The 121,896-nt window shown below is 51.2% G+C and overlaps 1 protein-coding gene and 1 pseudogene across 3 annotated transcripts; both read left to right on the plus strand.

The window, feature by feature from the left end:
* Positions 1-835: 835 nt before the first annotated feature.
* LOC308493334 (small ribosomal subunit protein uS12-like) lies at positions 836-1,355 on the plus strand (annotated as a pseudogene). The gene has a single exon. The product of its transcript is annotated as a small ribosomal subunit protein uS12-like (transcript).
* Positions 1,356-33,598: 32,243 nt separating this feature from the next.
* PGBD5 (piggyBac transposable element derived 5) lies at positions 33,599-121,203 on the plus strand. Of its 2 annotated transcripts, none has more exons than XM_081039198.1 (7): positions 33,599-33,936; positions 91,286-91,713; positions 97,213-97,347; positions 109,373-109,553; positions 112,588-112,785; positions 117,685-117,790; positions 119,167-121,203. In XM_081039198.1, the coding sequence occupies exons 1-7, from the start codon at positions 33,627-33,629 to the stop codon at positions 119,360-119,362; spliced, it is 1,554 nt and encodes a 517-aa protein (XP_080895324.1). In that variant the 5' UTR covers positions 33,599-33,626; the 3' UTR covers positions 119,363-121,203. The 2 variants fall into 2 exon arrangements, with proteins under 2 accessions (XP_080895324.1, XP_080895325.1); XM_081039199.1 differs by lacking the exon at positions 119,167-121,203 and adding an exon at positions 118,692-118,970.
* The last annotated feature ends 693 nt before the right edge of the window (positions 121,204-121,896 follow it).

Here is a 121,896-nt window from a genome sequence, read left to right on the forward strand (position 1 = left end):
TCATGAGCTCTGTCCATTTGGTTCTCATATTGGGGGATGACTACGTGATGCTCTTCAAGTTGTGAATGTCTGCACTGCTGAGTCTCAGGGGAGAAGGGAACTGCAGGATTCAAATGCTCTGAGCTATTCTTGGCACTGAAGGTGTTACTTTAAGGACTCATTATAAACCTGGATGTTATTCTCTTTGGAACATTTTGAAATGGTCTCAAAGAGTTCACCACTGAGCAGCAGGAGTTGTGTCAGGTTATGTTAACCTTCACCCAAGAGCAACCCACTCTTTCCTCAAGAAAAGCAGTTAGAAAAATATATCTTTTACTTGTGATGGACAACATGCCAAAAATGTTATTATAAATTGGTAATTTATTGTTTTGTAATTTATTATGAATGGGTAATTTATTATAAATCAATAACTTACTGTTTTGGTTTTTACCTAAGAGACCTGTCACGGAGGAGAAGTGGAGTGTGAGTACTTTTCTACCACCCATTACAGGGTTGTTTGTGTTTGGTCACCCAGTCACCAGAGTTTCCATCAAAACCAAAAGCTAAACTTCTGTTCCTGGCAGTAGGGCAGTTTGGGCACCCAGCTCAATGCTTCTGATTGAAATGATGACATTGTTAAATAAAAACTTCCTTTTTAATGCATTGTTGGCTGGCACCAATGTAAGAAGTCCACAGGGACTCAAAACAAAGCAAGATGACAAACCTTAGGGGTGAAGCAAGTGCAAAGCTAGCTTTCATTTTGAAGGTTTCTGTTGAAAGGGAGTACTCGAGCTTCTGCTTGGATGAGTACCTCAGTGTGAGAGGCCAGGTGAAAACCCTAAGGAGCACTCTCGTGATGCAAAATACCTGCATAAGACTGGGACCCCAGCTCTTTTTTCCTCGGGCCTGTGGTGCCAGCACGATAGGCAAGCGTCGCGGTCTTCGTGCTGCCACGAAGCTCCGGAGTCACCGATGAGATCAGAAGTGGTACGATAAACAGTACAAGAAAGCCTATTTGGGCACAGCCCTGAAGGCCAACCTTTTCAGAGGCGCTTCACATGCAAAGGGAATTGTGTTGGAAAAAGTAGGGGTTGAAGCCAGACAGCCAAATTCTACCATCAGGAAGTGTGTCAAGGTCCAGCTGATCAAGAATGGCAAAAAAAAAAAAAAAAAAAAAAAAAAAAATCACAGCCTTTGTACCCAATAATGGTTGTTTGAATTTTATTGAGGAAAATCATGAAGTTCTGGTTGCTAGATTTGGTCGCAAAGGTCATGTTGCAGGTGACATTCCTGGAGTCCGCTTTAAGGTTGTCAAAGTAGCCATTGCCTCTCTTTTGGCCTTATACAAAGGCAAGAAGGAAAGACCGAGATCATAAGTTTTGATGGTGAAAACACAGTAGTAATAAATGTTTATATAACAAAAAAAGAGCAAAAGAAAAACTGGGACCCCAGTGTTCTAGGCTATAATTTTAAGTGTAAGGATGAACCAGAAATGAACCCTAATATGCAGAAGTTAAGGCAAGGAAACTTACCTGTCCAGACTTAGTGCTGGGGAAAAGAATAAGCATTCCCCTGAGAACACATATATTATACAAATTTTCAGTCTAAATTCAAACAATCTCTGATGCCACCAAAAACCACAAGTGCTTAATTTTATTTAAAGTGGTCTCAGGTTGGTAGCACCTTCAGGCTACCGTGAAAAGCAAATGTAAATCCTCTTTGAATGAACTCAATTCAACATTAGCCCAGGATTCAAAGAACTTCTGGGGATAATGATCCAAGGAGAAAAGCTGCTCTTAGCACAAATTACAAAACCCACAAAGAAGTACAGTACCATGTGTGAGAACCAGCAGTATCAATAGACAGCAGAAACAAGTCCTCAGAGAGAATCTGAAAATATGAGCTAGAAACAATGGATCACACAAAATGACTATGAAGATATTTTTTAAAAAAAGATTAAAATTTAAAAGCAATACATGAAATGAAAACTCAGTGGATGGATTAACCAGCAGATAAGATATGGCTAAAGAGAAGTTTAGTGAACTTGTAGATAGGTCAGAAATGTTTTCCAGAATGCAACTTAGAGAGATAAAGGGAAACAAAACATGAAAGAGGAAACAGAGAGGCTACAATGGTAAGGCATAACATGTGTCTTAATAAAGTATCACCATGAGATATGGAGAATAAGCCATATTTTTAAAAATTGTGGATGAAAAATTCTCCACAATTGTGGAAGGACAGCAATTTTCAGATTCAAGGAGTATGGTGAATTCCAAGATGAAAGCAGATGGAAGACCCGTTGTACAAGAAAAAATGCTAAGCAAAGAAAGTGGTGAATATGTAAGTAAATCTAATGTACATTTACAATACAGCATAATATTAATAATATGTGATTTATTGGTCAAAAACAGTATGGTATTAAAATTCTGGACAACAAAATGTGAGTTGGAAGGGTGTTGGTTATTATTAGGGTTTTGGAAGTCTTTACTCAAGCAGAAAGTATTGCTCAAGAGGAAGCTGAAGATGCTGTTGAAGTTTAGTCTTTAGAAGCTACTTGCACATATTTGAAGATTTCGGGTAGCCAATGTGAGACTAGAAACCACTCTTAAAAACAGAGATGGTAAAAGGCTCTTTATTGCAATGCTGTGTATAATAGCAAAGGACTGAAAACAACGCATGTTCGTCAGTAGGTGACCACTTGAATACATCATGATACCGCCACGCAGTAGGGTTCTATAAAAAGAATGAAAATAGAATTTTGAAACAAAGTGGACAGAAAAAATGAAATGAGGCAATTGAAAACATCAATCACTCTGAAACAAGGCAAAAAAAGGAGGAACATATAAATAGAAAAAAGGGGACAAATATAAGCATATACTGAAATAACAGCAATGAATTTGAATCTAGTATATCAGTAACTATAATAAATGTAAATGACTAAACTCTGCAGTTAGGAGAACAGAGTATGAGACTGAGTTAAAAGAATTTTGTGTATATGCTGATTATAAGAGGGATACCTAAAATGTAAGGATCTTAAATGGTTGAAAGTTAATGAATGGAAAAATATGTATCAGGTGAATATTAACCCCCTAAAAGCTGACAAACAGTCTTTACAGAAAATAAATTTTGCTGGACATTTACTAGTGATAATGATGATGAAAAGCTCAACAGATAAGAATGAACTTGTAAGAAATTAATATTTAACTTCAAATTACCTAAATCAAAATTTGACTTATCTGAAAGAAGAAATATATGAATTCATCTTATCTGTAGGTAATTGTAGCTGAGGAACTATGATGGATAAATCAAGCAACCCAAATATTAATAAGTACATAGACGATGTATAATAATACACCTCAAAATTAGAGAAAACACCTCCCTTTCAAACATCTAGAATGCCTGTGAAAGTCGACCATTTTCTAGGTTCTAAAGCCACCGGCATCAAGTTTACAAAGATTGGCATCCTACGTGACCACAATGCAATTATGCTAGAGAACATTTATAAAACAGCAACAACAAACACCTGGAGAAAATCAGACGTTTCAACGTTAAAAATAAACTTCTAAACCACTCATTGGTCCCTGAAGAATTGTAATGGAAAAAAATTTAGACATGAAAAATAATACAAATATTACATATGAAACTTGTGGGACAGCCAAAACAGTACTCTATTAGCCTAAGTATTAACATTAGAAAAAAAGAGAAAGTCTGTGAAATAATGAGGAAAGCATCCAGTTTCTCTTCATGAACACAGCAGAATTTATCCAGAGACAGTGGAAGGACTGATGAAGGAAATGTAATGATAAATGTAACTTGCCTTAGAAAAGATCAATGAAACCAAATGCTGTTTCTTTGAAAAGGTTACATGAAGAGAAAACCTTTGCTAAGATTTATTAAGAAAAAGAGAACAAAGGCCCCAGAGAATTATACTAGAAAATAAAAAGGGAACATACACTGCTGACATTAAATGGATAAGAAAATATGTTTACTCCTTCATGCCACTACATTTCAAAAAGTAATGAATGGGAAAAATTTCTTTAAAATTTAGTTCATCAAGAAGAAATAGAAAAGATGAACAGTCTTAAAATGATTAAGGAGATCAAGTCAGCAGTTTAAAAATATTCTCTCTAACTCCAGTCCCAGTTGGCTTCTCCAGCGGTTCTAGCAAATATTCAGGAAGAAAGAATTACTCTAAGTGACAGATAATATAAAATAAAGAAAAAAAACACCCAATTCACTTTGTGAGGTCGGCATGACTTTAGTACCAAAAATCTGATAAGAAAAGTATGAAAAAGTAACATCGTAGATCAATCTCACTCATGAGTGTAAATGCAAAAAAGCTCAGAGAACAGATGAAATCAAGCAATATACAACAAGACGAACGCATCATGACCAATACGATCTAATCCTGGGATTAAAAGGTTAGTTTAAAATTAGAAAAGTGATTTATGAAATTCACTACAATAATATATGAAGGGATTAAGACACAGAAAAAACGTTTGATAAAATTTCATTTATAATCATGATAAAATCTCTTAGCAAACTATAAGGAGGAGGGAACTTTCGTAACCTAACGAAGAGCATTTTTAAAAACTTTTTAAAAACAAATATCTTACGTAATGGCAAAATGTCGAAAGCCTTTTCTTTAAGATAAAGAGCAGAAGTAGTTGGCGTTCAATACCTCTAGTCAATATTTTATTGCATGTGCTAGAACGAACAATAGCGAGAAAAAGAAATGATATAAATATGTAAAATGAGACGTGGAACTGTCATTATTATTTGAGGACATTGTATAAGTAAAAAATTTAGAAGAGAAGCCACCAATAAGGTATTTTAATTAACAAGAGAATTTAGCAAGGTTGCTGTATAAAATCAATCTACAAAATTCCTCAGTGAAAAGGGGTTTTATAATATGTAGCGAATTACATATGCACTTACCCCGGTATTGCAGCCCTGTTCCAATCGATGCACCTCAAAGAGAACATAATGAAAAAAGGTATGCACAAGCGTGGGTGTTACAGCACTGTTTGTAACAGCAAAAGGAGAAAATAACCCAATTGTCCGTAAGCAGGAAACTGATTAAACAAATTGGTTGTGTATGATATCTCTGCACAGCTGAGTACCTTGCTGTTCAGAAAGGAATGAGGCCTACCTCTAGATCCTGCTTTGGGATGTCTCCATGCTCTGCCGAAAGCAAGGCCGAGAAAATGTGTTACCATTGGGTGCACATGAATATACAGACGTCAGTGTATGTCAAAAATAAAACAAGAAAGGATAAATAAACAACTAAAATAGAATGGTTCTCTCTCAGGAGAAGAAAGGAACAGGATGGAAAAGAAAGAGATAAAAGCTAGACCTCTTTGAATACAACTTGTTTTGGAGAGTTAAATTTCAAACTATGTAAGAGTTTTACATAATTATGAAACAAAATTACATATTAATCCTTAAAAATCAAAAGCAAAATGAAACAAATCTAACGGTATATTGATTTGTTGGTATTACCACACAGAGAAAATTATTCTAATTGACTTTAAAACAGTAATTCGATCATGCATTTCTAAGGGAGATATATCCTAAGAACTGCAAATATGTAATCACATCATTATTAATAAAATTGCTATTGGTATTCTGAAACTAATATAGATAGGTAGATAAGAAGCAAATAAACAATTATATCAATATGGTTGGAAACTAAGATTTCAATGTCAAATATAAAACCAAAGAAGTCTGTGAACTCAAAATGTACTTAATATTTAATCTTTTTAAACATACATTTCTTCGCTCTTTCGTCCACTGAAAAGGCCTTGAACCAGTGACCAACCCACTAGGCCCAGACTGGAGTCCTTACATGCTATTTCCTGCTAACAGGAACCAGGGCTCCTGGGAGAAACGGCTGCTTCCAGCAGGTCGGCATGTAGCACCGTGTTTCCCGAAAGTAAGACCTAGCTGGACAATCAGCTCTAATGCGTCTTTGGGAGCAAAAATTATATAATATAATATAATATAATATAATATAATATAATATAATATAATATAATACAATATAATATAATACCGGGTCTTATATTAATTTTTGCTTCCAAAGACGCATTAGAGCTATTGTCCTGCTAGGTCTTATTTTCGGGGAAACAAGTCATCTTGTCATACAGGACAGCAAGGATCCATCAGACAGCTCATTGTGTAAAGGACTCAGAAGCCACTTGACGAGACTTCCAGAGGGCAGAGGTAGGACAGGTTGAGCATTACCAAAAATTACAGCTATGGATTTAAGCATATCACATATACAGAGGGTGTTAAAAAAATGTGTACACATTTTAAGAAAGGGAAACTGTATTAAACTTGTAATACTCAACATATACCAATAACAAAAGATGAATACAAGTCATGTTTGATTTCTGCAATTACAAGAGGTGCTCAAAGTGGTTGCCATCAGTGTCCAGACACTTCTGATTATGGCGAACTACTGCTTGAGCAACGTTGACCAAAGTGTCCACTTGTATATGTTTTTTTGGCACCACCAGTATGAGTTCAGGAGTTATTCATGATAAAAACAAACAAGCAAATGAACGCATTTAAAATCTCTTCATTGATCGCCTTTAGGAAACCAGGAAACTAACCCCTTTATTTTGAAAAGTGATGAATAAAGGAAAAGAATCAAGAGTTTATATTATCTTTTCTGTATGAACTGTTCCTCAAAGCAAGCAAATAGTTGATGAAAAAAAGTTTCCCTTTATTACTGCTTGTAAATGAAGAAATAATAAAATCAGAGTGTCATGTGTTTTGAACCCCTAATAGTCACCAGTGGTTGCTAACCTGACATAAAGACAGGCAACTAGATGTTATGTGTTCCAGACATAAAGAATAACTAGGTGTTACATGTCCCGCAGTCTGTCAAGTTCTTCCTTTCACTGCCACCCCCACCAAAGGATCAGATATGAATCAGGCATGCCTTTATCAATTTATAGGAAACAAGAAGAAAAGAACACTGATAGCACAGAGATGCAATTAGCAAAACCCAAACTGTGGCAAATTGTAAGGGACAAATGACCGAGTTTCTTCACAAATTAAACTGCAAGGAAAAGAGGGGAGGAGGTAAGAAAGGCTGGGGGAGCAGCAATCCCACAATCATAGCATCCCAGATTTCTTCTGTCTGGTCCACTCCCCTTAGAGTGAGACCTGCATATTTTCAAGAGACGACTCTAATTCTCCAGATATTGTACCCACATCCAGGAAGCAAGAAGGGCCAAATTCTTTTCTTTTTTTCATTAAAATTTATTGGGATGACAATGGTTAGTGAAATTACATAGGTTTCAAGAGTACAATTCTATAATACATCATCGATATATCACATTGTGTGTTCACCACCCAGAGTCAGTTCTCTTTCCATCACCATATATTTGACCCTCTTTTCTCTCTTCTACTTGAAAGTCTTTCTTTGATTTCGGAAGGGCAGCTCTTTTCAGGAATTTCTAACCAAAACTCCAGCAGACTCCGGCCTCCTGGCACCCCCAGCTACAGAAGAGTTTACATTGTCTCAAGGAAACTAGGGCTTAGGTTAGTTAGGACAAGGGGAGAGTGGGCATTAAGCAGCAGGCAGCCGCTTGTCTCTGGTACAAATGGATTTGTGTTGTCCTAGACACATGGCTTCACCTGATGATGCAGAGACACGACGGGGGCCCAGACCACAGCTCATGGCTTGGAACAGAGGGACATTTCTGACTTGTAAGGAAATCTGTGTTCTCATTAGTACCATCGTCCGACCAAGGTAGCTCACCTGCCCGTTGACTATGTGATGGTGTCGCAATCACCAACTGTAGTCCTCGCTTCCCCTCACCCTGACTTTTTGTCCTAATGCCATTAAATGCAAGGAGTTTTCTTAAAAGCTCTACAAGTTTAATTTTCTAGACATTGAGATCCATTATAGCCTATATATGGAGGCATTTTCAGTTTTTTAGATATCATATAAAAGAAGAATGAGATTCCTATTCTTCTGACTTTAAACATTTTCCCTCTACTTCAATAGAATACTGAGAATAATATAAAATCATATTAGTAATACCATCAAGTCTTAGAATCTATAGCTATTACTAGTCAAATATCTATGCCAGAGAATTAAACCAAAGTCAGGAAACTTATTTCTTCATGTCTCTCCCTATCTTCCTTTCATCCATAGAATTTTTCACACTTATTTTGTAGAGCATGTGTGATTTGAAATGTGTCCCCCAAAAGTAATGTAGAAGTCCCTGGCACTTGTGAATGTGACCTTATTTGGGAACAGAGTCTTTGTAGATAATAAAGTTAAGATGAGGGCATTTGGTTGGGTGGGCCCTAATCCAGTATGACTGGTATTAAATGGGGAAGTTTGGACCCAGACACAAACATGCGTGGAGGGAAGGTGGCGGGAAATAGTCATGTGGTGACAGGCAGACATTGGATCGATGTACCTGTAAACCCAGAACACGGAGGATGGCCAGCCACCCCAGAAGCTAGGAAGAGGCAAGGAAGGATTCTACCCAGAGTGTCAGGGAGCATGGCTCCACCAACACCTGCATTTTGGATTTCTAGCCTCCAGTCCATGAGACTATACATTTTTGTTATTTTTAGCCACCCAGTTTGTGGTAGTTAGTGACAACAGCCCTAGCAAACTAATATAGAGCAATGTTAGGTTTATAAAGAAATTGATCAGAGAGGAGAGGGTTCCCTATATTCCCTCACACACACATTCCCTTATTATTAATAATAAGTATGGTACATGGGTTACAATTGATAAACCAATATTGATACCTATTATTAACGAAAGTCCATAGATTACATTAAGGCACACTCTTGTGTAGTATATTCTGTGTTTTTGTGTGGATGTAAGTTTCTAACTTATTGGGTAAATACCAAGGACACGATTGCTGGATGGTATGGTAGGAGTATGTTTAGTTTGTAAGAAACTGCCAGACTATCTTCCAAAGTGGCTGCACCATTTTGAATTCTTAACAGCGAGGAATGAGAGCTTATGTTGAGTCACATTCTCACCAGCCTCTGGTGTTGTATGGCACGTAGCCGTATCTCCTTGTTGTTTAATTGGCAAGTCCCAATGACATATGATGTGGAGAATTTTCTCATGTGCATATTTACCATCAGTTTATCTTCTTTGTTGAGCTGTCTGTTCAGATCTTTTGTCTATTTTTAAGTTGGGTTGTTTGTTTTCTTATTACTGAGTTGGTATATTTTGAATGCCATTCCTTCTCAGATATTCGTTTTGAAATGTTTTCTCCCACTCTGTAGCTTGTCTTTCATTTGCCTAGCAGTATCTTTTGCAGAGTAGGAGTTTTTAATTTTGATGAAATACAACATCAATTTTTTCCTTTCACTGTGCTTTTGGATCTAGAAAGCTATCGGAAAGCCTGAGGTCAACTAGATTTCATCCTGTTATCTTCTGTAAGTTTTAGAGTTTTGTGTCTTACACTTAGGTCTGTGATCCATATTGAGTTGATTTTTGTAAAAAGTATAAGATCTGTGTCTAAAATAGTTTATGTGCACATACATGTCCAGTTGTTCCAGCACCATTAGTTGAAAAGATTATCCTTTCTCCATTGAATTGTCTTTGTTCCTGTGTCAAAGCTCAGTTGGCTGTCTGTGTAGGTGTATTGCTGTGCTCTTTGCTCCGTCTCCTTGATCTATTTTTCCATTCTTTTGCCGATACCACATCATGTTGATGACTGTAACTAATAGTAAGTCTTGCAGGCAAACAGTGTCGGTCCTCCAACTTTGTTCAAATTGTGTTGGCTATTCTGGGTTTGCCTTGCTGTATAAACTTTAAACTTTAGAATCAGTTTGTCAGTATCCACAAAATACCTTGCTGAGATTTTGATTCCAATTGCACTGAATCTACAGATCAATTTGGAAAAAACAGACATCTTGACATTTGAGAGTTCCTATCCATCTGCACAGAGTCTTTCTCCATTATTTAGTTCTCCTTTGATTTCTTTCATCAGAACTTTGTAGTTTCTTCATATAGACCTTGTACATATGTTGATAGATTTATGTCTAAGGGTTTTGATGTGTGTGTGTGTGTGTGTGTGTGTGTGTGCGCGCGCGCGCTAAGGAAAGAGGATTTCTTTAAAAGGTATTTTGAAGAGAAAATAAAATTACAGAGAAGTAACATAAAAGAACAATTAAGCTGTAATTTAAGGCATAATTCTAAATGCAAAATACCAAAACAACAGAATAGTTTGCTAAAGGCATAAAGAAACCCCCAAAGTCTTCTGTAGAGAAACAAACATGAGAAAATGAGCTGAGATTCACAAGCATAGTTCTGGGTGGAGCTGACTCTTTCCAGAGTGAGTACATCCAGCCAGCAGGGCCCTACCACTTGCCCTGCACCTTGCCCAGGCCAGGCAAGGAGGAGGGGGAAGGAGAAAGGGTGCCAGCAGGGCCCTTCAAAGACCCAAATCTCACTTCCACTGATCAGAAAGCCAGGTGGGCGATCTGAGACATCACCTCTTCTGAGAAAGTACAGGCTCTCCCACAGACTCAGGGGAAATGCCAAGCCCTGTCCAAAATTAGACATCTCATCTCACACATAAGGATAACTGGGACAAATGCTGTTTATCGAGTACTGCTGCAGTAAAACTTTCTCCTGGAGAGGAAAGAGTCTTTGTTTATTAGTCACTGGGTGGTAGAGATTGGACCCTGACAGCAGGAGTTTCAAGAAAACAAACGACACAAACTTCTCTTGGGAGAAATAAACAGGAATTTGGGGGTGGAAGGAAAGCTGAGAACAAAGGGGAGAAGAGAAACAGAAAAACCGGAGGGTGACTGAGCAGCCCGGCGTGGTGTCAGAAGACTCGACTCTACTGTGGAAGGAATATCCAAGTTCATGCTGTGTGGGTCATTTCAAGGTCTGGGATGCCATCACAAATTGACCCCTTCCTCATCTTCCTGTTCTATCAGTTATGTGTGCTATACCCAACAGCTTTGTGTGAAACCAAGATTTGGGTGGAAATCAAGGAAAGAAGGCTGAATTCTGCATCTGGGTCAGCACAGAAAAGAAGCTGTAGGGGGTAAAACACAACTGATCTTCTAAAGGTGTTGCAGAAGCAGCAAGTCAAGGCCGATGTGACCATGAGAATATAAATTTCAGGGAACGTGCAGACATCATGGAGAAAATGTAGGATACGAAGAACAAATGCTCACCTAGGTCACGAAAAGAAACAAAACGTCTCCTTTTTAAAAACGATGACAACCAGTGTTAATTGAGTGTTTATCGTGTTTCAGTCTTTGTGTCAAGCAATTTACAAGCATCTCCTTTGACCCTATAGTTCTATGAGGTTAGCACTCTTGTTATTACCTTCATTTGCAAATAAGAAAATTGGGACTTAGAGGTTATAACTTGCACAAGGGCACTCAGTGAGTGACCCAGCCAGGATCTGAGCCCAGAATGCTGGACTCCACAGCCCAAAGCTCTCCCACAGTGGTTTACAGCGCCCCCACCCCCACCCCACTTCATCCACTGGCAAGAATGAGTCCCAGCTCAGAGGTCTTACGATTTACTGAAACTTTTTTGTGGAGGTCACCAAACCATCTCCCCTTTGCAAAGTCCAGTGATCTGACTTCTGACAAACGAAGCAGAATCCAGTCTCTTTTTAAAAAAATGGCAATAGCTAATGTTAACTGTGCACAAGTCAAGATGCTTCTGCCCCTCCTGGCACTTCATTTTTCTCTACAGTACTTATCACCACTTGACATTTTCTATGCAATTTGTTTATTTGTCTATTGTGTTGTCCCCAACAGCAGAGATTTCTGTTCTATTTTATTTGCTGCCATCTCTCTGTTATTTGGAGCAGTATCTGGAAAATGATAGCACAGACGAAAATTTGTTGAATGAGCCTTAATGTGTAACCAAGAGCACAACAATTTGGAGACCTGTGGTGGTGTTTTAAAAGTTGAACAAGCATCTACTCTATGAGCCAGCAATTTCCCAACTAAGTTAGATTTCCCAACCTAAAAGAAATGAAAACATATGTTAAAAAAATTATAGAGTCCTGTACAAGAATATTCATAACAACCTTATTCCTAGTAGCCAAACACTGGAATAACCCAAACATCCATCAACAGGAGACTAGATAGACAACTCAAGGTCTAGCCCTTAAATAGAATAGTACTCAGTAATGGAAAGGAACAAAGTACTAACTGATACAAAAAGCAGTATGCATGAGTCTCAAAAGCTAATGTGTGAAAATCTCCAGACACAGAAACATAATGGAATATATTGTTTCATTTTCTATGACTTTAGAGAACAGGCTAAGCGAATCCATGGTGATAGACATCGGAGCAGTGTTTACCTGGGGCGCACCGGCACAGACTGGGGGGCTGGCGGGGGCTTCCTGGGGTCATGGAAATGTCCTAGTTTTGGGTGGTGGTTACAGAAATGTAAACAAGTCCCCAAACGTATCAAATGGATCACTTAAGATGCGTATGTGCACCTACGGCTTCTAGATTACACCTCCATTGTTTAAAAAAATGTTTTTAAAAATATTAGACAAAAAGTTGGTGATGGAAGGAGAACTGACTCTGGGTAGTTGTGGGGACAAAACCCCAAAAAACAGTTTCCAGGCTCTCGGCCTCACATAGAAAGGTGCTGGCTCGGGTAGTAAATGGCCATCAACTGTGATCAGATGCCAGCAGCTGTGGCTAGTTGGCCGTCAGCTGTAACCCGTAAGCCATTGGCCACTAATATAACGGCTGTGGCTACGCTAGCAGAAGGAATGGGGGCTAGCAAGAAGATGGTTGCTGGCAAACGCGGACTGCTGTTAGGCAGGCAGATTATGTAGATCCTGCTTCCTGTGTCTCCAGCCCAGCCGCCAGCGAGAATATATTGGTTTGACTCCCCTATTTATTGCTCCGTGGGTGTTCCTTTTTGGCCTTACCGTGTCCTGCGTTCTTGGGCGGGGAGCGGGAGCTGAGACCCTGCACGACAAATGGCGCAGCGAGCAGGGTCCCCCTCACGACAGTAGTGAACACACAATGGGATTTATAGATGATTGTGGGGACAGAGCCCCAGAGAGCAGTTTCCAGGCTCTCGGCCTCACGTGGAAAGGTGCTGACTCGCGTAGTAAATGGCCATCAACTGTGATTGGATGACCGTCAGCTGTAACCAGTGAGCCATTGGCCACTAATATAACTGCTTGGCTACGCTAGCAGAGGGAATGGGGGCTAGCAAGAGCGGACTGCTGAGAGGCAGATGCGCCGGTGAGAATACAGTGGTCTGACTCCCCTACTTACGGCTCCGTGGGTGTTGTTTTTTTGGCCTCACCACGTCCTGCGTTCTTATGTGGGGAGCGGGAGCTGAGACCCCGCCTGACACCCCGCATGACAATGATGTAATACAGAATTGTACACCTGAAATCTATGTAATTTTACTAACAATTGTCACCCCAATAAATTAAAAAAACTATATTAGACAAAAAGAGTTGGAGAATCGTTCTTTTCTCTTGGGAAGCAGTGGGATCTAGTGAAATAGAATCCCATTTCCTTGCTGGGAGAACTCTCAGCCTGGGCAGTCTGAGGAATATAATGCTTACCTGATAGAATTTTTGTCAGGATTAAGTTAAGGGTAAAATATGCTCAGCATCTTAGTATCTGGCACAAAATAGTGTTCCAAAAATGGTCATTCTCTGTCCTGCTATTAAAAATAAAGGACAATTGTCTATCTTGATTGCTTTGCTCCAACTAATTCAAGGTCTAGGCTAGCTTTTCTGCCTATTTTCAATTTTCCAAGCATGCCTCTGTTGTTTAGAAATTGAAAATTTCAGTCCATAAAACCACAAGTGCTTTTGACCTTGACACAAAGCAAAATTAGGTCAAACTGAATAATTTAGATAATGGCAAGGTTAAAAGTCATTTCTGAAGTCTGTTCCAATTTCAGATCTGTTTTGTTCTGTGTCGACAGTGACTGACAAGAGCGGCTCATTGACAAAAGCCTTCAGGAAATGTCCACTGAAGGTTATGAATTTGGTTGGTGCTGTCACTTTATTACTGTAGACAAAGAAGGTAATTGTTGGTTAATTTGTATATTGACCTGTGACATGACTCCTGTCCTCTGATGTTGGGGACTCTGGACTCTGGTGTGACGTTGAACCTTTGATGTGGCTCCTTCAACTCATTTCCCTGAGGGGCCTCAAGACACAGCCAGGTGAGGAGGATGTCAGCCCTCATCAGGCTGTGACAGCGAGCCCCTGTCTCCTGCAGGCACCAGAATGGCTGCACGGGGCTCTGGGAGGCTGTGGGTAGCAGGCAGATGTGAGACTTCAAGCCCATGTCTGAGAACCTGAAGACGACATGAGGTAAAAGGACCTGTGACAACCAATAACCTGGCTTCGGAGGGCATGTGGTGAGGGTGACCAACAAACACCACTCCATCCTCCAAGGTGCTGGTCCTCTGCAGCCCCTGCCCATCTTCCTGAGGACAACCATCCCCTGGGACAGTGCAAGGTCTCCCTGACTTTCCCTCCAGGCCTAGGCTTGACCGTTGGGCAGCCAGGCTGGGAGTAGACTGTGCTTCTGGAGCCAGCTGAGAAGCAGCGAATGCTGAACTCCACCCCTTCCCTGGTTCTGAAGGCTGGGGTCCCCTTCCACCCTCATCAGCAGTCCCAGGAAACTTGGCCACCTGGATCCCAAAGCTCTGCCTTCCACCTCCAGGTTTTCCTTATGCTCTGGCATCATGAGGTCTTACTAGAATTAAAGAATAGAGATGTGGGACCCTACTTTCTCTCCATCCTGTCAGTGCCACATGACATGAGATATTTTATGGATTAAGGTAAACGTTATGAAGCCTCTGCAGCCTTGGGCCAGTTTTTCTTTCTAAGCCTTAGAGGCATATAGAAGTTTCCTCTTCTACAAAATGGGGTTGATAATACTGACCTCACGGGGCTGTCCTGAGGATTGAATGAAGAAACAAAAATAGTTCCCAGCACATTCCCTTCAGAGTGAGTGCTCAACAAATGGTAACTATGATTGTGTGTAATTATTTTTTAAATAATATCACACAACCTTACTCTCTCCTACGAGAGTCCCCAGGTGGTACTTTCTCCAGGCTTCACTATTATGCTGGGTGTTTAATTCATGCTGGTTTTGCCCTGATTCTTCTGAACCCACTGTGTTAGGGAACCTCACCTTTCCTTAGGTCTCATCTCTCCTCAAAGGAAATGGAAAAGGGGGTGTCCAATAAGGTATGATGCTTAGAGAATTCTTCTGAAATCCTGAAGAGTCCTTGTTTGCGCCCATGACTCAGTTTTTTCATATAAATAGCAAACACAGAACCTTTGTTGACCTACCAGGTGAGTAGAAATGTGGGAACACATAGATTGACATTAGTAAAATCTTCTGATGTCATCTGGTAAAAATGTTCTGAGGCGGTACATGTTTTTGCTACTTTTGCATATTATTATTCCTTAAGTAGGATGAGACCCACAGAATGATGACCTCTCATTGCTAGAAGGGTCCATGGAGATCATCTAGTCTACCACACCCTGACTGAGGTCCAAGGAAGGCCTTCAAGCAGAGGCTGTGACCCTCTGAAACTGCACCTAATTTTTTATGTTGTTTATGCGTGATTTTGGAGAGTGGTCCACAGCTTTCATAGAAGAAGCAAAGGCCTAAAGAGAGCAAGTGTGGTTTTTTCAAACTAATTTAAACATGGTTGCATCTAAAGGACGCCTACTGTTATTAGGAGTTGTGGGACAATGTCTTTATTGAGTCCCTGTGTCTTTATAGCCCATCTTTCAGGCAAACTCTCGGAATCTAAGAGGCTCACCAAGAATTTCCAGAGCCTTCCTTCTACCCATACACTGTACTCTTTCTCAGACGTAGGGTGGCCTGATTTCCAAACAACAACAAACAAACAAACCAGCAACAAAACAACAACAAACGTATGCCTAGTTAAATTTGAATTCCAAATAAACAACAACTAATCCTGTAGTATAAGTGTGTCCCACACCTGGCCCCCACATTTAACCAGGCAATCCTCTATGGAGAGAGCAAAGCCCGGTGGCCCAAGCCCTAGCCTGTAACGTATTTAAGGAACATTCCTGTGTAACTGCTGACGAAGAGCGGAGACCAGCACTGGGCCTGCAAGTCGTAGAGGCTCCCAAGGGCAGCACATACATCTATGGCTCATGGGTTAAGTAGTAATTTTCTAGGCTGCGGGGAGTGAGAGAAACCTCTCTAAGCTGAGGAAAACTGAAACTAGAGGTCAAAATACAGCCCCCTCCTGACCTACAGGCAGTAAGAGGTGCAGTGGGGGCTCCCGCTCCCCTGTGAAGGTCCCAATGCCGAGTAGCTGGCAGGCCCCCCACGACACAAGGCTAGTGTGGGCTCTGATGACTCTACAGGGAATTGCAAGTGACTCTTCCTAAGTAAAAACCTACAATTACTAAATTGTTTACCAATAATAATAATTACCAAAGTAAAGTCAATCTGTATAGATTTTGCAGATTCCATTAGTATTGAATATAAAATTATAGAAAATGGAAAAGTTAACCACAAATAACTAGAAACTCAAGGTCACCAGATTCTAAAATAATTACACTCAATATCTTGCTTTCATGGCAATGTTGCCACGATAGTTTCATTGCTTGCTTGTCCTGGTATCTTGTTTTCTGTAGAAATATTTGCTTAGATTTCACTATCTTTCTTGTGACATTGTAGGCCGTCAGTCTTTTAAAGTAAGTAAAATTGCCATGAAAGCAAGATGTTGAGTGTAATTATTTTAGAGTCTGGTCACCTTGAGTTTCTAATTATTTTATATTCAGTACCCCCATTCGTGTTCTGCCAATGGTCCCACGATGGGAAGCATGATGTAGCTGTCGGCCTCTTACTCTCCTGAATGGGGTCTGTGGATAAAATAGTAATAATGTATCCATATAAATGTCCTCATTTTGATGCTTGTGTTGTGGCATGTGGGGGAATATTCTCATTTATAGGGAATATACACCAAAGTATTGATGATCAGGTTATCAATAAGCTCTCAAATGGTTTAGGAAAAAAAGTTCCTCATCATCTGAGTTTTTGACTGTTTCAAAATAAAAATTAATAATGTACAGAAGAAGGAATATAGAATGTCCCAATTGGTGGACCATTTTGTAGTAATTTCTAAGTTAGTTCTGTGTAATACTTTGTGGCCCCTTAATGATAAATTACTATTAGCTACTTAAAATGATTTGTGTCACAATGAAAATACTTATAGATTTAGATGGGGAACTTAAAATACCATTCTGTTCTTAGTAAACAAACCTTGGAAGATATAAATAGCAAATCAACTTCAAAAGATCAAATTTAGCCAATGTTTATTATTAATGGTGTATTATTTTTAATTTTAAGACACTCATAGTCAGTATGGGAGTCAGAAAAGCAGTTCTGTCCTGGAGCAGTTTATTTTAGAAATTCTTTGGGCAAAACGGTCTTTATCCAACTTGTTTTTATTTCATAATCAAAGCAGAGCAATACGCAGACCTCTCCTACGTAACATCCATTCTTGAATCTCTGATGATCTGAATGGCAGCAACAAAAAGTAGTCATTTCCCCATTGTTTTTAGTGGGAAAATTTATTATATATTATATGACAACTGAAAAGCCCTGACCAACTTATTAAGACATAACTAAGACACAGAGAAAAGCCTGCATGTAAACTCATGAAGGGATATAAAATGCTTTGCACATTGCGTCCTGATCACCCAACAATTAACATACTGTTAAGCAATACTTGCTGTGTATTCCACGGCATGCAGGACTCTCATGCAATATTGCATTTACAAGATAGCACAGCCGATAATGCAGAGAAAATGAGACAGAAGTTTTCAACAAAATAAGGCAATTTCTTACAATTATACTCACTGGATAAAGTCGACATGTGGAGCTGAGAAAACTTGAGAAGCTGCTCCTGTAGGCGCTTCTGGTTCCCGGAAATCTTCACAGGAGGTGGTGACACCACAGGATGAAACATCACCAAGGGGAGGTCTGCTTACACACTTGGTGTTCATGTGTATAAATGTCTTTGTAGGGTGCCACGGAGGCATGCGGCCATATGTAAAAGCAAGGCTTTTCACGCTGTGGTCCCATGTCAAGATCAGGACACGCAGCTTAGGTAACTTTAAACTGGGACTTTGGTCTGCTGCTCTTCTATGGCCTTCACCATAGTCTTCCTCACGGTCAGGGGTTCGGTCATCTCACAGCAGGAGATATTAGGAGCTCTCCGCCATCTTGCTTGCTATCTTTTTCAAGACAGCTGAACCTGCAAGAGTCACAGCCTTGCCTGGGCGTCCAGCGCCTCTGGAGAGCCCTTGAAACTAGACAGAAATCACTGGGTGAATTTCTTCCATGACCACGTATAGTTTGTAGGAAAACTCTTTGTTATGCCTTGACAATGATGGTGAAGGTTTCACCTACAACCTGGACCAGGTTTGGGAGTGGTTCCCATAGGGACACCTGCAGAGCCTCATACTGAGAAATGTGTGTACTGCGAACATTGGGCTCAACAGAATCCACAGAACCGGTACATCAGGAGTGCCTGTGGACTGACACCGTCTTTCAGAAAACTGTTATACTCATCTTAATAAAAAAGAAGAGAGTTTTATTCCATCTACCAAAAAAAAATGGCAACACATTGCCTAATTTTGGAGCCAACAAATTACTAATGTATACTTTTCTGATTTTCAAAATAATAAAGATGTCTGTAATGTTAAAGCCTCCCCTTAGTTGTGGGGATACACAGCCCGAAGGAGAAGCCGGGAGTCAGATTTGTCCATCAGTCCATTTGACCAGCTATGGAGAGAGCCTTACGTGAGAGGCTGACGAGACGGCAGGATGGTGACTTGGAAGCCCGTTCCCTGACTTCTTCAGGTGTCCAGACATCTACCTAACCTACCTCATCAACTCATTACTGGAAAATAAATCCCTTTTCTCTTCCTCTCACACACGTGCGTGACCTTCTCATTCCCGCCTGCTCCAGGCCCCCCACACCATTCTCCTCTCCACTGTGAAGTTGCCGGGTCAAATTCTAACACTCGGTCAGGGTGGGGTCACTGCATCCCTACCTGGAGCCCTCTGGGTGACAGTTCTCTAAAACAAATCTTGTCGTGTGCTGTGGTTCTGCTTTCTCGTCCCAGTGAAGTGACGTGTTTTTCCCTAACGGTTGGTTTGTTGGTTTGGTTTTGTTAACCCGGAAAAAGGCTGCCGACATTTACTTTGGTTTTGGGGGCACTAATGGCTGAAAGCATTTTGTGATGATAGTGATTTAAGTGAAAATCTGTTTTTAAAGTTTCAGGCTGGCCAATCTGGACTGAGAGGCTGGTCCTCCAGCTGTGGTTTCCAGATGCCCGTGGATGCTGCATGGGTCAGCAGACCAGACACAGACTGGCTCCTGTACGCTCGAATTGTCATAGTGTATTTCTTTCAAAACCATCTCTATTTTCCATCAATCCTGGGATTTAATGGTAAAAATCAAAGCCCCCTGTCTCTCTTTTAAAAACTGCTCTCCAAAGTGAGCCTTGAAAGATAGTCCAGTGAGGTGCAGGAAGAAAATATTAGAAGTTTTATTTGTTTAATGTTCATGTCATCCTTTTAAATCCTTAGCTTTTGTATACCATTTATGATGCACATAATAATTTAGGGCAGTGTACAAGTCTACAATTTATAAATAGACATGTTTAATTGGTGATGTGTTCTCAAAACTTTTTTTCCTTCACTAGCAGTGTGGCCTTGGGAGAGCTGTGTAACTTTTCACCGGCAGACAGTGCTCATCCGTAATATGGGGTTGGAACTAGTGTAACCTGCTTTGCTGTGGATCATGAGATAACGAGGCTCAGGTGCTCAGTAGTACCTGGCACATAGTAGGTCCTCAATAAATAAAGTTGTTCCACTGATATTACAGTTATTGTTGATGAGGCAAGAAAGGGTTAATGAAAGTGAGCCTTAAGGGGAACAGCCCAGGCCTGCAACCCCCTAGAAATAAATCAAAGGTGTCCAAACACTCCTAAAAAGAGGAGATAAGACCTTAACCGGAGTAATCTGGCTTTGACACCCGTGCAAACTGCTGAAAACTGTCCATTACTTGAACTCTAGCCTCATTATAATACAATTAAAATAAAATGAATATTAAGGCTTGGCCCCTGTCCTCCATGGGTTTTTCTATATGCATTATGGGTAAGAGCATGCACAGAAAAAAACTAGTTATATAACCAACATGTCTTAATCAAATGACCTCAGTCTATACGTCACATCTCCTGCTACAAGGAAATTTCCTATATAAGAAAAAGCTCCCCTGAAGTTGGGTGCAGTCGTCTGCCCCAGCAACGTCTACAGTGCCATCTTGAATAAACTTACTTCCTTGCTCTCCTCATTTCAGGCTGAGTCTGTGAATTCTTTTCACCATTTGCAAACGACCGGGGGTTAATTCCAATGACACAACAATTGTTACTCATAATAAGAAAATTTATAATTTGAGATGACTTTAAAGCCAAGTCTCTTTGCCTGGATATCTGAAATTAACCTGTTTTAGAATGAATTCAGCTCTACTGTGAAGAATGATTCAACCAGCTGCCACTGAGTTTCTTCTGAATCCTTTCTGAACATTTTAGGGCCATTCCTGGAAAAAATTTCTCAAGGAAGACAAAGTGGAGCAAAATCTGTGTTCAAAAGGTGTTGGGGAAATTGTTAATCGTGCCAATTAGTAGTGCTTTGGACACAGAAGATGCTCAGTGAGGCCCGCGATAGGCTGCGTCCTCCCAAATCCGTATGTCGAAGCTTAGTGTCCTAGCGTATCGGGAGGGGGAGCCTTTGGGAGATGATGAGGTCATGAGGGTGGGGTCCTTGCAAATGGGAATCATGTAGTTATAACAGAGACCCCAGCGAGCTCCCTCGCCCCTTCAGCCACGTGGGGACACAGCGAGAAGATGGCCGTCTGTGAAGCAGGAAGGGGGCCCACCATCAGACATGGTACCTGACAGTGTCTTATCTTAGGCTTGCCAGCCTCCAGAACTGTGGGGGAAAAGTGTTTGTTGTTTAAGCCCCCTGGTCTGTGGTATTTCTGACATAGCAGCCCCAGCAGGCTGCTGTTATATCTAAAAATAACACAGATAGTCATAATAATAAAAAGGCCCTTTGAGGCCAAGGACATGTAATTAATATCCCTCCTCTATGAAGCCAAGAGCTTCATTAGTTCTGAACGACTGAGTAGAGCATGATTAGAAACAAACACCAGCAATATGTCTAAGTGCTCAGCTTCTCTTCCTGTTAATTTTCTGCTGGAACAAAAGAAAAGCCCTCGGCGGCATTTGTTGCCACTGCATGTAAGATGGCCGAGGCCCAGATTAGGGGCCTTGGGGTTTGTTCTGATTGCGGATGCCCGGAATTGTATACAAGCGCCGTTTGTTCCTTTCAAAGAATGATTTGCTGTGAGATTGCAAATACATCTCAGTCTGTCAACCAAAGTGCACAAAAATATAATATTAGTTTTTGTAATGTTTCTAAATTTGTTTTTCATTCAATTTTGCCTATTGTTATGGGCTCAGTTGTGTACCTCCCAGATTCATGTTGAAGTCCTAACCCCAGTACTTCAGAATGTGACTGTATGTGGGGATGGGACCTTTAGAGAGCTGATTAAGGTAAAATGAGGTCATTAGAGTGGGCCCTGGTCCCATAGGATTGGTGTCCTTGTAAGAAAGGGAGCTTAGGACCCAGACAACAGAGACCAAAGGACAACCATGTGAAGACACAGGAGAAAGCGCCATCTGAGAGCCAAAGAGCGAGGCCTGAAAGGACCCGCCCTGCCAACACCATGACCTGGGCTTCAGGCTCCTGACCATGAGAAGTAAACGTCTGTTGTTTAAACCTTCCCTCCTTCTCCCTGCGCCCCCCTCCCGCAATCTGGTCCTTTGTTATGGCCGCCCAAGCAGGTACGTGCACCTAGGTATGTTTCAGAAATGGTCTCCTTCAACTTGAGGATCCCTCCTTTACCTGAAAGTTTTGTTTCTATTTGAGGGGCTTGTGTGACCCTGTGTCAGGGCAGTAGGCTCGTGGCCTTTACTCCCCTGGGCCACTGAGACACTGCCCAGCTGTTCCCAGGGCTGCCTACATGATTTGCAGGGCTAGGGCAGAATGAAAATATGCGGCACTTTGTTCAAAAAGCATGAAAAAAGCATTGCTAAAGGTGCCAAAATAGAAAGCTCGTTCTCTCAACTTGTCATGGATGGTGTTTTTGTGTTTGCTGTTTAATGTCATTCTATGTAAATAAAAAAGTTAAAGTTTAACGAGTACCATGAATTTTGCTGTTCGTCTTTATACTGTGCAATGCAGGTTTTCAATAGCTCGAATGTGGATTTACCAGAAGGATACATGTCGGACCTCACAGCTGGTGCACGCAAGTGTTCTGTTCTTACCATAACAGTGAAAACCCTGCACAAAACTAGCCCAACTCTTTTTATTTGACTTTTGGATACACATGTCCTACCAAGCCTCCTGCCTTTGGCTTTCTGATGGATAAGGAACAGCTAGAGGGACAAGGAACAAAGCGTTGTCTTCCCCGTCACTGTCTGCAGCATAAGTGCTTGTCTAACAGGGAAGTAACATGAATGAAACAGGATGTGACAGGGTTCTTGTTTTTTCACAAAAGACCATTGCCTTCTGTCTGTGTTCAAAGCAAGCTGAAGTTTGCAGGGAAAAGGCGCTCCGTTTACTTAATCGTAGATGTAAAACACTTACCCATTCTCACTGTGAGTCTCGCTGAACCCCACGCTGGTGTGTCCACTTGAACTGCTGTGCCCACCAGGCAGGTGGACACTACATATAAACAGGGAGGCAAGGAGTGATGGACACGCACATGGGGCGATTGCCTCTGCTCAGGCACATGCTCCATCGTCCCATCACTTCACTCACAAAACACAAGTTCAAAAATAAAATTACTAAGAATTTCAAGACAGTGACAGCCGGGCATTAAATCTAGCAAGGGGGCCCTTCAGAGGGAGGGGCCTTCTGGAGGCGTGGTCTTCTAGGGGCATGGTCTTCTGGGGGCGTGGTCTTCAGGGACCAGACCCCTGTGAGTGCAAGGGTTGCCTGACCTGTGAGTGCAAGGGTTGCCTGACCTGAAGACGACCCTGCCTCTCCCTCTGTTCCCTCTCCCCAAGGACCTTCATGCTTTGGAGACTAGAGTCAAAACTAAAGGAATATGTCCAATTGCTTTAGAACTGTGGTGGGATGGTGTTTTCTCAACATTGATTGTTTTTTCTCATTTTTTTCAACCCCCTTCCAATCCAGGCTTTCCCTTATAATGCACTGCAAGCCTGGCCTTCCAGCTGGGTTTCAGTTTGGTGAGCCTCTGCAAAAATCCACCCTTTTCTACTGCTCAGGAGGGCAGTGCTGCACCTTGAGATAAATATACATATTAAGCATACTTATATATTGTATTTACATATATACATTTATTTCTATATTTACATATAGAAATAAAAATATAAATGTTATTTAAAATACTGATTTGCCCTCTATTTTGGTAAGATACAACGCATTACATGCAAGAGATTTTCCTTAACTCCATGATAACAATTAAGCATTCTCTTAATGAATCCTTACAATATCCCAACATTTTAGATGTTACAATTAAGGTTCAATGAAGTCCAATCACTTGCCTGAAGTTATACATCCAGTACATGGCCTCTTGCCTCAAGCTAGTAGCCTAAGGAGACACAGGCCAGGGAGACAAAACCAGATGAAGGGAGGGGAAGTCTTGACTGCTCTCTCTTCTTGAACTGTTAGAAAGAGTCCTGAAGCCCAAATGAGGAGGCAGCCCACTGGTCCTGGCTGGGTGTGATTCTCCAAGCTGTGGAGGGGTGTGGGCACTTTTGGGATATGCTCAGGGAGCACTGCCGTCTCCTTCCTGCAAATGTGTAGGCCTCCTCCCACCTGATACCTTGTTGCCCGCTGGTCACTCTTCCCCTCAGAGTGGCATGCTCAGGGAAGGGCTTGATAAATCTATTCAAACTGCAGAATTACAGCAAATGGGGTGACATGCTTACCCATCCTGGGAGCTTTTGATTATTATGAGGGGCCAAGTAATCTTAGGGCAAATTAATACATTTCAAGAACCAGCAAAATAACTTCATAAGTAACATAAGAGCTGGTGATCATTATTGGTCCAGAAATATTTTTGGGAGTCCCTGTTAACATCCCCCCATCATTCCTTCTTCTCTACGAGTGAATGCTCTTTAGGTTTTTGAAAAGAAATACGATGACATAGTAAACTGCGTGTGACCCCTGCAGCTTAAGTCATCCCTGAGCAACAATTCTGATGGTCTGAAGGAAGGCTACTTTGCTGGGCAGGGGAAAGAGCTGAAGGCGAACACGCGAGGCAGCCCTTTCACCCTGGATAGACATAATTACAGCGAGCAGTCCCCCCTCAGTCGTCACAACCACAGCCATTGTGGTTTAGGTATTGCTGATTGTGGCTAAGTGGGAGTGGTGTGGAGAGCAGGTGACAGTCAAAAAACTATGGGTAGCCACCATGAAGAGTTCAGCCTGGAATGAGACTGCCTGAGTTCTGATTGTAAGCATCACTACATTACCATAAAATGAGGGCAATGAGAGCACTGACCTCCCAGTGTTTGTTGTGAGGAGTAACGTTGGTTCTCCAGGCTAACCATTTTGCAGTTTCTGGAGTACAGAAGGCCTACGTATAAGGCGGTTGTGACTTTTATGGACCTCCATTTTCTAGCCTTCTGTAAAGGGCCAAATGGCATCTCTGAGAAATACCCAGTGCTTGGAATGTTATGGGAAAGTGATGTCTGCGTTGGCCTAATTAGAAGGAAATGGAAAATCTTTTTTGTTTCAATTTCCTTGATGAAATTTTTCTAACTTCTGTTAGCCCTTCTGCTTTAATAATTAGAAGAAACAGTAGGACCAGTGTTTTTCTAATTGAGGTGCTCATTGTAACTAAGGGCATTTTTAATCCCAACATTACTGCTTATAAAAAAGTACTGCAAATGAAGACAGAGAAGTGATGGGAGGTTGCACTGCATTTGATGGACGCCCCAACAAGAGTGCTGCTTCTTGTGACTGTTTTGTCTCCTACAATTAGAGTACACGTTATGTTCTACTTAGGTGATGGTTCCATTTTGCCAGGTAGGTTTGTAGGTGCCTAGCCTCTCACACACAACCTTGGAAAAACCATCCTAAGCTCTTCATCGCTGTAAGAAACCTGACGGACAGGAGTGAGTTCCACACTGTCTATAACAATATATCAGTTCAATAATCTAGTGGAATTTGATCCTGAAACTCCAATTTATACTTTCAGTTGTGTCCTTAAGCTACAGGTTTGTAAATTTAGGAACGTTGAAAAGGTCCCAGTCCCCTCTCTAGAAGAGAGAATGTCTACCTGTTTCTTGGAATACCTGCGTGCATTTCTACCACTGAGCAATTCATTATTTTGTATTTAACACCAACCTACCACTGTGGTTTCTCCTTTAAAGGCAAATGAATTCTAGGAATGGTACTCACCTCAAATCCCTTTCTTTTGTTGGAGAGCAAGTGTGTGTGTATGTGTGTGTGTGTGTGTGGGGGGGGGTTGTTTGTAAAGGGGTTAGGGACAGGACACAGACTAAAGCATAGTTGTGGAGAATGTAGGAATCAGCCCTGACACCATCAACAATCCCATCTCCTCAGAATGTGAAAAGCTAACTTCCAATACGTATTTTTTTTTCTTCACTCAAAGTGTCTCAAAGTGTTCACTTATTGAAAAAAAAAATTGATGTTAAACCCTGGGAATAAAAGGTAGCTTGAAACATTAATCGGAGTTGTTTGCGTTGCTTTGCAGGAGTCTAGCTGCACTAAATTATAGTGGAGATATCAATTAGCTAAACGACTCAGAAGAGAAAAAATATTCTGTGACAGGAGGCTATTTACTTATCCCCGTTTTAACATCCCTAATCCTTCCCCGGATTCTCTCTTGCCTCCTTAGCCTGATAGACTCCAGGCCCATCGCACAGTCACTGTGCCGTGCTCTCTCTTTCCTTCATACACAACCTGGCAGAAGCTCACTTTGGGAAAACCCTGTGTCTGCCCTGGGCAGCTGGACGTGCTTGGAGGAAAACACAAGGGTGCTGGCAGGTTTCACACAAAATGCTCCACCACAAATCCAAGTGTTTCTTCATTTGGCTGAGCGTCTCCCTCCTGGAGGAATGTTTCGACTATTTCACACTTTCTTTCCTTAACCCCTTCACCCAGGGATACTTGACTCTGGCTGCAGCTTCGAATCACCTGGAAGCCTTTAAACACACCAATGCCTAGGTCCCACCTGCACAGAATTTGCTGTAACTGGTGTGAAACAGGGTCTGGATACGAGTCTACTTCTAAAATTCTCCAGGTGAGTCTAACGTACAGACAGGGTTGAACACCTTCCTTGTATACAGCTGATGACCTTCCTGATGACTTCACTGACAAAAGGGGATCAGTGTGGAAAGACCACCCAGAACCCCACGAGGTCTGCCTGCGTGGGGCCTTCACGCCACTCCCTCTGCAGCAGAAAGGAGACCCTGCACTGTGCATTCCTGCCCATCACCATCCAAGCGACAAAGGACCTCATTGCAGTGATTGTTTCCTCTCTAAGCATCTCTCCAGTATCATTTCCAGTGAACAATTCCCATGACCATTCAAAATCTCCCAATCTTAAGAAATCTCTCCCCCCAACCCCAAACCCATCTCTGACACCTCCCCTTTCTCTCCTGCCTTTGCAAAAAAACAAAGCTCCTCACAATGTGTCTCTACTCAATACCCACATTCTTTCCTTCTTTCATTCTCTGAAATCCACTTTACTCACTGTCTCATCTCTTTGCCAAACCCAGTGGCTACTTCCCAGCCTTCATTTACTACATCTCTCAGCAGCATTTGACACAGCCACTCCCTCCTTGAAGTACTTTCTTAGCTTTGGAAACTTTGTTTTGTCTCAGTTTTCCAACTTCTCAGTCTCCTTTGGTGGTCTTTTCCCATTTTCCTGATCCCTAAACATGAGTATGCTCCAGGACTCATTCTAAGAACCCCGTACCCAATCGCTGGTGATTTTATCCATTACCTACCATCTTCCTGCTGATGACTCCCACTATTCTACCTCCAGTCTAGACCTGGTCCTTCAACTCCAGACTCCCCTCTTCACCTGCCCACTTTCCTGACCCTCTCAGATATATCTGACCCCACACGTGTAAATCCGGGCTCCTGTTCTTCCCCACCAGTCCTGCTGCTCTTGCAAGAGCTCAAGCAAAAAACTATGGAGTCATTCTTGACTCATCTTTTTCTCTCACTGCGCACATTCAAATCTTCAGTGAAAATGGGTTCTACCTTCGAAATATATTCTAAATCTGACTAGTTCTCGTCACCTCCATCACTACCACTCTGGCCCCAAGTGCCCTCCTCTGTGGACTGGACTATTGCAGTAGTATCCTAACCCATCTTCTGGATTCCATCTTTGCTCTAATTTATTTTCCACTCAGCAGCTGGAGTGAGCCATTTAAAGTGCAAGTCAGACCTTGTTACTGCTGTGCTCTAAGCTCTCTGGTGGCTCCCCATTCACTCAAAATAAAGTTCAGTCTTACAAGATTTGACACTCACCTTCTCCTCCAGTTTCCTCTCCTACCACTTCACTCCACTGTCTGCCTCGTGACATCAGCCTCCCTGGTGTTTATTGAGGACAGTGAGTGTGCACCTGCCATCCGGCCTTTGAACCCATTTCCTCTTCCTGGATGCTTGTGGCTTAGTCTCTGAATCCATTCTGGAATTTGCCCAAATGTCTTTTTATCAGAGTAACTTCCCTCGACCACACACACACACACAAACACACACACACACACACACACACACACACACACACACACACCACCTCCCTCACCTCACCCCTACCATCACAACCACCATAATCTCTGACCGTCTACTTTTTATCCCTACCAATAACTAGCATATTACACACTTATTTGAAGTTTTGCCTTCCCCTCTACTTGAATGTAAGTGCTATAAAAACCAGAATGTTATTTTCTGACTTAGTCTCAGTGCTTAGAAGACAGCTATTATGATAGGTACTCAATACGTATTTGTTGAATTAGTGAATGAATGAATCAATCTGTCAGTCAATGGAAATGTCAGAGCATATCAATTCCAACAAAAGGGATTTCCCCCCAGGGTTTTCCAGAGCATTGCCCTATTTCCTTCTCTCTGCCTCTCTGGGTTGGCTCCTTGTCATGCGGGGACTCTGGTCCTGCTCCCCCCACACAAGAATTCAGGACATGGTGAGGCCAAAAAGGAACACCCATGGAGCCATAGATAGGGGAGTCACACCACTATATCCTTGCTGGCAGCTGGGTTGGAGACACCGAAACAATCATCGGCCAGTACCCCAACGACGGGTGTTGGTACCTGCCGACGAGACGAACAGTCCGTGAAGTGGGGAGTGAGGACTGAGAAAAAAGAAGAGAGACAAAGATGGGATCGGGAGGGCAGGCAATTCTAAGTAGACTGCCGCAGTTCTAAGTAGAATGCCTCAGTTCTAAGTAGAATGCCTCACCCCAAGTTTATTTTTGCAGCTTATATACTCTGGGCCTCAAAAAAGTAACAGAACTGTCTGCAATCTAGTAGTTACAATGTTTGCATGAACAAGGGCTTGTTTTTTGTCCAGCTCTGCACTTCCTGACCTTGTCTGGTTCTGTGTTCTCAAAGTAGCAAGTTTTGCCTTGCTGGGAGCACAAACCACTCAAGGAAGTCAAAGGTCCAACATTTCACAAAACAACATCTGCTAGCACGTCAGCACGCTTTCCCACACACGGGTCTTCCTGCACCCCAGTCTCACTGGCGGCTGGGCAAGACACAGAATGTAGGATCAACACGATCCACAATGTAATCCGATTGCTAACCACACTTGCTAGCTGCAATCTACTGTCCACTTCTCTGTCAACTAACCAACGCCCTAGCGTAGCCACGGCAGTTGTATTAGTGGCTAATGGCTATTAGGTAACAGCTGATGGCCACCCAGTCACAGCGGATGGACATCTGATTACAGCTGACGGCCATCTAATAACAGTCAACACCCTTCCACGCGAGGCCAAGAGCATGGAAACTGCTCTCTGGGACTCTGTCCCCACACTCCTAGATAAATTCATCATATAGAGTCATTTTGAACAAGGTGGATCCTTAGCCCCTGTGTCAGATATGACCCCAAATGTCACACTGTGCTCTGCACATCTGCCTCCGACCTCTTCCCTCTCTTGTTGGCTGTGATTCAGCAGCTGCGCCTCTTTCTTCTCCCCTGCCCTCAGTTCCAGGAGCTTCTCCTTGGCTTTAGCCCCCATCTTTTTGGTGATAGAGGCAATGTGGGGAGAAGCAGCAGCTGTCCTGACTCCCCCTCTATCCTCTCCATCCACAATGACCCAACAACATATGGGTTCCCCATCCTAGTGGGGCCTGCGTAGTCTGGGCTGGCAAGGTCCATCTGTGCCACCTTAGGATTTTTATTCATTTTTGTTCCCTGCAGTAGCTTGACCATTTGCAAAATCAAAAACTGTAAAATTAATGACAGGAAGAAATATACTGTATTTTATTGATGCCCCTCCTTTGCATTTTTTCTTTTTTTTTTCACATTTCACATCTCCGCCATCAGGAATTGTCTTAGAGTTGATGCTGAGCAGGTGGAAGTCCCTACAAAGTTACCACAGCCTGAGCCTGTGCCAACTTGGTTACCATTCCTATGGCATACAGAGTGTTAATTATGAACACAAAATGGACTCTAATAATTCTGATAGCTACGTGAGTCACAAAGTGGCAGTCATGCCAGAGCATCACGTGAAAGGCGTACCCAGTGAATGCCCTAACTGGATAACTCCAGACTCAGGGTGGAATGTGACCATCTGGACAGCTTTATCAGACTGTAGATGGGGGCACTGCACCCAGTCTTCAGCATAAGATCAGAGCTCTCCAATGGCTCCTGGCTCAGGCCTCAATCGACAAGCTGACAGCTGCACCTGCCCTCGTCCCAGACAGAGCGCTTGAAGCCTCACTTCCTGTCCTCCTGACCATCTCATAGGCCCAGGCTGATGCCTGATGCTATGCACCCCAGTGCCGAGGGGACTCTCGCTGGACACCGGGATCTCTCATCCTTCTTTTGTAAGACTCTATTTACCTTGCCTAACCCTACGGCTTGCAAACCTGTGTGACCCTGTCCCTTGACTATTGGAGACTAGCCTCTGGCCAAAGCCTTGGTTAATGCCTGTGATAAACCGAGTCAGTAGGACGAGATTCACGATTTATTCTAATAAAGTCTGACATTGTGGAAAGACACAAACGTGTGTGAGACTACTACTTTGACAGCCACCTCCTGCTCACGACACTGTGGCATGCCTGGTCATTTATGCCCCTCAGTGCTCCAGGCCACAAGTCTTTACAGATCATTTGAAGGAGAAAAATAAATCTGGTTATTATATGAAAAAGGTAAAAACAGACAAACAAAGCCCACCAGCATCAAGCCATGCAGAATGGAGGGGCAACCACTTTAATGACCTCTGAGGACTTTATAAGAGGAGTGGCACGGCAGAGGCCCTGGGTGGCTTAGAAGAACATACTATGGGGAAAAAAACAGGCATTGAAAACTCTCACTTAGAAAGTGCATAAAAATAGTGAGACTCTGAACATAAAGTTTTAGGAAAACATCAACCAATTATTTTAACTTATATTTTTATGTATGTATTAGAGTGACAAACAACAAAAATGTGTCTACATAATTGTCAAAGAGCTTTTTCAAGACATTTAGATTAAATTATTAGTGAAAAGAAAACATTGTCTCAGTTTAAATGGTAACATTTTTTCTTTCATCGTGATACATAAAACAATGGTGCACTATAGCATGAAAGGAGGCCCAGACACAATGAAATATGGCTATTAGCCCCAGTTACATAAAAGCATGAACCCCTGGTTTAACAAAACCTAAGGAATCTGCCATGCAAGTAGAATGCTTTTACTACCTGGAGCTCTTTGGGAAGACTATAAACTGAAAGCTCAATATTAATCTAAAATTATTTAATTATATCACAAAGTTATATTATTTGGAAGATATTTTCAAATGACTCAAAATTAAAAAATGTCAGTGCAATATTGGTTCTATAATTATCCTCAGAGATAGAGATAATGTTACTTACAAAAGTTAATGATGTAGAATCATAATGATAGCATCAAGAAGGAGGTTGCCAGGCAGATGGGAAAGTTTTCTTGGTTTTGTTTTCCAATTGTTTTCTTTCCTTTCCTTTCCTTTCTCCACAATGAGAAGCAGCCACCTGTCTGCTGGAATATTTTTGGATGGACTATATTTACTTTTCTTGGTTGGCAACACTTGCTAAAACAAAGTAACATTCTAAACACTGGATTCTAAACTGAAATAGTCATCTAGATTTTATTTGATAAGCTTTGGGGTAACCATTTGATTTTCCAGTGTTTCTTTGGTGACCGCATAATCCTCTTCCCAATGTTGCCTGCCGTGAGCTACAAGCACTTGTGAGCCCTTGGGATTAGCACCATACAAATGCAAATTAGGGAGTAGGAAGACTGACTCCATCCTTGTAACTGTTATTGCTCAGTGCAGTGCTTCCTATGGGTAGCACGGCAACTCACTGTTTAAAAGACACTCACTGCTGACTTTTCAATTGTCTACTTGGAGAAGAGAAGAGGATTCTTTTTTTATAGATTTGACCCCTCTGGATTCCACTCATTTATTTTTAATAGACTGCATGAAATCTTACAGGAATCTTACACAATTCCTAATTGCTGAATTTGTGCTTGAACTCTGGAGTCTTATTTTGTTCTTTGCACCTCCAATGTGTGCTTCACTATGACGCTTTGTAGTAAGTCTAATGACCTGTATGTACCCTCTTCAACATCTTTGGCTGGTTAGCACAGCGTACTCTTATAGATATGGTGGAAACCAGTATTTTTCCGTGGTATAATTCTTCCAAGAGAGTGGATATGCTTTGCTAACAATTTTTCATTTATCAGCCAATTAATATAGCAATGAATGTTATATGACACCCTTCCTTTTTATATATTGCCTTTTAGTTGTTATCACGAATTCATGCCTGTACAGTGGCTCTGGTGTGGGGAGGAGGAAACACGGGCTGGGGAGGAGAGGCAAAGAGAACAAGCTGCCTGCCTGACAACAGAATTGACCTCAGCGGGTGGCAGAATGGTCCCAATATCTTCACCCTTTGTGCACGCTTAGAAATAGCGACATGCCTTTCTGTTTTGTGTAATTATTTAGTTAATACCCAGTAGGATTCGTAAGCCCTTCACATCTGCGTGGATTTATTTTATTTCAGATTGAAAGGGACCTTATGGCCCAATTATCATCAATGTGACTTATTGGACTATTTGTAGGAGGGAGAGGGGAGCAAGAAGACAAGACAGACTGATCACGTGTGTTGACTTCAACAGGGTGATTTCCATATACTCCTAACCAAGGAACCAGGCGGACGGAACCTTTCTGTTCTATTGCGCATCAGAGCACCGAAGCCCAGGTGATTGTGCTGTGTTTTGATAGACAAGTGTGTCAAATGTATGAGTGAAGGAGATGCTGAAATAGTGGTGGAGTAATCTGTATATTGGAAGTAGTGAACATTTGAGTTTTAAAAATATCAAATGTCAAAGAAGATGAGGAATGACAATCTACCCAACTCCAGATGCCGCCACCCTCAAATTACAGGGGTATTGAAGCGAGACTGAGTTAGCATCTGACCCCAGAACTGGACCAGGGAGGCCGGCTTCCAATTAGAGCAAGGTTCTGGGAAGCCAGACAACTCCTGTGTCTGGAGGAGCGTGCGGTGCCGCGGGCCTCCGGCGCCCGCCTCCCTGGAGCGTTTCCACAGCGCCTGGTTCAGAACCACTGGGAGGACAGCTCCCCGGCGCCCGGCGCGGACTGCCGAGCGGGCGGTGAGTGCGGCGGTCCGACGCCGATCCGCGGGCTCGGGCCGCAGGAAGAACCCGCTGTGTCGCCCCCCCACCCACCCTGCGGGGCAGCACGGGGCTTGCGGGTGGCGGTCTCGGGCGGCAAGTCCTTGCAGGCGAGGGCTCGGCCGGAGCCGTGGCGGCCCTCCCCCTCCCGCGGGCCCTGCCGCTCGCCCCGCCCCGCCCCGCCCGCCCGGGTGAGGGGGGTGGGGCGTCCCCAGCGCAGGGCCCGCCCACTCCGCCCGGGCGTGGCTGCCCATTGGCCGGATGGCTAGGCGAGGGGGCGGGGCCCGCCCCAGCGGCTCGCGCCCGGGAAGGTCGGCTGGCGAGCGCCGGGTGCCGCCGGGAGGGCGCAAGGACGCGGCGGGCGGAGGAGACGCAGCGGCGGCGGGAGCGGCGGCCCCGCGTCCCGGCCTCACCCTCAGCTTCCCGCCGCGGCCCGCAGCCGGCGGCGCCGGAGCTCCGAGGGCGCTTCCCCGGGCGCGGGGCCCGAGGCGGCCAAGACGGCGGGCCGGCCGGGCGCGGGGCGGCGCGCGCTGTGCTGCGGGCTGCGCTGGTGGGGGCCGGCGGGCCGCGGCGCGGGCCCGGGGCCCGGCGCGTGCGGCTGGGAGGCGCTGTGGGGGGCAGGCGCGCGGGCGGCGGCGGGGGCCATGGCCGAGGGCGGCGGGGGCGCGCGGAGGAGGGCGCCGGCGCTGCTGGAGGCGGCCCGCGCGCGCTACGAGAGCCTGCACATCTCGGACGACGTGTTCGGCGAGTCGGGCCCCGACAGCGGCGGGAACCCCTTCTACAGCACCTCGGCCGCCTCGCGCTCCTCCTCGGCCGCCTCCTCGGACGACGAGCACGAGCGCCCCGGGCCCCCGCGGGCCGCCGCCGCGCCGGAGCCGGAGGAGGACGAGGCTGGCGCGGCCTGGAGCTCCGCGCTGCGGGACCGGGCACCCCCGCGCTTCGAGGACACTGGTGGTAAGGCGCGGCCCGCGGGCGGGGGCGGGGGCAGTCTGGTTCCCGGCCCGGGGGAGGCCTGAGTGCCGGGCGGCAGAATGCCAGCTGCTTGTGGGCCGGCTCGGCGGCGGCGGCTGTGCGTCTTGGGGAACAAATGAGGCTGCGGGATGGGGGTGTGGAGTGCGAGACTCAGCCTGACTGCGTGTGGAGAGCGTGAGGCGGAGGCCGGGGCCAGCACCTGGCCCATGGCGAGGGACGAGACGGAGGGGGCTTCCCTCTTTTGCTAGGAGTGTCCCCGCGTCCTGCAGCCGAAGCCAGTCACACCTGTGGACTTGCACCTTAGTGGCGGGTTAAAGGCAGGTTACCTAGTTGAGGGAATTCTGAAAACCTGAAACGCCTTGGGGAGGGGCGGATCATTTTGTAATAATGGCCCTGGAGCAAGCCTTACCCAGGTGGCAGGGGTGGGGCGGGGAGCAGTTGGAGCTAGGCCCAGTGGAAGAAGACGGAGAGTCCACCGACCACGTCGTCGCTAAGCTTCGGTTTTCTCCAGTTAATCTGAGAAACTTTCGTTGTCCGTGTCATTCAGGATCTCAAGCGCAGGAAAGCGTGAAAGGACCCGTTTTGCGTCGTTAAGGTGTTTGCTGTAACAGCAGAAGGCACTTGCGCGTGTGTTCTGTTTACCGCGATAGCCACAGAGTAGCGCCTGATACCTGCAGAAGGTCACAGGAGTGCTGGCAGCCGCGGCCTCTTTACAGCCTGCTTTTGCGGGAGTCCGGTTTTAAAATACCGCTACTTACCCTGCAGCTGCTCAGCAGCCTCCGCCCTCTCTGAGAAGCGGACACCCGTCCTTTCCAGCTGGCCCCTGACGCTGGCTCCTGTCCCTTGCTCGGTTACCTTCAATGGCAGGCCCTTGTTTGTTTCCGCACACGGTTTTCACTGGCGAAAGTGCGCGCAGCGGTGCTGGAGGCCAGGGAGTGGCCCACTGAGCATGATCCTGGCCATGTGGCTTTTCCTGACGGGTTCATCCAGACGGGAGTACAGCACACAGGGGGCGGGCCCAAGGGACCCTTGGCACAGGGCTGGACTTGGCCCTGGCCATCGTGCTGCAGCCTGCTGTAGGCTGGGAGGGCTGACTGGACTCTCAGCAGGGAGTGGTCTCCAAAGGTCCAGCAGGCGGCTGCAGGATGCGTGCACTGAGCTGCTGCTGGACTTACTCAGTCCAGCTTAGCTGGGCAGTGCTTGGGGGTGGCTCCGTTTGGAAACATGTTCTCCTTTGGGCTGCAGTTGAGTTTTGGAGTTTTTGTCACATCACTCTGCATGTATACTCCTTCTACACCCGCTCCATTTTGTAGACTGTCATTCGGTCTTACAGGCCTGGACAGCTGTTTTCCATAATGGCTCTTGAAGAATTGTACCTGCCGGAGCCCTGCTTCAGCAGGCTCTGTGCTATCTAGGATGTCTGCAATCCAGTTGTCCATCTTGGAACACTTGAGAAACGTGTCTGCCTGGGAGAATGCAGCAAGTCTTCCTGTGTGTCGAGGGAAAAGAACAGCATTGTGTCAGGTTAAGCCTAGTTATGAATAAGATTCATGCGTGTGCAGGTGTGAGAGACGAACACCCGGAATCAATTTCAAGTGATATCATATTAGTAACCTAGAAATGGGAGTTCTGCAGCAGAGCAATGCAATCTAGCCACGGCAGCACTTATATGGTCATGAAGAGCAGTATCATGTGTCATTTAGTGTTAGGTTCAAACTCTGCTTCCCTCGGATGTCCACGGAGTTCACAGTGGGGCCTGAGAATCACAGTCAAGCACTTTAAGCAAAGACATTAGTGGTTATTTGATGGTATTTATGCGCAATTTTGTTTTCCTATTTGGAGTGGGAGCATGCTTTTCAAATTCAGCTCTCATAATTTCCCTTCCTCTTTGCAACACCCTCTCCCTAAGTGAAATTTGGGGTGGAGGTGGAGGGATGAGGTTGGTGATTTACTAAGTGTGTGAATCCAGAGTCCCTGAAACAATGCAATATGATTTATGGGAACTGAAAATAGATGCAGAAAAATGTTGCTGCTCGGAGGAAATCCTCGTGCCTAGTAGAATGGAGAGGGACGGATGTGTGTAGCAAGAGGCCAAGAGCTGCACCCTGGCCGCCCTGAGCAAAGAGGGTCAGTCAGCTACACTTATGAAAGCACAGTGTCCAAGACACTCCGACAGGAGTGTGTGCCCCTCTTTCAGGGAGTGTAGCCTGGCTCTCTCCCATCTTTGTTCCCCAGTTTATTAACAGACCTCACTGGGTGGGGTGGGGAGGCAAGCAAGAGGGTGGCATTTTGATCTGTAGTCAGTCCTCATAATAGAAAATACATAATAAAAATTGCTGTTGCTGATAGAATCAGATGAGGGAAGCAAAGGCTTGTCGACTGTGGAACAGCTTCCTGCCCACCTTTACCGTACAAACCTGGACAGGTATGTGTGTCACTGTGTCCTATGAGCCACTGCAGTACTTGTGCTGTTCTGGGCTGAGTGGGGTTTCTTCTGTCAGAAAGAGACTGTAACTGCTGTCTGGGAGCCTTCTGGTGACCTAGGGCCCTTTTCAGTGAGTCCCTGTGCAGGAGGGGAGTGTAAACACTGGGCACCATCATGCCTTTGACCTGTGCTTAAGGTTGGGCCTGCTAACTGCTCTTTAGGCTCTTTTAGTCTTCCCAGCCTTTCCTTCTGTTTTTCCTGTGTATTTAGCTTCCTGGGTCAGGCTCTCCAGAAGTGCAGCCAGCATTTATGGGTGGACAGCGTCCTCTCCCTCACCCTTCTCTGTCCTCTCCCTCCCTCAGGTTCTGACTGTGCCTTGAAGTGTGGCTTCCCTACGGATAACGTAAATGCTAAGACTGCTTACAGGGCTGGCTGCCTGGCTCAGCACCCCTGTGTGAATGGGTCAGCCTGGGGGCGCAGGGCCCAGACCCTCTTCCAAGCAGACTTTGCAGCAGATCCCCCTAAAATAGCCCTCTCAAGCTGTCAGCCTCGTCTGCCCACTGTGCAAATAACCAAGACAACGTGCGAGCTCACTCTGTGGAAACTGCATGAAATCCAGGCGCGGCTGCTTTTTGGGCTTCTGCCCTTTCAGTTTATTCTGAGCAGTCTTGTGATTTGTTCTCTCTGAGGAGGCGAAGGAACAGGCAGATTCGCAGATGCTCCAGGTGGCCTTCTGTTCTGTTCGGTTGTTGGTCCTTTGTCATGCTGGCTGGGATGTGAGCTGCTTGTTCTTTCCGTCAGAGGTTGGACTTCACATGAGAGTTCTCCCATGTTCCCGTCAGCAGTGTTCTGTAATCATTCAGTGGGGAGGTGTGACCTTGAGAAGCTGGAGAGGGACACGTGGTCTTGAGAATTAACGTTGTTAAATGTTTTATCTTTAGAGTCTGTTGTTGCTTCATTTGGTTTAAAGTCTTTGACTAACAAGTAAGAAGAGAAAACTCTTTCTCTTCAAGCCAGGATTCACTGAGATACCCTACTGTAAGGGGGTTTGTGAGCTCAGCTCCCGGAACCCTCGTCTGTGGTATCAGGTGTGAGCAGCTGCTCCCACCTTTAGCTTAGGGCTGCGCTCTGTGGCTCCAGGAACTGCAAATCTCAAATCTTGGCAGCCATAAGATAAGTCGTGCCGTGCCACACAGAAACCAAAGAAGGGGCTTCCTGGGGGAGACTGCTCATGTGGGAGGGAAGCCTGAGCTCGGGATGAGGACCCTAACTGCAGTTTGGTTTATAACACGCTTTTCCAGGCAGCTTCCAGCACCTCCACAGCCCTCTGAGAGGGAAGTTGTCTCCACTTCACAGAGAACCACAGATGGGTCTTTCCAGGCAGAGTCTGGGGGTGATGAGATGACTGGGTTAAGTGACCATCATCCCACTAGTCAGTCTTGATCACGCAGGAAAGGTAGTACCTCCCTCCTTTTTATAGCACCTAGAACTTCTTGACAGTCAAAAATATGTATTTTCATATTTATACATGGAGTTGCTTCGTAACATTTTTGGGGGCACACACAGCTCTGTGAGGTTTAACCCATGTGTGAATTTATGTAACCAGTCCCACAGTCAGGATGTGGAACAGGAGACAATTTTATCCAGCCCGTATTTAACCCCTGCAACCCCAGCCTAGCTGTGAGACGCGACTGTACAGTTTCTGCAGGCGGCGGGGCTTCGACTAGACGCGGCAACCTGGGGGTTTGTGGGAGGTCTCTGACTCAGTTTTCCAGTCTAAACCTACCTTTATTTTCAACAACTATTGTTTATATGTTTTTTCTTAGTAACAAGTAACATCCCCATTTTAGGAAAAAAGAGAAAGAAAAATGATAAAATGTTTAGAAATCCCATGATGCCCTTTTACCCCAAGATGAACACAGTTAGCGTGTCGAGAGCCTCCTTCACATATCTTAGACTCCATATTGTTGGGTGGCCTGCTTTTCAGTTCTAGTATATTGTAAACATGTCCATTTAAATTTTAAAATGTCGTTTTAATGAATCCATAATACTGTACAGTTCCCTGTGTGTGAGCATTCAGTTTGTAGCCCCTCCCCCTTTTGCTCACATACATTTATTTATATGTACTTTGCTGTGGTAAATGTTTTTTTTATTTTCATTTTTTAGGTTTTTATTGGGGAACAGTGGTGTGTTTTTCCCAGGACTCTCATCACCTCCATCCAAGTCAAGTTGTTGTCCTTTCAGTCTCAGTTGTGGAGGGCGCAGCTCAGCTCCAGGTCCAGTTGCCATTGCTAGTTGCAGGGGGCGCAGCCCACCATCCCTTGCAGGACTCGAGGAGTTGAACTGGCAACCTTGTGGTTGAGAGGACGTGCTCCAACCAACTGAGCCACCCGGCCGCCCCTGCTGTGGTAAATGTTCTTGAACCTTACGTTTGTGTGCACATCCTTAGCATAAAACGATGAGGATGGGGCTGAATTAAGGACCTTGCACATTTTAAGGTTGTTACCTGTTGTGAAATCACCTCTCAGAAAGGAAGTATACATACCAGAAGGTCCTTTAGAAAATCCTGCCTGTAAGGCAGCAGGCCTCATAGGTGACTCCCGCTGGCAGGGTGGCTCTGAGAGGAGTGCTCTGCTTAACGAAGCTCATTGCGGTGTGACGCAGACAGGTCATGTGTCACAGTGCACAGCCCAACGTGTGTGACACACCCAGCTCCAGAGAATCCCTCCACCCCCAGGGCTAGCTACTATTTAGATTTCCATTGCCATCGATTCTTTCTGACTGTTCTTTTGGCCTGGTTCTTTCCTTGCTCATTATATCTGTGAGGTTTGCCCACATTATTGCCAGTGGAGTCTTATTTTTATGTTGCTGTGTAGTGTTCCATTGGATCAAGACTCCAGTTCATTCCCCATTATCCTGTCAGGGGACATTTGATTGTTTGCAGATTGGGCTCTTATTAATAAAGCTGCTGCAGATGTGGTTGCCCGTGTGTTTGCTGGACACGCACTTCATTTCCCTTGGTCATATGTACCTAGGATAGGACTGCTGGGCCTAGATGGTTCAGCCTTGGCACTGTTACACGCTGGGTGACCCTGTGTTGGGGGCTGCCATGTGCAGTGCGGGATGATTAGCATCACTTTGGCCTCTGCCCACGGGGGCCAGGAGCACCCCTTCCTCTGGCTGTGGCAATCTGAGGTATCCTGGGGCGTGGCCACATGTCCCCTGGGAGCAGAGCTTTCTGCACTTGAGAGCCACCGCTTTAGTAGATGCTGCCAAGTTATATGCCAACTTTCCAGTTATACACCCACCAGCCGTGTAAGCGACAGGCCATGTATAAGTCAGCAAGCATATTGAACCCTGCTGGGCTAAAACGATAAATAAGGCATGTCCCCAGGAGTCCAATAGAGAGACAAAGTGAAGACAAAGAGACAAGGGTCTATGTGATCAAGCATGTCCCCTCAACCAGCTGGGTTGGAGACGAGGGGGCCCCTAAGCTGCATCTTGAAGAACAAATAAAAATTCGATAAAGAGGAAGGAAAGGGGCATCTCAAACCAGGAAACAACTTGGGCAAGCCGGGATGGGAGAGAAGCAATGCCCGCTTTGCCTGTGGGCAGGGCTGCCCACTCCTCCCCAGGCTGAACATCCTTACCTGAGGCCTTCTTAGTGAAAACACCCTGAAATTTGACGTTTGTAATTGTCATCGTTGCAGGCGACTGTAGCTGGAACTCGAACTGCACCTTCAGGTGTGAATATGGATTTGCCCAGCAAATGCTGGATCCCCTGGGAGGGGGACTTGGCAGGTTTGGGGAGAAAAGGTACTCATGGAGAAGCCCTGGGGTCTTTCCTTTATGGAAGGAAAAGGGGAAATGACAGCAAAGTTGATGTGCTAAATCTTTATTGGTTAAAGGAAATACAGTATTATTTCTGGGGGAAAGGGGGAAATGCCATGCTGAAAGAATAATATAATAAAACCCTGAAAATGCCCTGTAATGTAAGGGGGTGCTCTGCCTAGATGGGCACAGGGGAGAAAAAGCCCTCTACCCCCTACCTGTGAATTCCAGGAAGAATTATTACACGGGTATGGATATCTGGCCAATTTAGGTGTATGTTTAAGAAATCCTTTATTAAAAAGTTTAGAACCACAAATTCTGCCCCTTCTTATATCATTTCCATTGCTACCAACTTGAAACAAGACAGCATCGCCTCTTGGCCAGGGTTCCGGAACCTTCATCTGCTTGGATTCCCAGCCGCCAGTCCTGTTGTCGCCCTGCCCCCATCTCTCTCCATCAGCCGTGGGAGAAGTGATCTTTTACCCACAGAAGCTCATCCTCTGACTTGTCTGCGTAAAACTTCCCAATGGCTTCCAATTCAAGCCAGAGGGAGTTCCCGTGTCCTTTGTGAGGGCTCCAAGCTCCACAGGTCCTCCTCCTCTTCCTCTCCAGTGTCATCTCTGGGCACCTGTTTTACTGTCAACACTGCCCAGCCGCATCATCTGTTCATCTCAGAGCCTCTATGCCTGCTGGGCTCTCACCTGGAATATTCTTCCGATGCTCGAATGGCAGCCCTTGCTCGTTGGTCTGGTCCTGGTTCAAAGGTCCCTGTCTCCAGGGATCTAAAACCACCACCTTCCCTCGGGTCCCTTTCAGCAGCCATATGCGCCGGTTCATTTCCCTGTGGGCTGAGGCCATGGGTGTCTTGGTTACAGTTCAACATGGCAAGTCCTCAAGTTTTGTTGAATGAATGAATGAATGAATGAGTGAGCAGGAGATGGACGCAGATGTAGACATTGGGGATGGGATGGGCATCAGTGAAGAAGTGTTTACAGGGAGCTGAGTGATTTTAACATCCAGAATGGTGGAGGAGTAGGCAGGGCAGCCCACGAGGGAGCAAATTCCTTACCAGGAAGATGCTGAGGCCAGTCTGGGGGTGTTAAGGGATTTCTGTCTGGATGGAAGACTGCACTTGGTCTCTGGGGAGCTTTCCAACCCTTGTGCTTTGGCACTCTGCCCACTAGAGACCCCAAGACAGGGATCTATGAGGAATTTGCAGGGGACTTAGCTCCTGTACCCCCTTTACTTAACGAATGCTTATGTAGCACTTACTGTGTGCCACATGGTGTGCTAAGCACTCTCCAAGCTATGAAATCCTCATAACTCTGTGAACATTTATAGTAGACATTCCCCATTTGAAGAGCTACATTTTTACCATGTTCTTGCATTTTTAAGAGTCTTTAGCTGCTGTGTTGTTTGGTGCATACATACTTACAGTTTTTATATCTCCCCTAAAATTGTGCCTTTTCATCTTGCTTATACCTCTAACCTTAAATCCAGCTTATCTGCTATTTTGTCTTTCTTGCTTTCTCCTTTACATTTGCCTGGTTCTCTCCTTGCCTGGTGCATTCTTTTCAACCCCTATTTGCTATTTTAAGTCCATTTTTTTGAACAGCATATAAACAAGTATATATTTTTATCACAACCTGAGAGACTCTTTAATTTAATTGGAGAAATCAGGCTGTACACATTTAAAATTATGACAAACAGGCGTGACTTTATTCCTTAGGATAAGGAATTTATATCCTTTATTCCTTAGGATAAGGACTTTATTCCTTGGGAATTCCTTATTTATTCCTTCCTTATTTTATTTCACCCTTTTTTTTTTTTTTTTGGTTTTCCCTATTTTTGACGTTTTGATCCAGATACTCATTCTTTTTCTACATGATAAATATAGAAGTTCTTTCCATTTGGGGGTAACAGCTTTATTGAGATCTGATTCACATGCCATATAATTCACCTTTTTTATGTGTACAGTTTAGTGGCTTCTAGTGTATTCCCAGTTGGTGCTCTCATCATCAAAGTCAGTAGAGCATTTTCACCAGCCCCAAAAGGAACCTTCAGCCATCACCCCAGCCTGAATCAGGCAACCACTGATTTAATTTCTGTATCTATACATTTGCCCATTCTGCATATTTCATATAAATGAAATCCTACAATATGTGGTCTTTTGTGACTGCTTCTTTCAGTTAGCTTAATGTTTTTAAGGTTCATCCGTTTGATTGCATGTGTCAAAATTTCATTCCTTTTTAAGGCTGAATAATATTCCATTGAATTGATATACCACATTTTATTTATTCATCGGTTGATGAGCACTTGAGTTGTTTTCACTTTTTTTGTTATTATGAATAAAGCCAAAACCTTCATGTACATGTTTTTGTGTGAAAATGTTTTTCACTTTTCTTGGGTCTATACCTAGGAGTGGAGTTGCTGAGTCATATGGTAACTCTTTGTTCAACATTTTGAGAAACTACTTAACCACTTTCCAATGTGGTTGCACCATTATACAATCCCACCAGCAATGTAAAGGGTTCTAATTTCTCCACATCCTCACCAACGCTTGTTTTCTGGTTTTTGATAGAAGCCATCCTCATGGGTGGGAGATGGTATCTTACTGTAGTTTGTTTCCCTAACGATAGTGATGTTGGGCATCTTTTCACGTGCTTATTGGCCATTTGGATATTTGTATATTGGAGAAGTGTGACTTCATGTCCTTCGCCCATTTTTTAATTGGGTTGTCTTTTTATTATTGAATTGTAAAAGTTCCTTATACAGTCTGGATACATGCCCCTTATCAGATATATGACTTGCAGGTATTTTCTTCCATTTAGTCAGTTGTCTTGACTTTCTGGAGGGTGTCCTTGGAAGCACAAACGTTTTACCTTTTGATGGAGTCACATTTATCCATATTTTTTTCTTTGGCTGCTGTGCCTTTGGTGTCATTGCTAAGTAACCATTGACAAGTTGAAGATTACTAACAATTTACCCTGATTTTTTCTTCTGAGATCTTTATCATGTTAGCTTTTATGTTTATGTCTTTGATCCATTTTGTTATTTTTTGTATATGGTGTGAGGTATGTTTCCAGCTTCATCCTTTTGCATGTGAATATCCAGTAGTTTTAGGACTCTTTGTTGAAAATATTGTTCTTTCTCCATTGAATTGTTTTGGCACCTTTATCAAAAATTAATTGACCATAGTTTATTTTCCATTTTAATAATATTTTGTTTGTTTTTACTTCCCGCCCTCAAAATTAAACATATATTTCTCTATTGTCCTTTGAAAACAAAAGTACTGTTTCCCCAACTAAGACTATTTTCTCTAGAACAAGACCCTCTGTATCAAGGATCCTTATTTAACTTTTATCCTAGAGATTTATTATTGTCCTTTTATTTCACACATAAGTGTGCACACACACACGTACAACATGCACCAAATATACACATTTTGTCTAAGTGGCTAAACGTTTGCCTAAGGCAAGACTGAAGCCAATGGTATGAAGCTTGATTCATGAAAATGAAAATTTTCTTAACACTCTCTTTCCTTTGTAATTTGTATAATATATTATTTTTCATATCTAAATTGTAAGTGATTTATTGTGGATGTTGTCCTATATGATTGCGGAATTCTTTTCTGTTCCTGAATTTTTAAGGTGGCAGAGTTGACTTTCTGATTTTAATTCATCTTCACTAGTCTTGAAATACTATTAGCCTGAATTAAATCCAGTGACTATAAAATTTCATTAAATTCTTAAGGGCTATTTAGTTTAGTATTATGAAAGTTAATACATGAACTAATTCTATAAAGATTATAATGATGACATTCTCTAAACTCTATTCTGCCTTGTATCGTTACTTACATTTTATAACGGTCAGTTCTAAAAGGATAAGTAAGTTTCTGAAGTTATCTGGAAAACATACTCTTTTATTTTGTTTTTCAATTAGAGTTGACATTCAATATTATTGTGTTAGTTTCAGATGTATAGCATAGTAGTTAGACTTTTGTATAATTTACAGAGTGATTCCCCAATTAGTCTAGTATCCATCTAGCACTATACATACTTATTAAAATATTATTGACTATATTCCCTCTGCTGGACACTCTTGATATTTGTAATATTTGTATTAACTGTTGAAAAGGGTTCCTGGCCCCAATTCTAAAGACGTATGTGTGGAGGCTCCCCCCACACCAACAAGCAATTCTTAGACACCAAGAATTCGACTCAATCCTGATGTTACTACTTGGAGATAGAGTCAGGTTCCACAGGCTGAGGGAGGGTGGTCTCATAGAACTGAGCTCCTGACCTACCAGCTACAAATGGGAGCCTCCAGCGATCACACTCCCAACTCAGGAGGCCGATCGCAAGCTCAGGTTGTTACCTGTCCTTCTGACAGACTGGCTTAAATCAGAGGTTCTCACGACCCCCTCCTTCAGCTTGATTAATTTGTTAGAGCAGCCTACAGTATTCCAGGAAACCCATTTACTCCCTGGATTATTGATTTATTACAAAGGATATTAGAGGATACCAATCAACAGCCAGATGAAAAGATACATAGGATAGGGTCCTGAACAAAGGAGTGTCTGTCCTCGTGGAGCCTCAGGCCTGACATGGCTCATGGAAGAGTTCTGTTTCCCGGTGTGGAAGCGCTCAGAAAACAAGGACCAAGGACTGTCCCTTTGGGTTTTCATGGCGGCTTCTCCCCAGAGATCAGGGTCCTAGGACTGAAAGTTCCAATCTTCTAATCACGAGGTTGGTTCTCCTGGCAACCAGCCCCCATCCTTAAGCGACCTCATTAACATAACAAAAGACATCTTTGTCACTCTCATCACTTAAGAAATTCCAAATGTTTTGGGAGATCTGTGTCAGAAATGGAAGGAAGACCAAATGTACACTGTTGTTCCATTTCTCAATTCAAGTATTTGAAAACTAATCTTGCTACTTTTCGTTTGTAAAATTGTCAGCTATTCCCATCTTTAATATTGCAACATCGGTTATTCTTGTAATAATAATTATACATTTATATTTTAAAATTTCAACATAGAAAGTACATAAGTTTAGGTTTTCAGTTACATCTAGAGTGCTTAATTGTATGTGAAAATAAACATATCAACAACAAATCTGAATGACATGTTTTGTGCACGTCACTGACATGGTTATGCTGCTTAGGCATGATGGGAATTGACACGATTAAATGACATTGATCATCCATCAATTCAAGGGTGTCAGGAAGTGGGTAGGCATCGCCATTCAGCCTTGCCACGGCCAAGACCATTTTGCTCATTGGTCATCAGTTTTCTCTTCCAGGAATCTTGGTTCCACTCTATTGTTAGAGGCTTTCCTTTCTTGCCTGCAGGATTGTCTTTTCTTTTTTTTAATCCTTAGATTCAGAAACTTTGCTAGCATGTGCCTCTGTGTATCTTCTCTGTCGCTTATGTCTGGACCTGGGTGCCCTCATTGCCTCTCCTTCAATTGTCCTTTTCTCTCTTGGTCTCAGGATGTAGCCTTAAAGTGTCACATCTTGTTTTTTATGATTTCCGTCTTTTTATGCTTGTACTCTCTGCTTTGTTATTTCTTGGATTTGATCTTGAGTCAGTGATTCAGGAACCATACCTGACCACTGTTAGGCCATATGTAGGCCAGGAGTAGAAACCATCTTCAAAGCCACCTTGTCTTGCTTTGTACCTTGTACCTGCTGGCTTGTGTTTGCCTTAGGCCTGGAGAAGCTGCCTGGAATGTAGAAACCATCTTACCCGAAAAGCCATCTTGTCTTGCTTTGTACTTGTACTTGCTGGCTTGTGTTTGTCTCCTAGGGGCTTATGATCTGCAGGCCTGGGTGGTCCAGATGGCGGCCTGGGGGCTTGAATGTGGAGCTGGGGGGCTTGGTCATGCCCCAAAAACCTTTGTTGCGAGAGGCAATGCAACAAAACCCCCCTGAAGCATTGAAGGGGGAAGAGCCTGGTTTACCCCCTCCTATAAAACTCCATACCCCTCTTTGCTCGGAGAGGCTATGGTCTTTTCCAGCCTGACCTCCCGCAGCTCAAACACGCCAAATAAATTCTAATAGGCCAATTTTTGTCTCCCGCGACTCATTCCTCCGGCTGCGCCTAACAACCACCTTCACCTTCTCTTTGTCTGAAGAGCTGTTTAGTTAGGAAATCATCGTTTTTAGCTACAGGAAATCTTTTTTTCCCCTGTGTGTGTTGCAGTTGAATCTCTCTCAGTGCTATTGTTATTATAAGTAAAATTCAAGATGTTGTCTGTATCTTCCTGGAGCTCTGTCTTTCTGGGTGTGTCCTGTTTCTTCTGAGCCCAGTGACTCTGCTCTGAGACCTTTCTTTGTAGGCTTGTGGGGCCCGGGTTTGGTGGGGTACCCAAGCGGTTGCCAGGCTTGTGTGGTAGAGAAAGCAGCCCTGCTTGTGTGTCCGTTTGACATCACAGAGTCCCACTGGTTCCCTGCTTGGTCCCTTAGGCTGGGGCAGGAAGCACCACCTTTCGTTTCAGCTGTTTCTCTATCTCTGGAGCCTGGGAATGTATCTAGTCACAGCTGTAGGCCAGCGATGGGTGTCCTCCCAGGTCCACAGAGGTTTTCAGGCCTCCTGGTCTTGGGGCTCTGGGGCCAGTCCCTGCAGCTTGAGGAAGAAGAGCCCACAGCCCCCTCCGCCGGGGGCTACAGTATGTGCCCCCACTCACCTGTGGTTCTCAGTGCTGAGAGGCAGACTGGGGACAGAAGTGGGGTCAGGGCAACATTGGGGTCACCATCTTCTTTCAAAGAGAAACGTGAAAGGCTTGATGGCAGGGAAAAGAATATGGATTTATTTGGCTTAAATTATTGTATGTCACACTTAGGTAGATATTGTCATCCCCATTATACAAAGGAAACAGACTTTGGGAGGTAGGGATTCACGCAGTCAGGAAGAGTGGTGGACCCTGGAAGTGAGCCAGCCATTAAGTAGTGTGCCTTCCCAGCTCCCACGCCTCTTCTGAGACAAGAGGCCTAGAGGTGACCTAGTGTGCAGTCCGCTCTTTAATGTGAGCTGAGATGGTTTTGTAGTGCTCTGCGTACTTTGGAGAAAATGGTGGAGGGGTGGGTTTTCCCAGGTGGGATTTATGCTCAGAGCTTCCATTCTTCAAACTTTCTAGCAGGGACTTGGTCTGGTGATTGTTTGGATGAAGACAAGACGCCATTAAGGGCAGATATCTCTGTGAAGAATCTCATTCTGGAATACCAAATCAATGAGCATATAAGCGGGTTGCTTGAAGCTGCCTCTGGAGGGGAGTTACATGTGTTCCGCTAGGTAAATATCACACAGTGGCGCATATGAAAACGTTGCTATTGCTGTCATATGAGGCTTTTAGTTTGGGTCTTTTAGGATAGCTTAAAATTGTTTTGACCTATTTTCCCCACTTTCTACCTGGAGATTAAAACGGCAGGTCCTCAGAGCGAAAAGGAGGCGGCCATGGTTTTCTGGTCATGGCTCATCTGGGTTCTGTGATCTTCCCCCAGTCCTTGCGTCAGCTTTTCAGGCGCCGCATCCGAGGGAGTCTGGGCAATTTCTGACGAAATGTCGGGTTAAGTGTGAAAGTGTAAAGAACATGGATTTTGACCCAAACTCCCTGAGTCTGCTTTGAGACCAGCACATCCTTGAATTTTCAGACTTCCATGATTCACTTGGCAAAGTTACTTAATCTGAGATTCAGTTTTCTAATCTGGAAAATGGTGAAATACTAGATACCTCACAGCTTGTTGGGAAGGATCACATGTTTATAAAGAATCTGTAATGACTGACCCTTAGCAAAACTTTGTAAATATTAGTCCCTTTCCCTCCCTCTGTCTGGCCCCTGACTCTCCCTGGCCCTTTCCGAAGGGCCACGGGGACAGTTTGTACTGGCTTTGGGGTGATCACTCATGGATGTACTTGGATGTGGGTGTCATTTAGAATCAATTCACCTGGAACCTGTTGCTTATGAGAAGTTTGGTTATAGAATATGTTTAGTAATGTTTGGTGTCATCATTGTTTTTTCCAGGGAAGACTGGGAAAATCTGAGAATTCAAAGGCTTTTGGTTGGACCCAAAGGCAGAACCCCACCCCTACTCAGGGCCGTCCCTTCTGTAAATGTTAGGGGTCAGGTTGGAGGGACAGTAAGTGCTGGCTCAGTGGTGCTTCTTAGGTAACCGTAGACAGTACGTGCTTCTCGGGGTGATGGCAGTCACACCTGGGCTTTAATATCTGTGTCAGAATCCCGACCTTTCTACTTCATGGCTGAGTGACCTCTCTGTGTCAGTTTCTCATTTGTAAAGTGGAGAAACCTCAACCTACCTTCCAAGCTGGCCAGGAGCCCTAACCTCCTGTGTGACGTTTGTAGAGCCCTTCCTGGTACCTGGCTCACCCAGGCGCTCAGTCTGCACTGCCACTTCCCTATGACTGTCTTTCTGCACAGGTGGTGACGTAAACACTGTTTATCGAGTATTTCCTCTGTTTCACTCTTCTAGGCTCTTGACTGTCCCATCAGTGACAGAACAGATCCTTCCTGCATGACATACCCATCTGACAGGGAAGGCGGACAATCAGCAGTGACCAGGGCAAATAGACAGCATGTTAGGAAGAACCAGTGGACAGGATTAGGGGCTTGGGGTGATGGGGCAGGGCCAAGATCAACTAGAATTAAAGAGGGTGGACGAGATAGGCCCCATTGAGGAGGAGAGATGTGAGCGCAGGCTCACGGGAGGTGGGGCGGGGCCAGGTTGGCATCTGGGAAGTAGGTCTCCTTCCGTCTGGGTGGGACATGGCCAGGATAAGGCCCAAGGTGGAAGTGTGCCTGGAGGGCAGGTGCCCGGAGGATGCAGGAGGTCCCAGGACGTGGCTTGTACTTTGGGGACGATGCAGGGCCTTAGGGGTGTTTTTGGCAGAGTGACATGGCCCGTGTAACTTTTAGAAGATTCTGTAGGCGCTGGGCTGAGCACAGACCCTGGGATCTGGCCATTGCTGTCATCTGGTAAGATGAGGAGTGGAGGTTGTAAGGCATTCAGATGCTGGATGTATCTGGAAACTATTGTGTACCCTGCTAGGCGCCCTGGTCACCTGAATGATTCAACCTTGGGACCTGAGTGTTGGCGGCATCTTCAACAATGGTGACAGAAGAACTATGCGTCCTTTTGCCAAAAGTTTGATTTAGTATCAGGTGAAGCTTCCAGCAGCAGGACCACCCTGCCATCCTTCGGTCGTCTTACCCTCTGCCCGCGCATATTATGCTCATGTTATCATTACTGGTGACATGGTGGCAGTGCTTTGAACAGCCATCTGAGGGCTGGACTAGAGGCCTGGTATAAGGTGCCCTTACGGCTGAATGTCTGGGCACCAAGAGGTGGGCTTAGCTGCTTTGCTCTGTAAGATGAGCGTCTGCCAGGCTCACAGGACCAGTGGGAGGGGCTGGCAGAGGAGCCCACTTGAGGGGTTGGCCCTGCTAATGGCCCCCCACTGAGAAGAGGACCCATGCCCTGGGCCGAACATCCTGTTGAGTGGCTCCCTGAGAACACACCAGGTGGGTGGTCACATGGTGGGAGGGCCTTTCTTCTGGGGTAGGGTTGTCAGATACAGGGTATCAGTACAATGTGGATTTCACATAAACAATTTTTTAGTGTAAGTTTGCCCCAAATCTCGCATGGGGCATATTCATATGAAAACATCATTTGTTGTTTATCTGAAATTCAAATTGAACTTGGTATGTTGTGTTTTCATTTGCTAAATCTGGCTACCTTTGGGTGCTGTGTTCTTGCTAATTGATGAGCTACACGGAGCCTTACCTGTACCTTAGTAACCTGTCAGGGTTGTCAGGTAACAGGACTTGACTCTGAGAGAGCCATGTGGGGAGAAGGTTCTGCTGCGTTCCTGGGTTAGTCCTGTCCCACGTCAGAGCTGAGTGCTAGGCCTTGTCCGGAGCTTGCTCTGCATCCTGCCATCCGTCTTCTGTTTCTCCCAGAGGAGTTGCTCCGGGGACTAAGTGCTGGCCCTGTCTGCGTGTTAAGTCCTACTCGATGTGGCAGTGCAGCTGGCCGAGGGAGGTGGTGCTGAGGACTGAGGCTCAGCCCGGTGGGAGCCCGGGGGTGGAGTCGGTGCTGGGGGCACAGAGGCCAGGCTGGCCCCGCACTCAGGTCGAGATCCTGTCTGTCCCCCCTCTGGGGGGACCTGCCTCCAGTCCTTGCCTGAGCAGCTATTCTGCTAGACATCACCCCCCATCTGTTAGGGGCTGATCATGTCCCCCCAGATTCGTACGCTGAAGTCCTGGTGCCTCAGAACATGACTGTTCAGAGATTGGGTCTTTAAAGAGGTGATTAAGTTAAAATGAGGTCATTAGGGTCGGTCCCAATCCAACATGACCGGGTCCTTATGAGAGGTTAGCACTCAGACGCAAGATGATGGAAGACTCAGGGAGAGGACGGCCGTGGATCCAGCCCCCTTCCCCGCTGTGGCGCCTTGATCTTGCACGTCCAGCCTCTGGGACTGACAGATGACGAAGTCCTGTGGCTGAAGCCCCCAGGCTGTGCTCCTCTGTTACAGCAGCTCCCGCAGACCAATAGGCCGCCCTACAAGTGAGAGAAGAGAGCAGGACAGGGAGGCTGGACTTGAGGACGCAGATGAGATGGTCTCAGCGGTCTGTGCCACTCAGCCCTTTGCCTCTGGGACAGTGTCAGGCCTGTGGGAGCCCTCAGGACCAGACGTGCCATTTCCGACGTGAAGGTGATCTGTGGGACATGAAAGACTTCCTCCCCAGTGTGGCCCGTGACCTGGGAAGGGCTTTTGGACAGGGATGGTCCCTGGCCAGTTGCCTGGTGCCCGTGCTGGGGCCACTGTCCCCAGAACTAGCTCTGCATTTTCACATGCTTACAGCTTCAGAGCTGGCTTCTTCCCGGCAGCGTCTTGCGGGTAAGCGCTACTGACAGCAGGTCATGGAAGGAAAATGTCATCGGGCTCAGAAGCCATGAGACCATTGGTCTTCCTTGAGGGGCTCTAACTTCTTTACGTGTGGAACACACCTACAGAAGAAGGCACAGTCAAGTCACAGCCGATGGATTTTTGCACCTGTGTGTGTTCCTGGAGGAGGTTTTGAAAAACTATATTTTCCTAGAGCTATTTTTATGGTAGTGACATCTTTGGGTAATTAAAATTATTTCTGTATCATTGTTCTTAGGAACGAATCCGATAAATATTCTTAAACCCCGTTGTTGCTTGGCTTAGTTTGCCGCTTAAAGATTCATCTTCCATCATAGAAATGTCACCTCCAATGCCACCTGGGCCTCAGGGAGATGGCTCCTCTTAGCTCCTTTCCCAGCCTGTCAAGGACTCGGATTGGACCAGGAGCAGAGACATGTCAAAAACTAGGAATTTGAAGACTGGTTAATTTGAGGGAATAAGAGCAAATCTTGATTCTAAATTTGTTTTGTTATGCTCTAGAACTTCCAGTTACAAAGTTTTTCCTTTTTCAACCTGAATGCTATTTATTGGGAGTTTTTGCTTTAGATTCCATCATTAGGGAGCTTAACTTCAATTGGAGAAGATGGCAGGTAAGGTCAGCAAAGCCAGGTGACAGCTCAGTGCAGCTTGGAACCCGAGCGTCCTGCCCTCGCAGACTCCTGAGCTGGGACGATGGCAGGGGTTTCCTCCATGGTGGCCAGGCCAAAGGTTCCGTGTGCGGGCGTGCATGTGTGCAAGCGTGCATGTGCACACACGTGAGTTCCTGGTGTTCCCAGCCCAGCCTTGGCTTCTTGCCTGCCCCAGAGCACGCAGGCCACCGCCTCTGGAAGCACTGAGTTGCCCGGCTGCTGCTCCTCCAGACTCTGGCTTAGCCTCATGGGGTTTGGTGCATTGTGCCCTGGCCTGGGGCTTGCATCGTGGGGCAGATGATTGGGGCTTTGTGGGGGATCCCATGGATGAGAGCCCAAGCAGGAATGTGCTCAATGGGCAGAAGCTGCCGAGGAGCCATCAGGCATTGGGGACACACAGGTCACCTGGACACAGAGCAAAGGCTTTGGTGGTAGGAAATCTAGGCAATACTCTGTCAAAGGATACTGAGAGGAGGATGGACAAGAAGATGAAGGGGAAAGAGATGCGGAGCTCTGAAGGCAGCTTCTGGGGGCGCCATGACTAAGTACTGGATGTTTTCTAACTGAACTTCGGAGAGGTAAGAGCTACCTGGAATTAAAGACATTTGAAGCTTTGACTTAAAGCAGGCGAGGACAGCCGCCTGTCTTCCGCTTGCCTTCTGCCTCCTCTGCTGGCTCGGGGTTTGGCCTCTCCAGCTGCTTGCTCCCAGCTTGTGGGACGGACGGCAAAGCCATCCCAGCCAGAGTGCCTCATGAGGGTGGAGGTGGGCTGCAGGCACCCTGAAATCTGGGGGGCGGGCTTCCTCCTGGGCTGGTCCCCCAGTGACACTTGGCTGTCCCACACCTCTCAGTCAGCCTTGTGTGGAATAGGGGCAGAAGGCGCCAAGGCCTAGTCCAGGGTTCATCTTTTCTGCTTTCTGAGTTCACCCCTTTTTCTACCTTGCTGCAGTCAGCAGATTCCACAGGTGTAGACTTCTCTCAGGGATGCCTTGAGCCCTTTGACAGAAGGTCCTGGTAGAAATGTAAGTGGCAGTTGTCTCCTGTCTTCCCAAGCTTTCAGGACTCAGGGCATGTGAGGGCGGGCAGGATGCAGGTACAGAAACTGCCTTGGATGCTGAGGCCCTGCCTGAAACGTCACCTGTGGGCCGACCCCACCTACAGGCCCTATGCACTCCCAGGTGAGGAAGAGTGGGGAACGCACCTGATCTGGGGCCCAGCCCCGGGAAGAGGAGCTGAGCCTGGAGCATCAGAGATGGGGGAGACGATGGAGTGGGCTCAGAGAGGTCACGCCTCCGGTGTGGGGCTGGGTCCCAGGCACAGCTCCTGTGGGGCCAGTGCGGGGCTTCCCGCACTGCCCAGGAGGCCATCTGGCCAGCAGGAAGGTGGGCCTGTTGCTTACTCTGGGATTCCCTGGTGTCAGCCTGCAAACACTGCTGGTCCACAGTGAGGAGAGGGAGGATAGGACCCTGTGGTGATAGTTTCATAAAGCTAAACGAGTCCTTTGTTGAGATTCTGTCCTTTTTACCTCTTTATGTTAAAATGACTAAAATCACGGTTGAGTTCTTTTGGGGGAGGGAGCTCATGGCAGAATAAAGTTTGGAACCTTGATTTCCTTCTGCTTTTTAAAATTGTTATCGATGTGTGAAAGTGAAACACCTGTGAGCCCGCATGCCTTTAGCACCCCTCCTCCTGCTGATCAAGAAGGGTCCCCACTGGGCCCTGAATCAGGAGTGTCCTTGCTCTCTGCTCCCGGGGACCCCGTTCCATGGGGTGCACTGAGCCCAGGGTGGCCGTGGGGCAGCTGTCGCTCTGGGATCAGCAGTGTAGAAAGTCACCAGACACTGAAAAAATTCAGAGGACGTGAGATTGTCATTTGGGTTTGTGATCTGGTTAGTGAAGCTTCACAGCCCTGGGAAGCATCAATCCCTCCTTTTCCTGTGAAAAGTTCATTTCATCTTCTTTCTAACCACACCGTTTAATGAGCGGCTGCCCAGCAGGATACCTCTGTCTGGCTCCCTGTAGCCCCTTCTCTCGGGCAGACGCGGGCTCCGCTGAGTGTGGAAGGAAGGCCTGTCGCTTACAGCTTCCCTTTTGTCTAATGGTGTAACGAAGATCAGTGCCAGGCGCTTGGGGCTGCTTAATAATTGTAAAGCCCCATTCTATTAATTGGCTATTAGAAATGGTGAGGTCTATTTCTTGTGGAAAAAGCATGTTCTCTTAATAGCACCAAAAGTACTGCAGGAGCTGTGTGATGGGTGACCAAATACTGCTGTTTGTGTTCACGGCGTCTCGCAGATCAGTGCTGGACACTGACCTCATATAAGGAGCAGAGCATGTTTGACAGCCCTGGGTGCTGGCAGAAAGGAAGGCGGGTGTGCTTCTGCTGACACAGAATTCTACCTGAGCTGCACCCTGGTACCTCCCATTTATAATGATGCCAGATGAGGAGCTCACTATCGTGAAACCTGTTACATCCCCGTGGGGAAGGAGAGAGCAGACAGGTTTCCCTAGGGGAGAAGAGGAGGGACAGAATGGAAAACTGCTAAGCTGTACTACCGTGGGCAGCGCTGAATCCTTGCTAACTGTTTGACTCGGGGTGAGGGACCGTCTTGGACCCTCACTGGGAGCTCCTGTGTTAAGCCCCGTGTGCTTTGTTCTGCGTGTGTGCTGTGGGCGACTCTGACGGCTGGCAGCTGTGCCCACCCCACCCCCCAGCACACATTCAGGCAGACTCTGTGTGACAAAGTGCCCGTGCTTTCCTCATGGGCTGAGCCCAATCTCTGTGACCCGTCGGGCTACCATGGAGGTGGAGAAACTGCACGGAGCCCCTGCTGAAACGGCTCCCATCAGGCAGCCCCTCAGTGACTGACGCTGAGCTGCAGGGCCACTGTGCTCCTGGGCGGGCAGGTGGGTGGGTGGAGTGGGGGAGCGCTCTGGCGATTCTGAGACTGTATCCCCACTCCAAATGACACCAGTCTCGGACTTGGTTTGCCCTTGCCCTTGTCGTAGGCCACCAGCAAAGACAGCCAGGAGTGTCCCTTCGTCACGTAAATGTGGGTTGGTTTAGTTTGCTGCAGCGAGAGACAGCGCACAGCAGACTGTGGCTGTCTTTGTAAGAGGGGCTCAGGAGGAGCTCAGCACAGGGTTTGGGCTTCTGGGTGGTTCTAAAGCGGGTTTGAGGAAGCCCAGGCCCATTGGCGGCTGTCCAGGCCCATCGGTGATAGAGTGTCTCTGTCATTTTTATCTGGAAGGTAAGGATGAACGTGGAGCTGGGTTGTCAGTGGTAACGCAGCGTGGCCACTCGTGGGGAGCAGGGGATGTTTAGTCATGCTTCCAGTTGCAGAGTGCCCCTCTCTGTGTCCCTCCATGTCACTGAGCAGCAGCTTCTGGTGACTGTTACAGTGCAGTTCATATTCAATTGGGAGTGTCCCAGCCTGCTGTTATCTGCTAACTCAGGCCTGTGCTTTGTTCTCTCACCCTCCCATCTCTGGTCCCCAGTCTCCCTCCTTGTAAAAGGGCATGATGTCTTCTCTGCCCCAGGCTCTGGGAGATGTGGGGCCTTAAGTTCCGACTTGTCTGGGGAGGATGGAGGCCAGCCAGGCCCACTTGGCCTCAGTCCCTGCAGCTGCTGCCCAGGCCCTGGGCCAGTGTCCCCACCGTCTCCCGAGGGTGATGGGCACAGGAGAGGGCCAGAGGACAAGAGTGAGCCCCTCACTGTTGCCTTTTGCAGTCTCTAGCCGGAGGCCCCTCTTCCCGGGGGTGACCTGACTCAGCCAAAGCCCAAGGTGGTGGCATCCCCTCTGCTTTTCCCTGGTGGGGAGGGTTGTCACTCTGAGAGATGACACAGGCACCCGAGTATTGTATTTAAATAGAAGTGAGAGGGTCTGGGTGTTGTGATTTTGATGTTACCTGTTTTCAAGGACCTTTCCTGACTGTGTGTCAGACTCCCAAGGCACCGACAAGGGTCCAGTGACAGGTGAGAACATAGTTATTAGGAATCAGTCACCAAATTCCCAAACATGAATCATTCATCTTGTGAATAAAATAGGAAAATATTTGGTCATCATTTTTAGGCTTCAGAATCATAGCGATTGAAGGGTAAAAAGAACTGTGCTTCCTGCCCTGCGCTGGACAACATCAGGGGAGTAGTTAGGAGAGCAGGCTGGGCCCAGCCCAGACCCTCGGACCCAGTGTGGCGCCAGGGCCACCAAGTTTCTAGGCGTATCAGGTGTGACTAGAGCTGCCCATCATACGCTGTCCCCTCAGTGAGGCGTACCTGGGGAAACGGGCTCCGTGTGTCCTGGGTTTCTTCAGTGCCCCTTCAAGATAGGAGTGCACAGATACACTGATGGAGAAGTCTCCGCCATTTGACTTCCAGTGCTGGGAAGTAAAATTGTGGGACCAGAAGAGCTGGTCAGGGCCCGGCCCCACTCCCCTCAGCCTGTTACAGGAGCCCAGCCCCACTACCCTCAGCCTCCTACAGGGGCCCGGCCCCCCTCCCCTCAGCCTCCTACAGGGGCCCGGCCCCCCTCCCCTCAGCCTCCTACAGGGGCCCGGCCCCCCTCCCCTCAGCCTCCTACAGGGGCCCCGCCCCACTCCCCTCAGCCTCCTACAGGGGCCCGGCCCCCCTCCCCTCAGCCTCCTACAGGGGCCCGGCCCCCCTCCCCTCAGCCTCCTACAGGGGCCCGGCCCCACTCCCCTCAGCCTCCTACAGGGGCCCGGCCCCCCTCCCCTCAGCCTCCTACAGGGGCCCGGCCCCCCTCCCCTCAGCCTCCTACAGGGGCCCGGCCCCCCTCCCCTCAGCCTCCTACAGGGGCCCGGCCCCCCTCCCCTCAAACTCCTACAAGGGCCCGGCCCCCCTCCCCTCAGCCTCCTACAGGGGCCCAGCCCCCCTCCCCTCAGCCTGTTACAGGGGCCCGGCCCCCCTCCCCTCAGCCTGTTACAGGGGCCCGGCCCCCCTCCCCTCAGCCTGTTACAGGGGCCCAACCACCCTCCCCTCAGCCTGTTACAGGGGCCCGGCCCCCCTCCCCTCAGCCTCCTACAGGGGCCCGGACCCCCTCCCCTCAGCTTCCTACAGAGGCCCGGCCCCACTCCCCTCAGCCTCCTACAGGGGCCCGGCCCCCCTCCCCTCAGCCTCCTACAGGGGCCCGGCCCCCCTCCCCTCAGCCTCCTACAGAGGCCCGGCCCCCCTCCCCTCAGCCTCCTACAGAGGCCCGGCCCCACTCCCCTCAGCCTCCTACAGGGGCCCGGCCCCCCTCCCCTCAGCCTCCTACAGGGGCCCGGACCCCCTCCCCTCAGCCTCCTACAGAGGCCCGGCCCCCCTCCCCTCAGCCTCCTACAGGGGCCCGGCCCCCCTCCCCTCAGCCTCCTACAGGGGCCCGGCCCCCCTCCCCTCAGCCTCCTACAAGGGCCCGGCCCCACTCCCCTCAGCCTCCTACAGGGGCCCGGCCCCCCTCCCCTCAGCCTCCTACAGGGGCCCGGCCCCCCTCCCCTCAGCCTCCTACAGGGGCCCGGCCCCCCTCCCCTCAGCCTCCTACAAGGGCCCGGCCCCCCTCCCCTCAGCCTCCTACAGGGGCCCGGCCCCACTCCCCTCAGCCTCCTACAGGGGCCCGGCCCCCCTCCCCTCAGCCTCCTACAAGGGCCCGGCCCCCCTCCCCTCAGCCTCCTACAGGGGCCCGGCCCCACTCCCCTCAGCCTCCTACAAGGGCCCGGCCCCCCTCCCCTCAGCCTCCTACAAGGGCCCGGCCCCCCTCCCCTCAGCCTCCTACAGGGGCCCGGCCCCACTCCCCTCAGCCTCCTACAGGGGCCCGGCCCCCCTCCCCTCAGCCTCCTACAAGGGCCCGGCCCCACTCCCCTCAGCCTCCTACAAGGGCCCGGCCCCCCTCCCCTCAGCCTCCTACAAGGGCCCGGCCCCCCTCCCCTCAGCCTCCTACAAGGGCCCGGCCCCCCTCCCCTCAGCCTCCTACAGGGGCCCGGCCCCACTCCCCTCAGCCTCCTACAGGGGCCCGGCCCCCCTCCCCTCAGCCTCCTACAAGGGCCCGGCCCCCCTCCCCTCAGCCTCCTACAAGGGCCCGGCCCCCCTCCCCTCAGCCTCCTACAGGGGCCCGGCCCCACTCCCCTCAGCCTCCTACAGGGGCCCGGCCCCCCTCCCCTCAGCCTCCTACAAGGGCCCGGCCCCCCTCCCCTCAGCCTCCTACAAGGGCCCGGCCCCCCTCCCCTCAGCCTCCTACAGGGGCCCGGCCCCACTCCCCTCAGCCTCCTACAGGGGCCCGGCCCCCCTCCCCTCAGCCTCCTACAAGGGCCCGGCCCCCCTCCCCTCAGCCTCCTACAAGGGCCCGGCCCCCCTCCCCTCAGCCTCCTACAGGGGCCCGGCCCCACTCCCCTCAGCCTCCTACAGGGGCCCGGCCCCCCTCCCCTCAGCCTCCTACAAGGGCCCGGCCCCCCTCCCCTCAGCCTCCTACAAGGGCCCGGCCCCCCTCCCCTCAGCCTCCTACAGGGGCCCGGCCCCACTCCCCTCAGCCTCCTACAGGGGCCCGGCCCCCCTCCCCTCAGCCTCCTACAAGGGCCCGGCCCCCCTCCCCTCAGCCTCCTACAAGGGCCCGGCCCCCCTCCCCTCAGCCTCCTACAGGGGCCCGGCCCCACTCCCCTCAGCCTCCTACAGGGGCCCGGCCCCCCTCCCCTCAGCCTCCTACAAGGGCCCGGCCCCACTCCCCTCAGCCTCCTACAAGGGCCCGGCCCCCCTCCCCTCAGCCTCCTACAAGGGCCCGGCCCCCCTCCCCTCAGCCTCCTACAAGGGCCCGGCCCCCCTCCCCTCAGCCTCCTACAGGGGCCCGGCCCCACTCCCCTCAGCCTCCTACAGGGGCCCGGCCCCCCTCCCCTCAGCCTCCTACAGGGGCCCGGCCCCACTCCCCTCAGCCTCCTACAAGGGCCCGGCCCCCCTCCCCTCAGCCTCCTACAAGGGCCCGGCCCCCCTCCCCTCAGCCTCCTACAGGGGCCCGGCCCCACTCCCCTCAGCCTCCTACAGGGGCCCGGCCCCCCTCCCCTCAGCCTCCTACAAGGGCCCGGCCCCCCTCCCCTCAGCCTCCTACAGGGGCCCGGCCCCCCTCCCCTCAGCCTCCTACAAGGGCCCGGCCCCACTCCCCTCAGCCTCCTACAGGGGCCCGGCCCCCCTCCCCTCAGCCTCCTACAGGGGCCCGGCCCCCCTCCCCTCAGCCTCCTACAGGGGCCCGGCCCCCCTCCCCTCAGCCTCCTACAGGGGCCCGGCCCCCCTCCCCTCAGCCTCCTACAGGGGCCCGGCCCCCCTCCCCTCAGCCTCCTACAAGGGCCCGGCCCCACTCCCCTCAGCCTCCTACAGGGGCCCGGCCCCCCTCCCCTCAGCCTCCTACAGGGGCCCGGCCCCCCTCCCCTCAGCCTCCTACAGGGGCCCGGCCCCCCTCCCCTCAGCCTCCTACAAGGGCCCGGCCCCCCTCCCCTCAGCCTCCTACAGGGGCCCGGCCCCCCTCCCCTCAGCCTCCTACAAGGGCCCGGCCCCCCTCCCCTCAGCCTCCTACAGGGGCCCGGCCCCCCTCCCCTCAGCCTCCTACAAGGGCCCGGCCCCCCTCCCCTCAGCCTCCTACAGGGGCCCGGCCCCACTCCCCTCAGCCTCCTACAGAGGCCCGGCCCCACTCCCCTCAGCCTCCTACAGGGGCCCGGCCCCACTCCCCTCAGCCTCCTACAGGGGCCCGGCCCCCCTCCCCTCAGCCTCCTACAGGGGCCCGGCCCCACTCCCCTCAGCCTCCTACAGGGGCCCGGCCCCCCTCCCCTCAGCCTCCTACAGGGGCCCGGCCCCCCTCCCCTCAGCCTCCTACAGGGGCCCGGCCCCACTCCCCTCAGCCTCCTACAGGGGCCCGGCCCCACTCCCCTCAGCCTCCTACAGGGGCCCGGCCCCCCTCCCCTCAGCCTCCTACAGGGGCCCGGCCCCACTCCCCTCAGCCTCCTACAGAGGCCCGGCCCCACTCCCCTCAGCCTCCTACAGGGGCCCGGCCCCACTCCCCTCAGCCTGTTACAGGGGCCCAACCCCCCTCCCCTCAGCCTCCTACAGGGGCCCGGCCCCCCTCCCCTCAGCCTCCTACAGGGGCCCGGCCCCCCTCCCCTCAGCCTCCTACAGGGGCCCGGCCCCACTCCCCTCAGCCTGTTACAGGGGCCCGGCCCCACTCCCCTCAGCCTCCTACAGGGGCCCGGCCCTCCTCCCCTCAGCCTCCTACAGGGGCCCGGCCCCCCTCCCCTCAGCCTCCTACAGGGGCCCGGCCCCACTCCCCTCAGCCTCCTACAGAGGCCCGGCCCCACTCCCCTCAGCCTCCTACAGGGGCCCGGCCCCACTCCCCTCAGCCTGTTACAGGGGCCCAACCCCCCTCCCCTCAGCCTCCTACAGGGGCCCGGCCCCCCTCCCCTCAGCCTCCTACAGGGGCCCGGCCCCCCTCCCCTCAGCCTCCTACAGGGGCCCGGCCCCACTCCCCTCAGCCTGTTACAGGGGCCCGGCCCCACTCCCCTCAGCCTCCTACAGGGGCCCGGCCCCCCTCCCCTCAGCCTGTTACAGGGGCCCGGCCCCCCTCCCCTCAGCCTGTTACAGGGGCCCGGCCCCCCTCCCCTCAGCCTGTTACAGGGGCCCGGCCCCCCTCCCCTCAGCCTGTTACAGGGGCCCGGCCCCCCTCCCCTCAGCCTGTTACAGGGGCCCGGCCCCCCTCCCCTCAGCCTGTTACAGGGGCCCAGCCCTCCTCCCCTCAGCCTCCTACAGGGGCCCAGCCCCACTCCCCTCAGCCTGTTACAGGGGCCCGGCCCCCCTCCCCTCAGCCTCCTACAGGGGCCCGGCCCCACTGCCCTCAGCCTCCTACAGGGGCCCGGCCCCACTGCCCTCAGCCTCCTACAGGGGCCCGGCCCCCCTCCCCTCAAACTCCTACAAGGGCCCAGCCCTCCTCCCCTCAGCCTCCTACAGGGGCCCGGCCCCCCTCCCCTCAGCCTGTTACAGGGGCCCAACCCCCCTCCCCTCAGCCTCCTACAGGGGCCCGGCCCCCCTCCCCTCAGCCTCCTACAGGGGCCCGGCCCCCCTCCCCTCAGCCTCCTACAGGGGCCCCGCCCCACTCCCCTCAGCCTCCTACAGGGGCCCGGCCCCCCTCCCCTCAGCCTCCTACAGGGGCCCGGCCCCCCTCCCCTCAGCCTCCTACAGGGGCCCGGCCCCACTCCCCTCAGCCTCCTACAGGGGCCCGGCCCCCCTCCCCTCAGCCTCCTACAGGGGCCCGGCCCCCCTCCCCTCAGCCTCCTACAGGGGCCCGGCCCCCCTCCCCTCAGCCTCCTACAGGGGCCCGGCCCCCCTCCCCTCAAACTCCTACAAGGGCCCGGCCCCCCTCCCCTCAGCCTCCTACAGGGGCCCAGCCCCCCTCCCCTCAGCCTGTTACAGGGGCCCGGCCCCCCTCCCCTCAGCCTGTTACAGGGGCCCGGCCCCCCTCCCCTCAGCCTGTTACAGGGGCCCAACCACCCTCCCCTCAGCCTGTTACAGGGGCCCGGCCCCCCTCCCCTCAGCCTCCTACAGGGGCCCGGACCCCCTCCCCTCAGCTTCCTACAGAGGCCCGGCCCCACTCCCCTCAGCCTCCTACAGGGGCCCGGCCCCCCTCCCCTCAGCCTCCTACAGGGGCCCGGCCCCCCTCCCCTCAGCCTCCTACAGAGGCCCGGCCCCCCTCCCCTCAGCCTCCTACAGAGGCCCGGCCCCACTCCCCTCAGCCTCCTACAGGGGCCCGGCCCCCCTCCCCTCAGCCTCCTACAGGGGCCCGGACCCCCTCCCCTCAGCCTCCTACAGAGGCCCGGCCCCCCTCCCCTCAGCCTCCTACAGGGGCCCGGCCCCCCTCCCCTCAGCCTCCTACAGGGGCCCGGCCCCCCTCCCCTCAGCCTCCTACAAGGGCCCGGCCCCACTCCCCTCAGCCTCCTACAGGGGCCCGGCCCCCCTCCCCTCAGCCTCCTACAGGGGCCCGGCCCCCCTCCCCTCAGCCTCCTACAGGGGCCCGGCCCCCCTCCCCTCAGCCTCCTACAAGGGCCCGGCCCCCCTCCCCTCAGCCTCCTACAGGGGCCCGGCCCCACTCCCCTCAGCCTCCTACAGGGGCCCGGCCCCCCTCCCCTCAGCCTCCTACAAGGGCCCGGCCCCCCTCCCCTCAGCCTCCTACAGGGGCCCGGCCCCACTCCCCTCAGCCTCCTACAAGGGCCCGGCCCCCCTCCCCTCAGCCTCCTACAAGGGCCCGGCCCCCCTCCCCTCAGCCTCCTACAGGGGCCCGGCCCCACTCCCCTCAGCCTCCTACAGGGGCCCGGCCCCCCTCCCCTCAGCCTCCTACAAGGGCCCGGCCCCACTCCCCTCAGCCTCCTACAAGGGCCCGGCCCCCCTCCCCTCAGCCTCCTACAAGGGCCCGGCCCCCCTCCCCTCAGCCTCCTACAAGGGCCCGGCCCCCCTCCCCTCAGCCTCCTACAGGGGCCCGGCCCCACTCCCCTCAGCCTCCTACAGGGGCCCGGCCCCCCTCCCCTCAGCCTCCTACAAGGGCCCGGCCCCCCTCCCCTCAGCCTCCTACAAGGGCCCGGCCCCCCTCCCCTCAGCCTCCTACAGGGGCCCGGCCCCACTCCCCTCAGCCTCCTACAGGGGCCCGGCCCCCCTCCCCTCAGCCTCCTACAAGGGCCCGGCCCCCCTCCCCTCAGCCTCCTACAAGGGCCCGGCCCCCCTCCCCTCAGCCTCCTACAGGGGCCCGGCCCCACTCCCCTCAGCCTCCTACAGGGGCCCGGCCCCCCTCCCCTCAGCCTCCTACAAGGGCCCGGCCCCCCTCCCCTCAGCCTCCTACAAGGGCCCGGCCCCCCTCCCCTCAGCCTCCTACAGGGGCCCGGCCCCACTCCCCTCAGCCTCCTACAGGGGCCCGGCCCCCCTCCCCTCAGCCTCCTACAAGGGCCCGGCCCCCCTCCCCTCAGCCTCCTACAAGGGCCCGGCCCCCCTCCCCTCAGCCTCCTACAGGGGCCCGGCCCCACTCCCCTCAGCCTCCTACAGGGGCCCGGCCCCCCTCCCCTCAGCCTCCTACAAGGGCCCGGCCCCCCTCCCCTCAGCCTCCTACAAGGGCCCGGCCCCCCTCCCCTCAGCCTCCTACAGGGGCCCGGCCCCACTCCCCTCAGCCTCCTACAGGGGCCCGGCCCCCCTCCCCTCAGCCTCCTACAAGGGCCCGGCCCCACTCCCCTCAGCCTCCTACAAGGGCCCGGCCCCCCTCCCCTCAGCCTCCTACAAGGGCCCGGCCCCCCTCCCCTCAGCCTCCTACAAGGGCCCGGCCCCCCTCCCCTCAGCCTCCTACAGGGGCCCGGCCCCACTCCCCTCAGCCTCCTACAGGGGCCCGGCCCCCCTCCCCTCAGCCTCCTACAGGGGCCCGGCCCCACTCCCCTCAGCCTCCTACAAGGGCCCGGCCCCCCTCCCCTCAGCCTCCTACAAGGGCCCGGCCCCCCTCCCCTCAGCCTCCTACAGGGGCCCGGCCCCACTCCCCTCAGCCTCCTACAGGGGCCCGGCCCCCCTCCCCTCAGCCTCCTACAAGGGCCCGGCCCCACTCCCCTCAGCCTCCTACAGGGGCCCGGCCCCCCTCCCCTCAGCCTCCTACAAGGGCCCGGCCCCCCTCCCCTCAGCCTCCTACAAGGGCCCGGCCCCACTCCCCTCAGCCTCCTACAGGGGCCCAGCCCCCCTCCCCTCAGCCTCCTACAGGGGCCCGGCCCCCCTCCCCTCAGCCTCCTACAGGGGCCCGGCCCCCCTCCCCTCAGCCTCCTACAGGGGCCCGGCCCCACTCCCCTCAGCCTCCTACAGGTGCCCAGGCCCCACTCCACAAAGCGTCATGGAAGGCATTTCTTCTCCCTCCTCCTTTCTCCCCGATACCGATACAAATTCTCTTAACAGTTAAGAAAGACCGGATATAGTCGCCATGCTGAGGTCTTAATGCTCAGGATTTGTTTTTCTTCGGAGAACTTGATACTTTAATTTTTGCCTGGACCAAAGGGTCTTGACCCAAAGGAGTGAAACCCTAATGGTGAAAAGTCATGAATTTCCACTAGTGGGGAGTTTTCCACAGTAGAGAGTAGAGCTGTGAGTGCCAGGCCCACAGTTCACCAACTCTGAGGCCAGGCTGCAAACAGCCAAGTGGGTGCTGGCATTGTAGTGAGATACCCCGCATCTCAGGGAGTTGGTTCCTTTACTCACTGCTTTCCGGGTCCGGGTGTTCAGGAGACTGAGGGGTTTCTTGGGACCCAGGACTTTTAACGCTAGGACTAGGACAACCCCAGGAAAACCAGGATGGCTGGTCAACCGAGGGTGAGGAGATGAGTGTTACGAAAGCAGGTGCAAGGTGTAAGGGTCTTTAATATCAGATGTTCTTACTCCACTCTGAGCACTCTGGGTCTCTATTTAAAATTTTTCTGGTTGGAGTTCAGTGGAGCTGTTCGGCCGACGGGGCTGTGCCATCTTGCTGTTTTGAGAGGCTCTCACTGCCTGAGTTTGATTGACAGTAACATGGAGACGGCATCTGGCACCAGCGGGTCTTCGAAGGGGTCTGAGCTGCGTGGGGTGTCAGAGCTTCACTGTCAGAGCCTGGCACTGTCAGAGATGCAGGCCCTGGACTGTCAGCTGGGCTGTATGCTTTGGAACTTGGTCAGGTGGGTTTAGTTCGGTGCAGTGAGATTGCTATGCGCCCCACTCTGGGGAGAGACGGAGCCAGCTTCAAATCCTGCCTCTGGCATGTAGGGTTGGGTCCTTGGGCCAAGTATAAACCGTCCTTGTACTGCTTTCCATCTGTGGAACGCCCACTATGTGCTAGGCACTCTGCTAGAAAATTGCCATCTGTGCCCTCAATTCAACTTCACGAGTCTGGACGGTAGTGTTATTATCCAACTCTTACACATTAGGAAACGGAAACTGACAGGCTAGAAGGCACTTGGCCAAGGTCACACAGGTGTAAGAGCAGAGCAAGGATCTCAGGGCGGTGCGACTCTTGCTTTATGCCCTGACGCCTCTCCACCTCAGTTTCCTCATCTGCAAAAGGGGCACTTTGTGATTCTAGGAAATAGTACAATTCCTAACAGAACAGGTTCTTAACACAGTTCTCTGGACCCAGAGGTGCTCAGTTAAATGTCCCCTCTCCCTTCCTCTTTTAGTACTTAGCTGTTGCTCTAGAAAGCTGTGTCCTGAAACACCGTGTGGGTCCGAACCTGCTGACTTCCTTCTCCTCAGTCTTCCCAGAGTTGTAGCCAGGACTCAGCTAAAAGGACCATGGTTGAAGAAATACGGTTTTAGTCATTGAACTCAACTTTGCTCTTTGCAAAGGTGACAGTTAAAATTGCTGATAGATGAATTTAGTAAAGTAGCAGGATATAAAATTAATATTCGGAAATCAGTTGCATTTGTATATACCAATGATAAAATATCAGAAGGAGAAATTAAAAAAACAATTCCATTTACAATTGCTCCAAAGACTATAAAATATCTGGGAATAAATCTAACCAAAGATGTAAAAGATCTGTACTCAGAAAATTATACGACACTGAAGAAAGAAATGAAAGAAGACATAAATAGATGGAAACACATTCCATGTTCATGGATAGGAAGAATTAATATAGTTAAAATGTCCATACTGCCTAAGGCAATATACATATTCAACGCAATTCCTATCAAGCTACCAACGACGTTTTTCACAGAAATAGAACATATAATCCTAAAATTTATATGGGACCATAAAAGACCCCGGATAGCCTCAGCAATCTTGAGAAATAAGAACAAAGTGGGAGGTATAACGATACCTGATTTCAAACTATACTACAAGGCTACAGTAATCAAAACAGCATGGTACTGGCATAAAAATAGACACATAGATCAATGGAACAGAATAGAGAGTCCAGACGTAAATCCATGCCTATATGCCCATCTAATCTACGACAATGGAAGCAAGAATGTACGATGGGGTAAAGACAGTCTGTTCAATAAGTGCTGTTGGGAAACCTGGACAGACACATGCAAGAAAATGAAGCTGGACCACCTCCTTACACCATATACAAAAACAAATTCAAAATGGCTTAAAGACTTAAATGTAAGATCTGAAACCATAAAATATCTAGAAGAAAATATAGGAAGAAACTTCATGGACATTACCCGGAGTAAGATTTTCACTGACATATCCCCTCGCACGAGGGAAGTAAGAGAAAAAATAAACATGTGGGATTACATCAAACTAAAAAGTTTTTTCACAGCAAAGGAAACCATCAATAAAACAAAAAGGGATCCTACTGTATGGGAAAAGATATTTGCCAATGATATATCTGATAAGGGATTAATATCACAAATCTATAAAAAACTTACTCAACTCAACTCCAAAAAAACAAACAACCCAATTAAAAAATGGGCAGAGGACTTGAGGAGACATTTTTCTAAAAAGGACATACAGAAGGCAAGACGACATATGAAGAAATGCTCAACCTCACTAACCATCAGAGAAATGCAAATAAAAACCACAATGAGATACCACCTCACCCCAGTCAAAATGGCTATCATCAATAAATCAACAAACAACAAATGCTGGCGGGGATGTGGAGAAAAGGGAACGCTAGTGCACTGTTGGTGGGATTGCAGATTAGTGCAGCCACTATGGAAAACAGTATGGAGGTATCTCAGGAATCTGAAGATAGAACTACCCTATGATCCAGTAATTCCACTCCTAGGCATCTACCCGGAGAAATCCAAAACTCCACTTCAAAAATCTGTATGCACTCCTATGTTTATTGCAGCACTTTACACAATAGCCAAGATATGGAAACAACCGAAATGCCCATCGGTCGATGACTGGATTAAGAAGCTGTGGTACATTTATACAATGGAGTACTACACAGCCATAAAGAAAAAAATAAATCTTATCATTTGCAACAACATGGATGGATCTAGAGAACATTATGTTAAGTGAAATAAGTCAGAAAGAGAAAGACAAGTACCATATGATCTCACTTATATGCGGAATCTAAAGAAAAGACTATGTGTATGAACTAATCAGAAACAATTTTGGGGACACAAAAAACCGAGAGTTGTTAGATGGGCGGGGGGGAGGGGGTTGGGGACGGGGGGAAGGGTGAAGGGATTGGGGGGCGGCTGGTGACCACAGGATGGCCTCAGGGTTTTTTGAGAATTACTTTGGGGAACTTATTCAGTAGTGTTTGGGGATTTTGTTGGGTGTCCGATGGACATGTGTCCTGTTTGGGAGACCACCTCAGGGATGCTGTGGATGCCTGGTCATGGCATTGTACACCAGAGGCTGGACATTAATGAATGCCAACTATAATTTTATGTGTATAATGTGACGGCTCGGTGTGAGGTCGGGGTGGTGGTGGATGGGGGGAGGGGGGTTCACGGTGTGAGGGATGTAAAAATAAAATAAAATAAAATAAAACTATTAAAAAAAACAATAAAATAAAAAAAAACAAGACAAAAAAAAACTATACTTATGGAAAAAAAATAAAAATAGAAAAATAAAATTGCTGCCTTTACTTTGCCCATCAGCCTACATGCCAAATGAAAGAGGCTTGCCTTTTTCTCCTCTGATATATTCACGCCCAGCCTTGGCTTGAAATTTCAGTCTCCCGCACATGGTGTTTGAGGCCTTGGCTGTAGGTCCCCCATTGCTCACTCTGCCCTCTTGTTTGCTGAATCACAGTGTCCTCTGGCTGTGGGGCCTTGACTTTGAGTTGAGAGACAGATGCTTGGTAATTACCAGGTTTCCTTCCTACAGCAGGGGATTGGCAAGTAATTGCCTTGTTTTTTAATGAAGCAGCTAAAGCAGTATTTTAAAGAGCCAGAGCCACAGCTTTTACGTGACAGGAAAAATTAAATGAATCCTTAAAATACCTCCCTTCCTCATGCGAAAAGGGTTTGGGGAAAGGAAGCTTGACCGAGATTCCTCTCAAATGATGGCAGGAAGAGAAAGGCTGGAGCACTCGTCCAGGCCGTCTCAATGAGCAGCGCGTGGCACAGGTGTGCCTAGTCGGAGCCCGTTCATGCTGCCACCCTTTTCCTGTGCCAAGGGGCAACTTTATTCATTGTGGGGAAAGTTAGAAATTACAAATAAGCAGAAAGAAAAATACACAAAATTACCACAGTGAGCTAAAAGCCGTGGGTGTTTTGGTAACTGTCTTTTCAGACAGACAGACAGGCAGAGACTTGTGTGTGTGCGTGTGTTTGTTTTTTAATTTAATGATGAGCTTCTGTTCTATTTTTTGATAACCTGGTGTTCCCTCCACTTAAAACCAGATAGTGAGCAAGCGTTTTCGTAACTACACCTGCACCCTCGTTTTTCACAGTGGGGTCCTTGCTCCAGTATCACAGGACTTTGTTGGAAATGCAAGTTCTCAGGCCCCAGAATCAGCGTTTTCACAAGAGCCCGGCGATTTTTACCTACTTCAGAGTTTAAGAAATCTTGAACTGCATCATTTTAAATGGATCTCTAATATCGCCTGTTACAAATGTGTTATAATTTCGATAACAGTCTCTTGTTATGGGAACATGTAGGTTTGATACAAATTTTCACTTTTGTACTCAAGACTCCGATGAGTCTCTTTACACACCACATGTCCTCATGTCCCTGTCTGGTTTTCTGCCTGGGTTGCATTAGAGGCGGAGGGCTCCCCTCGTAGACTGTTCACGACCCCTGCCAGCTCTCACGCCCACCAGAAGTCTGAGTGCCCATTCACCAGGCTGATTCTCGTGGTAATCCTTTGTGAAATATTTGGTAGTTTGATAAAAATAAATGGGACCTCATCACTAGCGGTCAGTTCATCTGATGACTCGTGTGGTTAAACATGATTGCGTTTCCGTATCGGCCTTTGGTTTGAACGCATCAGTTGTTCAGGTCCCTTGTTGCTTTTTCCTTTGAGGCAGTTGTCATTTTTCTCCTTGATTTGCTAATAAGTCCTATATACGTAGATATTATCTCTTTGAACGTGTCACAAAGGTAGTTTGCTTCATGGTGTTTTGTCCCAGTGCTGGGCTCTGGGACTTGGGCACAGGAAGTCTGCATTGGGAGAATATGTTCAGTGTAACTGTCGGTGCTTTCCTCCTTAAACCGACATAAAAACCGTTGCTTATGGAAGAAGGGAGTTCAAGGCTCTGACTGAACATCTGACTCCAAGCCAAGATGGTCTGTCCCTGCGGCCTTAGGGGTCCAGAGAGCCTCACCGAACGTTGGAAAGGAGCATTTTCTGTTTTCTTCTATTTTTTGATGCTGGAATTTTTAGAACATGGAACTTGCCGAACTTATTTTTTTAATAAACCTTGTAATGTAGCAGGCAGGTGTTGCTACTGTCTTGTGTGTGTGTGTGTGTGTTTGTGTGTGTGTGTTGTGTGTGTATAGAGGGTCACTTATGTAAAATTTGAAAATTCTAAATGGAAAGCAGGTAGAAACGTGGACAAAAAAAAAAACTCTGCTTTAAAGGTGTTCATGGTTTGAAATGACCTTACTTACAACCTCATTTCCAGGATTCATTATTTCTCAGCCAACAATAAATTAGCCTTACTGAAAGTACCGTTCTTTCTTGACCCTGATTCAGTTACTTATTAAGGAGCCAGTATGGTTTAGATCCAGAATTAGAATAAAGGACAAAGCAGGCAGAGTGCAGGGTGGCCCACATGGCCCGTGGCCTCTGGGGAAGGACCCTCCGAACTTCCCTGCGTCAGCGGACGTGACCAGAGGCCATGCAGGTGCCCACTGGGCCCCAGGCCAGGTGCTGAAGTGGGGCCTGATGGGAGAAAGGCTCACCTCCTTGGCAGGAAAGGGGCCCTGTGCCAGGTCTGCCCTGTGCTGTGTTTTGTGTCTGTTCAGGGACACAGAGGCTGTGAGATGTGCTCCAGCACCTTCCTGAGCATGCGGTCTAATTCTGTACGGAGACAGACGTGCGGGGCTGACTGAGTGTTTCCTGGTGCCGTGCTGAGGGCTGGCAGGGGCAGAACTGGGCAGGCCTGAAGCCGACATTGTCATTGTAAACAGCAGGAGGCTGGTGAGAAGCTGAAATCTCTATGAGAAAGATACACGGTGCAGCAGAAACCAGAGGAAGGAGGGGTTTTTGTTTTTTTTGTTTTTAAAGATGAATACAGAAAAGTTTCAGGAGAAAGTCCCAGCTGAGCTGGATTTGCAAGCTGTGGGTGGGAGAAGGGCATAGCCTGACGGGTGGGATGGGAACGCGGGCCCTTCCTCACCTGGGGGCCGCAGGGTGGAGGAGAGGTGGGAAATGAGAGCGCAGGACCAGAATGGCCCATGGGTGCTGGGCGCTGTGGAGGGGGAGTCTCTGGGGGCCCTGGGATGTGGCCCAGCGCAGAAGGGTCCCTGCTCCACCCGGTGAGCAGTCAGGGCGCTGGTGTGCTAATGCCAGAGGTGGCCTGGGGGAGGCTCACGACACCCTCTGCTACACGCTTTTCCGCAGGCGCCATCCAGCCAGCAGGCCATGTGCTCGGGCAGGGATGAGCCAGCCCTGGTGGCAGCGGGTCTTCTTTCAGGTTGGGGGTGCACAGCCCGTCCACGGCATGGTGCTGAGACTGTGCGCTCAAGAAGTGCCACCTGCCTGCTGTGGTGGCCGTCTGACCTCACCACACAGGCTGCAGGGGTTAGAGTCGCCCCAGCCTGCAGCCTGGAGACGCATGCTCTTTCCCGGGGACGCCCAGAGGGGAGGCCGATGGCATCCCTGGGGCACTCGGTGCGAGGTGACCACTGTGGGCAGCAGGATGCGCTGTGGCTGAGTTGGGTCACAACCTGATGGGGGAACATGTCGAGAAAGACAGTGCTCCGGGCTTGGGGACAGAAAACCCGGGATTCGTTCTGGCTCTAACTTTATAGTTCAGCCTCGTTCAGCCTCCCTGTCGCTTATCTGTGACATGGGCCCAGTAATAGGTGTTGAGAGGTCCGTTGTGACGACGACGGCAGGAGGTTGTGTGTGACAGCGATGTATGAGCTGTCGAGTACTGTGCACACAGAAGGTGCCTCCCTCACTGTCACTTATCTAGAAGAACCACACGGGCTGTCTGTGCCGTCCTGTCCTCCACACGGCCACCGAGCCAGTGCTCGTTCTGACGTTTTCCTGTCTCTTTGCTGGGTTGATGTCACTCATTGCTCTGTCTTGGCCAGCCCAGTGCTCTTACCCTTTTCCACTTAAGCTCTTGTCTTTACAGCGGAGGCTTTTGCACAGCACAGGCTGTGCCCGGGGCATTGGGTGTAGCTGAGGGTGCCTGTGGCCGGGTGTGCACTTGCTCACAGGAGGGTCCCTAGCAGCCCCAAAGCCATCAGCTGCCTGGTGTGCACAGCACATGACCTCTCCTTTCTTTTTTCTGCTGATGCAAAGATTCTGGGCACAAGAGTGAGAGGCTCTTACACGTGTCCCCTTGGGGTGGGGGAGGGAAAGCAGGCTGGGTACACTTCTGTCCAAGAAGTGGTTCATGCCCTCACAAATGACCAGCCCCTGGGCTGCCCGCCTGGCCTAGGTATGCCCTGTCCTCGAGGTCCCTGAGGTCCTGGCCTCTGTCACTGTCACTGGTTTGGCACCTGAACTCAGAACTGGCAGCAGGGTTTATTTCTCCATGTGATTAAGTAGAGGCAAATGGCACAGGATACTGTTTGTAATGCCCCAGGGCATGGCTTTGTGTTCCATTCGCATGTACAGGAGGGCCATTTGGTTCAATTAACTGGGGCCGCTTGGAGCACACTCCCTCTGGCCCTGGCCTCCTGCGCATCCTGAGCAACCCTCACTGAGCGCTGGTCTGCTACACAAATAGTGGACGCCCTGCCCTGCAGCACAGTGCAGGCGTGCAGCCAATGAACATGAAATCAGTAACACAGCCAAGTGTAACGGGCAGTAACCAAGAACCGAGGTGCGGGAGCCCCGCTCCTGGGTACACATCCAGCCTCTTGGGCAAGTCACCGAATCTCTCGCGTCAGTTTCTTTTGTCTGTAGAATGGGGACAATAATAAGACCTTACAGGGTAGGAAGAAGAATCGGTGAGCTTAGAAGAGCACCTGGCACGACTTCAGACATGCTGTGTAACTGTCTTTCCTCGTGAAAGGTGAGCTGGTCGCATGAGCACACAGGGAGGGGAGACTCGGGGGTGCAGATGGCGGGCGGGGCTGGGTGTTGAAGGAGGAATGTGTGAAGCACGGGGAGTGAGTGATGCGAAGCGAGGTCTGACATGTGTGCATGTGAGCGTGAGCAGTTCGTGTGGCGAGCCCTTGGAATAGCAGGTACATAAAGCAAAGGTGGGAGATGGCGTGACAGGTAGCTGAACAGTCCTGTAAGGCCCTCCCAATGAAGAGTTCTGACCTTCACGCTGTATGCAGTGTGGCACCAAGGGGCACTTCCACTGGGCTGTGGCATGATGAGGGTCTGTCAGGTCGATCCGACCGGGTGGGGTCCCAGGGGTAAGGTGTCTGTGACTCTGGGAGCTGGAAGAAGATGTGTGGAGCCAAGGGCAGAGCAGACATGTTTTATTCCCTGGCTCTCTGGCACAGTCAGGCTTTCTCAGGGTACAGCCCCATTGCTGGACACAGCATAGTACAGCACAGCCACAGCAGCAGCCGCCCAGCAGCAGCCCCGTTCAGAGACAAAGGGGGCTCATAGCCAGCGTGCTTACAGAAGCAATACACACCCAACAACTTCAGGATGGATGGTGCTTGTGCAACATTCCACCTTATCAGACCGGCAGGCCAGGTCAGCAGCTGGCTGGGAGAAGGAGCCTGACCAATTCTATTTTCCCTACAGGGTCCCATTTTTAAAATATTAACTGGTGATGGTGAAGGTAGAGATGGGCGCCTCGGCCTGAGGACCGGGCCTGGTGGGAGCGAGTCAGGTTGTGGGCCTGAAGTACCTGCTGACAGGTGTGGAGGCCATGAGAAGGCAAGGACTGAAAGGAGGGCTCCAGGGTGTGGCTGGAATGACCCAGTGACTGGGTGCCAGTCACCAACAGGGGCAGTGGGGAGGGGCACCGGTTGACCATGTTTGGTCAGGGGCGTGGCCCCAGAGGTGGACATGGAGGTGAGCAGCTCAGGAGCTGGGGAAGTCAGAAATCAGGTAATGTACACTGTGGGTGGTGGTCACGTGGCACGGACCTTGGTCGGCAGTCACGTGGCGCTGGCTGTCGTTGGTGGTCACGTGGCACGGGCGGGGGGGGGGGGGGGCTGTTGGTCACGTGGCACCACGTGAGTTCCTTCAGGGCCCGCCAGTCCTCGGGTAGCTTTGTGGGCTGGAAGAAGGCCCCCTCAGGTGACTTTGCAGTTGGATCCTTCATACCTTTTGTGTGTCACCGGAAACGTGAACAATGGCTGTCTCTGGGTTGACTCGTCAGTGACCTTGTGTCTAAAGGAGGATAAAATTGGTACTGCTCACAGGGTCACTGAGAGGATGGCAAGAGTGAGGGCTTGGGAGAGGGCTCCTCGTTTTACTCGGGCGTCGTGGGCTTTGCCCGGCACCGGCATGAGGAGGCCAGGCCGTGATCTGAGCCTCCATGCTTGGGGCTGTGTGGCAGCTCAGGACGTGTGTTTACAGGGACACTGTCCCCGTAAGGTTAATGCAGTGTAGATGAGGAGTAGATGGGTGGTTCTAACCGAGGTGAAGGGAGAATGAGCACCTGCGTGTGGAGAACTGCATAGCCAGGAGGTCCCCAGCTCTTCTGACTCCAGGCTGTACCCCAATGCCATTGCTGCTTGGACTCTAAGGCATGTTTGGGGGTGTGTAGGTGAGTGGATATGAACTAGCCACGTGGCTCCCTGTGGCTGGGGCGTTTTCAGTCGTGGAGAGAAAAGGGATGACAGGGATGACCACAGGGCAGGTGACGGGGTGACACTTTTTTATGTCCTTGGCACTCAGCAGCAACTTGACAGCAGATCTTACTGATGAAATAACCACTTGTTGACCCTTTTAGTAGCACCCTGAAGGGGGCCCATGTGCTTGCTTCGTGCCGTGTTCAATCCTCTCTCCACGGAAGGGCGACGACAGAAGGTGGGAGCATTTCCCACGTGGTGGTAAAATCATAACCGGAAATGGGAGGTGTATGAGCAACACGTCCCCGGCATAACTGCTGTCACTCTTGACCCGAAGGAAAGTGTTTGTCTGTTAACCTGTGATGTGCTCTCCTGCTGGGCCTCCTGTGCTGTCTGGACTTGGACTTGGGAAGAGGAGCCAGAAAGCGATGTCAGCCTCTGTACGTGCCTGTCCCCTGCTCGGCAGACTCCAGGTGCATCCCGAGTGGACCTCACTGGTCTTTAGGAAAGAGCCTTGTCCAACCCCCGCATCTGCGCCAAGAGCAGTGTGCCCAGTGGCAGCCTGCCAGATGGCACTGAGGACGCGAGCGGGTGCTGTTTCCAGGTCGTGTGTGCCAGACGCTGCTCTGCACCTTGTGTGCAGTGTTTCGTTTTATTCTCATGGCTGTTCTCTGAGGTCCGTACGCCAAGCAGCCCCTTGTACAGACGGGAAGACCAGGCTTCGGAAGGCTGCGTACCTGTCCGTGGCGCCTCTCGGTGCATCAGGTCTGCCTGAGCACGGCATTCTTGGAGACGTTGTGCGGGGACTGGGCCGGGCCGGACGCAGCAGCTCAGCTTCGTCCCGGCCAGGCCCGTGCTCCAGGTGGGCCGTCCCTGGGCAGAGCTGCAGCGGCGGCTCCCTTCGTCTCGGAGCCAAGTCCTCCTCGCAGGTTGTCAGCAGCCTCCCCGCAGCTGCTGCTTCTCTGATGCCTGGCACCATCGGCGTCAGTGTTTCACACCGGTTGCCATTTCTTTCTGTCACCACTCGCCTGATTCTGCAGACCCGGGAGCACTCGGCATTGGGATCAAGCCTGAGTCATCTGCAGGACGTTTGTCCCTGTCTGTGGTTGGAGATAAATCACCATCCCTCCATCGTCAGGAATTTGCTGCAAGGGGATCCAAACCCAGCAGGTTGCCCTGTGCTTGTGAGATCTCACGCCCTACAGGTTGAGGAGGTGCCTGGCCCACAGGACCCACCTCACACCCAGGCAGGGCAGCCCTTCGTCTCGCTTCTTGTGACGTCCCCTCGGATAAGGGCCCTTCCCTACGGGCTGATGATACTTGCAGCTGCTGCTAACTGAGCACCAGGACTGTGCCAGGCACATGTGACTGCCCCGTAGTGACGGGCATCCGTCCCTCGCAGGAGCAGGAGTGGTCTGCTTCCTGCCTGTGGACACACCGTGCTGTTCGGGAGCAGCAGGAGTGTGCGCACTGTGTGCAGCCCCTTCATCCTGACCCTGGGAATTGCACTCATTTGCTGGCCGCTCGTCGTGGTGGGTGGAGCTGGACTGGAGCCCGTCCCCTCCATCGGCAGCACCCTTCTCTCTGCTCGGGCATTGCCCCGTGTCTGGGCACCCACTTGCAGTGCCCCCCCGCCAGTGGGCACGGTACCAGGTCCTGGCCCTGCACAGTGTATTTAAAGTGATCGGGGTGAGCATGAGGTTTCTGAATAAGAGTAACAGGAACAGAGCGTGACATGATGACAGTGACAGCCCGAGGGGCAGCTCTGCAGAGCCAGGGCCATCCAAGGGGACACCAAGGGCCAGGGCCTCAGTTTGCCCAGCTGTAAATGGGGCTGCAGGTGTGGGCGGTCACTGTATTTCCTGTGGGCATCCTGGACCTCAAATGTAGGAGTCCTGTAGCGGAAGCCAGCAGCTCCACCTCCGGGTTTGGCGGGGGGGTGGGGAGCAGTGACGTGTGCTGATAAAACCACACGAAGCAGTCCTTTGGAACTGTGCCTGCACAGAAAGGAAGGGATGTGCGCATTCCAGCTTGGACATCCCGTGCTGTGCTGCCCCCGCTCTGCTCTCTCTTGATTCCATGTTATATGAAGAGGCTGTGGGATGACAATGAAAACAATGGGAACAGCAACCACAGAAGGAAAACCCGCAGTTGCTGAGGGCATCCTGGTAAGTCCTGACTCACGTAAGCCTTGCAGCAGCCTGAAGAGGCAGGTGGTCTGAGGCACATAGAGGAAGCATCTCGCTCAAGGTCACATTGCTAACAAGTGGCAGAGTCAACCCAGGCCACAGATGCCAGAATCTGCACCCCGCCCACTAGTTGTTGTGGGAGGATTGTTTTCTTTTCAATCTCATGTAGAAGTGCCCACGACAGCCCTGGGAGATGAGGGAGAGAGTCCTGCGCTTGCTGTCTGCCCACGTCCTCCTGGAGGTTCTGCTGTTTCATTCTGAGGTTGTAACATCCAGAGGGAGAGAGAGAGGAAGAGGAAGAGATCAGCTGGTGCCTTCGAAAACTTCAAGTTTAGGCTGACCTTCGCTTTTTCTTGCCTGGGAGGGGTTATTTTCCTTGGTGCATCTAAGGCTCTCCAGTATGGAGATTTCTACCTGCCAACCTGCTTTCGAGTTTTGTGCCAACTCCCAGCTAATCAGGAGAGAGCGTGGGGGGGCTTCCGCATCGTTAGCATTTGCACTCGCGTGCGTGCTCATCGGTCACTCGCCCCTCCAGTCTGGCTCTCCCATCTGCTTAGCGCTGCTTCTCCTTCCCGCATTCTTGACAAATCGTACCCTGGGTTACAAAGAGGAATATTTATAACGCATCGGAAGCACAAACAAGTATTTGATTACCATCTTAACATTTGTGGGATTCTTGTATTTCTTCTCGTCTCTTTCAAAATGCATCCCCTGAGGTCTGTGCTGCTTTTAGTCTCCATAAGTTTGGGTGGTTTGCTTGTATGCTCTCTTATTCCTTCTTCCAAACTTGGCTTGGGGGAGGAGGAAGTCCCAAAGAAGACAGAGGGGCTGGAAGCCTGTGGAAGTCTCTTCAGATTACTGCCCCCAACCTCTGGGGCTGCAGCGAGCTCTCTGGGCAAGGGGGCTGTGGGCTCGAGGGGAGGACCTGGGACTCAGCAGCACCCCACTTTCTCCTCCTGGGCTGGTGGCCTCCTGCTCAAGGAATGGAAGAACCTGATGCTTGAAGCCGACAGGCCGTTGGATACCAATGCTAGAAAGTACTCTAGAAATTCCCAAGTCCCACTCTCTGGTTTTGCAAATGAAAGCAGCCCTTTACCTCAAAGGAACCTTAGAAGAACATTAGGACCTCAAGAGCCCCATTCTTTAAAATATCATTAGCTGTTCTTTTTCTACTTCTAAAGGTCATATATTTATATCCATTATTTCCAGAAATCATATTCAGAGAAGTATGAAGAAAAGGGTTGAAATCACCTGTAGTCCTACCCCAGACGATGATCGTTGCGAAGCCCTTGTCTTGGAGCTTTTCAGTCATTTTGAGTGCACAGGCACACTTTTAAAGTTTAAAGTTAAGTTTGGACCATACTGTTCATACTGTTTTTGTGATGGTTTTAAAGATGTTCTCGTGAAAATTTTCTTATACTCTTAAATATTCCTCAAGAACATTCCTTTTTAATGTGTGAGGAGTTCCAAATCATGGATGTTTCCTATTTGGTGACATTTCATTTGTTTGCACTGATTTTCTATTACAAAACACGTGTGTCTCTGTTTCCTTAGAATAACTTCAAAGCTTACAAACACTTTGTAAGGTCAAGTTGTTGGGAGAGCAGTGGTACCTTCCTGGTTTGCTCTTCTCCACTAGGCATGGCAGGTACAGGGCCCCTTGCACCCTGGCTACCTTCCCCCACAGCAGACTTCGCTCATCAGTCACAGCCCACCCTTCCCCCAGCCCAAGGCAGGGCTTCAGAATCCTCCTGAACAAGTGTGCCGCTGCTACCGTGTTCCCCGAAAATAAGCCCGGGTCTTACATTAAGTTTGCTCCAAAAGACACGTTAGGGCTTATGTTCAGGGGATGTCATCCTGAAAAATCATGGTAGGGCTTCTTTTCCGTTTAGGTCTTATTTTCGGGGAAGCATTTTGCTAACTATGAGAATTGACACAGGAGCCAAAACCTGTTTGCCATCTCCTGATCAGGGACTGACACCTATTCTGAAGGTCGTCCAAGTCCTGGATTATTCATTCCTGGAAAAGTGAGTGTGAGTGTTTGGGGGTGTGGGGGTAGCACCAACACAGACTGGCTTTGGAAACACCCTGGGCAATATTTCTGTAGGCATCTGGGCAACACCAGGAGCTACAAATCTGAGCCCCCCTCACTGCCATCCTCCACACCTAGGAGCCTCTGTGTTCTCACTCTACTGCTGGAGTGACTTAGGAAGTTGAAAGCTTCCCGAGTCCTTGAAGCCTTCATGAACAGGAAAGCCCCTGGGGAAGGGCCAGGCCTGAGGCATCCTCTCCTGGTACCTAACTTCACAGTCAAGGTCCTGGCTGCAGAGTGAGTAGTAAGTGGCAGGTGGGGGACACACCATGACAGAGGCTGGGCCAGCGGCAGGGTCATGGCCACCTGCTCCAGGGCCCTAAGACCCCTTGCCCGGCACTCGGGTTGGCTGGATCTCGGGAAGGGACACACTGTGTGTGATAGGGATAAGTGGGGCAGTAGCTTCCAGCTCCATCACCATTCAGCCACTGGAGGCCAGGCCCTTGCAGAGAACATGTCTCTCTAAAGACACTGCAGTAATTAGGGTTTGCATAGATGCAAAATAGCCTTCTGCACCCTTCTGTTGTGAAGGGTTTCGGTCAGAGGTGCCTTCTGTGTTCTTAGTGTTTGTGTGGGGTGCTCTGCGGGAGCAAGCGCATTAGTCTGCGAGGGTGGAGAAGACGGGGTCTTGCATTTGCTCACTGTGGTTAGTGTTCTGTGTCTCCTAATGCCTTTCACTTTTGATTATGCAGTCTAGGTGTTCTTGGGCTTTGCATGAAGAAAAGAAATGGTTGTGTGTGTGCTTTGCACTTGGCCTTTCTATCTTGGGGTTGCCTTGAACAGAAAGGAAATCTGAAAAAAACCACTGTCTAAACACCATCACAGTGAGAGCCAGGCTGGGTAATTTGATTTGCTGGAAGGTGGGTGTGGGGCTGCAGAGCACCTCGCCTTTCCAAACATAACTGCTTTCAGCGTGCTCTTTCCTGGGCGTCCAGTATTGGAGATGCAGTTGCCAGTGCGTCACGTGCCGTTCTCCTGGTGCTGCCTGCAGACGCACAAGTCTCCCTCTGTTATGAGCCGCTTAGATGATCGAGGTCCCTGTGCCTTGGTTGGGTAAGGCTGCCTCAATGGGACATTCTTGGGGCTTGGGAGGCTGGCCCAGCTTTGACTGGCACAGGGCCCTGCACCAGGCAGCACGCTTCCGGGTTCAGAAGGAAGTGCCTTGGGTCCTGACCTTGAATGACGGGTCCCAGCTCTGTGCCTGTTTCCTCATGTGGGAAACTTCCCTGAGAAACGTGTCAACACACATAAATCCCCTTGGAGCTCCAGGTACATCGTCAGCTCTACACATAGGTTAGTGTCCTCTCCCCACACTGGGCCTCGCGGAATTAAAGGATGTACCTCAGAGGCTTCCTTCTGGACGGAATAATCTGACTTGGGTCCATGTGAACGAATCTGGGCACAATACAAGTCACCCTGGATATCTGCTCTTTCGTTCTTTGAAGCAATGGCCATGGGCTAGGCGGCGGTCATCTTTGTGCCTTGAGCTGTTCAGAGAGCAGGTGTTTCCTAAACATCCCTGAGTCATTAGAATCCAGGTCCTGCTGGTTGTCTTAGGAAAAAGTAACATCGCGACGCAATGGGCGATTGAGTGGGCTTTGTGTTGGCTGCAGTCAGGGCTAGTGCTGAGTGGGCCACAGCGTCTCAGGGACCTGAGGTGGGCTTGCACAGGTGAAGGTCAGTCTCCCTTTTGAAGCGAGCAGAGCGCAGACTTGGACAGGGTCTGTGAGTGCCCTGACTCCATCCAAACTCAGGAGGGAAAAGGGGGTCCCGAGGGCACACCCGGAAATGTTATTCGGCCAGCGATCATTTATGGAGCGCCACTGCGTAAGATGAATAATAAGCCTCTGCACCTGTGGGGCTTACCTCCCTGCGCACGGAGGACCAGGTCCTGTCTGGGCAGCTCTGTGGGGCTGACCTCCCTCTGCACCAGGGACCAGGTCACGTCTGGGCAGCAATGTGGGGCTGACCTCCCTGCGTACCAGGGACCAGGTCACGTCTGGGCAGCTCTGTGGGGCTGACCTCCCTGCGCACGGAGGACCAGGTCACGTCTGGGCAGCTCTGTGGGGCTGACCTCCCTGCGCACGGAGGACCAGGTCACGTCTGGGCAGCTCTGTGGGGCTGACCTCCCTGCGTACCGGGGACCAGGTCCTGTCTGGGCAGCTCTGTGGGGCTGACCTCCCTGCGTACCGGGGACCAGGTCACGTCTGGGCAGCTCTGTGGGGCTGACCTCCCTGCGTACCAGGGACCAGGTCCTGTCTGGGCAGCTCTGTGGGGCTGACCTCCCTGCGCACGGAGGACCAGGTCACGTCTGGGCAGCAATGTGGGGCTGACCTCCCTGCGTACCGGGGACCAGGTCCTGTCTGGGCAGCTCTGTGGGGCTGACCTCCCTGTGCACCGGGGACCAGGTCATGTCTGGGCAGCAATGTGGGGCTGACCTCCCTGCGTACCGGGGACCAGGTCCTGTCTGGGCAGCTCTGTGGGGCTGACCTCCCTGCGCACGGAGGACCAGGTCACGTCTGGGCAGCTCTGTGGGGCTGACCTCCCTGCGTACCGGGGACCAGGTCCTGTCTGGGCAGCTCTGTGGGGCTGACCTCCCTCTGCACCAGGGACCAGGTCCTGTCTGGGCAGCTCTGTGGGGCTGACCTCCCTGCGTACCAGGGACCAGGTACTGTCTGGGCAGCTCTGTGGGGCTGACCTCCCTGCGCACGGAGGACCAGGTCCTGTCTGGGCAGCTCTGTGGGGCTGACCTCCCTGCGCACGGAGGACCAGGTCACGTCTGGGCAGCTCTGTGGGGCTGACCTCCCTGCGCACGGAGGACCAGGTCACGTCTGGGCAGCTCTGTGGGGCTGACCTCCCTGTGCACCGGGGACCAGGTCACGTCTGGGCAGCTCTGTGGGGCTGACCTCCCTGTGCACCGGGGACCAGGTCACGTCTGGGCAGCTCTGTGGGGCTGACCTCCCTGCGCACGGAGGACCAGGTCACGTCTGGGCAGCTCTGTGGGGCTGACCTCCCTGCGCACGGAGGACCAGGTCACGTCTGGGCAGCTCTGTGGGGCTGACCTCCCTGCGCACGGAGGACCAGGTCACGTCTGGGCAGCTCTGTGGGGCTGACCTCCCTGTGCACCGGGGACCAGGTCACGTCTGGGCAGCTCTGTGGGGCTGACCTCCCTGTGCACCGGGGACCAGGTCACGTCTGGGCAGCTCTGTGGGGCTGACCTCCCTGCGCACGGAGGACCAGGTCACGTCTGGGCAGCTCTGTGGGGCTGACCTCCCTGCGCACGGAGGACCAGGTCACGTCTGGGCAGCTCTGTGGGGCTGACCTCCCTGTGCACCGGGGACCAGGTCACGTCTGGGCAGCTCTGTGGGGCTGACCTCCCTGTGCACCGGGGACCAGGTCACGTCTGGGCAGCTCTGTGGGGCTGACCTCCCTGCGCACGGAGGACCAGGTCACGTCTGGGCAGCTCTGTGGGGCTGACCTCCCTGCGCACGGAGGACCAGGTCACGTCTGGGCAGCTCTGTGGGGCTGACCTCCCTGCGCACGGAGGACCAGGTCACGTCTGGGCAGCTCTGTGGGGCTGACCTCCCTGCGCACGGAGGACCAGGTCACGTCTGGGCAGCTCTGTGGGGCTGACCTCCCTGCGCACGGAGGACCAGGTCACGTCTGGGCAGCTCTGTGGGGCTGACCTCCCTGCGCACGGAGGACCAGGTCACGTCTGGGCAGCTCTGTGGGGCTGACCTCCCTGCGCACGGAGGACCAGGTCACGTCTGGGCAGCTCTGTGGGGCTGACCTCCCTGCGCACGGAGGACCAGGTCACGTCTGGGCAGCTCTGTGGGGCTGACCTCCCTGCGCACGGAGGACCAGGTCACGTCTGGGCAGCTCTGTGGGGCTGACCTCCCTGTGCACCGGGGACCAGGTCACGTCTGGGCAGCTCTGTGGGGCTGACCTCCCTGTGCACCGGGGACCAGGTCACGTCTGGGCAGCTCTGTGGGGCTGACCTCCCTGCGCACGGAGGACCAGGTCACGTCTGGGCAGCTCTGTGGGGCTGACCTCCCTGCGCACGGAGGACCAGGTCACGTCTGGGCAGCTCTGTGGGGCTGACCTCCCTGCGCACGGAGGACCAGGTCACGTCTGGGCAGCTCTGTGGGGCTGACCTCCCTGCGCACGGAGGACCAGGTCACGTCTGGGCAGCTCTGTGGGGCTGACCTCCCTGCGCACGGAGGACCAGGTCACGTCTGGGCAGCTCTGTGGGGCTGACCTCCCTGCGCACGGAGGACCAGGTCACGTCTGGGCAGCTCTGTGGGGCTGACCTCCCTCTGCACCGGGGACCAGGTCATGTCTGGGCAGCAATGTGGGGCTGACCTCCCTGCGTACCGGGGACCAGGTCACGTCTGGGCAGCTCTGTGGGGCTGACCTCCCTGCGCACGGAGGACCAGGTCACGTCTGGGCAGCTCTGTGGGGCTGACCTCCCTCTGCACCGGGGACCAGGTCACGTCTGGGCAGCAATGTGGGGCTGACCTCCCTGCGTACCGGGGACCAGGTCCTGTCTGGGCAGCTCTGTGGGGCTGACCTCCCTGCGTACCGGGGACCAGGTCCTGTCTGGGCAGCTCTGTGGGGCTGACCTCCCTGCGCACGGAGGACCAGGTCACGTCTGGGCAGCTCTGTGGGGCTGACCTCCCTCTGCACCGGGGACCAGGTCACGTCTGGGCAGCAATGTGGGGCTGACCTCCCTGCGTACCGGGGACCAGGTCACGTCTGGGCAGCTCTGTGAGGCTGACCTCCCTGTGCACCGGGGACCAGGTCACGTCTGGGCAGCTCTGTGAGGCACAGCGCGTCGGGGCTCCTGGCTCTCTGTGCCGTGTCTCCGTCAGTGTGTGGGAGCTGTGAGGTCGTGTAATGGGGGTGGAGTGTTGGAACTGGGAGAATCTGCCCGTAAGACCACAGTGTGGTGGTCAGAGACATGGGCTTGAACTGGGCCATCCGGTGAATTCTGGTTCTGCCCCTTCCCAGTTGGGTGACGTCAGGCAAGTGCCTTAACCTCTCTGTGACTCAGTTTCCTCATCGGATAAGGAGGGGTAAATAATTGGACAGATCTCTGTTATCGTCAAGAAATAAGTGAATCACGTTTTTATTTATGAAGCAGGCAGAACACACACCTACATGTAAACACGTAAGTGTTATATACGTGTATGTCAAATAAAGTAAACCTGATTTGTTCTTGTGCACTGATATAGTATTCCCCTGGGCAATACTTGTGGAGCTAGACTCGGGAAATATGACCTCAGAAAGGAAAGGCCACCAGCAAGAACTGGGTAGTAGGAGCCGGGAGGCCAGAATCGCCCGGCTCGCTCACTGTAACAGTGGCCTCTGGCTCCTGTTTCCTCTTTGGGACAAGAGGCTGGTGGTTCCATTTGTCCCACAGGGTGACCAGTGGGACAGTGCCCTGCACGCAGAGGCAGCCGTGCTCCCATCAAGGCTTGACCCCGCCCAGCTTAGTGAGAATGCACAGCCCTCATGCCCCCTGCCCACTCTGTCCCGTCCTCGCCCTCCTGCACCTGCAGAGGCCCTGGCTGTCACCAGTCCACCTTCATTTTACGATGAAGAAGCCTGTCACTTACTTGCCTGCGGACAGGCAGGCAGTGGCTGAGCTGCTGTCCACCCTTCCTCCTGGTGCCTCCTCCCTTTCTCCTTGTTTCCTTCCATCCCCTCCTGCTTTCCCTCTCCCTTCAGGGTGCGGGTGGGCACATGGGGAATTAGAGGGATAGAACTGTTCTCCAGGGATAAGCAGCTCCAGCCTGCCTTCATGTTGTTGAGCCGGCTGTGCTGAGACAGGGCTGGCTGCCATCTGTTTGTCTGTGGGCTGCATGTGCCCTCTGGGGGTGTAGACAGAGGACCCCCAGGACACACCTCCATGCTCTTCCTGCTCCCTCCCACAGCCATGCTCCAACACCCCGGCCCTGCACATAGACACTCAGAGCAAACACAGGGGCCCTGAAGATGGAGGGAGGCACAGCATGGGGGCCGCAGGCCTGGGCTGTGTGACTTTAGCAGGGGACTGGCAGGTCTGCCAAAGGAGGTGATGGGTTGCAGCAGTGATTGTAAATCAGGTGTGTGTGTGGGGGGGGCAGTCTGCCTAAAACAATCAGCTGGGGAGGGCCACCACCATGTCCGCATAGGTCCTTCTGAGGAGGGAGTCCAGTGCCATTTACACACACGTGCGCACACAGACAGAACCAGCTGCCCGTGCCGGGGCTGTAGGGGTGCGGAGAAGACAAGGAGTGCCTGCTCCCCAGGCCTGATTTACCAGTCTTCTTGGATGTCATTTTCATCAGTGGCCTGATGACCATCACGTCAGCGTATACTCTTGACTTTGCTGCAAAGTAGCTGCTTCTCAGGCAGCGCTCTGGCCGGGGTTGCAGGCCCAGGTCTGCCCTCCTGATGTCCGCTGTCGGGGGTCATGTGGCAATGTGACCTTTACCTTCTGTTTGGGTTGGAAAGAGCCAGACCCTTTCCCTTTGGGGTCTCACATGGCCTTCTGGCTTCCCCATAGACGCTCGTTCTCTGGGGCCTGCAGCCACGGCCTTCCCAAGCTCAAGGCAGGCCTCTGCCACTTGTTTCGTGTTTGTTTGCTTCTTAAGGCTCCCAGTATTCCTTACATGCTAAGACAGGATGGCAGAAATGGCAGATTTTATAGGCCCAGCCAAGTCTGTGTCTCCACAACTATACGTCTGATCTCATCTGCAGATAAGCACAGAGGTGTGAATCTGGGGTCTTGAGTCGTAGGGCCTGGGCAGAGTGGGTCCCATCCAGGCACACGTGCCCACACGCATGCGCTCACCACACTGGGGTGCTCCTGCCTGGACGTCCCTCAGGCTGCCGTGGACAGTCCCTAGCTCCAGCCCCAGCCGGGCACACTGGACCTGCCCTCTGACTTTTGCCTCTTCATTCTGTAGTGAGCCCTTCAGTGTTTTAGACTCTCGAGCTGGTAGCAGGCTGCTGGAGGGTCATTACCCTTCTTATTTTCAATTCCCTTTTCTTTCGTTCATGCTTCATATATGTATTTATTCACTCACTGAACAAGGTATCTGTTGAGCGCCTCCTGTGGGCCAGACTCCATTCCAGGCAGCGAGGACACAGCAGGGAACAAAACAGACAAGAACCCCCATCCCTGTGGACCTTACCGCACCCCTCTGGTAGCCATAAGTGACAGAACCCCTGCTGACATCCTCTGAAATTACCCACGATTTCGTGTTTGCACGTCGCCAGCCAGAACCATTGGTCCTGCTCCCCTGGACCCCCCACCGGCCTCACCAGCTTTCAGGGTGGGCCCTTTCATCTCAGCAAACATTTCTTTCTAAGAATTTATCGTTAAGAAAACAACTCCCAAGCCCATATATATTTAAATATTAGGTTGGTGCAAAAGTAATTGCGTTTTTTGCAAATTTTTTTTAACCTTTTAAACCACAGTTATTTTTGCACCAACCTAATAGTTGCCTTCAGCTTCTTTTCTGTCTCCCCAAAGCCTTTTCGCCTCTTCCTCTGCCTTCTCCTTGGCTGCCTCCTTACACTGTCCTCATACTCAAGACTTCATCACATAGAAAATCAGACGCAACCATGAAGCTGGAAAGCTCAGTTGCCAGGGAGTCTGTCCCCTCGTGTGGGCTGCAGTGTGATGGGACACTCGCTGCTCTGTGACCTGGGGTGTGTCCTTCTCCATGAGCCCATGCTTCCATGCCTGCAGAGTGGATGACCTAGTACCTCTTCGGTTGGCTGTTGTGAGAACTGAATCCAGTCAGTGCTTGCGGGAGTGCTTGATGCGAAGAAGACCCTGCATGGGGCGCACTGTCTCCTGTTCTGTCAGCTTCATGCCCGGAGCACCCTTCCTGAAGCCTCGGACAACTGCCCATCCTTTTTATCACTCAGATTCTCCACAAGTGGCCCCTTTCTCGGAGGACGTGCTGGGTGGGTCTTGGGGAAGCGGCCGGGGCTGCCGTCCCTGGGGGATGTCAGTGACTCAGCAGAGGCCCCCCAGCAGGAGGAGGTAGGTCTGGGATGTAGCCTGAGGAAGAGAGTGTCCCAGGAAGTCGGACACGGACCTGATGGGCTTGGAGCAGGAAGAGGGGGAGCAGGAAAAGCTGTGAAGTCGTGTGAAGCTGTGAGCTGATTATCCGGGTGGCCCAGCCCCCCGGTCACCCTGCATGAGATGGGGCCTGATGAGGTGGGCAGGCCTCAGCCTGCAGCCCACAGCTCCACGCCATCCCATCCCTTTCCCCTCGTGTCCTGCCGAGTGGGAAGAACACTTCTCTCCTTTCTGTACCCAAGCTGAGGCTTTAAAAATACCGCCCCATGTGAAAAGCAGACGCAGTGTCTAAATGAAACATAAATTCAGTTGCGAGGACTGCTGTGCTATGACTGCCATATGGCAGGTCAGCTCCGGGAAGCGGACAGAAGCCCGGGGTGAGGGGTTGGCGGCTTCTGTGGCACATGTGACTGGGTACCACTGTCGGGTACCCAGTACCCACCTGACAGCAGGCACTGTGCATTACCCCACCTCTGCGAATTCCATACTGTTGTCATCGTCACTTTACCAACATGGAGACTGCGGTTCAAAGAGGGCTGTAGACTCTTCAATCCCCCCCAAATTCGTAGGCTGAAGCCTAATTCCCAAGTGATGGTGTCAGGAGGTGGGGCCCTCGTCATGGGATTGGTGTCCTTACAAGACCCAGAGGCTCCCTGAACCCTCCCCCCACGTGGGGACACAGTGAGAAGACTAGGAAGTGGCCCTCACCAGACACCAACTCTGCGGGCACCTTGGTCTTGGGCTTCTGGCCTTCAGGACTATGAGGGATAACTTCCTGCTGTTCAAGCCATCAGCCTGTGGTGTCCTGTTCCAGCAGCTCACGTGGACAAGACAGAGGTTAAGTAACTTGCCCAGGTCACACAGCTCACGAGCCGTGCAGCTGGGGCCCGGTGCATGTCCTTAACTTGGCTAGATAGCAACTGTTTCAGAAACGTCACATGGGACTTTTCTGTAATTCACATTCCTCAAAATACTTACATTGTTGCTGTTGCTTCATTTGTCTCGGAAGGTTGATTAGGCAAGTTACCAATGCAAAACTGGGACCCAGAGAAACTGCAGCTTCATGGAGTTTCCTTCAGACAGTGAAAGAGCCAGGAACAGAACCAGCCCCACCCACCCCAAACTCAGCTGCAAGTGCAGTCCCCAGTTGTCCCCTGTTGTCTACGGGGGACACGTTCCAAGACCCCCAGTGGATGCCTGAAACCACAGATGGTACCGAACACTATATATGGTATGTTTTTTCCTATGCATAATACATACATTTTCCAGCTTCTCTTTGGCATATCTGAATTGCCAGCTTCACTGCTGTTGTGCTTTGGGGCCACTGTTAAGTAAAATAAGGATGACTTGGCCACAAGCAATGGGTACTGCAACAGTCGACCTGATAACTGAGGCGGCTATTAAGTGACTGACGGGGGAGGGTTGGCAGCAGGAAGACCCTGGACAAAGGGGTGACTCATGTCCCAGGTGTGTTGGAGCAGGATGGTGTGAGACTTCATCACACTACTCAGAACAACACACAATTTAAAACCTATGGACTGTTTATTTCCAGAATTTTCCGTTTAATGTTTTTGGCCCTTAGGTAACTAACATCGCAGAAAGTGAAAGTGTGGATAAGGGGACAACTGTAACTCCGTCTCTCATTCTTCACAGACACCTCTCTCCTACTTCATTTTAGCACCATACTAAGGAAAAGTGAAATCTGCTTTTGGTGGGAAAGGGTCTTAGTGGGTGAGCCTGATCCAGGTGGAGGGAGGAGTGTTTCTGGAGGTGAGCTGTCTTTAAAAGTTTTGGCATATCAGGCTTGTATGCATATCACCTCTTCTCTGGACACCAGCTCTTTGTCACATGACATCTAATCACGGTTATGGATTTATTTAATGTCTATTTTACCCAACAAATTAGCCCTTTTCCTTAAGGATGACATACAAGGTCTGACAATTAAGTTCGTGAACTCATCCTAGAAAAAGTGCCACACACCTCATTGCTGAATATCACTGCGGTCACCTTCAAAGTACTCCCCTTGGGAAGCTGTGCACCCACACCAGCGCCTAGTCCACCCTTCAAAGCAGTTTTGGAACTCTTTTTCTGGAATTGGCATCAGAGCTGTCGTCATATTACCCTTTATGTCCTGAATGTCATCAAAATGTCCTCTTTTCAAAATTTCCTTTATCTTCGGGTGAAGAAAGAAGTCATTGGGGGCCAGATCAGGTGAGTAGGGAGGGTGTTCCAATACAGTTATTTGTTTCCTGGCTAAAAACTCCCTCATAGACAGTGCCGTGTGAGCTGGTGCATTGTCGTGATGCAAGAGTCATGAATTGTTGGCGAAAAGTTCAGGTCGTCTAACTTTTTCATGCAGCCTTTTCAGCACTTCCAAATAGTAAACTTGGTTGACTGTCCAATTGGTACAAATTCATAATGAATAATCCCTCTGATACCAAAAAACATTTAGCAACATCGTTGCAACAAGCTGGCAAACTTGTCAGACCTTCGTACTGCTGTTCTGTGGTCGGGTTTCCTGTGAGCCTGATTCCAAAAGTGTCTCTTTGTGTTGCCAGCTTTGCCAAGTGCATTAGCTCGAGGAAGACCGCCTGCACTCACACACACACACACACACACACACGCATGCAGTTTCTGCTGGTGCTTTCCTAACAAGGAATTCCAGCAGCTGATCCATCAAGTAGCTGACTCTGTATGTGGGCTTGTCTGTCCAGGTTTCTGCTCTTCCCTAAGGGCTCTGGAGATCGGTTTGGAGCTTCACGTGTCCTCTGTTGGAAAGTACCACTTGGAGGACTTGGAGCCCTAATCTGAACCTAATTTTGGTGCGTTACCAAGCATTGCAGATCAGACCTAAACAGAAAGGGGAACCATGACAGTGCTGGCAGGTGCCCAGTGAGAAAGGTGCCTGTTATCCCAGCCAGCCAACAGATGAGGACCACGACTAGGACTCATGCTCCTGCTCCTGCTCCTGCCAGGAGACGCCTTGACCCGGCACTGCACGTTCCTGTTTCTCGCCTGCACAGCAGGATGACCATCACGGGGATATTCTGAGGGTCACGTGGGGATTACCTGAAACAGCTCCCTCTAAGTGAGTCAAACGTAAGGGATTCTGCCCATCCCTGGACCATGTTATTAATTTGGTGAGAGAGACTGAATCTCCTGCGTAACGCTGCCTCCCTCACTCTCTGGTGACCGGCCTGTGCCAAAACTTCACAAATACGAAGCATCACAACCTCCTGGAGGCCAGGAGAATGCCTGTCAATCAAAACTAAGCCAGTGGAGGGGGAGGGGCAGACGGTGGCTCAGAGCGCTGAGCTCTCAGCAACAAAGTCAGAGCGCGAGCTCTCAACAAGGTTGCTGGTTCAATTCCCCCATGGGAGGGTGGGCTGCGCCCCCTGCAACTAAGATTGAAAATGGCAACTGGGCTTGCGCCCTCCACAACTAGGACAACGACTTGGAACTGATAGGCCCTGGAGAAACACACTGTCCCCCAATAAAATAAAATAAGTTTAAAAACAATAATTAAAAAATAAAAAACAAACAGAAAACTAAGCAGGGGAGGGGGCTGGCCGCCTCCTTCTTCGTTCAGCAGATCGTCCGGCCAGGGTTTGCTGTGTGAATTCATTTTGAAATGGCCTAGCAGGCAAAATTACTTTTGGGGTAACTTTTGGAAGAGAAAATTTCTTTCTGCTTACCCCGCATAATGTAATACTTAAAATGCTGGTTTTCCTCCTGTTTTGAGAGCCATCCCTGAATAATTTATGGCTCTGCCCACTGAAGGCCACAAGGCTTTGCTGAAATAGAATGATTTTCATGAAGGGTGGGTGTGGAGCTGTCCTTGCTGACTGCGGCCCCGCTGCCTTCCTGGCCCCACTGTCATGCCATCATGCCAGCCGGGCCTCCTCCTTCCAGGCCAGTTTGGTACCCATGGGACCAGCACCGCATGGCGCCATTCTAAAAAGCGGTTGATTTAAGTGAATATGGTGGTGACTTTGCTCTCTGGGCCTGTTTCTTTATCTGTGAAGTGAGGGCAGTTAGAGCACTGTGAGCCCTCAGCCTGGCCGTCCGTCGTGGACTTGTGTAATGCCTCCGTGAGAGCTCCCAGGTGTGGGTACCTCCCTGGGGAGCAGGCTACGCCGTCATCGTCCCGTCGGCCGCCTCACACCGCGCCCCTGCACAGTGGTGCTCCCGCGCCCGTCTCACACACGGGGGGCGACACATGCCTAAGACTGCACTTAGCTGGAGGCAACGGAGGGTGTCAGCGCCCCACTGCTGACTGACTCTAAAGCCGCAGTGTCTTGTGTACATTGTCAGTCTCTTAAAATAAACTGTTGATTTTTCAGTTACAGTTGGCATTCAGTGTTGTATTAGTTTCAAGCGTACAGTGTAGTCATTATATATTTATATAACTTAACAAGTGACCCCCCGAAAGGTCTAGCACCCACCTGGCACCGTACGCAGTTATTACAATGTTATTGACTCTCTTCCCTGTGCTGTACTTTATATCTCTGTTTGTCAGTTTTAATTTTGCTGTGGAAAACTTGGTTTTCAGAGACTGTGCAAATCAGTAGTAGAGGAAGGTTGTTGGGGAGGGAGTAACGTTCTGAAGGAGCACAGCTTTCATGAGACGCCACCACACAGAGGCAGGAGCAGAGCTTGTGTCCTGTGAACGTCTGGATCCTGCTGGCCTGGCTGTCACTGCGGGGGGTCCCAACCCATGTCTTACGAATACATGTATGAAAGGGGAGGGGTGTATTTCGAAAGGCTGTCCCAGCTTCAGTTAATAGCTGCGAGGCTGTCATTGCACGGGTGAAATTCAGCCAGTTCCTCCAGATCTGTTCACTGATAAATTCAAAGTTACCATGAAGAGAAAGCCAAGTAAGGATCGCAGTGTCACCTGGATGGAGTTTTTCAGGCCCCAGGTGATGAAAGCATTCTTATTCACAGAGTTACCTTAACCTACAAGACAATGAATGGGCAGGAGCCATGGCCAGGCTCCTGGGTTAGGAAGTCCACGTGCCTTGGCATCTCCTCCCATGTCCCTTACTCTTTGGATCAGTATTTCTGAGTTTGCCAGATCTGTAAGAAGGTGGTGTGTGCAGAGTAAAGGGGGGCCCCGGGTGCCAGGACCCAGGGAACGTGGTGTGGGGGCTCTGACTGGGGGGCAGGACAGCTTCCTGGCTGGTGTTTGAGCTCCTCCCTGAAGGGTGTCGGGAAGGGTAGCACTCGGGCAGCGGCCCAGTGATGGAGCGCGTCTGCGAGCCGGCCGGGGCCTGGCGATCTCGGCAGTAAGCGCTGGGCCTGTCTTTGTCTTAGGTCCGACCCGAAAGATGCCGCCTGGTGCCAGCGCCATGGACTTCTTCCAGCTCTTTGTCCCCGACAATGTCCTCGGGGCCATGGTGGTGCAGACGAACATGTACGCCAAGAAGTTCCAGGAGCGCTTCGGCAGTGACGGCTCCTGGGCGGAGGTGACCCTGGCGGAGATGAAGGCCTTCCTGGGCTACATGATCTCCACCAGCATCTCGCACTGCGAGTCTGTCCTCAGCATCTGGAGCGGTGGCTTCTACGGCAACAGCAGCCTGGCACTCGTCATGAGCCAGGCCCGCTTCGAGAAGATCCTCAAGTACTTCCACGTTGTGGCCTTCCGTTCCAGCCAGACCACGCATGGCCTCTACAAGGTCCAGCCCTTCCTCGACTCCTTGCAGAACGGCTTCGACGCCGCCTTCAGGCCGTCCCAAACCCAGGTGAGGCCACTGCCCGAAGACAGCTCCTACATCCCCTCATGCTCTTTGCGCCTGGCCCCTGGGAGGCAGCGTCAGGAAGCAGGGTGACCTTGGGCATCGCCCCTTCATGCCCTGACTCTGAGGTTATGTCCAGGTTACCCCTGGTGACTTGCTGGTGTTTGCCAGGCTCATGGTGACTCCCAGGTGCTCACTAGGCTCATGGTAACTAACTGGTGTTTGCTGGGCTCATGGGGACTAACGGGTGTTTGCCGGGCTCATGGTGACTTCCGGGTGTTTGCCGGGCTCATGGTGACTTCCGGGTGTTTGCCGGGCTCATGGTGACTTCCGGGTGTTTGCCGGGCTCATGGTGACTTCCGGGTGTTTGCTGGGCTCATGGTGACTTCCGGGTGTTTGCCGGGCTCATGGTGACTTCCGGGTGTTTGCCGGGCTCATGGTGACTTCCAAGTGTTTGCCAGGCTCATGGTGACTTCCAGGTACTCACTGGGCTCATGGTGACTTCCGGGTGTTTGCCGGGCTCATGGTGACTTCCGGGTGTTTGCCGGGCTCATGGTGACTTCCAAGTGTTTGCCAGGCTCATGGTGACTTCCGGGTGCTCGCTGGACTCATGGTGACTTCCGAGTGTTTGCCGGGCTCATGGTGACTTCCAAGTGTTTGCCAGGCTCATGGTGACTTCCGGGTGTTTGCCGGGCTCATGGTGACTTCCGGGTGTTTGCCGGGCTCATGGTGACTTCCGGGTGTTTGCCGGGCTCATGGTGACTTCCGGGTGTTTGCCGGGCTCATGGTGACTTCCGGGTGTTTGCCGGGCTCATGGTGACTTCCGGGTGTTTGCCGGGCTCATGGTGACTTCCGGGTGTTTGCCGGGCTCATGGTGACTTCCGGGTGTTTGCCGGGCTCATGGTGACTTCCGGGTGTTTGCCGGGCTCATGGTGACTTCCGGGTGTTTGCCGGGCTCATGGTGACTTCCGGGTGTTTGCCGGGCTCATGGTGACTTCCAAGTGTTTGCCGGGCTCATGGTGACTTCCGGGTGCTCGCTGGACTCATGGTGACTTCCGGGTGTTTGCCGGGCTCATGGTGACTTCCAAGTGTTTGCCAGGCTCATGGTGACTTCCAGGTACTCACTGGGCTCATGGTGACTTCCAGGTACTCACTGGGCTCATGGTGACTTCCGGGTGTTTGCCGGGCTCATGGTGACTTCCGGGTGCTCGCTGGACTCATGGTGACTTCCGGGTGTTTGCCGGGCTCATGGTGACTTCCGGGTGTTTGCCGGGCTCATGGTGACTTCCGGGTGCTCGCTGGACTCATGGTGACTTCCAAGTGTTTGCTGTGCTCTCTGTCATCTCTGCCTCTCTCAGCCGGATGTAAGGTTCACATTCCCATGTCGATTTTCACTCTCCTGACCCCCACCCATTTTCAGGGTAGCCAAGTGCCATTTGTCTTGTCTCCCACTTGTGTCACTTGCCTTCTTCCCAGGAGGTGGGGGTTTTTGGGGGGGCGCAAGCCCGTTCTTAAAGTGGGCCCTGCATGACCAAATACTGGGCTGGCATGTTATTTTTCGTGTCACTGAATATTCGCTTGGTTGAAAATGAACTAAACCACAGATACATTGGGTGGATGCAAGGGAAAAAACAACATTCTGGCCATGCTTGGGGTCACACAGCCTTGGGGTCTTTGAAGAGCTCCTGGAGAAGGCTGTAGGCTCACTGTACCTCAGTGCCTCCCAAGAACCAAGCACCAGCCCGGATGACTGACACCGCCTGAAGACAAGGCTCTCGGCCCCTAGACATGGCAAGCCTTACCCACTCTTTGCTCACAGTAGCCGTGTGCCGGCCCCTGTGGTCTGTCTGTACCTTCTGAAACTGCAGGAGTAGACCCAGGGTGATCACCCCACCTGTGTGTGTCCCAGAGCCTGGGGGCCACCCAGCAGCGCCCACTAGCAGATTCTGAGATCTGGGGCTTGCCCCTTCCCAGCCTGGGCGTGGGTACCCTGAGTGGGTGTATCTACACTGTGGGGCTGTCGGCAGGCAGGTGGCCTAGGGGTAGCTCTGCTTCCTCTGTGGTACACCGACAGCAGTGGGGGTGGGGTACAGGGAGACCCTGGAGAGGTGGTCACTTTACACTGGCCGCACACGTTTTCTTTGCTTCCAGGTGACAAGGCTGAGAGAGGATAGGCCTGAGATGAGGCTCAGTTTGGGGAAAGGTTCCCTGGTCACCTTGGACTTTATTTTTCTCCCTTTCTTTTTTGTTGCTTTGTACTTAAGTTTCACCATGGTGGTTGCGAAGTTCTGTTTTCCTTTTGCTGCCATTTTCTACCCCGTGCCCTGTTGATGGTCAGGATCCGAGCAGGAAACAAAAGCGTTAGAGGGTAGTTGAAAAGAGTCAGACGCAAGGATGGTGGACAGGGTGTGGCCAGGTTTCAGGGTGCTGAGACACCCTTGGCAGCAGCAGTGGGAAGCCGATGGCAGCCCTCGGCCAAGGAGAGGGAGCGAGGGAGGAGCAGAGGGGACCACGGCCTGGGAAGAGGCCCAGGGAGCCAGCAAGGAGGCCCAAGGACGTGGGCAGGACAGGAGTGTGGCTGTCCTGTGTCTGCTCATGCCTCTCACTTGGCCACTTGGCCAGACGCTGAGGGCAGGGGCCTGGCCCTGCAGTTTGTAGGAGATTGGCCTCCAGGCCACAGCACAGGGTTGGAAGGGTGAGAAGTGGGTCGGGGGGCAAACAGAGCACCCAGTACAGTGTACCTGACAGACATTAACATGAGGCAGACAGAAAGTCAAGGTCCCTGGACCCATTCTCCAGTTGGCTGATGATCAGATGGAATTTCCTCTTCTTCCACCTTCCTTCTTCCTCCCGACTAGGACTGTGGAGCCAGCTCTGTGTCTCTGGGTACGTCTACAGGGGCTTCTCCCTTCGATTGGCCACATGATGCTTGTTTCCTGCATTTCTTCTGAAAGGCTCTTCCGCCTCTTAGACAGGGAGGAGGGCGCCTGTGCTGCTCCTGGAGAAGCCGGGCGCTCTAGAGCTTTCCGGGTTTCCCAGCTTGTCCCTGTTGGGCTCTGGAACATGCAGCTCACAGAGAAGGGGATCAGGAGTGAGTCTGGTTGCGGTTGCTGCCGGCCGCCCCACAACATCCAGGCTCCCTGGCTGGGGCATCCCTGCTGCCTGCTGAGGCCACTGGACCAGCCCCCCGTCCCTCATCACTTGGGGGCGGATTGGCTCCAGGTCCTGGCGTGGCTGTGCAACACACACTCACCGGGACACACAGCACACTCGCCCCGCAGACCCCACACACCCCCTGCCCTGCAACCAGGAGCTCTTCACTCCAGCAAACGTGACCCTTTGGGATGAGTTAGAACTTTCACAGTCTTCAGAATTCCAGCAACAACCAGAATCCAGTGGTAACCCAAGCAACCGTGTGTGTGTGCGCATGCGCTTGTCCACACGTGTTTTTACATACAAATACAAAATGGCGACTGCATTCCCTCAAGATTGGGGGCAGATTAATTAGAGCAGTGGTTTGGGGGAGGGGTTATGCAAGTGAAGAAAGGGATGCTTTGTCTTCTCCTGTACCACCGCCCCCCCCACAATGAGGTTGTCACACGCAGAGGGGACTCAGGAAGCACAGCTGGGTAGCTGAGAAGTGCTGGGCAGGCTGCAGCCTGGAGGAGGAGCTGGTTGTCCGGTGGTTTGGGGAACTGGGGACAGTACGCTGCTCCGTCCTGTGTGTAGTGGTGACCTGTTCAGACTTCATATAAGGACCAGAAGTTCTGCTCTGGTGAGGCACATGAGGAAATATGAATGTGCAACTGAGTACACCTTAAATACAAGTGGAGTGCAGGCACGTGGGTGTCGGAGGATGAGTGAGGGACGTCTCTACACCCTCTCCCCTCCCCCGCTCCACTCCCCCACCCAGCGAGGCACTTGTCCATTTTGCTAGAGTGGTTCCCAGTGGGGCTGTGAGTGTTTTATAAGCCACACAGAGCCCGCGAGTTCAGAAGCAGGCGTGAGCCTGGGAGGCCCGGGGCCAGGAGCTTCTCCACCTGCCCCTTCAGGAGCAGGAGACAGGGAAGGCAGGCTTGTCCCCCACTGCTAACGACAAAAGCTGAGGGGGCAGTATATACAACTAAGAGCGAATACTACATTCGTGGACTTTAAGGTAACTTTAACAGAAGAATGGACAGGTACGTCCACATCACAGGTGGTGAGTATTGTCCTGCCCTCGGCCAGCCAACCGCATTCTGACACCAGCTGGGAGCTTTTGAGAGGCAGAAACGCAGGCCCTGCCCCAAATTTACTGAATCAGTGTCTGCATTCTGGTGACTAGTTTGTTCACTGAAGTTTGAAAAGCACGATGGAGAGCAGGGATGGTACACTTCTGTCAATGACCAGAGAGTAAATATTTTCAACTTTGTGGGTCATATAGGCTTGTGTTCCAACTTGTCCGTTCTGCTATTGTAGCCCCAAAGCAGCCATCAGCACGTACTTGAATGAGCACGACAGGTTCTAATAAAACTTTATTTATAGCAGACAGAGGGGCTGGACTAGATCGTAGTTTGCTGGCCCCTGATCTAAAGCTGCGTGTTAAGTCTTGAAATCATTGTTTCCTACACTTTCCACTTCACTGACTACAGACATACACACCAATTCATAATCAGGTTTGGCAGGGAAGTGTACCAGACTCCTAAAATTTACCCAAAAGTCTCCCCAAAAAGCTTTAACTTGAAGAAACAAAACTTTGACCACCACTTGGAGCCTATTTTCGTAATGCCATTTCTTTTTACTTTATTGTCACTGAAAAAGTCTTGTAACCATGTTATCAAGAAGCTGAAATGGGTGAAATGAGTTTAAACTCACCTTGGGATCCCATGTGAGAAAGGACATGGTGACCGGGGCACAGCCAGAGGGTGGGTCGTGGCAACAGGGACCCGGGGTGATTTCAGGAACGGTTGCCAAAAGGGAGTGTCCAGGCCAGGAAAAAAAGCATCATAGCCAAGGTGAGAGCTGTCTGAATACCTAAACAAATTGTATGTTTTTCTTTGTTTCTCACAGGGCAAAAGCCAGATTAACAGGTTTAGGTTAAATGTAGGTAAACTGAGTCAGTGAGAGAAAGAACTTTCAGCAGTTGGAGCCATCGTCCATCAGTGGGAAGGCCTTTCATAAAAGGAAGCGGGTGCCCACCACCGGGCATGTCCAGCGAGAGGTCAGGACCCCTGCTGGAGATCCCTTTGCCAAATGGGAGGCTGGACTGCGGACCTTCTGCTAATCATGATGATGATGATAAGCATTATTATTTCCACTTACTAAATACTGCTGTGTGTCAGGGCCTGTTGTTACTCAGTCCTCCCAAAAGCCCGGTGTAGATGTTGACGTCACCCTTTCATAGATGAGGACATTCAAGATCAGAGAGGTAAAGTAACTTAGCCAAGGCTGCACAGCTGGTCAAAGGAAGACACAAGATTTGAGCTCACGCTCCTCTGACAATCTCCGCCTTTACTCTCCCGGCAGGTGCTACATGAACCCCTGATAGACGAGGACCCTGTGTTCATTGCCACGTGCACGGAGCGAGAACTGCGGAAGAGGAAAAAGCGGAAGTTCAGCCTCTGGGTCAGGCAGTGCTCTTCCACTGGCTTCATCATCCAGGTGAGGCCTGGCTGGGTGGGGACTGAGGGCACAGAGGGTAATCTGCTGCTCACGTACCCCTTTCACTGTGTGTTGCCCAGATGCTCCACTGAGGCTGGGGCTGGGCCGCCCCCTTCTCCCTGGGGCCCTGGCTGGCCGGCGCCGTCCCTTGCCCACTCCAGCCTCTCTGGGGAAATAACAGTGGTAAAGACACTGACCTCGACTCAGGCCCTGGCAGTGTCGGCGGGAGGCTTCACTGAAACAGCGGTCACAGGAGGGGACCACCACCTCCCTGAGGGCACACTGTGTGGCAGCCCCAGGCCAACACCAGCCCCTTACCTGCTCCCTGCCTCAGTTCGCACCAGACACATGGGCGCATATTTCATAAGAGGTGCCTGAGCTGTGCTCCAGGAAACGTGTCGGACTCTGAGTGGCCAGGGGCAACCAGGGTGCCGAGGGCTTGAAAGGAGCAGATGGGGACTGGTGACAACCAGAAGGTGACAGACACCTAAGTGATAGCTTCTGGCCTCGGCTGGTTTGTCCTGCCCTGCAACTTGGGCACCTTCCCCCATTGGTCATAGCTGACCCCTCACACGGCCCTTGCCTGGCTGGAGTCCCAGGCCCAGGGCACACGGTTTTGTACTCCCCCCTCCCCCCGCCCCCTGAACTGGAGGAGAATTTCTAAGACTCAGCCGAGCACCTCCTCACATATCTGCTCAGAGCCACAGCAAGGAAGGTGCACGTGCTCCAGGTAGAGCACGGTCCCCCTGTTCCCTGTAGGCCTGGGGGACCTTCAGAATGGGCTGGGGCCACAGTCTCCAGCTGGGACCTGGCCTGAGTCTGCTTGTGCACAGGCGTCAGGCAGTGACCAGAATGGGCCTGTCCCAGAGCGGGATTCGCTCCGGACGTGCAGCCTGGGCCGTCTGTCCTTGCACAGCATCCAGTGGCCCTGCCACCTCTGTAATGTCCTTTGCAGTGACACTCCATGGGGGCAGGGAAGTCCAGCATTGTGCCAGGTGCTGGGCTGTGACAGTGCGGCCCTGCCTTCTCTGAGCTCTGCCTGTGTAGCTTTCGAGTAAACATTCATGTTTGGGTAGTGTGTGCAGCTCCGTTTCCTGTCAACCGTAAACTCGGTGAGTTGCTAGAAGTCACATCCATTACCGAGCAAGGCCACAGACCTCTGTCTCAGTCCAGGCCCTGCCCACTGTCTACAGAATCCATAAAAATCCCATCGACAGAATAAAAGGCTTGGATCGGCCTCTCGAAGTTTCCTTTTATTTCTAACATGATTCTAGGAGGTTTTGCGGCAACATGAAGGTTTGTATTCTGAGGACAGAACTGGGGCTGGCAGCTCCCATCCAGAGGCAGCCAGCATCCCGCCGTCGCAGGGACAGCTATGAACACACCTGCTCACAGCGCCGAGTGCAGGAACCGTCACCCTTGAGCTGTGGCTGTCCCACGGTGGAGCAGCAGCAGCTTTCTCAGTACCCCCTCACTCCTCCCAGTTCACCCCTTTGTTCCTGGGTCCAGTTGAACGTGCTGATGGCAGGCAGCAAAGCAGGGAAGGGACACCCCTGCCTGTGAGGAGCCAGGAGCCACTAAGGAGCACTGTGGCCCGAGCGGCTGTGTTTTAAGCCTCAAGGCCCTTTTCTTGGCTCTGCAGATCCGAGTCCTGGTTTGACAGCTTGATGGGCCAGGGTGGGGGGAGGCGGGGGGAGCAGTAATGTCACCCCCGATCTCCTCCATGCTCATGTCAGCCTGTGGGGGACGGAGGGTGTTTCTCCCGCTCTCCAGAAGAGGTGCTTCAGCTCACAGAGGACGTGCCGCTGGCACAGACACAGCATCTGATGCTCTCTGTCCTGTGTGGGGTCCCACCTCGGTCCTGAGTGGCAGCAGCGTCCCAGCTCTTGCTGCTTCTGGTGGGGACTTAGCCAGGTCCTGAAATTGCCCTGGATCTTAGTGTCCTTATCTGCAGAGTGAAGGGATGGGGTAAATTAGTCAATAAGGACCCTTCAGTGCCAGATTCTGTGATTGTCCTCTTTGCACATGTCACATGTAGGGTTGTATACGCACAAACGTTCTCTGCGTTTAAGTCATATCCTTTCTTCTCCTAAATGACTTTCCCCCAGAGAAGCCCCGTCACTGAACCTCAAAGATATTGTGGCCAGACTGCTGTGTGGGTGGTCCTCTGCCGTCCTGCTGTCCCCTCACTGGTGGCAGAGGCTGCCCAGCCCTGCCTGAGGTGGGCGTGTGCACGGTGTTCCTTTGGTGTCTCTGCCCTGACCGGGAGGAAATGTCCAGGCTGGGTCACCGAGCCCTGTGGCCCCGTGAGCCCAGAAGCTCACCACTGGCCTCTGTGCTGTTCGTTGTGCAGTGACATAATCGACAGGGGTCTGTCACCAGGGTCTGCAGTGCTGACTCTCCAGCCATGCGGCCGTACACTGAGCTGGTGTCCTGGACGGACAGCAGGTGTGCAGGTGTGTCTCCAGGAGAGAGCAGGGTTCTGCTTTGGCTTTGTAGTTTCATTCTGCTGAGACGAAAGCTTTCGCTGGCCGGACTGCTCCCTTCTGAAGTAGAGCCGCAGCGAGGATTAGCTCTACTTCAGACTCTGTATCGGGCTGAGAGAGGAAAAGAAATTCCAAGTCGGTTAGTGATTTCTCAAGTGATCCCAGAGCTGGTCAGTGCAAAAAGCTGGTCGGGCGCTCCATGTGGCCAGCTCGTGTCATCTGTGCTTCAGAGGTGGCGAGTTTATCTCCACGGGCATCTGGACGAGGGGGGAAAGACAACAGCTAGACAAAGACAATGCTCATGGTAATGGTGTTAGGAGAATTCCGGGGCTTTTATAGGTTTCAGTTTCTTGGGTTCACCTGAAAGGGAATCTTAGAATCAGATGAAAGTGGTTAAAAGTGCTATGTGGTTCCTCCATGAAGAAAATAAAAGGAGGTACAGTCGTCCCCCCTTATCCGTGGGGGACACATCCGATGATCCCCAGTGGATGCCTGAAATCACTGATAATACCGAACCTCTATAAACTATATTTTTTCCTACATACATGCACCTGTGGTAAAGTTTAATTTATAAGTTAGGCACAGTTAGAGATTAACAACAATCATAATAAAGTAGAACAATTATAACATTATACCGTAATAAATGTTGTGGGAATGTGGTGTCTCTGTCTCAGAGTAAGTATCTTATTGTCCTGTCCATACAGCGTGGAGACGCTGGATAAAGGGATGATTCATGTCCCAGATGGGACAGACTGAGATTTCATCGCACTACTGAGAATGGCGTGCAATTTGAAACTTATGAATTGTGTGTTTCTGGAATTTTCCATTTAATATTTTTGAGTAACTGAAACCACAGAAAACAAAACCTTGGATAAGAGGGGACGACTGTATTTGATAGGAAGGAAGTAGAAAGAAATTAACTGTCATTCTGAGAGTACAATAGGTAGGAAGTAAAAAGTTCCCAGGAGAAGAGAGTGTGAGTCAGACCCTCGTGTAAATGCCGTGTAAATACTGTCCCGCTTTAAGGGCCCGTCTGTCCTCACATCTCTTCCAGACCTCCTTGCAGCAATCCCTAATGCGCAGCACCGGCTCAGCGGGTGAGCCGGCCTCGCAGCGGGCGTGTAGACTTGCCCTGTAGGACCGCTCACCCTGCAAGTCCTTGGTCCCCGACGTCCATCTTGTGTCCGGCCACACACCAAAAACGTGCACTGGGTCAGTATGTGAAGACTCCACCACGCAGGGCTCAAGGGCTAAGGAACAATCAAATGAGGCCACCACGCTGCTCTGTGAGGTAGATTACCACCTGTGAGACCCGGCCTGGGGTCTCTGGTCATCTGCTTAACTGTGACAGGAGGAATGACACGTGTTGTGTATTGTGGTTGTTAAAAGGAAAGGCCCATGCCTGTTCTCAGGAGCATATCTTTTTTTTTTATTTTTAAATTGGGGAACAGTGTGTTTCTCCAGAGCCCATTAGCTCCAAGTCGTCCTTCAATCCACTGGTGGAGAAGCAGTTCACTGGCCCATGTGGGAATTGGACCGACAACCCTGTTGTTCAGAGCTCTCGCTCTAACCAACTGAGCCATCCGGCCGCCCCAGGAGCGTATCATTTTATAGTGTGGTAAAATACACATAACATAAAATTTACCATTGAATCATTTTTAAGTGTCTAGTTCAGTGGCATTAGATACATTCACAGTGCTGTCCACTCACCACCACCCTCAAGTGCCACAGCATTTTTGTCATCCTAGACAGCTGAGGGGCATACACTGTCATGTGTAAAGTGAATCCCCACGAGCCAGGGTGCCTTCGGACACCGTCAGTGCTGCAGGAGCTCAGATGCAGGGTCATCTGGTGCGTGGGTCTGCGTGAACATTTGGGGCTGTGTCCCTGAGCCATTGCACTTCCCCTGGTCAGCGTCACCATAGTCTCTGTGTGTTGTGCCCGTGGGACTCCTAGCTACGGAAAGACGAGTGGTCGGGACAGTGGATGAGCTTCACAGCACTTGGTCCCATCGCCATCTGTCTGTGTCCCCGGGCAGCTCTGTGGGACACCACGTGCCCGTGTGAGTGCCCGCTCTGCCTCACTTCCTCCTTAACCTGGCCTTTCTGGCTTTACCCCCTGACATCAGGGCTCAGAGGGTGTGATGTGTCATTTGGCTGGGCCATGGTACCTAGATGTTTGGTCAGGCACTATTCTGGGTGTGTCTGTGAATGTATTTTTTAGATGAGATTAACATCGAAATCAGTAGACTTTGAGGAAAGCAGATTGCTCTCCATCATGCGGATGGGCCTCACCAAATCAGTTGCAGCCTTAGTAGAAAAAAGCTGAGCTCCCCTGAGGAAGAGGGAACTCTGCCAGCAGACGGCCTTTGGACGTGAACTGTGACTCTTCCCTGGGTCTGCAGCTGGCTCGCCCTGCAGACTTTGGGTTTATGGAGCCTCCATAATCACATGAGCCAGTTCCTCAAAATAAATACCTCCAGGTAAATAGATCCATTCATCTCTGTGTAACCCCATCCTATTGCTTCTCCTGCAGAAGAATTCACTGTAGTCTAGGCTCATGCGGCCTGTTTGTTTCTCATGGTCACTCATGTTGACCAGCCTGGATTCTGAGTTCCCGGAGGGCCAGGTCAGGGGCTTCTTCAGCTTTGCTTTTCTAGAGCCGAGGGGGTTTTCTGTATTTTCCTTTTTTAAGAATTGAAGTCTAGATAGGTCCCTGTTATCAAGGAGTTTACAAAATGGGTAGGAAGGTAAGCTCCCCACCAGTGAAAACCGAAGTGCAGGTTGTTTTTCACCATACTTTCGCAGAGTTAGAGTTAAGCTCGGCACTGAAGACCCACAGGTAAATGGAGCCCTTGCTGCCTCTCTAGTAGGAAAGGTGGGCGTATTGGCGTATTAACAATACCCGTCCATGCAGTGTGACGGGTACAGTCCTGGGGAGTGTGTGGAACTTTATGGGCTGTAGGAGGGCACCTGCGGGCTGAGCGAGGCCCCCGAAGGTGTGTAGAGCAGGGTGTGTGATGTACCTTGAAGAAGGTGAGCCAGGACTGCGGGGTTGGAGGGACTGTGGGGAGCCAGCGTCGTTCACCACAGACCAGACACGGCGGCTCGTCTGTGGAGAACCAGACAGCCTTTGAGAAGTACCCTTCCTTACACGGGATGACTACAGCTCCCAGAGATGAAGTCACTTACTCCAAATCTCAAGGCTGATAGGCGGTGGCAGAATTGGGAGCCAAAGAGTGGCTGGCTCCCCACTCTGCCACCTCTGCTCCCAAGGGCGGAGGAAGACACACAGCCACCCAGCTAAGGGCTGTCACTGCACACACAGTGTCCACGTGGAAAGTGTTCTGTGACTCACCCCTGCCGTGTCCCTTTCCGGAGAATCGGGTTATCCGTGCTGTGATTGTCCCTACACTGAACAAGCATCAGGGCTAATGAAGGTCCCTTTTCCCTCTGACGTGCCCACAGCCGGGCATACACAGCTGTGGTCTCGTGCAGGGTCTAGGTTTTTACCAGCAGTGGAGTAAGCAGGCCGGGGTCGCTTATAAAGTGAGGCTCAGGAAATCCTGAGACGTATGGCTCCTTGGGCACAGGACGCCCTGTGCTGCGTGAGACCACAGCTGACGCCTTCTCTTTTGGCATGGCCACTGTCACTTCCTGATTAGTCTGGTGCCCTCAAGAGTTCTTGAGCACTTGAAATGTGACTAGTGTGACTGAGGAGATGAAGTTTTCAGTTTACTTAATTTTAGTTGACTTAAAACGGCCCTTTGTCTAGAGGCTACCATGTGGAGCGGAAGCCTTGCTCTAAAATATCATTTCTACATTCAGCACTTTCACTTTAAGGCAGTGGCCACGCGAGGTCCACAGTCTTATCCTTACAGAGGAGGAAACGGGGGCTCAGGGCCAGCCAGCCACTTGCCCCAAGCCAGCTAAGCCGGAAGCACCACACCCATGCCCATCGAATCCAGCACGTATGCCCCCACTATCTCCTTGTGGGAGACTCAGTTCCTTTCACAGTGCATGAACTTCAGTTAAATTTTACAGCTGTCATGAGTGGCCGTCCCCATAGACGTTCCAGGTGGCACTACATGAGCTCTGGCTGCGTTGTTTCCGTGAGGGAGACAGTCACTCGCGCTGTTTGCCACACTGCTGGGGGTACGCCTTTCACCTGCTGCCTGCACAGCTAGCAAGCGAAAGATCCAAGCAAAGGACCACAGTCCCTAACGAGTGACTTCCCTGCCCCCCTCCCTGCACCAACAGTGGAGGAACCTGCTTCCTGATTCTTTTCTGTTCTGAAAGAGAAGTAGGGGCTCTGGTCCAGACCAGTGTACTGAACCCGTTTTCCCCGAAGACGGGCACCAAAGCCCCAAAGCAACAGATGAGTGCATCTTCATGGCATCTGAGCCCATCGCTATTGCAGGTGCCACCAGTGTCCCTGACAAGTTGGGGTGTGGCTGGGGAGATGGAGCCAGGCCCCAGCTCTCGAGGTCTTGCGGCATCTCCGAAGTAGGGTCAGATAGTCACTTGTTCCATGTGCCCCTAAGGGGTTATACTGTGGCCTGGTCCCAAGGTTCTTTCTGTTTCATGTCAGTGTAAAACACACCTGAGTGACATCCTGGGGCAAAGTGTGATGCCACTGCATCCTTTTCTTCCTTAAATTCCTCAATCTAAATATCTCAAAGGAAGTCATAGGAGCACGAAAACGTTTTTTAGGAAAAGTGAAGAGCTTGACAACTGAAAGATACATTTTTCTGCCCTGAAGATACTTGTCAACCAAGCTTGCAGATCAGAGAATAAAAGTAACTACAGCAAATTCCATGTCCCCAGTGATGGGAGACAACATGCTGGTGGGACTGCTTAGTGTGCTTGTGCTGACATTCCAGATTGTGCGTAGGGGGAGATGAGGCTTTTGGAACAGCAGACCAGCTGTCTGGCATTTACAGGGCACAGCGGCACAGTGTCTGAGCGCGGGTATGTACTGTGTCAGCGATCTCAGTGCTGACCATTCGGCTTTCCAGTCCGCACACGGCCACTGGCGTCTCTTTAGCAGTTGTAGCAATGGCATGCAGTTGGGAAATGATTCCGTTGGAGAGTGTGGTTTTTTTCATAGGCTTACAGATTGATTCATCCACCTAAGGGGTACAAGTTGACATCTCAAACCAGATAAACTAACTCAGGCAAAGCAAACGCAGACCCCTGGGGCCCTGGGCCAGGGTGGCCACCAGACTGAGCGGCACCTGTCATGCTCGGCCCTTTCTGGGCCAGGTTTCCACTGTCCTCTTAAAAGTTCTCGCTAAATCCTGCCCCTTGTATGGGGCTTTTGAGGTTACTATTTCCTTATATCACTGATTTAAATGTAGATCCTATTTTATTCACTTTTAAAATGCACCCCTTATTGTATAGCACTGAGTGCCACAAATGGAGGCCCCTCCTTGTATTCTCCTCGCTGCCACTGTTGGCCTCAACCTTCTTCCAGGTTCCTCCTGGGGGCAGGACGACCCTTGATTCCATGTCTCCCCTCTGTGATGGAGCAGCTGAGCATCTAGTCCTCGGGAAGAGACTGGCTGGCGTGTGGGAAAGTGCCAGTGTTCACACGTGCCTGTGGGGACAGGCTAAGCCAGGTGGTCCTGTAACAGGCGGCATGTCCCTGGGTTTGGGGACAGTGTGTTCTTCTCAGGAGAGCAAGAGGCCGGCCGCGGCCTGGCAGATGCCATCATCTCGAGGTGTGTGCTTCACAGTGTGTTAACAGTGTATTAACAGCGTGATTAGCACAGTGAGTTAACAGTATATATTAACAGTGTATTAACAGCCATGAGAGGGTTTGGGGCTCTCCCAAATGCTACAAGTTCCAAATGCACCCCTGCATTTTCTTTCATGTGGCACAGTTTCCCTCAGAAGGATTGTATCCAGTTCATATCCCCAGCAGTGACAAGAGCCCCCAACCCTCTCCGATGCTGTTTGGGTGTTTGCTGGGGAGGTATCTCTGTTGGTCGACATACATCGAACGTGGTGTCGGCATGTCCCAGGGAATGAAGTGGACAGCGTCATCACTCTTCATGGGGGGAGCATCCCATTTGTCAGCTACAGTGCCTGAGTTCTTCCAGGCCGTGCGAGTGGTGTGGTCCTGTGGGTGGTAGGCAGAATTCTGAGGTGCTCACGAGATTCCTGCCCTGCTGAGTGCACAGCTCTCCTTACCACCCAGACTCTGAGCTAGCTGCTGTTGTGAAGGGGTCTGGATTTTGCGGGCATAATTATGGTCCTAAATCCGTTGACCTGAAAAAGAAAATTGTCTTGGGTGGTCCTGGCCTAATCAGGGAGACCTTGAAAAGGACCTGGGCTCTTCCTGGCGAAGGGATTTGAAGGGAGACAGTCACCCTGAGAGACGGTCTGCACTGCGGGCTTTGCAGATGGACCGTGTGGGAAAGAGTCCAGGCGGCCTGTAGGAGCTGAGAGCAGTCCCCGGCCCACAGGTAGTGGGGACCCCAGTCTGCAGCCGCAGGGAGCAAGCTGACCGAGCCTGGACAGGGATGTGAGTGGTGGCTTCAGCCTGGGGCCACCCCGCGCAGAAAACCTGCCCGTGCTGTGACTGATAAGTGGGATTGTTTAAGCTTCTGAGTTTGGGGTAATTTCTTGTGCAGCAAAAAAGCAACAAATACACAGAGTTCTCTAAATCTGAGTGTGGATATCTGTACAGGAACACCAGCCATTAACAGAGTGCCCCAAGTTGTGTGAGGAGAGGACAGCTGTGTGTGTCAATGCAGAAATAATTTGTGACACTGGATTTTAAATAGTGTTGCCATGGGACCCTTTGTGTTGGGATGGGAACAGGGCAGTTATCTGCTGAGGTTGGTCACCCTGAGGTGGCATGTTCAGACTGCGCCCTCCAGGCGTCCGTCCTCTCGTGAGTCAGGGCTGCACGTTCATCAAAGGGGGGCATTGTCCCGTGTGCACCTTTGTTGGTACATCTGCAGGTGACGTGTGTGTGGTCCTGCACTCCTGTGATGTGGACACACTCCCCCACATCTGAAACTCCAAGGGGTGCGAAGGAAATCTTGAAATCTCAGAGGCAGGAGGGACCTTGAGAGCTCCCAGCCCAGCCTGCAGTTGGTGTTCAGACCCTCCGCGTGGCCACCTGCTTGTCCTGCAGCCTCTGTGAGGCCAGCCGTTCAGGGCCCGGGCTGCTCTGAGTGTCAGGACGGGCCCTGGTGCCAAGTCCGTGTGTGCGCTTCCCTGTCCCGTGCCTTCGTTCTGGTTCTGCCTTAGAAACCCTTTGTCGTCACTGCCGTCCAGCTCCCTGACGATCGCTGTTGATTCTTCCATGCCCCCCCCAGGTTTAGCCTCACCCCGTCTGTTATGGGCTGATTGGACCCCCATATTTGTGTGTTGAAATCCTAACCCCAGGACCTCAGGAAGTAACTGTATTTGGAAGTGGGGTCCTTCAAGAGGTGACTAAGAGAAAATGAGGTCACTAGAGTGGGTCCTGGTCCAGCAGGACCAGTGTCCTTGTAACAAGAGGCGGTCAGGGCGCAGACACGCAGAGGGAAGAGCGTGTGAGGACACGGGGAGAAGACGGCCGTCTACGCGCCAAGGAGAGAGGCTCAGGAGGAACCAGCCCTGCCGACACCTTGACGTTAGATGTCCAGCCTCCAGGACTGAGGGTTTTCTGCTGCCGAAGCTGCCCCAGCTGCCGTCCTTTGTAATGGCTGCCCCAGCAGACTGCACCAACCCCCACACTTCTCTCTACACCTTGTTGGGAATTGACCAGGGAAGAGGAAGGTGGTCACCGCCCTCCCTGATGACGCAGGCCAAGGTCCCATGGCTCCTGGCATCCGCGGTATCTAGTTCTGACAGTCATCCATCTCCAAGGGTTTTGTTTCGCTCTGTTTCCCAAAAGTGTTCTCGCCAAGTCACATTTTTGCACCCTTTACTGGATGCAGCTGAGGTTTTTAACTTGGTCACAGCACTTCACCTTTAACCCTGGGAAATTCTACCTGCCTTAGGCTGCGTGTGCCAGTGACTGCCCCCGGCCACGTGGGGTTGGGCCTGAGAGTTTCCGACAGCTCACCTCCCCTTCTGGGTGACAATACTAGGCTTGGATGGAGGATTTCTTTCGAGTGACGCATGAGACAAAAGTAACTGTCCCTCAAGTGGATTGTGGAACACATCGTGCCCAGCATGTTATGAGAGTGCAGGTAGGGCATCTGGGAGAGGAGGCTGTGGGTCAGAGCTGGCCTCAGGTGCAAAGGCCACAGGAATGGGGCTTGGCTGAAGGAGAGAAGACGGCTTCTAAGAAATGTGTTCCTTGCTCAGCCAGAATCACATGTGGCATGTGGCAGAGATGACTGGCTCCCCTACCTCTATCAGACTCCTTCTGGAAATTGAGGGGGTAAAGGCAGAGAGACCCTGAAATGAAACATAAGCCCTGCCGAGTTACCCACAAAAACGTTCTGTTATCAAGGCATTGCCTGCCCCGCTCCCTGAGATGCTTTGGCTGTGTGTTTGGGACAGGATTTGCCCTCAGAAGGTGAGTGGCTTTGAGGATTAGCCCTGCATCCACCTGCCCTGGGACCATCAGACACTGTTTTGTGAGTAATTGTCTGAGGTCATTTGACCAAGGACAGGATTGTAGACGGGCCAGGGCCTCCTGTGACCAGCCCGGGTTTCTTCGAGCCGGCATCCCTGGCGGTTTGCACGGGCAGTTCTGCCCTCAGCAGCTCTGCGCTTCAAAGGACAGTCCGCATTGACCTCATTGTCCCCAAGCGTCAGGTGTGGCGCTGGGACAGACATGGGGAACTGTTAGCCTGTGAACTGCCAGCAAAGGCACCCAGAACATTCCACGGGAAGAAGCATTGTCCCTAAGGGGAACAGTAGTTAATGCCTGTGTGGTGACGTCTTTGTGGCTCAGTCAGCTCTAGGAGGGTCACACACTTGAATCCACTCCCATGTCTTGCGCATTTGTGTGACGGGTTAAAAACTGCTTTCTCTTTGCTGGTCCTGGGGCCTCTCTGACACTTGAATCCGGGTCCCATCTCTCCTCTCTAGTGTGGGGTGACCACTGCCTTTCTGCCTGCGTGGTGGTTACCGTGAAGAATACGGGGAATGATAACATGATGTTCTTTGTGAATTGAAAAGCTGTATTCAAATGAAAGAGCACGATCATTTTATGTCCAGGTGACACAGCCTTTACTGTCATTTATCGTGAACTCGAGTCACTCCTGTGCTTCAAAACTGGGCATGTGTTTGCACTGCCCTCCGCGGCCAGGTTCACTATTGATAACCGTTGGTTCTTTTTCTTCCCCACCTTGACGGTTCCAAACTGAAGAGGCTTGTGCCAAGCCAGCAGCTGCCCAGATTGCGGGGTGACCTCGGATGTGACCTTGGGCCTATCGGGCTGAGGAGATGGTAGGGGTGGCAGGGGCTCAGAGAGGGGTGGCTTTCCCACACGCTCCAGCCCAGTGACAGAAGCCTGCGCTTCCCGAAGCTTTGGGCCCGGCCGGACACTGCTGTGAGCTCACTGACCCCTGTGTGTTTCTGTTCAAGATTCACGTCCACCTGAAGGAAGGTGGAGGCCCAGATGGGCTGGATGCCCTGAAGAATAAGCCGCAGCTACACAGCACGGTGGCCAGGAGCCTGTGCCGGAACGCGGCTGGCAAGAACTACATCATGTTCACGGGGCCCAGCATCAGCAGCCTGACCCTGTTTGAAGAGTTCGAAAAGCAAGGTTTGTCCAGTGGTGGGCGGGTCTGAGCATGCGCCCTGCTCCCCTGGAGACATGGCGGGAGAGGCCTGGGGGTGCAGGGCTTCCCTGAGGGCACATCCTTGCAGCCCGCAGCCCGCCTGGGCCCTGGTGGGCGCTGCAGCCACAGGCTGGTGGTCTGGGGGACACGTTACCAGCAAGTTCTGCTGGTCATTAGGGTGCATTTCTTCGTGTCCTTTGTTGTAAAGAGCCCTCCTAGTCTGTTTGGGGCGCTGTAGCAAAACACCACCGAGTAGGTAGATTATAAACAACAGGAAGGTTCCGTCACAGTTCTGGAGGCTGGAGGTCCGAGTTCGGGGTGCCCGCGTGGTCGTGTGGGGCGTCTTCCTGGGTCACTGACGGTGCCTTCTCCCTGTCCTCACAAGGAGGGAGCTCTGTGGGGTCTCTTTTCTAAGGGCCCCAATGCCATCACGAGGACCCCACCCTCATGACCTCAGCACCTCCCAAAGCCCCCACTGCTTGATGTCCTGATACTATCTTAAGCATTAGGTTTTCAACAGAGGAACTTGGGGACATGCACATTCATTCTCTAGCACCCCAGCATAGCTCCTCCCAAGACTCCAGGAAGTCTGAACTCAGCCTTGTCATAACGGATCCCTTCTAGCTGGAGAATCGTGAACTGTGTAGATGAGTATGGGCAGCAGTACAACGGGCCTCTGTACGGACTTCCCCTCTGTGCAAGAGTCGTGGTTCCTCTTGTGTTTGAGTCTGCGTGTGGTGCCACATGCATGGCGATGGCCAACATGGGCAAGCCTGCCATGGCCCTGGCAAAAATAGGGGCTGTAGTGAAAGATCTGGGCCACGTCAGGAAGCCCGGGGCGGTGTTTCCCTTTTCCTTGTCCTATGTGTGGGGGTTTTTATCCACTTCACTTGGGGAAGCACAAGGCCCCACTCAGCCACAGGAACCATTGCAGACCTGTTGCAGATCAGACGTGTGGCCTTAAAAGGAAACCTTCCCAAGTAATGGGAGCGGATGGCTCCAACATGCAGACCTGACCGCTGCCCTGAGGAGCAGCCACTGGACGGTGTGCTCCTGCCCGCCGGGGCTGCAAAGTCCGGTGCCCGACAGGGCTTGGAGTGTAATTGTTGGGAGCCCCAGTGTGAAGAGGTCTGACTGCGTGGAGAGAGGCCGTGGAAGTCAAGTTGACAACATCGGCCCTCATGCATATTAACAGCTGCACTGGAAGATCAGTCCCGTGTTGGCGCGTGCGGCGAGAGCCAGGCGGCCATCCCGCCGCCTTTGTGTGAGTCTGCGTGTGGTGCCACGTGCGTGGCGATGAACCCTTACGGCCCCAGAATGAACCGCCTGACAGTACTCCTGTGCCTGACAGCGCCTGCTCCTGCCTCCCCTGGACCGAGAGTCAGGTGGTGTGGTCAGGGCCAGCACACAGTATGTGTCCGGTGAGGCCGGTGTGGCACGGAGTGAGAGACCGAGGGACTGTCATGGGTCACCAGTCTGCTTCCCTCCCGCTGCCTGTGACTGGGAGGAGGGCATGTTCCCCAGCACAGGAATTAGGGGCAGGATGAGGGAGAATCTCCTAGGGGGAAGGCAATAATTACACATGGAATTTGAGTTTTTCCAAGAGCAAACAAAGATTTCATTGCCTATTTTTAGAAGCATCTCAAGCTGTGAGCCCTTGACACGGGGCCTCACTGGCCTCACATGCGATGAGTGGTGGTTCTGCGTGGGTCCCCGACGGTGGCTGCCCCCCCGCAGGGACTGACTGCACTGGTCTGGGCTGGCTTTCGCAGGGGATTCTATGTGCGGCCAAGATGGGAGGGGCAGTCCTCATGTAGGGTCGGGCTGTCTGTCACAGCGTGCACGCAGTTTACTTTCTGGCTATTAAGCCACAAAAAAACATTCATGTAATAATCACTGTGTTCACAAAGGGATGGATTTGTGAAGACTCGGCTGCACTGGGATTTTTTCTCCCCCTTAGGAAAAGGCACCTGCTGTTCTGCCGGCCAGGGGAGGTAAAACGTCCTCCCTGTTGGAAAAGCAGACTCTTCTGTTTAAATCTTAGTCATGTGCAGTTTAAGAGGACCAAGCAGCAGAATGCCCTCTCCTCTTGGGGATGTTATACCACAGGGGTCTTCTCCCCCCAGGGTGGCTCCCCAGGGCAGTGGGACCGAACAGGGGCTCAGGGAGAAGGATTCCCGCATGCCCGCGTGTCCTCCGTGTGGGTGGGGATGCAGTGACACGGGACATGCGTGGGACACAGGATGTTTCAAGTTACTGCCCACTCAGTGTCCGCCCTCAGTGAGCGGAGACGAGAATAAAGGGCGAGACTGGCTCAGGGCTTCAGCCAGAAGTGCTGCTTCCTGTCACCTCCAGGGGAGGAGCTGCCTGTGGCCGCCTGGAGCCCAGGGAGGAATTTAGAATCCTCCTGTTCCACTGGTCTCTGCTCACCCTCCTGCCCCCACGGAACCTTCTGGGGCGTAGAGGCCTCTCCCTCAGGAGCTTCTCATCTGCACACTGTGCTTTAGGCCCGCAGGCGGGACGTGGCGTAGTGCACACTGCCTGGCGACCCGCCTGTGCTGCACTGAAGTCAGCTCCCAGGGGTGGGGGCTGCGCTGGGTGCTGTGCAGACAGGACAGGGCCGGCCGGCGCTGGTCCGGTCCTGGTGAGAGTGTTGGGGCGACTTAAATGTGCTTGAATTCGCACGTCGGTCCTGTGCTGAAGCCCGCAGTCCCTCTTCTGGAATGTGGCTGTGATAATGGGAGTGCAGAAGTTTCTAGAAGCAGATGGGATGACAGGTCCACCTGTTCAGTTAGCGCTTAGTTACTTCCCTGCTTATGTCATAGCTGCATGTGTCATAAATAATCTTAAGTACACTTGTGGGAGTGCCGGAAGAAAAGTCCCCAGACAGGCAGTCCCTTCCAGAGGGACCCCTCGCAGGCATGTGTCCCACGTGCCAGCCTTTCCCCGAGCGTCACGGGCCAGCGCAGCCTCGGCGGCGTCTGTGATGTGTGTGCGTTTGTGTCCCTCTCCTGCCAGGGATTTTCTGCTGCGGTCTGCTGAGCCCCAGGAAGAGCGACTGCACAGGCCTGCCGCTGTCCATGCTGACGAACCCAGCCATGCCGCCGGCCCGGGGCCAGCACCGGATCAGGACCAAGGGGAACATGTCTCTGATCTGCTGGTACAACAAAGGCTACTTCCGCTTCTTAACCAACGCCTACTCGCCCGTGCAGCAAGGTGGGGGCACCACCGACCACGGGGCGGGGGCAGAGGGGCCTTGGGTGAGCTTGAGCAGGGCACATGCGGGCCTGAGTTTGAGGTCCTTGGTTGGCCGTGCAGCCCTGGTGCCCAGCTCAGCGCCTGGGCCAGGTGGCAGATGGGCCAGCATCTACCCAGGTGCTTCCTAGACCGCAGGCGGCAGCTCCCTACTACTGTCAGCCATCCAGAGAAGCAATGATGGCGGGGTTTGCAGGTGACATAGGCCACCTTCTGTAGGTCCCCCAGGTTGTACATGGGGTCCATAATTGACTGTATTTGAATGGCCTGACATGACCACTTTTATCATCTAGGATTCTGTAAAAATCTATTCTGATGGGAGGTGGGGAAATCAACTGTTCTTATCTTTTCAGTGTCTACCTAGAAGGTGAGTACTTGCTCTGGGTTTTCAGTTGATTTCCTCATTCATTTTCCTTAGGGTTTAAAGTCCACTGATAACAAAGGGATTTGTTTAGCAAGGAGTCTATATTTAAGCACAACATTATTTAACTGCTGAAAAGGAAATTGAAATGACAAAGAGGCACGTTACAAAAATATTTACAGTTTTACAGTGTATTTTAAAAATCCCTACGTTCCTTTATATTAAGGCTCCTTTCCTCTTCACTTTTGAAGGAACACTGTCAAAGAGCGCAGGGGGGTATGTGTGTGCATAATGTCTGTTGTTCATTTAATCCCATCCCTTAACCCCACATACACACACCGAAGTGACATTATATTTCAGTGGAGATGACAATCGAGGGATTCAGGCACATGCGTGGGTGGGTTCATCCCACGCAGGTTTAGAGGGTGTGGAAGCCACCACTCTCAAGTGTGATGTCAAGGGCACTTGGAGGAAATATTTGGAATTGACCTTGCAAGCTGAAGGCGAGAGTCTGAATTGGGCGTCTGCTCTAGTGGTTGGGCCTCAGTGTGGGCCATGGGCACTTATAGGGGTCCTGTGTGGGAGCAGGGTGTAAGAACTGCTTCCTGCCAAATTATTTTAAGTGAAAAGCTGTCACTTGTCTGAGCTGGGTGAAATGGGGTAACACAGAGAAGAATGCACTGGCAGGCTAGAAAGAAGCGTGCAATAGGACTTCAGATGACAAATCTTAAAACCCCAATCTCAAGGCTTGGCACCCTTAAACCAAGGGAACGAGTAAGGAGGATACTGATGGGGGAAGAAGAGAAAATTGGTAGAGTTGATTTTAAGTGGGCTGCAAGTCGGTGTTTGTATTTAATTCAGTTATAGTGTCCATTTCTAAAGGGTCTGTTACAAATCATAAGGCCCCAATCCTAGAGTGCGCCCACAGCAGCACCGCAGACTGACCCCCAGACAGGCCTCTAGAAAGCACTCCAGGTGGAATGTGGGCAGGCCATCCTGGTGCAGTGTGGGGAGACCCTGCAGGTGAGCTCAGAGCCTGGTCCCCCACGGAAGGATGGATGGAGAAGGGGATACAGGGAGACATGCAGTGGAGGCAGGGTCTGGGCCAGATGCCCCTCCCAGTGAAAACCCCATTCCCAGTCCACAGCTCAGAGTCTTGTTCTTGGTGAAGGGAGTTTTCCTTTCCATGTACCTCAGGAACAAGATGTCTAAAAACCACCACCTAGTATTCCATCCTTTTAGATATCCTCATTTTTATCTCTCTCCCCCTTAGGGATTATTTTTTTCACAACGTGAATAGTGATGTAGTGAATATCTTCGTATTTAAATCTTGGGTACATCTTTGATCCTTAAGTAAATCTACAAGTGCAGTGCTGGGCCAAAGGGTCTGAATGTGTTTAAGGTTTTTGATGGTACGTCACCAAAAGGCTGTACATAATTGCCATTGCAGTGGTTGCAGGGTCTGGCATTCCTCCTGCTTTACCCACACTATTTTTCTTTTCTAAGTTTGTCAACCTGGTGGGTGAAAATGTTACAAAATTTTAAATATAAATTGCCATGACTACAGTGAAGTGGAACATCTCTTCACGTGTTTATTGGCTAATTTTGAATGATTTCTTCACGTCCGTTTAAATTTTCTTTTGAGGTATTTGTCTTATTGACTTGAAAGCAAATTTTATGCCAATAGCAAATACTTTTCTACATTTGTCTTTTGCTTTTATTTATGGTTAGCATTTTTAACCTTACAACATTTTTCATTTCTGGATAGGCACATCTGTTATTCATGCTCTCTACTGTCATGTTTGAAAGTCCCTGCTCTGTCCCAAGGCAGGGACAGTGTGTGTACGTCTCGCGGGTACAAGTAGAAGTTGCCTCTTGTTTCTAGGAGATGCTCTTCACAGAATCCACTTGAATTCTTTCTGATGCGCGGCAGCAGCTGGGCCTCTATGACAGGGTTTCATTATATGGCAAGGCTTGGTTCACCAAGCAGCCCCCTCATGCCTCAAACATTAACTCAATACACTTACCTTTCCCACTTACTTTAAATGTCATCCAGATGATAAAGTCTCTTGTGTTCTAAAGACTGCTTCTCAGCTTGACACCCTTCTCTGCTGTGACCACATACACTCTGCTAAAAGCTGAGTAGAATGTCTGATTTCAGAAGATATCTAACTAGTTATGAACATTTTTAGAATTGTTTTTTTATTCTTGACAACATATTCTAAGGACAAATGACCCTCCTCTCAGAGGGTAAGCACATGCCCAGGCTTTTACCAATGTCCTGCTGTCACGGGTCAGGGGACATCCCCACCGAGAACAGGGGCTTTTGCTTTGCTCCTGAAATCCGTCTTGAGTCTGTCATCTCCCTGCCAGAGTCTGTGCCTGCTTAGGCCTCCGATTCCGTGAGACAGATGCCAATGCAGAATGTCTGCCGAGGATGCTGAGTCAGGTCTTGATGCATTCATTCAGACTCAAAGAATGGTGGAAGGAATGCCAGCCGAGCCACACAAAGCCCAAGGGAGGTGGCAGACAGCTGCTGGAGTGTTGATGTGCCATGCAGATGTGACAGGCACAGAGGAAGACACGCGGGTGTAGTGTGCCCAGAGACGCACACACAGCTGGGAACGGGCAGGTTCCCAGGGAGCCTGTGGGCTACGCGCTCATCCGTCCTGGTCATGACGACAGCAAAGACCAGGAAGATCAGATAACCTCTTGTCAACATTTCCCAGGTCTAAAGCTTGTCCTCAGAAAAGTAAGACAGTAATCTTACCCTTTCCGGGTGGACTAGTATCTCAGAATACAAATTATCACCAGGGAGGAGGGGGATGTGGTTTATGAACTGGGGGAACTGCTTCAGGAGATGAATGCAGACCTGGGTTTTGAAGCCCTTCTACTGAGATTTCAAGCTGAAATCCTCGTGTTAAGTTCAAAGGTGAGAAAGCATGGGAGGGAAGCAAAGAGTTAAAACCGGGCTCCCGTGGCTGGGTGACACCTTGGCTGTGCTGAAGGAATGAGGCCAAAGCTGCCGGTGGTGGGGGCTCTAGGGGCTCGGGCAACACTGAGCTCTAAGGTCTGCCCTTCAAGATGAGCCTGAGTCGCAGGGGGCCCTGGTGACAGAGCCAGCTGTCCTCCACTTTGGGGAAAAGAACGGAAGGGATTTTGTTTCTTCATAGGGAAGGTCTGACCTGCTTGCACTCACAGGAATTCCCTGGGGCCTGAAAAGGGATACTTTAGACCCAGAGGAAGCTGTCATTGTAAGTCAGGCAGATGAAAACAGAGCTGGAGATGGGAAACCTGCCAAGGCCAGGGCCTCGAGGTTCCAACTGGGATGTTTTCCCATCAAGTCGTGGGGTGGGGTGGGGTGGGGTGGGATGGGATAGTGTGGGGTGAGGTGGGCGAGATAACAGGTGTGCTTAGGAAGGGTTTTCGGGAGACACAGCCCTGTGGAGAGGCTGCAGGCCATGTCTGCCCTGGGAGACTGGCTCACCTGACCATAGAACGGAGAGGGGGTCTCTAAGCTAGTCCAGTCCACAGCCCTCTGGCCTGGGCCCTTCGGACCCTCCCGGGGCTTTAGGAAACGCATTGCATGCCCCTCACTGCCCCCCCCCACCCCCCAGGCCTCTGTAGGACTGAGGCACTGACATCTAAGTTCCTCACAAGCTCTCCAGGTATTTCTGTGAAAAATCAGTACTTGTGGGGGCTGGGGAGACAAAATGAAAAAGGAAGATCACAGCCCAGGACTCAGTCTAGACAGATGGATCTGTTCAACTCTGGTGTCCCTTGGTGAGAGGGGGAGGGGACGCCCTAGATAAAGCCCCTTGTGCTACAAGGGACATGCCATTTTTACTTCAACTCTGTGTCAGTAGTGCCAAAATTTACAATCCTTTGAACGGATCCGTTAGACACACGCACACACAGCACCGTTCTCACAATCACTTGCTGTGGGGGCGGCTGGGCCAAGGGCACGGCCTGGAAATCCCCAGCACACTTGAAGAACCCAGCACGCTGGAAGAACGCAGCCTGCAGGGCTGGGGTGGAGGGGTGTGGAGGGCTCGCTGATGGCCTCTGGCTTCTCACGCCCTGTCAGTGGGACCCTGAAATCCCGCCAGAGCTGGGCTGGGGCGGAGCCCCTGGGACTCCTCCCTTTCTGCTTAGTGGAGGTAAAGGCATGGAAAGCTTGGGAGCAAGTGAGCAGCCAGAGCTGCAGGAGGGGCTCCGTGCAGGGGGTCTTCCTATCCCTAGTGCACAGGGGCCTAGACGTTCTGGGGGTGAGAGGGTGCTTGCCGGGGGGCACCCCACTCCTCAGCTTCTTCCTCCTGCTTTGACCAAGTCAGGAGGACAGGCTCGGTGCTCCCTGCCCTCCCCCCCCCCCCGCCGTCCTCCCCTCGCCCCTGCCCTGTACTTACTTCCCGTCAGGACCCCCCGGCAGGGTGCAGACAGGCGCAGTTGTGGCCGGTGTTTGCAGGCCGCTGGGGCTTGACCATCGGCCTCTCCCTCAGGCGTGATCATCAGGAGGAGGGGTGTGGAGATCCCCTGTCCCTTGGCGGTGGAGGCCTTCGCTGCCCACCTGAGCTACATCTGCAAGTACGACGACAAGTACAGCAAGTAAGTGACCGGCTGGCGCCGTCCACGGGCTCCTGCTGCTCGCCGTCTCGGAGGGGAGAAGATGGTGGGTGGGCAGCAGCGTCCCTGGTCTCAGAACTGGAAGATGCTGACCCAGGAGACAAACCCCTCCCCCTGGCCTCCAGGCTCCGCCCCAGCAGCCCCGCCCCCTCCACCTCGCTACCCCTTCACGACAGGGGCCCAGACCCTGCACCCTCTGTGTCCCGCTAGCCCAGACCACCCTCCTCACCCACACCCACACCCACGGGGAGCCCCTGGCATTGTCACACAGAGCCCACGGGCCCCTGCACTGGGTGTGGTCTCGTCTCAAGTGCCACACAGTGTAGGGGTGTGCACAGTGCACGTGCAAACACACAGCCACCATGCCATCTCCTGCCGGGCGCTGTCATGTCCATCACAGGAGCTAAGAGATGCTCGCTGTCAGACCTCCGTATGCCACCAAGTTACTAAGATTGGGCCTCTCGCCCAAAGCAGGGTCCCACCAACCCCAAAGGCAAGGGCGTCCCCTGCTTCTGGGCTTTTCCATGTGGAGAGGGAAAAGCAAGGCCTGGTCCTCCCTGGAAAACCCAGCGTAGGTGTGAAAGGGAGCCGAGTCCTGAGGGAGCCCTGGATGGACAAGCCTGTGTTGAGGACCTACTATGCGGTGCACACTGCGCTGAGCTCCCCGCAGTTCTTACAAAGAAATCTGCATTACTGAGGAGCCATCTGCTGGGCGCCTGTGGGCACCTTGGTGGTCTTGAAGCCCCAACTTCACACTTTCACTTGGTGCAGAGACAGATGTGTAGACAGAGGACCCACCTCGGGAGTCCTCTCCTGGCTGGCCCAGGAAGGGCACTCAGGCAGAGGAGGCCTCCCTGAGGTGACATCTGCCCTCAATCTAAAGGGAAGGCAGGGGACGAGGACGTGTGCGCAGAACACAACCTTGGACAAGGACACAGAAGGCCTGGTTCCTGGCTTTATATCTTCTTCCCCGCCTGCCTTATCCTGTGATGGGGATTGTTTTCCTTAAGGAAAGTTCATTGTGACAAAGCCTCAGCAAGATCTGCCCAGCACCCCCTAGCCTGGTTCCTGCCCACCCACAGCCCCCCAAATCTGATTCCTACCCAGTGGCCCCCCAGCCTGGTTCCTACTTCCCCATAGTCTCCCCCGCCTGGCTCCTGCCCATGGGCCCACCATCCTGGTTCCTACCCCACGGGCCCCCTCCCAGCTTGGTTCCTGCTCCCCCCATAGAACCACCAGCCTGGTTCCTGCCCCCCCATAGAACCATCAGCCTGGTTCCTGCCCCCGGCCCCTGCTGACCACAGTGAGGCCACTGCGAGCTGGCTGGGTTAGCCCTTCTCATCGCTCTGTCCTCACAGGTATTTCATTTCTCATAAACCAAACAAGACATGGCAGCAGGTATTCTGGTTTGCCGTCAGCATTGCTGTCAACAACGCCTACATCCTGTACAAGATGTCGGACGCCTACCACGTGAAGAGGTACAGCCGGGCACAGTTTGGTGAGAGACTTGTGAGGGAGCTGCTGGGCCTGGAGGACACCTCTCCCACCCACTGATGCCAGGCTGGGCCAGGCTTAGGTAAGGACCAGGTGCAGGGAGGGGAGAGGAGGGAGGAGCCTGCTGCCCTGACCTGCCCAGCCAGAGCCCTGGAGATCTTGGTGTGGCCACAGCCAGGAGGGGCGCCTGAGACCTCCGCAGGGAGCAGATGGACCTGGTCAGAGGACGCTGGTGTCCAGGTTTTCATTCAAAGAAGAGCACGTTCCCCTGTGGGAAGGGCCACCCACCTCGTGGTGACGCTCTGCAAGGACGGGGTGCCACACCCAGACTCTACATGCCACCAGTGCTACTGTCCGTCCTGTTCAGGTCAGCAGGGCACTCCATCCTCACTGCCCGCTGTGGAGCCAGAAGGAGAGCTCAGCTCTCAGCACCGGGACCTGGCAAGTCTGTTGGCACCGAAGATGCCAGGGATAGGACGAGCCGTAGCATGTTCTGCTAGAAATGCCTGCTTTGTGAAGACGTAAGGACATTTGTGACATGGTTCACTTCCATGCCATGTCTACAGGTGACCAAAGATTGGCTCTGTACCGTTACGATTATGTAGGAGACCAGAGGGTTTTCCAGAATTTGCCTCGTGCAGGCAGCTTAGAACAGGTCCCATGGAGGAAGAAACACGAGTGGGTGCCATTAAGTGCACTGATGAGTGGGGGAGTGGTAGCCCGTTCTGACTAATGAACGAGGCTTTCCTGCCCACATCATCTGTTTGGCTGGCGGGCATGGGAGGAAGGGGAAATGCCAACAGAGTTGCAGTGAATTGTGATGCTATTTTTTATTTTTAAATATATCTTCAGGTTATTTTCTTACTGTTGCTTAAGATCTTCTGTAAAAGGAAAACGTGTCCCTTCTCTTCCACCCCCCCCGCCTCACTCCAGTCGTGGCTCCTTGCATGGTCACGGTTCCGTGTTCTGGGCCCTGTGCCTGTGCCAGGGCCAGAAAGGGCAGCTCGTTTCCAGAACAAACGTGGTTGCATTCCATCAAGGACCTTACGCTTTGTCAGAGACATTATCATGGACAGAATTACTTGTTTTGAAAAATATGTAGCATTGCTGAAATAGCAAATTGTGTCCACAGATGAGCACTTGCTATGTGTCTTCCCTTCGTGTGCAGTAAGTGAGCTGGCCGTGGTGGCCGTCTGGTTGCACCCTCAGAACGGTGTGGCTGGCACGGCAAACCCCACACGGGGTGGGCCACGCGTGGGGAAGGGGGCAGGGGCCTGCTCACGCAGGACTGAAAGGACTGCATGGTGAGCAGCTGACAGCAAGGGCTCCGCTTGTTTCCCAAAGCAGCTGGGGCTGTCTGAACCAAGGTCACGTGTCTCCACGGAGCCCTCCGCCAGAGTGGTCGACTGGTCTGGCTGTTCCACAGACAAGAAACAAGTCATTTCTGGAGTGACACAATCCCCCTTCACCCCGATTTATGTAGCCCCCTTATTTTTACAAGTGCAAACTATTCTACTCAGGCTTCGGGACTTTCTTCCGTGTTCACACTCAGTTAATTCGCAGTGTTGCTGGCAGCATGCTTGTGGTCTCCATGCCACCCACTGTCCTCGCTTCATGATGGCTGCCCTCGTCCTCATCCATGGTTTTCACTCAGTGCCACGGGCTGCAGGCCAGATTTTAAATTGTGTTTCCAACACCTTTGCCGTGTCCTTTAATTGGATTGAAAGCACTTTTACCACATGGAGAAATATATTTTTAATTTGTGATGCTTTTCTACAAGTTCCACTATTTCTGAGTTTAATGTGTTTCCAACACTTAGGGAGACTCTAATGAAAGCTAATGAATTTTCTTTTCTGTCCAAATAAGTAAAAGAAAGAAATAAAAGTCTATTTAGATGTTGATTCTTTGTTCACATGTGAATTTGTTAAAAGGTCAGGGACAAAAAAAGCGGCTTTTTTAAAACTTGACAAAAAAAGCGGCTTTTTTAAAACTTGATTTCTTGTTATATGATCACAGGTATATGGTCTTAAGTGTTTTTAGTGTCATGAGCCACTGAGCAGTTACAGAAATTCGGTTACGTTTTGATGAATAGGAATATGTATCAAAGGCCGAGTTTGGCACAGTCGTGTTTGGGGTGCCTGCCTTCCAGCCCGTGATTCAGCCCCGTTTCTTCTGGCCTGTGTTGTGTGTCATTCCGAACCACCATGGAGTGGGCTGCTGTGACAGAAGTGGGTGACTTCATATTACCAAGTCAGTAGAGTGTGAATACCCCATTTCCGTGCTCTTTTTTAGAAAAACAGTAGCCACCTTTTTCCTGAATGATGATTGAAAAGGTCAGCAGTTCTGCTGGGTTTCTAGTGGAGGTTGTGGTGGCCACTGCAGCCTGTGTCTGTACTCCCAGAAGGACAGGGACAGGTAGCACTAATCAGGAGAGCCTGCCTGGACCTGGGCCTAGAGCTCGCCTTACAGATGTCCTCAGGACCCCAGCCCCCAAATCCTGCAGGGGGGGCGTCTGAGCTGGGGCATCTACGAGGGAGGAAGTTAGGCTGACGCCATCGTCGGTGAGTGACGGATGTGAGGAGTCCCCAGTTTCA

The sequence above is a fragment of the Rhinolophus hipposideros genome (assembly GCF_964194185.1).
Source record: "Rhinolophus hipposideros genome assembly, chromosome: 26".
Lineage (NCBI taxonomy): Eukaryota > Metazoa > Chordata > Mammalia > Chiroptera > Rhinolophidae > Rhinolophus > Rhinolophus hipposideros.

What these genes read in the sequence shown, in the direction of transcription:
- PGBD5 (XM_081039198.1), top strand. Translation starts at nt 33,627, where the DNA reads ATGGCCGAGGGCGGCGGGGGCGCGCGGAGGAGGGCGCCGGCGCTGCTG. An exon ending in GCGCTTCGAGGACACTGGTG is followed by an intron (nt 33,937 to 91,285) that starts GTAAGGCGCGGC and finishes TCTTTGTCTTAG; the next exon opens with GTCCGACCCGAAAGATGCCG. An exon ending in CTACTCGCCCGTGCAGCAAG is followed by an intron (nt 112,786 to 117,684) that starts GTGGGGGCACCA and finishes CCTCTCCCTCAG; the next exon opens with GCGTGATCATCAGGAGGAGG.